General features: G+C 40.2%; 2 protein-coding genes across 5 annotated transcripts; both read right to left on the reverse strand.

Annotated features, from left to right (window-relative positions):
* Positions 1 to 12,378: 12,378 nt before the first annotated feature.
* Positions 12,379 to 51,301, reverse strand: FMO1 (flavin containing dimethylaniline monoxygenase 1). Of its 3 annotated transcripts, none has more exons than XM_070385308.1 (9): positions 51,210 to 51,301; positions 42,256 to 42,393; positions 29,030 to 29,218; positions 25,861 to 26,023; positions 21,295 to 21,437; positions 17,774 to 17,973; positions 15,673 to 16,028; positions 14,933 to 15,005; positions 12,379 to 13,147 (listed from the first exon to the last, which is right to left on the reverse strand). In XM_070385308.1, the coding sequence occupies exons 2-9, from the start codon at positions 42,385 to 42,387 to the stop codon at positions 12,805 to 12,807; spliced, it is 1,599 nt and encodes a 532-aa protein (XP_070241409.1). In that variant the 5' UTR covers positions 42,388 to 42,393; positions 51,210 to 51,301; the 3' UTR covers positions 12,379 to 12,804. The 3 variants fall into 3 exon arrangements, with proteins under 3 accessions (XP_070241409.1, XP_005902459.2, XP_070241408.1); XM_005902397.3 differs by having other exon boundaries at positions 51,144 to 51,288; XM_070385307.1 differs by lacking the exon at positions 51,210 to 51,301 and adding an exon at positions 43,852 to 44,462.
* A 9,900-nt stretch (positions 51,302 to 61,201) lies between these two features.
* FMO2 (flavin containing dimethylaniline monoxygenase 2) lies at positions 61,202 to 105,541 on the reverse strand. Of its 2 annotated transcripts, none has more exons than XM_070385309.1 (9): positions 105,383 to 105,541; positions 103,977 to 104,114; positions 82,159 to 82,347; positions 77,910 to 78,072; positions 74,205 to 74,347; positions 70,215 to 70,414; positions 68,596 to 68,948; positions 65,799 to 65,871; positions 61,202 to 64,814 (listed from the first exon to the last, which is right to left on the reverse strand). In XM_070385309.1, the coding sequence occupies exons 2-9, from the start codon at positions 104,106 to 104,108 to the stop codon at positions 64,469 to 64,471; spliced, it is 1,599 nt and encodes a 532-aa protein (XP_070241410.1). In that variant the 5' UTR covers positions 104,109 to 104,114; positions 105,383 to 105,541; the 3' UTR covers positions 61,202 to 64,468. The 2 variants fall into 2 exon arrangements, with proteins under 2 accessions (XP_070241410.1, XP_070241411.1); XM_070385310.1 differs by lacking the exon at positions 105,383 to 105,541 and adding an exon at positions 101,343 to 101,432 and having other exon boundaries at positions 103,977 to 104,095.
* Positions 105,542 to 121,886: the final 16,345 nt, after the last annotated feature.

Here is a 121,886-nt window from a genome sequence, read left to right on the forward strand (position 1 = left end):
TCTTTATGGTTATATTTCTCCTGATTAAAGAGTCAGTCAGGCTCGGGGCTGCGGGCGACGCGCGCGGTCGGGCCTCCGCGCGCGACAGGCGCGCGCGCCCCCGTGGGCCCCGGCGAGAGGAGAATCGTCGGCTGGAGCCGTCACCCCGGGCGGGACCGAGCGCAGGCGACAACGCGCGGCGGCCCGGCCGAGGTTTTAAGTTTTTTAAAAAGAAAAAAAAAAAAAAGAGTCAGTCAAAGTTTATGTTTATAAACTTTGTTTAACTATTAGATCTCTTTAGTTTGTCCTATTCCATAACAGTTTTCCATCCTCCAAAGGGTCTAGTTTAAGAATGATCAACATCGAGTTTGCTACTACTGGAACTAATCTTCTAAAATAGCCTTCTACTTAGTTTTCTTACTTCCAGTTGCTCGCCTATAAACTGTCCTTCAGAACTATCTTTCTAAATCATAAATCAGATCATGTTTTTTTTTTTTTTTTGCCTGTTAGTCACTCAACTGTGTCTGACTCTTTGTGACCCCATGGACTGTAGCCTGCCAGGCTCCTCTGTCCATGGGATTCTCCAGGCAAGAATATTGGAGTGGTTAGCCATTCCCTTCTCCAAGGGATCTTCCCGACCCAGGGATCGAACCTGGGTCTTGCGCATTCCAGGTAGATTCTTTACCATAGTTTGAGCTACCAGGGAGGCCCTCTGATGTATAAAAGTGTTTGCTGAAAGAGTTGAGTGGTTTGGGAGGGTTTTTAAAATCAGGAATAGTAAGGCATGTTTATATACTGTGGCAAATAACCAAGTAGAGAGGAAAATTCAACAATTTGGGAGAGAAGTTGGTGGAAATCTGTCAAAGTTATCTGCGAATTGCCACTATTTTTTCTCTGAGAGTGAGGTGAGAAGGAAGTGGTAGAGATTTGTGGTAAGAGGAGATGATATAAAATAGTCATCTAGGACATGAGATTGGGAAGTGAAGGACTTAAAGAAATCTACCAGGGTTTGGGGGCAGTAGGATAGGCATGAGTTGAAGAATGATCAGTTAGGAAGCTGAACATTTTTCCTCTATCTAAGATGAAGTGTTCAGGTGGGGTTTGAAGTCAGAGAAGAGTTGGATTTTGTCCAGAGTTCTAGTCCTACCATGCAAGTGTGAATGAATGAGAGAAGACAATGGAGCTGAGAGTATGCAAATGTGATGTTATAGAATCATGAACTCTAAACTGGGTAATGAAGGAGATGAGAAAATAAAGGGGGGCTGGACAGTGAAAGATGGTGGAATGTTTGGATTGGAAGTCCCAGGAGTTTTAAGGGAATATCACATTAAAAGAGTTAACCGGAAGAATACAATGATGTTGGTGGAGAGTGGGATGCTTGTAATTCAGATTGTGAAAAATTACACTTGTTGAGAATAGTATAGCCAAGACCAGCACTGTCTAATACAATAGCCACTAGCCATATATAGCTTTCTAAGTGTGTTACTATTGGAGAAGGAAATGGCAACCCACTCCGGTGTTCCTGCCTGGAGAATCCCAGGGATGGGGGAGCCTGATGGGCTGCCGTCTATGGGGTCGCACAGAGTCAGACACGACTGAAGCGACTTAGCAGTAGCAGCAAGTGTGTTCCTAATTTCTGCAAGTGTTAATCATGCAGTTGTGTCCAACTCTTTGCAACTCCATGGACTATAGCCCACTAGGCTCCACTGTCCATGGGATTCTCCAGGCAAGAATACTGGAGTGGGCTGCCATTCCCTTCTCCAGGGGATCTTCCTGACCCAGAGATCGAACCCAGGTCTCCTGCATTGTAGGCAGATTCTTCACTGTTTGAGCCACCAAGGAAGACTATAGCTTTCTAAATTTACATATAAATCAACATTAAGTTAAAAATTCATTTTTCTTTGGCACTAGCCACATTTCAAGTGCTTAATAGGCATACGTAGCTAGTGGCTACTGCACTGCTGCTGCTGCTACTGCTAAGTCGCTTCAGTCGTGTCCGACTCTGGGCGACCCCATAGATGGCAGCCTACCAGGCTCCCCCGTACCTGGGATTCTCCAGGCAAGAACACTGGAGTGGGTTGCCATTTCCTCCTCCAATGCATGAAAGTGAAAAGTGAAAGTGAAGTCGCTCGGTGGCGTCTGACTCGTAGCGACCCCATGAACTACAGCCTACCAGGCTCCTCCATCCATGGGATTTTCCAGGCAAGAGTACTGGAGTGGGTTGCCATTGCCTTCTCCGGCTACTGCACTAGAGAGTGAAAATTGAATTTTTCCATAATGGCAGAAAATTCAATTGGACAGCACTGGTTTTGCATATGAACATAGTAGTATGTGGGCTTCCCTGGTGGCTCGGTGATAAAGACTCTGCCTGCAGTGCAGGAGCTGCAGCTAAACCAGCAGGTTTCCCTGGGTTGGGAAAATCCCCGGGAGGAGGGCATAGCATCTCCTCCAGTATTCTTGCCTGGAGAATCCCATGGACAGAGGAGCCTAGCAGACTATAGTCCATAGGGTCCCAAAGAGTGAAGTGACTTAGCATGCATCCAGGTATAGTAGTAGGTGATTGAGACAGGTGGAGGATAAGATTGTTAGAGGGAGCTAGGTTAAGGAGCTGATTGGACATGACGTGGAAGGACGGTATATCTGATTTTGAAATCACTGAGAATTATGACAGGAGTCACGGGAAAGAGAGAGGCATTGAGTCAGAGGTTAATTCACAGCTTCTCCATGCTGCTCTGAGCCTCTTGGAGACAGCTGACCTCACCCACAGCTCTGTGTGTGGGTCTTTTAACCAAAGGAGAATCCCATCCCCCTAGCACATGATTAGAAGGAGGCTTTGATGCAGTTTATATGTGAGGACTTGAAACACGAGGAGAGATGCACTGGAGATTTTAATTTGTTTCTACAGTGCAAAGGGAAGCTGATGTAGCAGAGACTCTTAAATACAATGGAACAAATAAGAAAATTTTATTTCCCTGCCATGCAACCATTTGCCCACTCTAGGCTGGTAAGGAGGCTTTCTTGCCTGAGTCACTCTTGTTATTCTGTCATCTCTGAGGACTTTGCATGGTTGAAACTGGGTTGCTGCCAAGACCATGATACAGCTCTCAGAAAGGAGAGAGTGAGGAAGTCCAGAGTAAGCAATTCCCTTTTAAGTAATTGAAGGAGAAACCACAAGCATAATTTCCATTCACAAGAAAATGATCACATGGCCACACCAGCTGCAAGAAAGACAGGGAAAGGTTGTCCCTACTTAGGCAGCCATGTGACCAGGAAGAAGAGGTAAACAGACTTTTAAAGTACAAGTTACTGTCTGCCATATTCTGCTTCTGAAGGAATTCTGGAGGCAATTCTTTCTTTTTCTACAGGTTTTAGTCTGGAATTGCAGCAGCTGTTTTCTTAGCATGCTAAGGATGAGCTGAGTCAAGGCAGAAGCGCAAAGCCAAGGAAACTGGAGAAATGGCACTAGAGCCACTGGATTGGGCAATCCTGAAGCCCATGTTACCTCTAGACTCCAGTTAGATGAGCCACGATGTTTTCTTGTTATACTGGTTGGAGTTGAGTTTCTGTTTCTTGCAGTTAGGATGCACCCCAATTTATTTAACCATTCCACTGCTGACACTATTTCTCTTTGTCATTGTTACAAGCAATGCAATAAACATCTTTGTACACATGACCATTTCTATAGGATAGAGTCTAAGATGTGTCATTGCTGTGCCAAAGAATATGTGCATTTAACATTTTGGTGAACACTACCAAGTTGCCCCAACCTATGTTTAATAATATTTACATTTCACAATCACCACCCTCCTCTAATGTTCTGAGATGTCTCCTTTTGTCTAGATTTTGTAGGATAGCTTTTACAGAAGAGGATTTTGGTGATGTGTTCTCCTCTGCTGATGTTGAGGCTTAGATTCTTAAAAAAAAATTTTTTTTTTAATTTTATTCTTTTATTTTTGGCTTTGTGGGTCTTTGTTGCTTTTTTGTGTGGGCTTTCTCTGGTTGTGATGAGCAGGGGCTACTCTTTGTTGTGGTGCACAGGGGTTAATAGCCACCTGTTGCTCTGGCTAAGGCATGAGAAAATCTCCATGGGAAAAGAATATAAGCAAAATATAGCAATAGAGCATAACCCAAATAAAAGTACATTGGGTTGATCAGTTGGGGTCATCATGCCCTGCTAAGCTAAGGAAGAACCAGTGGAACGCTGGTCAGCACAAGTTCAGAACACTGCCTATGCACACACTAAGATGTTTTCCCAAGGCATATGCGGGTCTACCTCCAGATAGGTGATAGCCCTTGTACAAGAAAATAAAAGACAGTTTAAAGTAATTAATAAAATGGGAGTCATGACTGGGGACACAGGAGGCTAACTTCATCATAACACAACAGATACTTCCTGCTTGCCAAGACACTAAGTAAAAGTGATGTGGCTCTGAGGAATAGGGCTCTTGACCCAAGAGGTCTTGAGTCGCCCGGTCCCATCTTTAAAATTTTAATTCTGTCTCTAGTTTCTTTTTCCCAAATTGTGCGTTGACCACTTTTGATCCCTAGCTGCTGTGTTGGACACAGCAAAGGTGCACAGACTTCTCATCGCAGTAGCTTCTCTTGTTGCGGAGCTCAGGCTCTAGGTGTGCAGGCTCAGTAGTTGTGGCTTGTGGGTTTAGTTTCTCTGGGGCACATGGAATCTTCCTGCAGCAGGGATTGAACTCGTGATCCCTGCCTTGGCAGGTGGATTTTTATCCAATGAGCCACCAGGGAAATCCGAGGCTTAGTTTCTTTCTCTATTCACATACTGCTCTTGCTCCTTCACTGTTTACTAATCCAGCCATGACTAATCATAGTTACACTCTTTATAAGTCTGCTGGCACTTCCATGAAAACAGATGCCAGAAATAAAAATATGACATAGTTAGATAGTATAACTTTTACTCTGTAGGAAAATGTGCTCCGTAGTCTTATCCTATTGATACAAGCTAGTTGTCTCATTATATTTTCCCTTTTGCCCTAAAATTTGATATCTATTTTTAATTATCTAGCAAGTTTTTTTTTTTTTTAAGAGAAAGGAGTAAGTGTAGACTTTTTAAAAAAATCAAAATGCTCTGAAGTTAGAGACTGTTTTAAAATAATGATATACTGTGTTAAGGACAGGACAACTGTGGGGGTGTTGTTTTTCTTAGTTGTCACAGTTTTCATGTGAAACTGTCTACACTGGGAAGCAGTGATTGGGAGTAGGCACTAGGAATGGGCTTCCCTGGTACTTTAGATGGTAAAGAATCTGCCTGCAGTGCAGGAAACCTGGGTTCAATCCCTGGGTTGGAAAGATCCCCTAGAGAAGGGAACTGCTACCCACTCTAGTAATCTTGCCTGGGAAATCCTATGGACAGAGGAGCTTGGTGGGCTACAGTCCATGGGGTCACAAAGAGGCAGACACAACTGAGCAACTTTCACTAGGACTGGGAGAACACAGAAGCTCTTTCTTTAATTGATATCCTCTTACAATGATCACTACAGGGAATGGGGAGACCCTCACATTATTCTATGGGGGAAGGCAGGGAGATGGGGCCAGGGGGACCAATGAAACAGGAATCAGTAACCTAGACAGGAAATGAAATGGGCCTGAACTAGGCAGTGAGGAAAGGGGGACGATAAGGAACAGAGTCTGTGATTTTAATAATACTTACCTTTATGTGAGTATTTACTGTACATTAGGTACAGTAAATAGGCTCTGTTTCTTTGCATTGATCACTGAGGAAGGCTTTCTTATCTCTCCTTGCTATTCTTTGGAACTCTGCATTCAAATGGGTATATCTTTCCTTTTCTCCTTTCTTTTCACGTCTTTCTTTTCATAGTGGTTTGTAAGGCCTCCCCAGACAACCATTTTGCCTTTTTGCATTCTTTTTCTTGGGGATGGTCTTGATCCCTGTCTCCTGTACAATGTCACGAACCTCCATCCGTAGTTCATCAGGCACTCTGTCTATCAGATCTAATCCTTTGAATCTATTTGTCACTTCCACTGTATAAGCGTAAGGGATTTGATTTAGGTCATACCTGAATGGTCTAGTGGTTTTCCCCACTTTCTTCAATTTAAGTCTGAATTTGGCAATAAGGAGTTCATGATCTGAGCCACAGTCAGCTCCTGGTTTTGTTTTTGTTGACTGTATAGAGCTTCTCCAACTTTGGCTGCAAAGAATATAATCAATCTGATTTCAGTGTTGACCATCTGGTGATGTCCATGTGTAGAGTCTTCTCTTGTGTTGTTGTGAGAGGGTGTTTGCTGTGACCAGTGCCTTCTCTTGGCAAAACTCTATTAGTCTTTGCCCTGCTTCATTCCATACTCCAAAGCCAAATTTGCTTGTTAACTCCAGGTGTTTCTTGACTTCCTACTTTTGCATTCCAGTCCCCTATAATGAAAAGGACATCTTTTGGGGGTGTTAGTTCTAGAAGGTCTTGTAGGTCTTCATAGAACCGTTCAACTTCAGCTTCTTCAGCATTATTGGTTGGGTCATAGACTTGGGTTACTGTGATACTGAATGGTTTGCCTTGGAAACGAACAGAGATCATTCTGTTGTTTTTGAGATTACATTCAAGTACTGCATTTTGGACTCTTTGGTTGACTATGATGGCTACTCCATTTCTTTTAAGGGATTCTTGCCCACGGTAGTAGATATAATGGTCATCTGAGTTAAATTCACCAATTCCAGTCCATTTTAGTTCGCTGATTCCTAAAATGTCAATGTCACTCTTGCCATCTGCTGTTTGACCGCTTACCATTTGCCTTGATTCATGGACCTAACATTTCAGGTTCCTATGCAATACTGCTCTTCACAGCATCAGACTTTGCTTCTATCACCAGTCACATCCACAACTGGGTGTTGTTTTTGCTTTGACTCCATCTCTTCATTCTTTCTGGAATGGTGGATTACACTATTTAATCCTTATGAGACTCTACAAGGTAGGATGTGTTATAACTTCTATGCAATAGGAAAGAAAACTGTAGCTTCAGAAAAGTACATTACTTGCTCAGGTTCACACAGCTAGTAAATGGCAGGACTTCTGCACTCATTTCAGTTCTCTAAGCAGCCCCTACAGCAGGGTGTATTGAAACATCTGGAGTGTTGGACTGTAAAAAAAGATAGGTCCAGTAGGGGGTACTATTTGTGTACACTAAAAAGAATTTCTGACAATGTAAAATTACCCTTGAGTTGAAATGCCTTACCAGTCTTTCTGATTTAAAGGATGTGCCGGAGGCCAAAGTGTTTAATATGTTTTCCCTTTTGCTAGGTTTCTGGGACCTAACTTGTAGTGGGAATTCCTTATAATGTACTTTCACAGCCTTGAGAAATTTCACAGAAATAGCACCTGGGAAAACAGCATATATTAAGAAATTATGTTAATGATTATATTTCATGTTTTTCTTAAGAATAATTGCCTTGTTACAAACCCCAAGGCCAGATCCAGAAGGGAGTATGACTGGGATCGTGAAAGCATGGACGTTGGAACACCGGGTTGGTATCAGACATGAACACTGCCTACTTGCTAATTGTTCCCAAGGCTAGCCCAGAAGGGAATAGCCTGGGGCAAACACAAAGAGATCTGGACTATGTCAGTGTGGTCCATGACATTTAGGAGTAGGTGATCAACAACACAGCATGTGTCTTGAGAAAGATAAGTTCTGAGAAAGTCTTGTAGTCAGCAATTAGGAATAAAAGCTGGACTCAGAGTGGACTTTGCACACTCAGAGGTCCCCTGACCCATTGCATCAGATTTTGTGTTCTGTCTTCATTCTCCTTGCTGGCTCCTGGACTATTAGGGCAACAGTAACTAAATTCATTTGTTTTTATGCATGGGTTGTGTTTCAATCAGTAATTGAAAAAATGTATCTCAATAGGTAATTATATAGAATTAAATTGGCAATTATGTAGAATTTTTCTGGGCTCCAAAGTCACTGCAGATGGTGATTGCAGCCATGAAGTTAAAAAATGCTTACTCCTTGGAAGGAAAGTTATGACCAACCTAGACAGCATATTAAAAAGCAGAGACATCACTTTGTCAACAAAGGTCTGTCTAGTCAAGCCTATGGTTTTTGTAGTATTCATGTATGGATGTGAGAGTCAGACTGTGAAGAAAGCTGAGTGCAGAAGAATTGATGTTTTTGAACTGTGGTGTTGGAGAAGACTCTTGAGAGTCCCTTGGACTGCAAGGAGATACAACCAGTCCATCCTAAAGGAGATCAGTCCTGGGTGTTCATTGGAAGGACTGATGTTGAAGCTGAAACTCCAATACTTTGGCCACCTGATGTGAAAAGCTGACTAATTTGAAGACCCTGATGCTGGGAGGGATTGAGGGCAGGAGGAGAAGGGGACGACAGAGGGTGAGATGGTTGGATGGCATCATTGACCACTGACTTGATGGACATGCATTTGAGTAAGCTCCAGAAGTTGATGATGGACAGGAAAGCCCATGGGGTTGCAAAGAGTTGGACATGACTGAGTGACTAAACTGAACTGATGTAGAATTGCACAGTTTAAAAATAAACAGTACTCAATAAATATTTGTTTTCTTCTTTCATAGTTAAATAAATGAGTAAGCATTGTCAAGAGCACTCCTTTCAAGGTTATCTAATTTTGATTCTGAGACTTGTTTGGAAACTCTGTAAAACTATAATTGACAGCTGTTTCCCAGTATGATTTATGGACTAATTCCAAGGTGAAGAATGAGACCTCTTCTTCCTATTGAACTTGTTCTACACTATGGCCACAGAGTAGGTCTAGAATCGCCATGGTCAGAGAAGAGGGAGGGATGAACAGTGAAAAAGATGCATGTGGAGATTCAGAAACATAGTGGTCTACATGGAGGAAATTAGCTGCAAAATCCAAGACACAACAGGGCAGATGTGCTTGGATAGAGAGGCAGGTCTGTACACACACTCAGGCAGAGTGAGGAAGGGAGACATATGGATGCTTTCATGGAGCAATATCCTTGTAATATGATTTTCATGATATCACTATTAAGAATTCTGAAGTCATTTTTACATTGGAAACCACAAGCTTAAATGCTGGAGTTAAGAAGATCCCTGGATGTATGTTTTGCAGATCCATGTCTTCACTCAGCCACTTATTAGCTCTGTTACCTTGGACTAGGGGCTTCCCAGGTGACTCAGTGGTAAAGAATCCGCCTGCCAATGTCGGAGATACGGGTTCAATCCCTGGGATGGGAAGATCCCCTGGAGAAGGAAATGGCAACCCACTTGGGTATTCTTGCCTGGGAAATCCCATGGACAAAGGAGCCTGGCAGGCTGCGGTCCAGGGGGTTGCAAAAGAGTTGGACACGACTTAGCAACTAAACCACAAACAACAACAACTTTGGAGTAATCAACTGATATTTCCTTGTCTGTTTCTTGTTAAATTGTGTAGTACTGACCTCCCCATGAAGACAGAGCTTGCCATAGTAAGAAATTCAGCTACCATCATTACATTTGGCAGAGATTCAAAGGCAGGAAGGGGAATTTTTTAAAAAAAATTAGAAAATGAGAGGCATTCAGACATACTCTTATTGGAGATTGTTTGCATGGGAAAGGTGAAGGCGGGTTAATGAGAAGCAGGGCATCACATGTGCCTGTGTTTGGGGATTATATTTGATTTTCTTTGTTGTTCATGAGTTGGAACTAGGGCAAGAGTTAGAGAAGCTGGCACTTATTGACCAAGTCCTGGTCCTGAATGTTCTAATCTGATTGCTGCAGAGGTTATGGGTCAGAGTTCTATTGTGACCAAGTCCTGGTCCTGAATGTTCTAATCTGATTGCTGCAGACGTATGGGTCAGAGTTCTATTGTGACCAAGTCCTGGTCCTGAATGTTCTAATCTGATTGCTGCAGAGGTATGGGTCAGAGTTCTATTGTTGTAGATGGTTTGGCAATAATCTGTTTGTGTATTCAGTCCCTTGGCACAATGTGTTCAGCAGATGAGATTAGATTCAGGCGGCAGCTTGTGATCCCATAGTTTGCCCCATGGTTGCCTGGATAGTTTACCTTGCCATGCTTCATCCTGGGTACCCAACTTTCCCAGCCAACTTCATGAGGAATACTAAAGTGTCAGCTCTGCTTCACAGGAGAGAAAAGCATTTCCCAAAGTCATTTTTATTATATTCAGCAGAGCAGTTTTTCACTATGAGTTCCTATATTAAGTGTTCTGCTTCCAATTCCAATGTGTGTGGGGGGGGTTTTCCCCCCACACCATTGAGCGGTTCTTGGAGACCAGCTGGGTTTCCTACAGTTGAACTCGATTCTGACACTATCTACCTAGAGATAGTATCAGGTTCTACGCATTAAAGGCTTGGTCCTACCAGATCGCCTTCTCTTCAGATGTCAGTCATGAGCCCAGGTTGTCACCTGTGCATCTGAGAGCCAGTTGTAGGTAGGAAGTTTCAGTGAGCCCCTAATTGGGTTCAACGAATTTGCTAAAATAATCAGTGCTTTTGTGAACTAGTTTGGCTCCCAGAACTCAGAGAAACATTCTATTTACTAGATTACTAGTTTATTATAAAAGGATGATATAATTTAGGAATAGCCAGGTAGAAGAGATACACAGGGCCAGGTAGGTGGGAAGGGAATGGAATTTCTATGTCCTCTCAAGGGCACCATTCTCCCTGAATCTCTGTGTGTTCACCAACTCGGAAGCTCTCTGAACCTCATCCTTTTTGGTTTTTACAGCGGTTTCATTACATAGGAGATTTCATTAATGTGCATTAGAGGATACCCCAGGTTGACTGTCATAGAAAACTGTCTCTTGCGCCTTTAAATTCTACACCAATTCTACACCTCTGGCTGGCCAGCTGTTTGTTTCTTTATTTAGGTTTTAAGGTAAAAGACCTGGGGCTATTTGTTTCCATCAACCTGACTACAAATCTAAAGGCGCAGTTGAAATGTCTATTTTTCTTGCCATCCTCAGAAGAGATTGCTGCAGATCTACTCTATGATTCTCATTCTTTTCAGCTTACAATACAAATAGCTTATTATTTTTTGCAACCTATGTCTTATAATAAAGCAGTGCTGAAAAATTAAATAGAAGAATGTTCACTTGCCATATAGGCTATGAAAATGATTTGCTGGTGGTGATTTTTTAAGCTTGATTTTAAATAGGTTTATGAAGAATGGCACTTGGAAGACGTGGTTCAAATTTTGCTATTTAAGGTCCCCTGGAGGAGGAAATGGCCACCCACTCCAGAATTCTTGTCTGGGAAATCCCATGGACAGAGGAGCCTGGCGGGCTACAGTCCATGGGGTCGCAAAAAGTCAGACACAACTGAGCAACTAATACTAATACTAATACTCATTACATAGGCATGATTGATTAAGTCACTAACCATTGGTTACTGATTCAACCTCCAGCCTGCCTCTCCCCTCCCCACAGATCAAAGGGATGGGAAGGAAAGTTCCAATCCTCTAATCATATGGATTGTTCTTCTGGTGATTGGCCCCCATCTTTAGGTGTTTTCCAAAAGTCACCTCATTAACAAAAGATATCTTTATGTTCTGATCACTTAGGAGATTTCAAGAGTCTTAGGAGTTCTGTGCTGGAAATGAGGAAGACCAAATATACAGTTGTTATTACATATCACAATATCACATATGTCAAGAAGTGAAATTGGAAATTGGTTAGAAGTGTTAAAAAATGGAACAAAAAAGAGGAGCTGCAAGAGCGGACCAGAGTGGAAGAGCCACAAACTACATCTCTTCTTACCTACACAACTCACTTACTCCTGATTCCGTAGGTTTTGAATTTACTCCAGTGTGAAAACCATGGGCCTCTCTCTCTGTGAGGAGAAGTTGGCCATCTAAGCCCGTCAGTGAGATCATGTGAAGGCAACACCTTTTCTGGCTGAGTCACATTCTCAAATGTGTAACCGTGAGAGAGGATCCAGGGTTGGTATAGCTTGGTCAAAAACTGCTTTTGACATGGTGTTTGCCTTTGCTCTTCTTTTCCTATCTTTTCTTCTATTATCTCTCTGTGAAAGACTTCTCAGCTCTGTCTTTTCCAACTGGATTTCGTTGACTCTTAGAAGAGGCAGCTGCTTGCCTCTTTAAGCAGAATTGTAAAGGTGTATGTGAGTGGAAGGTGTTTTTACTTTGGGTGCTGGAGGCCGGTTCCAAGAGTGGGTGGAGGTGGTTGCTTTCTGTGCAATAGATCTGATTGGGTTTGTTCTTATGTCAGCTGGAGACCCTGTTTGGTTGAAGAGTGCATTCTAGGGGGATGGGGACTTCTAGGCAGGTACATTTCTTTAGAAACACTCCAACCAAGTCATTGACAGCTCCCATCCTTTTATGGTCTTTATTAATAGACTTCTCATCCCCTTCTCTCTTTTCCCCAGCTCTTAAAAAGAGAATTAAAGACCACTCAAAAATAATCATAGGCTTTTGCTTTCTTTTTATTTTTAATCAGCTGATACCATAAGAGTGCCCTTTTAGTACAACCATTTAGTATTTCTTTCGTGAAATATTGAGTTTTAATCGAGATCTATGAAAATAGGAAAGAGGTCTAATTGCTCAGAGTGGTGTCTGAGACAGCTCTCTCTTCTAAAATGAACTTTGAACCTTCCAGCAGTCTTCAAATGCACAGAAATCTTGGTTATCTTTCTCTAGCATTAGAAGCAGGTGGAGCTGGGAGACACTCAGGAATACTAGTGGGCCTTCGAGCCAGCCAGGGAAGGGGAAGGGGTGGCTTTCATTGCTCAGATATAGATTATAGTCATGAAGGCAAAGCTGTTGCAGTGGGGGAACCAGATTGCTGTCCATCTACTCTGTGCATTTGATAGTTTATTTAGGTAATTTTTTATTTATAGGAAAATCAGGAAAATGGCCACAAGCAAAGCTAGAAAGCTGAAGACTTTAAGTAAGCTTGCAAAGAGAGACGGGGATTCTTGTACAATTCGAGTTTTGGTGGCCTTGAATGTTCGGTCCCACTGGGTCATGATAGCATTTCGGGCTCCTTCCCATTTCCCTGGACCAGTCAAACGGAACTGGTATGGTGTGCATGGGCCAAAGAAGATGGCCAAAGCCAGGCGTGGATCCGTCAGGAGCAGAGAGAACAGGTTGGGCTTTGCGTTGATAGCGGTCAGGAGTTCATCTATATATGTGATATAATCGGTTTCCAAAGCTTTGCAGTAATACAAGCCAAACCTTTATAAAAGGAAGATTGGGATAAAGGAGAAAACAAAAAGATTAAATAACGGTAACCTTAGAACAAGTAAAAGTGCCAGAAGTAAACAATAGGCTGCAAAATTTGAACTGGTTTCTGTGTTCTTCCCTCCATGCCCATAGCTGTCTATTGGTCTCATGGTATTGTTTAAATACAAGATAGATCCTTTGAAAAAACACTCTGTACACATGGTTCGTCAAATGCTGATAATGAATCTAGTATTACTTTAGTCCTATTGTCAAATGACTAGCAATTTCTAGAAAAAAGGTTTTATATAATTTTACTATTCCTACATCTTCCTGAAACTCAATTATTGCTTGATTTGTATAATGTGAAAAATCACAAAACTCAGTAGGGTGAAATTCTGTGTAATGCTAGTATTAATCCTTAATTAATTAATCCCTTGACTGACCAAAGTGACAAAAGCTTTTGCTTCATGTAGTTCTAATTAGTGATTTATGTTATACCAGAATTGCATAATGGAGATCAGATCATATCCCAGGTTGAGAGACACTGAAAGTGCTTTTATAATTTTGGGATTTAGGACTTTGACAAGGATAGAACAACATTTGAAGTTTGGAAATATATATGAAGGAGAAAAGTGGTGTTTCTTAAATGCAGTGATTTTAAGAATTTTTTCTTGGCTACAAACCCCTTCTTTTTCCCAAGTGAAAAATATATGTCAAAGTCTGAAACATAAATAGTAAAACAGAGAAAATAATAGGAGCTTTAGGATTAGGACTTGGGGAGAGCAAGAGTCCCTCCCAGCTGGCCGTCTGCCTTCCACTGTCCCGGCCCTTCGTGGTAGCCAAAAACCAGAGCACAAGTGGAGACCTGTCTCTGGAGAAGGGCCAACAAACTTGTTCTTCAGAAGACTAGATGCTAACTACTTAAGGTTTATGAGGGCCATGTTACAGTTTCTACCTCAGCTAGTCAACTTTGCTGTCCTAACATGAAAGCAGTCTTAAACAATACGTAAATTGCGTCTGCTCAGTCGCTCAGTCGTGTCTGACTCTTTGCAACCCCATGGACTGTAGCCCGCCAGGCTCCTCTGTCCATGGGATTTCCCAGACAAGAATTCTGGAGTGGGTGGCCATTTCCTTCTCCAGGGGATCTTCCCCACCCAGGGATCAAACCTGTGTCCTCCATATTGGCAGGCAGATTCTTTACCAGTGAGCCACCAGGGAAGCCCAAACTTGAGTGGGGCTGTGTGCTAATAAAGCTTTACTTATGGCCACAGTGATCTGAATTTTACATAATTTGCACGTTTTATAAAATCTTCTTCTTTCCAATGATTTAAAATAGGAAAATAGGTGGTTGGCAGATTTGGTCCATTGGCCCTGTTTTGACTCATGTTCTAGAGTGGCTGTCTGAATAAAAACAGGAGAGGTGAACGTAGATTTGCTGAAATGAGTGAATGAGCAGACCCTTTGGTGTCAGAGTGGATAAACACAACAGTTTGCCTTCTGATTATGGATAGAAGTATAGAGTAATATCTGGTAGATAAGGATTAATTACATTTGGTTTAGAATCTAAACTCCACGTCTCCATGTCGTGCTAGATGACCATGGTCTAAAGTGATGGTTTAGGACATTAAAACCTGTTTCCTTTGCCTTTCTTTCCTTAAAACAGGCTAGCTTAGTCTTTTTCCCCCCCTTTTGAGTCTTAGCCGCTTCTTTTTTCTCCAGTGTAACTCGCACAATTCTTTGCTCTTGCTTTACCAGTTTTAGTTATGATTCAAAAAGAATGCATAGCATTTAACTTACCCACTGGGCTTGTTTTTTTTCCTTTCATTAACTTCCTCAATCATTATGCTTGATGGTGGTAACTTAATCACACCTATAAAGCAAACAAATAAAAATGCAATGTAACTTCAGTGCTTACTTAGCAGGCAAAGATGCTTTACTACTGCACATCTTTTATTTCTAGTACCCAGCTAGTCATTTATTCTTTTGGCAGAAATGTTAGCAGAGTAATGTTAACTCCTGGTGATTATGCCACCAGTTGAAGAGATAAGAATCAGATCCCCTCACTACTTATTTGATGTTGCAGAACCTCACAACTGGCTTGACTGAATTTGTCATTCAATTGATTGAGCTTTTAAAATGTTAAAATGTTAATTGAACCAGTTGATTGAGTCAGAATAGCAGCTGATATTTTTTGATCCATGATTTATCTTCTGTGCTTGTACTGGCACAAATTCATTGTGATATTGTAATTCAGTGAACAATAGATGGATTTGCTTAAAAAAATTCTATTATTTTAGATGGGAGGTGGGAAAAGTCTCAAAATTTCCAGTATCTAAAATGACATGGTAAACTGAACACATATATCCTATTATTTCTTTTTAAAAATTTAATTATTTTACTTTGGCCACACCATGTGGTTTGTGAGATGTTAGTTTCCAAATCAGGGATTGAACCTGAGCCCTCCACTGTGAAATGAGGAGTCATAACCCCTGAACTGCCAGGGAATTCCCATGTTCTCCTATTTCTTATACACTTACCTTTCAGGACCCGAACAGCCCATCGAGCTTGCGTATCTCCTGTGGGTAGTAAGGAGCCCAAGGGTTTGATGAGACCAATGACAGCCAGGGTTGGCTTTGGCAGATGTGCAGGAAAGATGTACTTGTATAGCGATGCCTGGCCATCTTCGACTTTCACTACAGTCTCATCAAGGAAGGGGAAAGCAAAAGTGTATCCAGTGGCAAAAACAATGATATCGATGGGCTCTTCCTTTGGGGTGTTGCTAAATACGACAGAGTTTTCCTTCACTTCCTTAACTCTTGGCTTGATGAGTACTTTCCCAGTGATGATACGGCCTGGGAGCTCGTCATTTAGCACAGGCTCTCTTAGCTGTACCCTAGACATTAAAATGGATAAGGAAGAGATCTGCCAGGGACCGATGGGGCCAGCCCTCTCTCCTCCTCCCCTTCTCCTCTTCATTCTGTGACTGGCCCCTCAGCTAGGCAGGAGGTGACAGTACTGTGGGAAGTTACCTCTGTGGGAGTGGATTCATGAATGACCAAGAGGGATGATGGAACCATGCTTACCATTTACAAGAATTTAGAAGCCTCGGGAGAAGGAGGTCAGAGTTTTCTCTAGCTCTGCTTCTCCTGCTGAATTCTAGCATTCAGCTATCCCTGTCGTTTTAGAGAGAGCTGAATGCTGAAGGACCACAAGGGAAACCAGGGACTTCTCTATCTGCTGAGAAATGCTAGAAACTCTTTCCTCCTCGGAAGCAATTGTACAAGGAAAACATGCATGTGTTTAAAAGGAACCAGGGCAGAATTAGCTTTTTCTGGCTATGCCTTTGGAATCACCCTTTTCTGGCTGTGTCTTTGGAATCACAAAGCAAATACTTTGCAAGATGATTTTAAGTAAGCTGAGTCATTTTGGGCTTATGGTGAATGCACAGAAACAGACAATGTGATAAAATGGAAGGTGCTCTGGAGCAGGAGGTAGTTAGGGTGGCTTTGTGTCCAAATGTTTATATTTAACAGAGCTTGGGAAACCATTTCGTCTTTGTAGGCTTTCTTTTATTCACCTGTAAAATAGGGATGCTAATACTTGCCATCCTTGTTAGTTGATTGGGTAGGATGAAGAACATATGAAATAGTGTATTTCTAAGAACTTTGGAAATGAAAAAGGATTAGCTAAATCTAACAGGGAAGATATTATAATTCCTCAGGCTTCTTTTACATTTTCTAGGCTTTGTGGGATTAAATAAAGTCTTTTGAGTGGCCATTTAGGCTAAATCAAGCTTATGGTAGGAAAGGCTCTGGTGAAAAGTTTAAAACTCCTAGGGGACTTGGAGTTAGGCAACAGAAGAGGGTAGGTAAGAAAGGAAAAAAATGGAGACAATAGCAGGACTAGACAAGCAGGGAGAGACGAAGGTATATGAGAGAAGGATGAAGAGACCTAGAGGAATGAAGTACATGTAGCAGGAAGGGGGCTGCCTGCCAACCCTGGTGGCTTGGGTGCCACCTGATCCATCCTGGTCCAGAGTGGAATCTGGGGGAAGATCAGACAGGATCTCTAGGCTGTGGTGTTACCCTGGCAATGGAATATAATTGTACAGAGTCAATGAATGAGGAAGTAAAATAAAACCACTGGTTCTCGTTAATGGGATAAGTAATGGGTTGTAACTGAAAGGACAAGACTGAAATCAAGGTCATCTTGGGAAGAAGGCACTGTCCTTTGAAAGATGGTGAAGAATTAAGTTTTTCCCACACTGTGAAATAGTGTGCTTTTGTTGGAAGAGTCATAGACAAATTATTCTCTTTTGATTGATGCAACTAAGGTTTATGTAACTTGCCAAGGTCACAGAGTCTGCTTGGTACTAGATTAACTTGGGCAAGTGACTGAACTTCCCTAAGTCTTAGTATACCCATTCTGAAAGGGAGGTTATATGGCTTACTTTAAAGGGTTGTTGACAGTTATGTATCACATAATTCTACTTACCAAGCACTAAAAACAGTTAGCCATTATGACTAAGTAATTCATATGAAGTTTTCCTTCATACTCAGTCTTGTTGCTGTATTATGGTTGCTGGAAGGACCAATGCCCCTTCTCCCTAACAGCCTTCTGCAGACCCTCTGTATTTACCTGTCTTCTGGTATTAAGCCATAATTTGCATGATTGAACCAGCTGTTCATCCTTTTCGCTATCAACCAGTTCACAATTGGAGTTGGAAGAGAATTTCTGAATGTGTTCTGAAATCGTGTCATGAAAACCATGTCCCATGGGTACCCTGAGTCAAAGACACGGCTGATCACCCATGCCCCTCCGGTGGTGCTGAGGAACACCTAGAAGCAATCAAAGAGGTCACTCAGTTTGACACAGTGAACAGGGCTGGTTCGTCAGAGATGAGAGAAGTTTCATGAATTGAAAGGCACCAAATAGCCAGCCACCCCCAAAATACCTCCCTGACAAGACAGTTTTGGCTTCTCTAACTCCCACTTTAAAGTTATTCTTTTGAGATAATGGTTTGAGTATCTAGAGTATGAAAATGCCTTAGCACGTATTATTGAGCACTTTTTATCTGCCAGGCTCAGTGCTAGACCCCATGGTGAATTATATATTGTGGTTGGCCATAGGAACTTAGAATCTCATGTGAGAATATAATGTTATCTCAGGTGATAACAACTTTGTATGCTAGTGACTATGAACAAGAGCAGGGCAAGGATCCAACTGAAAGTTGTCTACAGGGACTTCCCTGGTGGTCCAGTGGTTAAGACTCTGCCTTCCTGGATCAAACCCATGCAGGAAGCACGGGTTTTATCCAGGGAACTAAGATACCACATGCTGCACAGTGCAGCTTAAAAAAAAAAAAAAAAAAGTCTGCAAAGAGTTTCAACATAAACATTGTTAGAACTGACAGTAAAATTTAGTAATACAACTAGTTTTAGTGGATTTTTAAAAAACAGATTATTTAACTATTTGAGTTTATCAGCTGACCTAGTTTGTTAAGCTAATAGTTGCTTTGGAACCTATACAACAAGGAGTTGTCTGTATAACTTTTTAAAAGTTGAAAAATTTAGTCAACTGATCTGTTGCTTTGCAAATACAAAACAACTGGTTTAATGCCTGGTTTTTCTTCCAATAAACTGGGGCATGGTGGCCATAGCTGCAGTGTTAGTGTTTTTATGACACATTTTGTTTGACCTTATAATACTGGAGTGGGTAGCCATTCTCTTCTCCAGGGGATCTTCCCCACCCAGAGATAGAACCTGGATCTCCTGCCTTGCGGGCAGATTTTTTACCATCTGAGCCACCAGGGAAGCCTAATAATATGATGGAGCCTTATGGTGGCAAGAATTATGAGCACATCAGTAATTCTGACGTTAGACATATTTGCACCTGCCTTTCTTCATCATGATGCAGAATCAGATATGATATTTTGGTAGAAATGAATTATATTCTGAAACAAGGGGAGTTTCTTTGTCAATATAGAAATGGTGTGTGCCAAAGCATGTTTTCAGACTGAAGAAATTTCCAGCGGTTAGAGAAATAGAAGTAGTAATGCATGACTCACGTGTGGTGGTCATTGTGAATGGGCCTGTGCTGATTTTTGCTTCAGAACCTCCTTTCCCTTCCTTCAGGATAACTCTACCAAATTGCTAAGTTTCTCCAAATCAGTCAATCAATCATCAAGTTCCTTCCTTAAAGTTCCAGAAAGGAACACACTCCTAATTTTTCTTCCTCATACCTATTTTCATTCTTGCAATTATTGACCTAATTTACTTGACATCTGTTTTCCCCATGACTATACCATCTATCAGAGAAGGCAATGGCACCCCACTCCAGTGCTCTTGCCTGGGAAATCCCATGGACGGAGGAGCCTGGTAGGCTACAGTCCATGGGGTCGCTAAGAGTCAGACACGACTGAGCGACTTCACTTTCAATTTTCACTTTCATGCATTGGAGAAGGAAATGGCAACCCACTCCAGTGTTCTTGCCTGGAGAATCCCAGGGACGGAGGAGCCTGGTGGGCTTCCATCTATGGGGTCGCACAGAGTCGAACACGACTGATACGACTTAGCAGCAGCAGCAGCATACCATCTATGACAGCAGGAATCCTGTTTGATTATTCTATTCTTTCGTGTAGCCTCCATGCCTGGCACAACATTTGGTATAGCAGAATTCAATGACTAATATTGATTTGTCGCCTGAATGGCTTTCAATGAGTTTATAGCATAGTTGGAAAGAAAATACATACTATAAATAATACATACTATATATTTTACCTATATATAAAAGGTAATTGCCATGCCGTGCTAAGTTGCTTCAGTCGTGTCTGACTCTGTGTGACCCTATGGATGGAGCCCACCAGTCTCCTCCATCCATGGGGATTCTCCAGGGAAGAATACTGGAGTGGGTTGCCATGCCCTCCTCCAGGGGATTTTCCCGACTCAGGGACTGAACCTGCGTTTCATAAGGTTCTTTATCACTAGTGCCAACTGAGAAACCTCATAAAAGGTAATGAGCAATACCAAGAATTAAAAGTGCCATCTGAGGAGTGTAAATTTCAATTATTACATAAATTCATACTGGAGAGATGATTTTGTGTTGGGTAGAGGTATCTGGGAATGTAAATGTAAATTGTAATAAAAGAGAAAAGAGCACTGCAGAAGGGAGGGCTATGGTGTGAATGAAGGGGAAAATAGAGACTTGGGGGTGGGAAAGGTCACAGAGCAGATCAATCAGTGTTCAGTTGATGATCGTGTGGGAAAGTAGTGTAGGATAAAGTTAAAATGGCAGATCTGGACCAGGTGATGGAGAGCCCTGTAATTTATGATTTTTTTTTGTTAGGTAAGGAGGAGTTGTTAGTTTTTTAACATGAGTGTCATAAGGAGAGTAGGCTTTTCAGAGGATTTGTCTGTTGGTGGTTGGGGGTCTGGATGGATTGTCGTGTGTGGGGGGTGGACTGGGATAGGAGTACAGGCCCTTAAGGTAGAATTAGGAGCAGGGGCTTTGAATGGAAGAGACTTGGGTTTGAGGACTGGCTCTACTGCTGGTAGTGTGCCTATAGGCAGCTTGTTTAACTCTAGGTTTCAGTTTCTTCACTTGTGATTAAGGAGTCTTGTACCTACTTCATGGCTTGTTTTGATGATTGGCTGAGGTCATGCAGTAAAGCCTTTAGTGCTGTTCTCAGTACAGAATAAGCAAGCCCCAGTAATAGTAACTCTTTCCATAATTGTTGTGAGGAGGACTGTGTAATAGATCCCACGTGAGGTGGTATGGACTTAATGAGGATGGTGACAACCAATAAGGAAAGGAAGGAGCAAATGGAAGATCTTAGTAAGAAAAAATTAGCCAGAATTTTCTGACCTATGGGACTGAGTAAGAAACAGATGCTTGCTGTAACTCACTTTGGCTGGGAAAATAGCACAAATAGGAAGTCATAGAACTGAATTTGTGAGGAAAAATGACACGATATATGACACCTGGAATTTATAGTAACATGTATGAACATTCAAGAAAAAAGTACCTTAAAAATCTGTCTGTGTGTGTGTGTTTTAGGAATTCTTTTTTCTTTTCATCATTTATCATGGTGTCAAACACAGTTTGTTTGAGGCAAGCATCTTAAGATAAAGCCCCTCATTAGGTAACACCAAGAACAATACCTTCTTTGCCAGGTGGCTGGCCTCCACAGCAATGTCTGTGCCAGAATTTCCCATTCCAATAACAAGAACGCTCTTGTCCCTAAATATATCTGGATGTTTATACTCTCGGCTGTGGAAATACTGGCCTTTAAAATTATTTATACCTATAGAAAAAAAAGGAAGTCAAATAGAAAGTTTACAAGATCTGTGAATGAAACACACATTATTTAGCTAATAACATCCTTTTGATGGGTGACTTAGGTTGTTTTAATAGCATACTCAATTTTAAGAAAATCTGAAACATGGATACATAATTATGCAAGATACAGAAATTGGTGAGTGATTATTTCATGGAGATACTTACTCCATCTCACTAGATGGCCCTCTAGTTTTACTTACTAGATGATTACTAAGTTAAAATATCATGGCACTGTAAAAAAATCCACCCTGCCAACCTACTAGGGATTTCAAAGTTTTTGAGCATGAGCCACCCATCCTTGCTTTGCCCTGCAGTAAACCAATTTCTGCTAAAAACAAAAAACAAAACAAAAAACTAAAAAAAGGAAAGAAAGAAAAAAAAATCATGGCATTAAGACTTACTAAGCTGAAGTACAAGAGGTCATTACTTTTAAAAATTTGATAGAAATGAATGTGACAGAAATACTGTATTTACTAATTGATTATTTAGAACTTTTCGTAAGCAAGGAGAAAGAGCAGAGAAGTTAAAGTGAACTATGAGTCAGTGCTTCCACTCTATTCAGCAAACTTTTTGGACACCTCTTATGTGCCAGACACTGTGCTAGATGATATGGGAAATAAGAAATAAAAATATGGGACTTTCCTGGTGATCCAGGGGCTAAGAATCTGCCTTCCAGTGCAGGGGATACAGGTTCGATCCCTGCTCGGGGAACTAAGATCCCACATGCTGCAGGGTTACTAAGCCCATGTGACGCAACAAGAGAAGCTTGAGTGCCACAGCAAAGACCCAGTGCAACCAAACTTTTTTTAAAAAAGGAAATAAAATTATAGTCCCTATTTGAAAGATCCTTGTGTGTTTACTTTGGTGACTGATGGTAACTTGGCTAGGTTTGCTGAGTCAGCCAGAGTTGGCTCAGAGAAAAAGGGGTTATGTTAGTTATACTGGGATCAGCGCTGTTTGAACTAGATAAGACATCTCAGTTGATGCCAAATCTCATTGAAACATCAAATGCTTGTGGAGGGTTTTGGAAAATACTCTTAGGTTGCATAAAACAGTCAAAAGTAGTACATCCTGTGCAAAGAACTTTTTTTTTTTTTTTAAAGAAAATATGATAGCAAATCTAGATTCTCAGTGAATTCTCAGGATATGGATGCTGTGGCACATTAGTGGCGCATTACTGGGCCTTAACCAAGGCCAGTAACTCTATTTCACCTTAAATATTTAGAAGTCTAACATGAATCTCAGTTAAAACCCAACCACAATCTAGATCATTTTGAATTTAGCAATGATGCAATCAAATTCAAATATTGACTTAGCTCAACATTTGACCCAATAGGGATTCAAGAACTGCCAGGAATGGAGAGCTGGACAAGTTTAATTAGAATAATAGAATTATCTGTGAATGTTATATTGTCTTAGATTCTCTCTGATCAGGCTTTTTTGGATCACAAGTGGACAAATATGAGACTCCGTGGTTGAGTCTTCTATCAGACTAATACTTTCCCCACTTATATTACAGGAGAACAGAGCAAGAACTTTTGTTAGGTGAAGTGGCTGTGTTAGTAAACACAGCTGAATGTATATGGTTTCTGAATTAATAAAATAAATTACCTTGGGAAGTTATATATTTATTCCAGCTGTAATACCTATTATATTTACTAAGACTTTTTGGAACGCTTTCTTCTGGAATTGCCTCCAGAACTCATGACATGTTTTTTTTTGAATAACTTCAACAAATTTAATTTTTGTGACAATTAACAACTACTCCAGGGTGTATGTAAGTCTGCTGTGGGGCAGAGAGAGAGATGATGAGGTTTGGAGGACTCCATTTCAAGGCTAAAGTCATGAAATTTTAGTGCTCAAAGGCTCCTTAATAATAATTTAGCCATGGATTTGAAATAACCAATTGGTAGTGGCTGGTAATATGGATATTGAGAAAGATGGCAAATACTGATAGAGTTCTGTTTGCTTGATTTGTGATATATGCTGTTGGGTAAGGTAGGTCAAACCCCTCAGTTTCTAGGAAGGAAAAGAGAGGTTTAGAAAGGTTAAGTGGAAAGCCCAAGATTATATAGTTTTTTTTTTTTAACGTCTGATGGGTAATGTGCCGGTGTCCTAACAAGGTTTAGGAGGGAGTACATGTCATGCTGGCTGGAAGAAGCACAAGCTGGAATCAAGATTTCTGGGAGAAATATCAGTAACCTCAGATATGCAGATAACACCACCCTTATGGCAGAAAGTGAAGAGGAACTAAAAAGCCTCTTGATGAAAGTGAAAGAGGAGAGTGAAAAAGTTGGCTTAAAGCTCAATATTCAGAAAACGAAGATCATGGCATCCGGTCCCATCACTTCATGGGAAATAGATGGGGAAACAGTGTCAGACTTTATTTCTTTGGGGCCCCAAATCACTGAAGATGGTGATTGCTGCCATGAAATTAAAAGACGCTTACTCCTTGGAAGGAAAGTTATGACCAACCTAGATAGCATATTCAAAAGCAGAGATATTACTTTGCCAACAAAGGTCTGTCTAGTCAAGGCTATGGTTTTTCCAGTGGTCATGTATGGATGTGAGAGTTGGACTGTGAAGGAAGCTGAGCACCGAAGAATCGATGCTTTTGAACTGTGGTGTTGGAGAAGACTCTTGAGAGTCCCTTGCACTGCAAGGAGATCCAACCAGTCCATCCTAAAGGAGATCAGTCCTGGGTATTCATTGGAAGGACTGATGCTGAAGCTGAAGCTCCAGTACTTTGGCCACCTCATGCGAAGAGTTGACTCATTGGAAAAGACCCTGATGCTGGGAGGGATTGGGGGCAGGAGGAGAAGGGGACAACAGAGGATGAGATGGCTGGATGGCATCACTGACTCGATGAACGTGAGTCTGGGTGAATTCTGGGAGTTGGTGATGGACAGGGAGGCCTGGCGTGCTGCGATTCATGGGGTCGCAAAGAGTTGGACACAACTGAGCAACTGAACTGAACATGTTATGCAACAGTGTGAACACCCAATGATCACACTTATGAACTTCAAAAGGATCATAGCTTCTTAATTGTATAGCCTGGAATCTATACCTTGGGTATAGATACTTGGGTCCCAAGCTCATCTGATTTAAACTGAGCACATTGGCTCCATTGCTTTCAAGCTATATGTTATCCTAATCTGACCTGACTTGAGTAACATCTGCAGGGCAGGTCTAGGACCATTTCAAGTACATGAATTTGTTGTAAAGTAAGTATTGCTGTCACTACAGGTCATATGTAGACTGTGATTCCTCCACTGGACCCCTATAAAACTCTTTTCATTCCTTTTGTGCAGGCTATGTGTTGTCTTATCCACTTCTGTATTCTTAGCAATAAACACAGTGTACTCTCTATGTCATGAAATTTTCTGGATTCTTGGAGTGATCCTGTACCAGGCACTCCTACGTGGGAGTTGGAGTAACTTGCCTACTCAAGGATTTTCTCTGTAGGCAAGAAATGGGTGAGGTGGAAAGAATTCATAGTTGAATGCATTTAAACCAAGGCTGTCGAGTCTTTCTCAGGGATGCTGAAGAGTTTCCTGCACCAGGAAGAAGGCTGAACTGCTTTCCAATTCAATGATTATAGTCTATGACAGTTTTCAGGGTGTGTTTTATCTTAACGTGGCCTGACTTCAGTAACAGCTGGGGGCAGACCAGGTATCATTGGAGGGAGATGAGTTAATTGTGAACTGAGCCTTGTGATCATTACAAGTAATATTTAGATGATTCAGAGAAAAATTTGCTAAAATTTGAACCTTTTGAATCCTTTGCTACAGATTAAATAAACCAAACCTCTGGATTTTCTATTCCCTCTGAGTTGTAATCCAATTGAAATTTGACATAAATGAATCATGGTTGCAAAAGCCAGATGAAGAAACTGAGGCCCAAAGATGTCTTAATTTGCCTCCCAAGACTCGTGCCCCTGGTGACTATTAACCAGTGCCGTAAACCTTTGGTCTAGGTAACTACCATGACCCATAGACACAAACAAACAAAAATCAAATTATTGTTTCCTTTATTCACAGATTGACGTTTGTGACCTCTACTCTCACCTTTGTCAATGCACTACTGCTGAGGCTAGCAAACTGTCTAGGTCTCCCAAGTCTTAAAAGGCTTTCTGGTGCTGCCAGTTACTTAGGACCTCAGTGAAGCATAAAACTGCTTAATAGTTATTCATTCTACTCTTTGGTACTTATAACTTGTTACTCATGAAAGCCAAAATCTGGCCAAATAGCTCTGGTCAGGGGAAAAAACCCTCTTACCTCACTACTTTATTTAATGGAGGAAATCAATAGGAATGTATTTCCAGAACAATCCAGTATCAGGGTTGGTCACATAAGACAAATTAAAGTCAGTTGTAGAAACGGCTATACCTGGAAAGGAGTCCAGTGGTAGATTCGGATTAGTAAAAAAACCAGTACAGACCATGACAGCATCAAAGATGGCTGACTCTTGCTTCCCTTCACACAGAGTGACTACCTCCCACTGGCCTGTGGCAGTAAAATCTGGGCGTTTTCTTACACTGCAGACTTTTGTCTGAAAAAAGAATCATAGACATGGTTAATAGTTTTCAAGATTCCAGAAAGGGCTTGCTGGCTGACATGCCAATTATTTAAAATGTTCTCGAGCACAGACTAAATATAATAAGCATAACCCTAGACGTTGAATTGGGCTCTCAGGTTAATCACAATTTTCTGGATGGAAGTATTCTAAACTTAGAGTTATAGAGGGGTATTGAAGAGAGGTGATAAGGTCCAAAAATTTTAAGTGATTTGCTCCAAGTCTCACAATGAGTAATAGAACCAAGATTATAACCTAGGATATTTCTGTGTTTTTGAAATTCTTTTTCTGCCATGTCTAGTTCCTATAGAAACAGCTCTTTTTTTAACTTTAAACTTTTTATTTTGTATTGGAGTATGGCCAATTAAAAATGGTGTGGTAGTTTCAGGTGAACAGCGAAGGGACTCAAGAGACAATTCTTTTCAACAGTTCCTTTCATAGAGACATGGATAGTATATAATTGAAAATATAAATCTGGTCACAAGTATCTTAGCTTATGAAAGGCCTTATAGGCTATGGTACTGAAGTTTGCCCAGACTGAGGCAACTATGGAAAAGTGCTCATTTTATGGGTGAATTTCTGTGGAGTTGATTGAATTTCAAATACGGTTGATTCTTGAACAACATGGGTTTGAACTGTGCAGGTCCACTTATATGTGTATTTTTAAAAAACAGTAAATATTACAGTACATAGGATTTATAAGTGTTTGAATCCATGGATGTGGAACTGTGCATACAGAAACAGCACAGAAATGCAGGAAATGGGAGATTTCCATTGTGTAGAGTTGGCCCCTCTAATCACCCATGTTGCTCCAGGGTCAACTGTGGTCTATTTTTATTCTCTTCCAGTATATGTATATCCATGGGTATGAGGTTCTGATTCAGAAAATATATAAAAGAAATTTACAAGTCAAATTTAAAAGCATAAAAGAGACTTTGCTGCCTCATTTTCCTCTTCGGGTTTCAAAGAAGACAGACTTCTCAAGTCCAACTTAATGGTTCACTGTCTGGTTTATCATACTTGAAGTGCTTGTTGGGGGGTCTACATTTGTATTAGCAATCATCTTTTTAAAACATAAAATTTCAGCTAATTAAAAAATCATTCAAAATAAAATTTATTTTTATCTTGAAAATACTGAATTTATCATTGAAAATTTAGAATGTATAGAGAGGAAGGAAAAACAAAACCTCTCACAGACAGCTGCTTGTGTGTACTTTCTTAAAACTTTGGTGAACATCCAGTTTTATATATATATTTTAAAACAGGCTTGGAAAGCATGTAGTGAAGGAAATGTTCAGGTTCAGAAATTCTGATACATTATTAAAAATATTTTTGTGGATTATATCCATTGATTGTGGCACTGTTTTATTTTTACTCTATCCCATGGGAAATAAGGAAGTGGGATGAAATATTCTTTGGACAACTTGAGTACTTTTAATTTTCTCCAGTTTTATTGAGATATAATTGACATATAACACTATATAAGTTTAAAGTGTACAACCTAATGATTTGACATGTGTGCATATTGTAACATGATTACCACAATAAGTTTAGTTAACATTTATCACCCCACATAGTTACAATTTTTTTCTTCTGATAAGAACTTTTATGATCTATTCTCTCAGCAACTTTCAAATATACAGTATGGTATAATTACCAATACATCTCCAGGATTGATTTACACAATATAAAATGTATCTCCAGAACTAATTTGTCTTATAACTGGAAGTTTATACCTTTTGACCACCTTCCCTTACACCCTAGCCTACTTCTGGCAGCCATCAGTATGTTCTCTATTTCTATGAGTTTGGTTTTTTTTTATTTGTTTGTTTGTTTGTTTTGGCAATGCTTCGGGGGGCATGAGGAATCTTTAGTTTCCCAACTGGGGATTGAACACATGCCCCCTGGATTGGGAGTTCAGAGTTTTAACTGCTGGACTGCCAGGGAAGGTCCCTTTTTATTTTTGGATTCTACATATAAATGAGATCATATAAATTTGTCTTTCTCTGTCTGAGTTATTTCATTTAGTATAATGCCCTCAAGGTTCATCCATGTGTTTGCAAGTGACAGAATATTTTTTTTACCAAGGCTGAATAATATTCCATTGTCTGTCTATCTTATTTATTAATCACCTATTACATTTCTATATCTACTTATCCATCAATGGACACAAGTTATTTCTATAGTTTTGCCTTTGTAAATAATGCTGTAATGAATATGGAGGTACAGACAGTGATTTCATTTTGATCAGGCATAGTTTAAAGGTTGTGAATGTGAATCTTACATGGTACTTGTTTTGATCAATCTTTCCATGCATGTTACTTTTTCTGTGTAATTCTCCATGAATTCCTAACCATCCCTACCTCTTATAGGGAGGATAATAGGAGAAGAGAATCATATGAATTTTCATGTGTTTCTTGAGAGAAAGGAAAAACAGGAAGAAAGAAAGAGGATATATTTATTTGCTTCTGTCTTTCTACCTACCACCTGTCTCTTCCCCTAAAATGGGAAAGGAGGTGGGTATGGTCAATGAGAAGAACAATGTCAAAGATTTTTCTAATTCCAAAGATATCTAGAAAAATTTTCCTTCAAACAGTGAGATTTTCTTGTATATGAGCCAGTAAAAAGGACAGTAAAAAGGGAGAACCCAGGAGCTGGTAGGAAGCTCTCAATGTCCCTGTGTATAGGCATTTGGCTCAAACTGAAAATGTGATTTGATATTTTTAAGGTCCATTTGGATACTTGGATGGAAGCATTGCAAACTAAAAAAATTCTACAGATGAATCCTTAAGCCAACTATTCACTTCCACCTCCAGATTTACTTAGGGTGATTGTAAGTAAAAGGGGAAAAAGAATCCAACCAGGTGTTGTTGGTCTTGCCAGTTCATTCTCTCATTTATAGAACCCCAGGTAGAGAGAGATAACACAAAATAGGTAGGAAATATTTCCTGACTGCTAACTGATGTTTTGTGCCTTTCTTACCTTGAATTGAATGCATTCCAGGAGGTTGAACCGGTTTGCATACATTTTGAGATAATCCAGGAATTGAGAATTTGGCACATAGTTTGGATAATCTTCTGGGAATGGAAAGTCCGGGTAACAAGACATCTCCTTGCAGCTGTTGGAAACCACAGACTTGTAGAGGCTGGCTCTGCCTTCTTCAACATGTTCCTGTACAAGCAGTGCACGCACATGAGTGTGTATGCATGTGTGCATATAGCGTGCACACACATGAAATGAATACTAATTTTTAGATATTTGAAACATTGACTAAGATTAAGGTGACCCAGACAATTTATGTATGCGACCTTCTACTTTCTAATGGGATTTGGTATCCTGCACTTAACTTGAAAAATGATGAATATCAGGATAAGAATTACAATTTCATCATTATGTGCTAACAAACATAGGATAAACTTACCTGTCTAGATTTACACAGTATCACTGCAAAATAAAGGAAAATATGGAAATACACCAGACTCAGAAAGTAGTTTCTAGAGGATGAACGGTTGCTAGGTATGTTGATTTCATGAGGTATTGTCAAAAGGATTATGGAGAAAGGGCATTCAGATTATGAAGGATTTTGTATCTAAAATTAAGGAATTTGAATTTCGTAGAAACTGATGGAAGTGATTCATATTAAATTTTGAAAATATAATTCTGGTTTTACAAAAGATAAAGGGATCTGGAAAGGAAGGGAACGAGGCTAGTTAAGAACTAGAAACACAAATCCATACAATTGCCAATGAGAACCTGAGCAAAAGCAATGACAGTTGAAACTGAAAGAGATTGGATTTGTTAGGTAGCAGAAAGGTAGAATGCATAGGATTGTGAAACTGATTAGATTTATGGTTTGGGAGAAGAAGCAGGTCAAGGGTTTCCAGACTGGACAACTGCGAGCATGGCAAAATGCTAAAGAATTTCCCATCCCAGTTTGAACTTAAATAACCAGCAAATAACAACATCTCAGACAACTAATACTACAAGGCTGAATAGTGGGCAGTTTTAGTTACTCATTTAGGTATATACATTGTCTCTGTTTTTTGGGTGTATTATAAAGGATTGTTCTAATTTCAGTGGGAAAGTTCTTAGCATTTTAATATTATTTGCCATCTTGGATATGTATAGTTCCTTTTTCCTGTGAAATAAAAATCATTTTTATGATCAAGTAGAAATGTGAATATAAACCTCACATATGGAGAGGACGTACTTTGTTCCCTCAAAAGGTGTGAATCTAGAGCTGCATGAAATGTGACATGTGTTGTGATAACAGAAAATAAAATTTTAACATATCTTTATAGTTTGAAGTAATGATACAGATCTCATCAACTGATGAGTTCCCATTATCTTGCTTATTTGTGGCTCCACATCTGATAGTCTTATTTATCCAGAACACATCTAGAAAACTGGAATCTAAATGGCTTCGGAGAAAGATGACTGTTTAAATCCTGACCTTTTATTCTGTAGAAGATCTAAAGCAGTGCTGTTCAAAGAGCCAGACTGGTATGAACTCTTTGCTACCAGTTTATGACAATGTAAGTACAGAAGCTGAGGGTAAGAGTCTTAAAACTTTTATAGCGATAATTTGACATTGTTCAGTATTCACGCATGTGGACTCCTTAGTGATGAACGGGATCCATCTTGGCTTTGTCTAAGTCATGTGATGAGTTGTGTGGGATTTGAACTGTGTAGTAGTCATGTGAGTAGGACTCCATTACAGTGTGTGACATTTCAAGGCTAGTTTGAAAACTATTACCCAAAAGTGCATAAAAGCTATAAGCTATTTTCTTTGATTGGAAGATAATTGATATTTGATTATAACTTTACAGAATAAATGGTCAGAACTGACTACTACTGGTAAAGGACTGAAGATAAGTTTTAAAAATACAGTGCCACTTGCTTCACTTTGGATAGCAGTTAAAAAAAGGAATATCCTGAGCTTGCTGAGGTTGCTTTGAATTTTTTTCTTCCATTCCATTCTTATATTCTGTGAGCCTCATTTCTTTATGTGTGCTGTTAAACAAAACTCAGAAACGGTTTAGATATATGTTAGGTCTTGGGAGGAGTGTTGTCGCCCATCCAATCCAGATTAGATAAAATGACAAACAAGAAGCAAGCTTAATTACCACATTATAAGCCTTAAGTATTAATATGTACGATGCATAGAGAAAGTGTGGCTATAGGTGTTTAATGGAGAACTGGTATTTCACACATAATGTTTTGTTTAGTAAAAAGTCACAAGTATAATAGTGATTTTCTACAGTAATTGCCTTGTACACACTTTCAAAGAAATTTGAATTTATGTTTTGTTTCATTTTCACCTTATTATAGCTCTTTTTATTGTATTTCACAAATATAATTGTCTATACTTCCTTGGAAATTAAAACAAACAAATCTGATTCTTTTCCACAGATTGAGGATCACAGCTGTTTAGATGAGCACTTCTAAATCTTATTAAGAATTGCGTGGGGAATCTTATTCATGTGTAGATGTTGACTTAGTAGGTCTGGGTGAGCCTGAGATCCTGTATTTCTAGCAAGTTGACTTGCAGATGCTACTGGTCATGGACCATGCTTTGAGTAACAAGACTTTAGAGCAGTCCTACCTGATAAGAGTGGGATGTAGGCCACACATGCACTTTAAAAATTTCCAATAGCCACATTAAAAAAGGTAAAGAGGATACTCAATAATTCCAAAATTTCATAATTTCAATATGTAATCAATCAAAATTATTAATGAAGTATGAACTTTTTTTCTCATATTAAGTCTTTTAAGTCTAGCGTATATTTTACAAACCTGAATCCAAATGCTAAATTTTCACTGGAAAAAGTGGATTTGCATACCCAAATTGTTAACAAACGCATAAAGATTCTCCAATAACTGAATTGAGTATTGGCTTTAAAATGAAAATTAATCAAAATTAAATGAAATAAAAAATTCAGTTCTGTAGTCAAATCGACTACATTCCACAGTTACCTGTGGCTGGTGGCTACCTTACTGGACAGCACAGGTTTAAACCATCCTTAAACTTGAAGCCAGGTATTAGAACTAAATTTAGTGTTGGTTTGATATAGTTAAACATGATCAAGTTTCTTCTGGGTTGTAGGAATGAAGAGAATGCGAATAGCTCTAAAGAGCTGTAATATTGAGAAGTGAGAGCAAACAGCAAGGGAAACAACTAGAGTGTAAGGAGAAAAACACCAGTTATCAACATTTTGGGATCAGTCAGTGTGTGACCAAAGCTCATTCACTTTTCTCTGGCATCTGAGAGCAGCATATTGTAAATAATACTTTGTTAATACTGCCGATTTCTAGTTAGCAGTAGTAAAAGGCTAAATTTGGAATATACACTGTTAAAGAAGGGTAGAGATGTGTATAATATCTTGTTGTAAAGATTTTCATAAAAATAGTTCAAGAAACTTTAAAGCATTTAGTAATGGCATATTTAAAAATCAAAGAGCAGTGGAGACTCACTGAAACTGGATAAGTCATGAAACCATGGTGACTTTAAAACAAATGAACCCACAAACAAAAATAGAAAATAAAGAAACCAAAACCAGCTTTGTTTTGCAACATTTTGGAAGATAACTGTAAAGGCAGGAAGAAGAAAACTTTACAGGAAACACTGAAGCCTATTGTGAAACAATGTATCACAGATGTCAGCCTATAGGGTGGAATCCAACATGCTCTGTCTCTTTCCTCCTCTGCTTGTTTCTCTTGGTAAAAACACAAGGTCTGATGTGTTTAAGGTATATACAGAGATTACAGGTCCATGGCACTTCTGAATGAGGTTTGCAAGTCCTGAGCCCTCCCCTCCAGGGTTTGCCTCTGTGAAAAAAATGTCCCAATGATTCCCAGGCCCCACTGGGACCCCTGGCGGCAGGCACTCTTGGCATTCTCTCCGTCTTAGTTTGCCAGTTGCCATGGTATGCTGTGTGTGGACTCATGTTTTTCCTGAGAATTGATGAGGGCACTTAGGGGAAACATTTTTGTCTTGAAGGGGCAACTGAATGAGAGGTGTGTGTATGTGAAAGTCACTCAGTCATGTCCAACTCTTTGTGACCCCATGGACTGTAGCCTGCCAGGCTCCTCTGTCCATGGAATTCTCTAGGCCAGAATACTGGAGTGGGTAGCTTTTCCAGTGGGTCCCCTTTTCCAGGGGATCTTCCCAACCCAGGGATCGAACTCAGGTCTCCCGCATTGTGGGTGTATTATTTACTCTCTGAGCCACCAGGGAAGCCCGAATGAGAGAAGGGAAAAGGGGAAATAAGAAGGGCAAGAATTGAGGGGTTTTTGGCTTCTTGGTCCACTTGGTGCTGCAATACAATAGTAAGGACATTATATTCAGTAGAACACTTCATGGGATTTCATGAACAGTCCAGGATTTGCACGCCCTTATTCCTGAGCTATGGCACAGACTCTGGAAATGAATGGAGTATAGTTCTAGATAGCGCAGGTCCTGGAGTCAGACAGCCTGGGTTCATATTTAAGCAGAACATTTTTAGCTGGGTGACCTTGGGAATTTTCTTAAGTTCTCTGTGCCTCAGTTTTCTCCTCTTGAAATAGGAATAACAATAGTACATATAACCCTTGGATAAAATGAAATGATAGCTCTAATCACAAAGAGTCAGACATGACTGTGCGACTGAACTGAACTGAACTGAATGCATTTAGAACACTGCCTGATAAGCTCTCAAAAAATATTAACTGTTTTGTATTATTCTTCTACAATTACCATGGAGATTTACTTTCTCAAGTTCTGTGTCCTCCAGAGAAGACTGTTGGCAATGGGAAGAAGCTTTGTCAGGTCAGAGGTCTCTCCTTTCTCATTTAAAATATGGATATAAAATGATAATTAAAGTGACTACTATATAGACACATTAGAGACTTTCTCTCAACACTGAGTGTGGGGAACCCTGAGCTAGGTTGTTCACAGCTCTTGTTCTCAAGAACAATTGTTTCCTTCTTTTCCTCTCCTTTGAACAGTCAGAGCCCATTTTACTTTGTCACTTCTTTTCCCTATAGTCAGACTGCCTATATATAGTCTGTCCACAGTCTATAGATCTGTCTTCAGATCTACAGCACAGGTGGGCTGTGGAAACCTCAGAGAAGGCTTGAGGAACCCCATGAGAGGGTAGGGGCCTATCAGGTGGATCTATTCCAAGATGATATGAATTCAATAAATGTTTGTTTAATATATGAATAAAGTGAAACCTACTAAGATTACTGAACTTAAAAAATAAATTTTTAAGAAGTAAAAAGGTATCCATTTAACAGATCGTTTCGACCCCTGTAAGAGTTAGGCTGAACACACCTAAAGAAACCTTCAATGATTTAAGGGGTGAAGTATTATACTTAATCATTGCCCTCACTGAATCCAAAAATATGTGGTACATAAGGTGCCTCGTGGGTTTGCTGGGTTGCTCAGCTGGTAAAGAATCCACCTGCAATGCAGGAGATCTCGGTTCAATTCCTGGGTCAGGAAGTTCTCCTGGAGAAGGGATGGTCTACCCACTCGAGTGTTCTTGGGCTTCGCTGCTGGCTCAGCTGGTAAAGAATCTGCCTGCAATGCAGGAGACCTGGATTCGATCCCTGGGGTGGGAAGATCCCCTGGAGGAGGGCATGGCAACCCACTCCAGTGTTCTTGCTCGGAGAATCCCCATGGACAGAGGAGCCTGGTGGACTACAGTCCATGGAATTGCAAAGAGTCTGATACAACTGAGTGACTAAGTACAACACAGCACAAAGCACATAGTGGGTACTCAGTAACTGGAATAAGCAAAAGGATACATGTGTGGAGGCAAAGACCTTGATGGACAGAGGAAGAATGTCATTCCAGGGGAGGATTATTGTTACAGAGATGTGAAGGGTGAAGCAGAATGTGTTTCTGTCAGCATAGTATAATTACCTCTAGATGGTGTCAGTGTTCTACATGAAGGCTATTTCTCAAGGCTCCTTCCTAACCTAAAACAGTCTAAGAGTAATATTAGTTATGAGCGACAGGATAATTCCTGGCATGTTTTTCTTCAATTATTCCTCTACAGTTGAATAATCAGCCTTTAGCATTACTGTTCTAAGCCTCCTTTCCCTATTCAGAGCCTGAGAGAGTTGGTTGTAGAACAGATGTTCCACACTTGCCTCCTGCTGCCACTGGATTTGGTGCTCACAGGTGGGTTGTTTTCTTTTGAAATGTTGCCAACCCCTCCCCCACCCCGGAAAAGAAATGGGCTTTCTTTTCCGTTGCAACCTTTGTCTGCTTCCTCTTTAAGACTGTGGTCTAGAAGAGGCCAGAGTTATGCCCATATGAATATTGAATTAAACAGCAGTAGTCCATAATCTCTATAATGTTGAGGGCATCTCTCCACTTATTAGAAACCTTCTCCATATTTGTTTTCTTAGGTTTCTGCAGTTTGCCATTTTATTTTTGCTTTGTGACCCCTTCCACCCAGAAGAGGTCCTAAAGATAACCCTTGTACATTTTGTGGCAAGGACAGCCCTTGCCTGGGCAGACTCTGATTCTACAGGTTTTGAATGTGCCACTTGCTTTGATTGCAAAGACACCTCCAACCGTCTTCTGTGTGTGTGTGTGTGTATCTGCTGGGGTAGGAGCTGGAAGGGATTTCTCTAGAAAGACTCAGGAGACTCATAGCACGTTAAAGCTGAAAGTCCCCTATAAGGTCACTTAGTTTAGAGATTTTCAGTCAGGCTCTAGAGGAATCTCCAGGTAGTACAGAGGTGCCTTAAAGAGGCTTCTGTATCAAGAGAGAGCTGCTGAATGAAGGTGGAGGTGATTTTTCCTGCCTCCCAAGACCCTAGTAATTTAGCTTTTATCTATTTTTTAAACTGACTCCATGTTCTCATTTTACAGATGAGGTAATGGGGACTGAAAGGAGTTGTTAATTACTTAGGCTACTGCTGGGTCACCCTCTTTCTCATCCTTTTGATGTGCTATCACTTGCCTCACAGTGACCTCTTTTTTCCTTCATTCTCCACCCTGACTTCTTCAGCCTCCACAGATGCCATGTTTTCCTGAAAGAACTGAGGCCTCCATTGTGTTTGCTCCTGTGTCTTCTCTCCTTCACCTCAACATCTCTTGTCCATGTCCCTTTTTCCTTCCTTTCCTGTCTCTGAGGAAAGTGTGCCTCTGCACTTTCCCAAGGCAAATCCTTCCACTTGGATCTGCAGTTCTACTTCTTCCTTTTACTGCTAGGATTTTGTCTCAATTTGGGCTAATGTATTCAGTCATTTCCTGTTATCCCAAGTATATTCTCTTTACTTGAGAGAAACATATATGGGTCTTCCTATCATGCAATCCAAACAAACACAATAGCAACAAAGACATTAATTCTGCTTATTATCCATTGCTTTCTAAATGGAGTGTGTGCATGTGTGCTCAGTTGCTTCAGCTGTGTCCAACTCTTTGTGACCCTAAGGACTGTAGCCCACCAGGCTCCTCTCTCTATGGGATTCTCCAGGTAAGAATACTGTGGGGGTTTCCATGACCTCCACCAGGGTATCTTCCCCACCTGAGGATAGAATCAGCATCTCCTTCATCTCCTGCATTATGGGCAGATTCTTTACTAGCTGAGCCACCATGGAAGCTACTTCTAAATGGAGTGTGAATCCTCAAACATTCCACCACTGTCCTCTTCTTCCATGTTTTCTCTTACACATACCCCATGTACCAATAAGCTATTTTTATTTTCCAACAAGCACAGTACTTTTTCTTTACAATATCCTCCCTGGTATTTCCCACTCAATCTCATTTGCCTGTTGAAATCTTCTAGAGTCCATCACACACTATCTCCTCCATGAAGCCTTCCTTGGCTTCCCTCAAGTGGATGTTATCCTGACTTCATTTAAATGCCCATAGTACTACTGCTCCCGACTTGCAAGATCCTGCCCTTTTCTATCAGTCTCGTAAAGAGACTGGGCATCACCACAGGGCAGGATGACTGTTTCTCATTTTTGTGTCCCTCACAGTGCCTTGTGCATAGGTGTTTGATCTGTCCAATTACATAGCCAGTTGGGCACAGATGGATCTAGAACACATTTCTCTTGATTCTTCATCAATGATTTTTTTTTTTTTTTTAGTGTGTTAATAATTGGGTATATGTGATTGACATAAGGGGCATTTTTCTCTGGTATCCCAAGGTCTCTGGGCTTACATTTTGCTATGACTGAGATTACTTTAACCAAACAACTCTACTAATTGTCCCTCTATTCTGGAAATTTATTCAGCAAGCCAGCTCTCAACTCTGATGGATTAATGCTAACGCATCAGATTAATTAGTGGTAATCTGAGGTGTTGTGTTAAGAAGGATTCTGAGGTTAATTAGGTGAAGGGAATAGTGTTTGACTGGGTTTCCCTGATGTCTAGAGATAAAGAATGTCCTGCAATGAGGGATACATGGGAGACACGAGTTTGATCCCCGTGTTGGGAAGATCTTCTAGAGGAGGAAATAGCAACCCACTCCAGTATTGCCTGGAAAATCCCATGAACAGAGGAGCTTGGCAGGCTATAGTATAAAGAGTCACAAATGCCTGAGTATGAGTCCCTGAGTCCTAATAGTGTTTGATTAGCAGTGTCTTCAATGGCCATGAGAGGCCATTATGGCATACATGTCAGGTTCTGCTTGTCTTTTGGAATGTATGTGGTTTGAATCATAGGAACAGAAGTTCTCTTTCCCCTAGGCCCCTTGGGGAGGTCTCTGTGCATCGATGGTCACATTTGGTGGTTGGACACATTTCAAGATATGCAGTTTTTCTTTATGTGAGCCAAGCTGGTTTATGCTGGGACTAAACTAGCATCATGGAAAAGAAATGCAAAAAAGCGAAATGGCTGTCTGAGGAGGATCCACGCACCTATGGACACCTTATCTTTGACAAAGAAGGCAAGAATATACAATGGATTAAAGACAATCTCTTTAACAAGTGGTGCTTGGAAAACTGGTAAACCACTTGTAAAAGAATGAAACTAGAACACTTTCTAACACCATACACAAAAATAAACTCAAAATGGATTAAAGATCTCAACGTAAGACCAGAAACTATAAAACTTTTAGAGGAGAACATAGGCAAAACACTCTCTGACATACATCACAGCAGGATCCTCTATGACCCACCTCCCAGAATATTGGAAATAAAAGCAAAAATAAACAAATGGGACCTAATTAAACTTAAAAGCTTCTGCACAACAAAGGAAACTATTAGCAAGGTGAAAAGGCAGCCTTCAGAATGGGAGAAAATAATAGCAAATGAAGCAACTGACAAACAACTCATCTCAAAAATATATAAGCAGCCCCTGCAGCTCAATTCCAGAAAAATAAATGACCCAGTCAAAAAATGGGCCAAAGAACTAAATAGACATTTCTCCAACGAAGACATACAGATGGCTAACAAACACAGGAAAAGATGCTCAACATCACTCATTATCAGAGAAATGCAAACCAAAACCACAATGAGGTACCATTTCACACCAGTCAGAATGACTGCGATCCAAAAGTCTACAAGCAATAAATTCTGAAGAGGGTGTGAAGAAAAGGGAACCCTCTTACACCGTTGGTGGGAATGCAAACTAGTACAGCCACTCTGGAGAACAGTGTGGAGATTTTTTAAAAAACTGGAAATAGAACTGCCATATGACCCAGCAATCCCACTGCTGGGCATACACACCGAGGAAACCAGAATTGAAAGAGACACGTGTACCCCAATGTTCATCACAGCACTGTTTATAATAGCCAGGACATGGAAGCAACCTAGATGTCCATCAGCAGATGAATGGATAAGAAAGCTGTGGTACATATACACAATGGAGTATTACTCAGCCATTAAAAAGAATACATTTGAATCAGTTCTAATGAGGTGGATGAAACTGGAGCCTATTATACAGAGTGAAGTAAGCCAGAAAGAAAAACACCAATACAGTATACTAACTCATATATATGGAATTTAGAAAGATGGTAACGATAACTCTGTAAGCAAGATAGAAAAAGAGACACAGATGTATAGAACAGTCTTTTGGACTCTGTGGGAGAGGGAGAGGGTGGGATGATTTAGGAGAATGGCATCAAAACATGTATAATATCATATATGAAACGAATCGCCAGTCCAGGTTCGGTGCATGATACAGAATGCTTGGGGCTGGTGCACTGGGACAACCCAGAGGGATGGTAAAGGGAGGGAGGAGGAGGGGGTTCAGGATGGGGAACATGGGTATACCTGTGGCAGATTCATGTTGATGTATGGCAAAACCAATAAAATATTGTAAAGTAATTAACCTCCAATTAAAACAAATAAATTTATACTAAAAAAAAACAAATAGCTGTGAAAAGAAGAGAAGGGAAAAGCAAAGGAGAAAAGGAAAGATATAAGCATCTGAATGCAAAGTTCCAAAGAATAGCAAGGAGAGAGAAGAAAGCTTTCCTCAGCGATCAATGCAAAGAAATAGAGGAAAGCAACAGAATGGGAAAGACTAGAGATCTCTTCAAGAAAATTAGAGATACCAAGGGAACATTTCATGCAAAGATGGGCTCGATAAAGGACAAAAATGGTATGGACCTAACAGAAGCAGGAGATAGTAAGAAGAGGTGGCAAGAATACACAGAAGAACTGTACAAAAAAAAGATCTTCACGACCCAGATAATCACGATGGTGTGATCACTCACCTAGAGCCAGACATCCTGGAATGTGAAGTCAAATGGGCCTTAGAAAGCATCACTACGTACAAAGCTAGTGGAGGTGATGGAATTCCAGTTGAGCTATTCCAAATCCTGAAAGATGATGCTGTGAAAGTGCTGCCCTCAATATGCCAGCAAATTTGGAAAACTCAGCAGTGGCCACAGGACTGGAAAAGGTCCGTTTTCATTCCAATCCCAAAGAAAGGCAATGCCAAAGAATGTTCAAACTACTGCACAATTGCACTCATCTCACATGCTAGTAAAGTAATGCTCAAAATTCTCCAAGCCAGGCTTCAGCAATACATGAAGCGTGAACTTCCTGATGTTCAAGCTGATTTTAGAAAAGGCAGAGGAACCAGAGATCAAATTGCCAACGTCCGCTGGATCATGGAAAAAGCAAGAGAGTTCCAGAAAAACATCTATTTCTGCTTTATTGACTATGCCAAAGCCTTTGACTGTGTGGATCACAATCAACTGTGGAAAATTCTTCAAGAGATGGGAATACCAGACCACCTGACCTGCCTCTTGAGAAACCTGTATGCAGGTCAGGAAGCAACAGTTAGAACTGGACGTGCAACCACAGACTGGTTCCAAATAGGAAAAGGAGTACGACAAGGCTGTATATTATCACCCTGCTTATTTAACTTCTATGAAGAGTACATCATGAGAAACGCTGGGCTGGAAGGACAAGCTGGAATCAAGATTGCTGGGAGAAATATCAATAACTTCAGATATGCAGATGACACCACCCTTATGGCAGAAAGTGAAGAGGAACTCAAAAGCCTCTTGATGAAAGTGAAAGAGGAGAGTGAAAAAGTTGGCTTAAAGCTGAACATTCAGAAAACGAAGATCATGGCATCCGGTCCCATCACCTCATGGGAAATAGATGGGGAAACAGTGGAAACAGTGTCAGACTTTATTTTTGGGGCTCCAAAATCACGGCAGATGGTGACTGCAGCCATGAAATTAAAAGACGCTTACTCCTTGGAAGGAAAGTTATGACCAACCTAGATAGCATATTCAAAAGCAGAGACATTACTTTGCCAACAAAGGTCCGTCTAGTCAAGGCTATATGGTTTTTCCAGTGGTCATGTATGGATGTGAGAGTTGGACTGTGAAGAAATCTGAGTGCCAAAGAATTGATGCTTTTGAACTGTGGTGTTGGAGAAGACTCTTGAGAGTCCCTTGGACTGCAAGAAGATCTAACCAGTCCATCCTAAAGGAGATCAGTCCTGGGTATTCATTGAAAGGACTGATGCTGAAGCTGAAACTCCAGTCCTTTGGCCACCTCATGTGAAGAGTTGACTCATTGGAAAAGACCCTGATGCTGGGAGGGATTGGGGGCAGGAGGAGAAGGGGACAACAGAGGATGAGATGGCTGGATGGCATCACTGACTCGATGAGTTTGGGTAGACTTCGGGAGTTGGTGATGGACAGGGAGGTCTGGCTTGCTGCGATTCATGGGGTCACAAAGTGTCGGACATGACTGAGTGACTGAACTGATATGAAATTAGCACCTTTGGCCTCTCTGGAGCTTTGCTCACTGAATTAGTAAATGAGTGCTTTATTCCTGTTCCAAGTTCTACCCTTCAATAATAAGAGAATGCTAGGTCTTTCTCTTAATCTCTTAGGGCCTCTGAGGCCAGGATATCTGAGACCTTGCTCCTTTTCATTCTTTTGACATCTTTCTCCTTAGCACATTTAAAGCTCATAGGAAATATTCTTGTTCTCCTGAAAAGAAGGAAAAACAATAAGTTTGAGGAAATCTGATGCAAAAATCTCTCTGGCTGAGCTGTGGAGTTCAGAGTTTCAGTGACCTCCAGCAGGGCCCCTGTGATTCTCCTGGGTCCCAGGGCAGTCAAGGGTGGGCTTTATAGTTGCCTCTCCTCCCTCCTCCCCTCTCCAATCCATACTGTAGTCCTGAGAATATTACTTTTATTTTCCTCCAGCATCAAAAAAGTCTCCAAACTCACATCCTTTACTTGTGATTGTTCTTGGCATGGGTTGGAACTGCCAGGACCACAAGACCTTGAGTACAGAACTCCCCCTACACTGAGTCTTATGCTGCTTTACTTAAGATAGAGCAGGGCTGGAAAAAGAAGTTGGTATAAGCAGCTCAGTCTTGCAGGCAGAGGCAGAAATTCCTGCACTGTATTCATACCGTTGCCCCCACACTGCAGTTTCTTGCTTCAGACCCCCAGAGTTCTGGTCTTATCCTCCCTTGTCCTGAGCTTTCCCAGCTTGTCTCAGCCACTTCATCCTCTTCTACCCTTCATGGGCATCTTTCTTCCTCTTGGCTTTGGGTGTAGTTTATAAGGCAGCTGATGCACTTCCCACCCAAATTCAGGTGGTGCCCTTCTGCTTTTTTTAAAAAAAAATAATTTTCAATGGCCCTTTCTGTCTCCCTGTTCAGCGGATGTTTCTAGCTCCTCCTCATGGGTGCCAGCCCTTGAAGAAATTCAATCTCTTTTTGCACCAGTCAACCCTTTTCCAACAGACACACAACAAAGTCACGGAAACTCTACTTACGGTGAATCTCCACAGCCCCCCAAGGTCATCACTCCTCTCGAAGCAGGTGGGCTTTAGCCCTTCCTCCAGACAGCACTTGATGGAAGCCAGGCCAGTGGCCCCAGCGCCCACAATCGCAACTCGTTTGGCCATGTTGTCCTGTGTGGGGACAATGAAGCGGAACCATTTATTCATAAGTGAAAGCCTCACCCCATCCTTGGCTGCTCTAGCGAACCAGGAAAAAGAATTGGAGAGATTAAGGGATTTGCTCCTTTTGAATCCTCTGTAGCTGGTTTCTGGTGTCGTGCATGTGAGGAGGGCAATGTTCGGGTCACTGGTTTAACCCTGTGCTTCGTATGTTCCCACCCCCTCACTCAGAACTGGTGCTGAATAACAGTACATTTGTCAAGACTGTAGCTTTTGGCAGAATGGTTGAAATCGGATCCTTCAGTACACGGAATTTTGCGTTCTGCACTGTGCTGCTGCCTCCAGCCTTCCTCCACAAACCCTTGAGTAAAATAATAGAGCAGCAGCCCAGGAAAGGATCGCCTTGGCAAACTCAGTTTTTTATAAACACATGAAATCGAATCTCAGATTGGTGTGATGTGATACGAGGTCACCCAGAAGCTGGTGGAGTGGGGTTGAGATGCAGAGCCAAGACACTGGCCGCCACAGGCGCGGTTACAACACTGCCTGGGGCTGGTCCCTGTCCCTGGCAAACTGCCAGTGTTCCAGCTGTGCTGTCATCCTTCTCCTACCTGCTGCCAGTGGATGGTCATCAGTGGGAAAGAGAAGGTGTGGGATGGAAAGGTAGGCATGGAGAATTCTCTTCCTGTCTCCACAGGGTCCTGACTCACCTCTAGGAAACCGTCGTGTCACCATTGGCACTGATGGAGGGGTATCTGACCGTGGCCATGGGTTAACATGAACTTGTAAGAATGATGAGAGGCAATATAATGCATTGGTTAAGCCAGTGTTCTCCAACTTTTATGGCACCAGGGAATGATTTCGTGGAAGACAGTTTTTCCAGGGATTAGGGTGCAGGTGTGGATGGTTCAGGTGGTAATGAAAGCAATGGGGGAGCGATGGCCAGGGCCAGAGGAAGTGTCGCTACCTGTGCTGGCCCACCCACCCTCCGCTCACCTCCTGCTGTGTGGCCGGGTTCTTAACAGGCCACAGGGGGTTGAGAACCCCCGGGTTAAGCAACCAGACTCTGGACCACATTGTCTGTGACTTTGGCAAATCATTCTACTCCTCTGTGTATCATATAAAGTGAAGAAAATAGTAGTGTTTTCCTTGCAGGGTTTTGTTAGAATCAAGTGAGTCAATTACACATGACAGTTGGCTTAGAAGTGCTCCTGGGACATAGAAAATGCTCAATAAATAGAAGCTATTTTAAGTATAAAAACATTTCCCTAAATCAGCTTCCTCTTTGCCTTTCCCATCACTGAGCCTCTGTTCTTTAAATTCCTATAGCATTTTGGTCAACACGCACAAGCTTAACTCTTTATCATGTGATTTTAGCTGTTGTTCCCCCCAATTTTTTTGTGATCTTTTTCTCTCCCCAAGTTAGTAAATTTTTAAACCAGATGGATCAAAGAGTAGATGCAAAATTACCTCAAAGATACTATCTTCCTGAACATTTGCCATGAGACAAGGAAGTTTCACAGAGGAGCTTGTTGCACAAAACTGAATATACATCTTTTGTTTTTCAGGATTGAGACACAGAGTAGTAGTACAAGTACAGAGACGTCATCTGATTCGTACTCTGCTGTGACCCCAGGGTCTAGGGCTGCACTTGGAACATAACGTAATTGATGCTTCAGCTCAGTTCAGTTCAGTCACTCAGTTGTGTCCAACTCTTTTCGACCCCAAATATCGCAGCACGCCAGGCCTCCCTGTCCAACACCAATTCCCGGAGTTCACTCAAACTCATGTCCATTGAGTCAGCGATGCCATCCAGCGATCTCATCCTCTGTCGTCCCCTTCTCCTCCTGCCCCCAATCCCTTCCAGCATCAGGATCTTTTCCAATGAGTCAACTCTTCGCATGAGGTGGCCAAAGGACTGGAGTTTTAGCTTTAGCATCAATCCTTCCAATGAACACCCAGGACTGATTTCCTTTAGGATGGACTGGTTAGATCTTCTTGCAGTCCAAGGGACTCTCAAGAGTCTTCTCCAACACCACAGTTCAAAAGCATCAATTCTTTGGCACTCAGCTTTCTTCACAGTCCAACTCTCACATCCATACATGACCACTGGAAAAACCATAGCCTTGACTAGATGGACCTTTGTTGGCAAAGTAATGTCTCTGCTTTTCAATATGCTGTCTAGGTTGGTCATAACTTTCCTTCCAAGGAGTAAGTGTCTTTTAATTACATGGCTGCAATCACCATCTGCAGTGATTTTGGAGCCCCCCAAAATAAAGTCTGCCACTGTTTCCACTGTTTCCCCATCTATTTCCGATGAGGTGATGGGACCAGATGCCATGATCTTCGTTTTCTGAATGTTGAGCTTTAAGCCAACTTTTTCACTCTCCTCTTTCACTTTCATCAAGAGGCTTTTGAGTTCCTCTTCACTTTCTGCCACAAGGGTGGTGTAATCTGTATATCTGAGGTTGTTGATATTTCTCCCGGCAATCTTGATTCCAGCTTGTGCTTCTTCCAGCCCAGCATTTCTCATGATGTACTCTGCATATAAGTTAAATAAGCAGGGTGACAATATACAGCCTTGTCGTACTCCTTTTCCTATTTGGAACCAGTCTGTTGTTCCATGTCCAGTTCTAACTGTTGCTTCCTGACCTGCATACAAATTTCTCAAGAGGCAGGTCAGGTGGTCTGGTATTCCCATCTCTTTCAGAGTTTTCCACAGTTTATTGGATCCACACAGTCAAAGGCTTTGACATAGTCAGTAAAGCAGAAATAGATGTTTTTCTGGAACTCTCTTGCTTTTTCCATGATCCAGCAGATGTTGGCAATTTGATCTCTGGTTCCTCTACCTTTTCTAAAAAGAGTTTGAACATCTGGAAGTTCACGGTTCACGTATTGCTAAAGCCTGGCTTGGAGAATTTTGAGCATTACTTTACTAGTGTGTGAGATGAGTGCAATTGATGCTTAGTACCCCCAAATATTTCTGTTTATATATATATATGTTTTTAAAATTTTTATTTTTTTGGCTACTCTGTATGCATGTGGGGTCGTAGTTCTCCAACCAGGGATTGAATCCTTGCCCCCATGCAGTGGAAGTGCAGTCTTAACCATTGGACTGCCAAGGAAGTCTCCACAAATATTTCTTGAATGAAATGAAAAGGCCCATTTGTTTAGGTATCGTGTGAAAGTGTTATAGAGCCAATTTGCTTCAGCTGGATTTGATTTACTGGGGAAAGTTAGTAGATTCCCTTTGGGGGAAGTCATGCTCTAGTTGCTTATGGAATTGCCTTGAGCTCACTTTATAAAAGAGAGTATCTGTACTGACTCTTATTCCAAGGGCCTGACACAGTACTTTAAATATTTGCCTTTAAACATTTGAAGAATCATCATCGACAGATTAGAATTACGGCCAATTATGGATTTGAAGATGTTATAGGGAGGCAAATTTTAGGTCAATATAAGCACTTTTCAGCATTTCAAGCTGATATTTATTTTGTTCAGACAGAGTCTGTAGGATGGTTTTTGGGGGAGATTTCATAAGTAGGAAATTAGTAGGTAATGTGGAGGGTGGAATCTAATGCCCTATAGGGTCTTATCAAGCCAGATTCATTACCCTTCTCATTAATTACCCTTCAAATACTCAATGAGGGGCTTCTATGCTGCTAAGCCCTAGGCAAGGTATTCAGGGGTACCAATAAGGCATGATGCCTTCTTTAGCTGTCATTCAGTGGGAAAGTAAGATTTGAGAATAAGTACCACATTCTGTGTCAAGTGCTAACACAGAGATGTTTCACGTGTGCTTTGCAGTAAGCACATGATGAAAGAGGTGCTAATACTGACTTTGGGGAGGTAGGAAAGCAACACAGAAGCGTACTGTTTGCTCCCGGCTTTGAATGATGAAAAGAACTCCAGTGGGCAGAGGAGTGGAGGAAGTGCCCTCCAGAGAGAGGTAGCAGTGAGAGTAAGGGCCAGAGATCGGCCATAGAGGCATCATGACCATTTGACTCTACAGAGGCTTGACTCTAAGGAGGGCTATTCTTTTGACTCCTGTAAGAAATAGCATGTTCCCCACATGAGAGGACTACATTACTGTGTTGATTTACTGGATTGTATGTGTTTAGTCTTCTTTCTGCATAAGCCTATATGTTTCTTCACAGAAGGCCATTTTCTGTGACCAGTCTCTTATTTTCTCATAGCATCTAGCTGCATGCTTGGCCTGGACAGTAGTTGCATAAATATTTGGCAATGGGTTGATTTCCTGACAGGTACAATGAATTAATTCATCACCTTATATCTTTTTAATTAAAAAAATAATTGAGTAAATATCTTCTGGGAGCTAATATCCTGGGTCAGACAGTCTGTCCTCAAAATGACTTTCTATCAAATGTACAATCCATAGAAAGTCCCTCCCCAGGTCATAACTGCTACTCAGTGTGGGCCAGATGCAGCCAGCCTTTTTGTAGAAGTAAACATCACTCTGGATTTTTTATGGGAAAGTAGGGTACTTGGGTCTTGCCTGGAGAATCCCAGGGACGGGCGAGCCTGGTGGGCTGCCATATATGGGGTCACACAGAGTCGGACACGACTGGAGTGACTTACCAGCAGCAGCAGCAGGGTACTTGGGAGTCAGACCTGAGCTGGAAGTTTAGTGTTGGCTAATTGCCAGCAGTATGATGTTATACAAGTAATTTGTTTCTGTGTCTCGGTTTCCTTCTAAAATGAAGCTAGTTGCGACTGACATATATATACACTTGGTTGGCGTGTTGCTGTGTGCGTGGCGGTTTTTTTCTGACTCTTTGTGACCCCATGGACTGTAGCCTTCCAGGCTCCTCTGTCCCGGGCAAGAACATATATACACTGCTGCTGCTGCTAAGTCGCTTCAGTCTTGTCTGACTCTGTGCGACCCCATAGATGGCAGCCCACCAGGCTTCCCCGTCCCTGGGATTCTCCAGGCAAGAACACTGGAGTGGGTTGCCATTTCCTTCTCCAATGCATGAAAGTGAAAAGTGAAAGGGAAGTCGCTCAGTCGTGTCCGACTCATAGCGACCCCATGGACTGCAGCCTACCAGACTCATCCGTCAATAGGATTTTTCCAGGCAAGAGTACTGGAGTGGGTTGCCATTGCCTTCTCAAAATACATAACTAGCAAAAACTGGCTGTATAGCACAGGGAACTCAGTTTGGCGCTTTGTGGTGACCTAGATGGATGGGATGTTCGGGAGAGCAGGGAGGGAGGCCCTAGAGGGAAGTGATATATGTATACATATAGCTGATTCATTTCACTGTACAGCAGAGACTAACACAGCATTGTAAAGCAATTATATTCTGATAAAAATAAATAAAAAATATAGCTAGAAGTTGAACCTGTTGTAAGAATGAATCAACAGATGTGTAAAACACTTTAGCACAGTACTTGGGACATTCTTATCTCAGAATAGAAGTTGCCATGTTATTTTTACATATTCAGGAGCATTTTCTTGAATCTGATATTTTTGTAGATATCTGACTTGACAATTTTGAGTTTATTTATTTGGAATAGAAGAGTATTGGGGCAACTAGAAATATATAGCTAAAGATTGTGTTCTAGCAAGTAAAGGAAATGAGTAGGGAAATAAAAGAAGTGATGATGAGAGAAAGGGAAAGAGAGAAAAAGATAAAAGGAGAAAAAACAGGTTTCAAATCACCCTTCAGGACTTTTCTTTTTATTTCTTTACGTTTTCATTTCAGATCTACTTGGTGTGTGTCCATAGTCTCACATGAATTGTTCTCATGTTTGGAAAAGTGAACATGAGAATACATGAGCACATATGCACTCAAGGTGACTACTGCATTCACATGCTAATGAAAATTAATGCTTCCAACCGTTTCTTCAAGTATTGATACTTCTATGAAACCAAAGTGATTAAAAAAATTAATAAGTGCTTTTTAGAAAAAGTATTGTCTGCCTTTATTATTTCTTTTAACTAAAAATCATTTCTAGTCAGTGACTGCTGTAGGTTAGACAAAGTGATTGATAACAGGGTAGGAAATTTTATTAAGGTGAAAAATACTCTAATGCCACTGATTAGTGTTATTTCACATGCTAATGCAAAATGAATATTAAAAATACTATTGCTTCTAATGTGAATACACAATAAAAATTTGGCCATTCCTTTGCCGGAGGTTTTAAAAGCAGCGTATCATCACCATCATCATTATTTCAATGAAGAAAGCCTCATCAAAGCTGACTAAATATGAAAGAAGTAATAAAAATAAAAAGTATGACCAAATTGAAGTGTCCACTGGATGAAAGTGAGTTTATAAAAAACATCAAGCAAAATAACTTAAGCAACACAAAATTGCTAAATGAGTTGAGAAATTACTGTCGGTTACATCAAAGTCACCGATTTTTAACCAACTGGGTTACAAACAAACCACTGGTGTTTTCCTAAGCATTTTACATCACTGCCTCTACTTCAAAAGAAGTAAGATGCGAAAATATAATGTACCATAGTCAGACTGAGTGCCTCCGTTGGTTTATTAGGATGATATAGGGGTTAGAACATGAGGCTAGGGCTGTCATTCCCAGAATTGTGTGCAGAGGTACTGAGTTATTTTAAAAATTTGAGGAAAGCGTAGTAATACTCCATGTCTGTTGAATACCAAAGTATTAGCTGGAGGTAGTCCACAATTTTTATATCATATAGGGATGTGTTCTATTCCATAATGTAACATCTCTGCAAAGCTAGGTTTCTGACTGTTGCAATGTTAAAAAGTGAACAGTTGAGGTAGAACAGGAAATGAATATTTGATCTGATTCCGAGTTGAGCAGTGCTGTGTGCACCTCATTATTAAGTAATTGCGATTATTCAAGTATAAAATAAAAATAACATTTTCCTTTAAGTTTGTGTATTATTATTTCAAACAACTACAAGGTTGATTGAAAAAGAACAAAAATATAAATACAGAGAACAGAATAAAAATACAAATACAAAGAAAAGAAATACATAAGTTGTTTGGATGTGACTATTTAATAAGAGGAACTATAGCTTGGGGGCCCTGTGACAAAATTACTTGCACACTAAAGAGCCCCTTAAACCTAGGAAGTCTGGGAATCTTTGGGTTATAGTCTTCCCTTCTGAATATATTTTAATTGGTCAGGAGACCTTGTCTACTGGTGTCAAGAAATGCAAACTATCCTATACCTGCTGCTGCTACTGCTGCTAAGTTGCTTCAGTCGCGTCCGACTCTGTGCGACCCCGTAGACCGCAGCCCACCAGGCTCCCCCATCCCTGGGATTCTCCAGGCAAGAACACTGGAGTGGGTTGCCATTTCCTTCTCCAATGCATGAAAGTGAAACGTGAAAGTGAAGTCGCTCAGTCGTGTCCGACTCTTTGCGACTCCATGGACTGCAGCCCACCAGGCTCCTCCATCCATGGGATTTTCCAGGCAAGAGTACTGGAGTGGGGTGCCATTGCCTTCTCCGATCCTATACCTAGTCCAGCAGTTAACCAGTGTTAAAAGGTTTCTGGTGTGACTCATCTATGTATTTCAAAGGAAACCATCTTCACTGGTGCTGACAGGTTTCTTGTTTAGTTGCTAAGTCATGACTCTTTTGTGACCCCGTGGACTGTAGCCTGCCAGGCTCCTCTGTCCATGGGATTTCCCAGGCAAGAATACTGGAGAGGGTTGCTATTGCCTTCTCCAGGGGATCTTTCCCAACCCAGGGATCAAACTCTCATCTCCTGCACTGGCAGGCAGATTCTTTGCCTCTGAGCCTCCAGGGAAGCCAGACAGGCTTGTAACCATTCCTTTATTTGTACATTACCCACCCGCCCCTTCCCCTTTCTCTCTTTCTGTCTCTCTGTCCTGTGTTGTGTCTCTTGTCCTCTCTCTCACACATGGACATATACACACATTTCTTATCAGGTGGTTGTATTTCGGAAGAGGCTGGAGGAGGGGGAAACAGCTGCTGGAGGTTAGAAATCCCCTGGGATTTCTAACCTCCAGCAGCTGTTTCCCCCTCCTCCAGCTTCTTCCAAAACACAACCACCTGATAAGAAAAGTTCCGCCAGGTTCTAAATTCACCATACCAGTTACAAGGCCACAGATATTCCCTTGGCTGGAGGGGAAACTGCTGCTGCTGCTGCTAAGTCACTTCAGTCGTGTTCGACTCTGTGCGACCCGTAGATGGCAGCCCACCAGGCTCTGCCGTCCCTGGGATTTTCCAGGCAAGAACACTGGAGTGGGTTGCCATTTCCTTCTCCAGTGCATGAAAGTGAAAAGTGAAAGGGAAGTCGCTCAGTCGTGTCCTACGCTCAGCGACCCCATGGACTGCAACCCACCAGGCTCCTTCGTCCATGGGATTTTCCAGGCAAGAGTACTGGAGTGGGGTGCCATTGCCTTCTCCAGTGGGGGGGGGGGGCGGAAACTAGCAAATAACAAAGGACAGACAGTCTTTCCATCTGTTAATCAGATGGCATTCAACAGGATATCTACAAGAGAGTTTTGCAACTCTTAAAATTTATACTCCTGTGAATTTAACTGAGTGAAAAAAAGACAACATGCAACATAAATTGGTCAGATTCAAAAGGGAGGGGTCATTGCCTCTGTCTCTGAGCTCACGCCAATATTTGGTAGACAAACCCCCAAACCATTATCTAACACCAAGTTAGAAGCTATTAATGAAAGCTCTTAAGAAAAAGTCCTGATTTCCCTTTGCATTAGGAATACATGTTTTCCCCTTGATTAACCAGTTAGTAGTCTACCCAGCAATGTACTTACCAGTGTACACAGAAGACTCGATACTATCTGACTTTACCGTCCTGATACAAGTACTCAAGCACTTACCCCTCTTTGTCCTTTGGGATGGGGAGTGACTTTATAGCTCTCCACAGATCAAGGGAGTGGCATTCTGCTGAGTTGACTCTGTCCTGAAGCACAATAACAAAACAGGAAAAATCTGGGCCCCACCTCCCTAAAGCAAAAGAATCAGAGGTTATATCTGGTTATTTACTTTATGTACTTGAAATTCCTGATGCCAAGTCCTGGCCACAGTTTGCAGAAATGGAACTGAATGATCCAGAGCCAATGTTGTCCTAGGCATCCTGGGTACACCGGATGAACCCTGTCTAGGATAAAGAATGTTATGCAGAATTTGCAATCTAAGTTTAGCCATTATTTATATTTTAACTTGATTAATTGCAACAGTGAAATGCTAAGATAAATACTGGTGATATGTACTTTAGACTCACTCTTTTCCCTGCAAAAGAGAAATTATTTTAGGGAGTCACAGCAGCATATTCATTGTTCCTAGATTTCATTCTTAAAAGAGGAGGGGATAAATAAAATAAGGCAATTATGACAACAGCTGCTACACTGAAGAGTCATTTTTAAACATTTTGATCCATTTCTCATTTAGAGAAAATGCTTATTGTTTCCAAATCATACATCACCCGTATTAGTATTCAGTTTTTTCTGTTAATTAATTTATTTATATGTTTTTATTATTTAAAAAATTAATTTCCATTGGAGTACAGTTGATACACAATGTTGTGTCAGTTTCAGGTGTACAGCAAAGGGAATCAGTTATACATTTATATATAGCCACTCTTTTTTAGATTCTTTTGCCATATAGGGCAGTACAGAGTACTGAGTAGAGTTCCCTTTGTTATACAGTAAGTCCCCATTAGTTATCTGTTTTATATGTAGTAGTATGTATATGTCTATCCCAGCTTCTCCTCTTTAAAGACTTGAATGCAGATGATTGCCAAAGCACTTGGGAAATATAACAACTGTGTGGAAGGAGCACAATATTTGGCATCAGAAGTCCTGGGTTTAAGTAAAGTTTCACCAGGCACTATTAGAGTAATCTTGGGAAAATTATTTAATTTTTTAAACCTTTAATTTCCTCAGTTTAAGATAAGCATAATAATACTTGCCTCACACAGTTGTGGTGGGGAATGGATGAATCTGTATAGAGGCTGTGATGGTGATGATGATGATGCTATTGCTAGACCAGATAAGGTGTCTTGATTTTTGATTTACAATATTGAAATGACTTCCACAGGTACAGAGACTAAACTCCAAAACTGATTGGTAAGACTGAAGCATGGAGAAGCTTCTGGAAAGACAAATCTTTTTTTTTGTTGTTCCCCCTTGATTTTCAATGTAGTTTCACTACACCCTTTAGCCCTACATTCAGAGGGCCTTCTGTATCATTGGGTCTGTTGCTGGCTCACAACACTTACCCTTTGCCTTTTCTGGCTTACTGAAGACGTGGCGCCAAAATGGCATTATTGGCTTTGTTGAGCTCAGCTGCCTTCCTGTAGCTATGAAGATGATAGTATTCGGATGATTTCAAAGCTTAATTTTTACCCCAAAATTAAGGCTTCAAGACAACTATTAGTTCAAGTGTGTTTTTAAAAATCAAAATATGTTTGATATTGAGTCATGGATACCTTGAGAGCCAGGACCACGATTAATGTCTCAAACTCCAGTACTTAGGCATTTACCTTGATTGTACATGCACCTTTGGTGCCCACCAAGGAGGTCTCAGGGCCTTACCAGGCAAGCTGCTAACATAAATGGAAACAAAAATTTTATAGTGTTGGTTGTGTATAAACCTAGCCATTGATCATAGCATCTCATTTTCCATAATTATCAAGAAACTTAAAGTAATTAAAAATGAAAAGACTGGCCTTCAACAGCACCTTCCTTTTTTTTTTTCTTCCTAATTTTAGGGTTTATTGTCAATTAGTTGTACTTGAGGCCTTGGAAGAGGGTGTTTGCTATGCCCAGTGCATTTTCTTGGCAAAACTCTATTAGTCTTTGCCCTGCTTCATTTCGTATTCCAAGGCCAAATTTGCCTGTTACTCCAGGTATTTCTTGACTTCCTACTTTTGCATTCCAGTCCCCTATAATGAAAAGGACATCTTTTTTGGGTGTTAGTTCTAAAAGGTTTTGTAGGTCTTCATAGAACCGTTCAACTTCAGCTTCTTCAGTGTTACTGGTTGGGGCATAGACTTGGATTTCTGTGATATTGAATGGTTTGCCTTGGAAACGAACAGATCATTCTGTCGTTTTTGAGACTGCATCCAAGTACTGCATTTTGGACTCTTTTGTTGACCACAATGGCTACTCCATTTCTTCTGAGGGATTCCTGCCCGCAGTAGTAGATCTAATGGGCATCTGAGTTAAATTCACCCAGTCCAGTCCATTTTAGTTCGCTGATTCCTAGAATGTCGACATTCACTCTTGCCATCTCCTGTTTGACCACTTCCAATTTGCCTTGATTCATGGACCTGACATTCCAGGTTCCTATGCAATATTGCTCTTTATAGCATCAGACCTTGTTTCTATCACCAGTCACATCCACAACTGGGTATTGTTTTTGCTTTGGCTCCATCCCTTCATTCTTTCTGGAGTTATTTCTCCACTGATCTCCAGTAGCATATCAGGCACCTACCAACCTGGGGAGTTCCTCTTACAGTATCCTATCATTTTGCCTTTTCATACTGTTCATGGGGTTCCCAAGGCAAGAATACTGAAGTGGTTTGCCATTCCCTTCTCCAGTGGACCACGTTCTGTCAGACCTCTCCACCATGACCTGCCCGTCTTGGGTGGCCCCACGGGCATGGCTTAGTTTCATTGAGTTAGACAAGGCTGGGGTCCTAGTGTGATTAGATTGAATAGTTTTCTGTGATTATGGTTTCAGTGTGTCTGCCCTCTGATGCCCTCTTGGAACACCTACCGTCTTACTTGGGTTTCTCTTACCTTGGACGTGGGGTATCTCTTCATGGCTGCTCCAGCAAAGCGCAGCCACTGCTCCTTACCTTGGATGAGGGGTATCTCCTCACTGTCACCCCTCATGACCTTGAACGTGGAATAGTTCCTCGAGGCTCTCCTGCACCCATGCAGCCACTGCTCCTTGGACGTGGGGTTGCTCCTCCCGGCTGCTGCCCCTGGCCTTGGAAAGTAATGCTCAAAATTCTCCAAGCCAGACTTCAGCAATATGTGAACTGTGAACTTCCAGATGTTCAAGCTGGTTTTTTAGAAAAGGCAGAGGAACCAGAGATCAAATTGCCAACATCCGCTGGATCATGGAAAAAACAAGAGAGCTCCAGAAAAACATCTATTTCTGCTTTATTGACTATGCCACAAAGCCTTTGACTGTGTGGATCACAATAAACTGTGGAAAATTCTGAAAGAGATGGGAATACCTGACCACCTGACCTGCCTCTTGAGAAACCTATGTGCAGGTCAGGAAGCAACAATTAGAACTGGACACGGAACAACAGACTGGTTCCAAATAGGAAAAGGAGTACATCAAGGCTGTATATTGTCACCCTGCTTATTTAACTTATATGCAGAGTACATCATGAGAAATGCTGGGCTGGAAGAAGCACAAGCTGGAATCAGGTTTGCTGGGAGAAATATCAATAACCTCAGATATGCAGATGACACCACCCTTATGGCAGAAGGTGAAGAGGAACTCAAAAGCCTCTTGATGAAAGTGAAAGAGGAGAGTGAAAAAGTTGGCTTAAAGCTCAACATTCAGAAAACGAAGATCATGGCATCTGGTCCCATCACTTCATGGGAAATAGATGGGGAAACAGTGGAAACAGTGTCAGACTTTATTTTTGGGGGCTCCAAAATCACTGCAGATGGTGACTGCAGCCATGAAATTAAAAGATGCTTACTCCTTTGAAGAAAAGTTATGACCAATCTAGACAGCATATTGAAAAACAGAGACATTACTTTGCCAACAAAGGTCTGTCTAGTCAAGGCTATGGTTTTTCCAGTGGTCATGTATGGATGTGAGACTTGGGCTGTGAAGAAAACTGAGCGCTGAAGAATTGATGGTTTTGAACTGTGGTGTTGGAGAAGACTCTTGAGAGTCCCTTGGACTGCAAAGAGATCCAACCAGTCCATTCTGAAGATCAGCTCTGAGATTTCTTTTGAAGGAATGATGCTAAAGCTGAAACTCCAGTCCTTTGGCTACCTCATGTGAAGAGTTGACTCATTGGAAAAGACTCTGATGCTGGGAGGGATTAGGGGCAGGAGGAGAAGGGAATGATAGAGGATGAGATGGCTGGATGGCATCACTGGCTCGATGGATGTGAGTCTGAGTGAACTCTGGGAGTTGGTAATGGACAGGGAGGCCTGGCGTGCTGCGATATTTGGGGTCGCAAAGAGTCGGACATGACTGAGCGACTGAACTGACTGACTGACTGAGTCCTTGGAATGGTGAAATCTATCCGGGCCCCTTTTTGAAACAAACCTAGACCCTAAGAAACTGAACTGGTGGATGATAGTGATCTTTAGGAAGTAACTTGGAATTTCTGCTCTGTGGGTACATGGTAGGATTGAACTTCTTGGTCTGTTAGTGGTTGGTTGGGAACATGTGACTGATCATGGTCAGTGAACTGTGAACCAAAGTAGCAAGTGTCTTTTCTGGGCTCAGAGGATTTAATTGCTGGTATGATGGCACCCCACTCCAGTACTCTTGCCTGAAAAACCCAGTGGATGGAGGAGCCTGGTGGGCTGCAGTCCGTGGGGTCGCCAAGAGTCAGACACGAGTGAGCGACTTCACTTTAACTTTTCACTTTCATGCATTGGAGAAGGAAATGGCAACCCACTCCAGTGTTCTTGCCTGGAGAATCCCAGGGATGGGGGAGCCTGGTGGGCTGCCGTCTATGGGGTTGCACAGAGTTGGACATGACTGAAGTGACTTAGCAGCAGCAGCAGCAGCAGCAGCATGAGATCCCATAGAACTTTCATTTCTTTCAGTGTGGTAAGGAGAAACTTTCAACATGGCTGTTCCATTAGCTTGATGCTTTGAGTAACTATGATGAGCAGAGCTTAACTCCCAATGGATATATAGCATGAGAGAGAAATAGTCTTTGTCTTATTTCAGAGTTTTGAGATTTAAGGATTTGTTGTTAATGCATCACACCTTGCTTGTAATGACTGATGCACTAGAGGGATGTTTGTTTGCTCCTTCATTGCATTTTTAAATAATCTTCTGAAGTCTCACTTCCCTTCCTTTCTTCCCCTGTTCTGTTCATATTTAAAGTCACAGAATTTCAAAGTTAAAAGAGAGCATAGAATTTACTCAGTTTTAGTCCCAGTTGTAAATTGGACCACCCACTGCAATTTTTTTCTTTCTCCCTCTAAAAAAGTTAAAACAGTCACAACTCCTTACTCTTCAACTCCCCCACACAAAAAGCATCAAGAAGCCCCCTGTGCCTCAATATATATATATATATATATTTTAATACACGTGTTCTTAAGTGGAGTTAATTCCCTAAGTGCCTTTCATGTTGAGATTGTTTTTCTTTTTGTGAGAATACACCTGCAGAACAGTAGCATTGAAAGGGGAGGTGGAAATTGTACCATGCCTACTTGAGGCCAATTATTTTGCTTGAAATGGGTCTTTTCTCTGTCAACAGTGGTGAATCAGTGATTCACACCTCTGCCATCTAAGGATGAGAGCAAATAGCAGCCACTTTAAGTTCCCTTAGATGTCTTTGTAGCTTGATGAAAGTTTTGTGGGAAAGTCTGCAACAGTGAGTTAGAAACTGTTATAACACTTAAGGTGCTATTATATTTTGTAACTGCCTAAGAAGTTTGTAATTAATGGGAAATGTTTACATGGTGACATATGTGGGAACCTTCAAGTTGTGAACTTTCAAAGGCACAAATGTGCATTTGTGTGTCCAATTATGTAAGGTAGTTCAGGTGTCTGGTGTACATTGTCATGTGTGCATTTTCTACAAGTGGTTGTGCTTTTGTATACTTTACTGTACAAAGTACTGAGTACAGTACCTTTACTTCAAGGTCAGGATATCTGGAAGCAAGCATAAAAGCAGTGATGATATAACTGGTTCTACTGTGCTTTTCAAGGTACTGTACCATAAGATTAAATTTTTTTTCTTATTTTTTGTGTTTATTTTTTATGTATTATTTGTGTGAAAAGTATAATAAACCTATTATAGTATGGTACTATGTAGCCAATTGTGTTGGTGGGCTCCTAAGCTAACTTGGTTGAACTTACAAACAAATTGAACTTACCAATGCACTCTGGTAATGGAATTCATTTGTACCTAGTGGACTTACTGTATTTAGAACAGCAGCGAGGGGTGAAGCAGAAAGAACACTGGTGAGAAATCAGGGTTCATTAGTATTCTGTGCCGAGTAGAACAGTCATCCTTGTTTTGCCTAACACGTGAGGCTGTGGTGAGGATTAGGTTAGATAATAATTGTGGAAGTGCTTTGTAAGCACTACAGAACTCAGTTATCTAAATCTTTAAAGTGTGCATCTGGCTTTTCTTGCTCATCATGGTATTCCCAGCCACTGCACGGTCTTCTCTATGTCTGCATTGGACTCTGTGCTATTACTTTTTTGTCCCAAACCAATGTAAGTGCAGGGCTTAGCTCCTTCTCTATTCCACAGAATGTCTAGCTCCACTCAGTATTTGTGTGTGTGTGTGTGTGTGTGTGTGTGTGTTTGTGTGTATTTAATAGCTTTATTGACTAGCTGAAGAATCACAAGGAGAGATTGCATGGCCTCCTACCCAACATTCTGCTATCCTGCTGGTTCTTTTCTTCTTTTTGTTCTTATTTTCTTTCCTTCCATCCTCTTTTAAAAAACCTGAACCTTTCTCTCTTCTGAAGAATTTCGTTTTGCTCCAAACTCAAGTCTCTCTTTTTTGCCCCCAGGCACTTGTAAGAATATTTTTTTCAAACAAATGTTGTCCCCATTCTTATTTAGATACCTTAATACCTAAGTTAACATACTTTTTACTGTAGATATTCATACAATTTTATGTTATTTTATTAGACACACAAATATATTAAAACTATTTTTGAATCTTCTTGACAACTTGCATTTCATCAACTTCTTAGTTCTCTTGTGGATCAGCCCCATTCTTGGTGTGTAGAGAGGGGATAAAATTGATTAACATGATATTTTACCTTGAATATAAGATGGACATTGGAAAATGAAGAAATAATAAATGATTTTTTTGTTGATTCATCATCCTTCAAATCATCATTTAGCACAGGCTGCAGAGTCAGACAGTTCTGGCAGCAAAACCCAGATGGGCTTGCTTATAACCCACATAACTTGGAAAAGCCTTTTTGCCCACTATGTCTCAATTTCCCGGTATATAAAATAGGTTATGAGGATTAAATATGATGAAATTAAATTGAATTCTTCATAATATTTAGAACATAATAAATGACCGATATATGACTTTTTATTATTTTCTCCAGTTTCTTTAGGTTGCTAAACTTGAAATAGTTCCACAATAAGAGAAATTAAGATCCTATAGAATCAATTACTTTCTACTGGCTAGTAGCCCAAAGTATAGGAATGTCTAACAATTAAAGCTCTGTTTAATAGTTATAACTAAAATTCCTCTCCCAGAATATATGACAGATATAGGTGGATATCTGGGTGTGAAAACACAAGTTTTAGGTGTATACTTCTCACCCACAAGATAAAGCAGCCTGTCTTAATTGCACTTTGTTTGAACTGATAGAGGAAGCAATACCAGCTGGTATTCAGGAGACATGACTATTCATGTGGCCCTGGGTGGTGACCTGAGTTCTTTGAATCTCTGTTTTCATGTCTGAGAGCATTCTCTTTACTCTCTTCCATCCTTAAAATGACCCAGTGACTTGCAGTGATCCTTTGGTTCCAAAATATGATTCCTATTACTGCTTTGCCCTGAGGAGTGCCAAAGCAGCCCTTTCTGTGTATTTTCTGGAAGTTGGGTTTGGTAGCTTCTTGGCACAAAATTGTCACCTTTGCTGTTAGTGCTCCTGCTGCTGCTGCTAAGTCGTGTCAGTCATGTCCAACTCTGTGCCACCCCATAGACGGCAGCCCAACAGGCTCCTCTGTCCCTGGGACTCTCCAGGCAAGAACACTGGAGTGGGTTGCCATTTCCTTATCCAATGCATGAAAGTGAAAAGTGAAAGTGAAGTCGCTCAGTTGTGTCCAACTCTTAGCGACCCGAGGGACTATAGCCTTCAAGGCTCCTCCGTCCATGGGATTCTCCAGGCAAGAGTACTGGAGTGGGGTGCCATGCTGTTAGTGCTAGTGAACTACAAAAGACATTCTATTTAACCATTATTAAAAAATTGACAGTTAACAAATTATGATAAAACCATAGAATATTATACTTACTGGGAATTAGTGATCATCTGACCCCTTTTCTATGCTCAGTTGAGAAAACTCAGTCTCAGAAAACTGAGGTGACTTCTTTAGGAGCTACAGAAGTAATCTAATAAAAGGCAGGAGTGTAAACACTATTGCAAAATTGAAACAAAGTGGTTTGGTAATACAGAGGGGGAGGAGATATATTTTGGCTGGAGGGACTGGGGAAAGCATTTGACCTGGCACTGTAGGAAGGATGGGATCTTACTAAAGTATTGGGAAGGCAAGAGTAGATAGTGTGAAGAAAGGGAAGCTAGTGAGGCAGTGTTGAGAACATTGGAGGGAAGATGTGACGGCATCACAGTGGGAGGAGTGCTGGGAAGGGAAGTGACAGCCAGTGTGGAGAATTTTGAATAATAAATGATGGAGAGCCACTGAAGGTTTCTGAGGAAAGGAGTCAGGTGTCAGCAGGAAAGGAGAACTCCATAGCATCTCCTTGTTGGTACTCTCACAAACACCTTTGAGTCTGGGCTTTTAGGGACTGGAAGTTTTGGGGCAAGGGGAAGGGACACTAATATCTCAGAATTGGTTGTGGAAGAAACTGATGACTAACTAGGTAAATTAATCTAAAAATGCTGATTCAACTAAGTAAAGAATATAAAGATAATATTATGAACCTATGGTAACCATGAGAATGTGTTTTATAGATATTTCACAATAGGGAGTGTGATTAACCAAGGGCGTTAGCTGCGGTACTTGAGATGCATTGCTGCACTCATGCTCAGGTTACTTTTCCCATGAGCTGCTTTCAGTCGGTGATGACATAGCCCAGAGACTGAAACATTTCATTCACGGGAGAGTCAGGGCTTCTCTGATGACTTGAAGTGTCCCCAGTGGCTCTGCCGATTCCTCTTTAGACTGCACAACAGTCTATGATGTTTCTATCCACCCATCTTCCCTCTCTCCTTCATTCAGGGTCAGACTTGCATTGCTGTTCAGTGACTCTTTCAGCCTTTTCTTGCACAGATCTCTCTCTTTCCTCTCATGCAGTCATTTTCCTTAATAAAACCCTTGCATATTTAATCTCATTCTAGCACCTAAACTGAATTAAGTAGAATCTAATCTCAGGATTAGAGATTAGAATCTTAAAATCAATCTTAAAGGAAATCAACCCTGAGTATTTGTTGGAAGGACTGACGCTGAAGCTGAAGCTCCAATACTTTGGCCACCTGATGCGAACAGCTGACCCATTGGAAAAGACCCTGATGCTGGGAAAGATTGAAGGCAGAAGGAGAAGTGGGCAATGGAGGATGAGATGGCTGGAAGGCATCAACGATGCAATGGACATGAACTTGGGCAAACTTTGGGAGATGGTGAGGGACAGGGAAGCCTGGCATGCTGCAGTCCATGGGGTCTTGAAGAGTTGGACATGACTTGGTGACTGAACAACAACAATCTCAGAAGCCTTTGTTTTAGCCTTATTGATCCATGGTCTGGTCATAAGGCAGACTGGACCAGAAAGTGAGGTATGTTGTGTGTAAACATATTCTCCCTCTTGGGAAATAGCCAAAAGCTCTGTACAAGGCGTTGCAGGCCAGCAGCAACATCTTCCAGGATGAAAAACCAGTTATGAAGAAGAATCTTCTTTTGCCATCCTCATTATAATGTGACTGCTGGATTATAATTCAATTAAGTTTTGAAAACCTTTATTACTTGGAATTTTGTTACATATGATGGTCCAATAGTTTTATTTTTCAAATATCTTTATTTTTCTGCAAATATGACACATTTGGCTTTGAGGGTGGAAATTCAAGGACCAATCATCTGGAGAAGAATAGTTCAAATCAGAAGTTAGTAAAGGGAACCACCACAGGGAGAGATTTTGCAAGAAGATGGTAGCTAGCTAACATCCTTCTCAGGAGAACAAACATTCTACAGCAAGAAATTGTAAGACTGAACCTAAGGAGGAATTTGGGCCTTAGGAGGGGAAAAATTCATGGATTAATCTCTGAAAGCAGTGTTTTTTTGAGAAGCCTCAAACCAATGTTTCCAAGATTTAATGTGCACAAGAATCCTCCAGAGAATTTATCAAGACTATAGATTGCAGTGGAGATTCTAATCCAGCAGGTCTGAATTACAGTTACATTTTATTCAGGAATCTGCACTTCTATAAACTCTCTGAGATATTCTAATGCAGAAAATGTCTGTGGGTCATAGTTTGAAACAAACTATCTTAGATGGTTTGTTTATCTAGGATACTTTCAGGTTTCAGGATGTACAGAGGCAAAGGAACAGACTTGAATGAGTCTTCCTTAATCAATCTCAGGCTCTGGATATGAACTATTTATGTTTAAAAAATGCACCAGAATACTTGGAATGATTTCAAGTGATTATCTTCTTTCTAAACATTTTCAAGAATGTAAATTGAATAACAATTTTGTCCTAATGGTATTATTCCCTGCCACCCCACTGATTCAGCATCGACCTGACAATTGATTCTCAATCTTCCACTATAGAAATAGAATAATAACCATAGTCATTTCACTGGGTAGTGGTAATGATGAGTGAGTTATGAAAAAACAATTAGGGCAAAGCTTTGCACATTACAAAGCAGGGACTGGCAAGCTTTCTGTATTTACAAACTTTCTGTAAATATTTTAGGCTTTGTGAGCCATACTGTTTTTGTTAGCAACTACTCAACGCTGTCATTTCAGCTTCAAAGCAGCCACAGACAATCAGTGAAACGGAATGGCTGTGTTCCGGTGAAACTTCATTTACAGATCTAAGTAGTGGGCTGGTTTTGACCTACAGGCAGTAGTTTGCCTACTCTTGCTATAAAGCCTTGATAAATTCCATTCTATTATTATTACTAATATAATGGCTTGTAAGTGATTTTTAATAATTAGCAAGGTAATTGGTTTTTAATTGATAACTGAGTATATATACCATATACACTTTTTCAAAGGAATCTGCTTATAGGAGCAATGAAAAAAAACAACAACACCTGTATTTAAAGGCTGGTATCATTTCAATAGCCTTTAAAGAGTTTCCACTGACAGGATTGCCATCACATTGTTCTGGGCACTTGAGAAAGAAATCTAGGCCAAGTGAAGAGTGGTGACCCCAAAGGCTTTGGAGGAATAAAAGGAGAAATTTGTCTAAATCTTGAATCTCTGACCTTTCTGCTATATTTGAAGGTCTTGTTCTGGGCTTGTGACATGGTTTAATCTCCCAAAGCACAATTTGTAGAAATAATGGCTGTGATGAATGTTTTATAACCAGATATTTATCTATTATGTTGCTCAATATCTATTGACATTGAATTGCTTGTGACATTTTTAAAGTTCAGTTCTAAGCAAATGTCTGTCTCTCCTAACAAGCTGGTATGCTTGCTTTTATCAGATGACAAAGATTACATACTGTTTTGCTTTTTGCCTTGGTTATTAGTTAGTTAGAGCTAAATACAAGGCCCAGTCATTAAAATACTTTTCATCTACTTGGGAAATATACTTTTTTCCCCTTAACACTTGTTTTTTGAAAATGTAAATGATTATCTTTAACGTTATTATATAAGCATTTATTTTGTTGTAAATTCCTTCAAATTTTAGACCTAGCTAAAATATAACCCAAATATTATAAATAAAATTAATCAGATCTTATTTGTGAGAAGACTATTGTTTTCTACGTAAAGGACCCACAAAAGTAATACATATGTGATTATAAATAGAACTTTAGTATTTTGTTAATAGTAGAGGTTTTTGTAAATAAGTATTATGGGGCAAGGTTATGATATTCAGTTCTGGAGTCAGGCAAACCTGAGTTCCAATTCCAGCTCCATCACGAGATGGATGGCCCTGGGCATGTTACCTAACTTGAGTCTCAGTTTCATAGCCTGTAAAATGGGTACAAGAGCTGCACCCATCTCATGCAATTGTCGTGAGAATTAAATGAAATAATATACACAATGTGCACATTGTTATATGATAAGTAGTCTCTCTCTCAATATATATATGGTAAATACATATTATATGTATGGTAATATTATAAATACATCTATCTGTCTATTATGGTATGCTTATTTTTAATTTTACAGCAGTGTCTCTATCAGAATATAGTGAAGTGAAAGTGTTAGTTGCTCACTTGTGTCCAATTCTTTGTGACTCCATGGACTGTAGCCCGCCAGGCTCCTCTGTCCATGGAATTCTCCAGGCAAGAAAACTGGGGTGGGTAGCCATTCCCTTCAGAAGATCTTCCTACCCAGGGATCAAACCCAGGTCTCCCGCATTGCAGGCAAATTCTTTACTGCCTGAGCCACCAGGGAAGCCCTTCAAAAATATAAGACAAATATAAGAAAAGTGGCTGTTTGCTCAGCTTTTAATGTGAGGCCCTAAAAACCTGTCCGAATGTTGCTGTTTTCTAAGTCTATCCTCTCACTTTTTTTTTTTCTCCGGTATTTTTGAGTGATTCTCCATGAAGCAAATGGAGCCTGACTTAACATTTGAGAACTTTGTGACCAAATAAAGTTTGGCTAAGAGGATTATCAAGAACAACATGCAGAAATTTAAATATTTACACATTGTTTAAATTTTCCAATAATTTAAACCACGGGTGCTTTTCATCCTGTGTAATTCTACTATTTTTCCACATGGCTCTCCTTTATTCAGGCTTGGCAGCACTATTCAGCCAGTGTTACTATATTGATTTTTTTTTTTTTTTGGAGAGTCTGGTGAGTTTGAGGGAAGGATGGATGGCAAAGAAATTTCATGACACAATTTTGGTTTTATACATTTTATACCTAATTCTTCTAACTCTTTCTCTCTCTGTGTTTTTTCCAACTCTAAAATTTAGACTTTAGATTTAATATTTTTTCTTTTAGTTTTTTTTTTTTTCTTTAAGAGGTACTGACTGCTATTAAAACTTAAAGCATTATGCTGATAGATTAAAATCACTGAAGTTGGGAGAAAAAGGCCACCACAACAGCAAGAAGCCCCAGGATTTTCAGTAGGAAGGAAACTGGGAAAGTTGATGAGGTTTTGATAGCCCGTGTCTTTAAAGGCTTCAGTATCCTTCGTTTCTGGGTGAAGATGGCATTCCTGGCTCCATTCCACTGCCCAGGCCCAACCAGGCGATACTGATAGGGGTTGCACGGCCCAAAGTAGAGTTTCACAGCCAGTTTAGGATCTTTTAGCAAGAGAGAAAGGATGTCTGGCTTCACACCTATCTCTACAGCGAGCTCGTCCAAGTATTCGATGTGATTGGTCTGCAGTATCTGGCTATTGCTCTCTCCAAAGCTTAATGTAGAAAAAAAGACAGTCACAAAATATTCTAAGTTATATAAGAACATTAGGTATTCAATAGCTGCTGAAAGAATGGAGAGAGGAATGAATGAATACATGAGTTTTGAATGACTCTGGTGGCAAGTGTTAGTTTATTTCATCAGGAGACCCACATCTCAAATTGAGAGTAGGATATAAAATAAATAAGTCTGAATTCATGGAAGTTCTAGGAATGTGATGGGATTTATAACCATTATTATTATTTGGTATTTAGCAAGCAGCTACAAATCTTCTGGCAAGTAAAACTAGTCAGGATTGTTGCAAAGATTCACCAGATTACAGATGAAAGTGTAGCTCGGTGTCTTGCACAGAAGAGATGCTTAATATTTTCTTATTAAATTATTAAAGTATCTGGCACTCTGGTTGGCATATAATAGATGAATTAGAACTTGAAAGTGAGATAATCCCTACATGTGATGTAAGGCCCCCGAGTAAACCTTCCAATATACTTAATCACTTATGGAATTTTGTGGATTCCTTATGGAATGGATTCTTAATGGATCCTTAAGATCACTTATGGATTCTACTGTGTCACAAAGTATAAATCCTCAACTTTCATTCCATATCAACTCCTTTCTAATTTGCTTTGATGGGAGTTCCCCCAGCTAACTTTCCAGAGATACTCAGGCTACTATCACCACCACAGTGTGTGAGAAGATATAGAATCTAACACAGGCATCATACAAAACAAATGAAAATATGTCAAGGAAAAATGTTCTTGTTTGGTGAAATGATTATTTTTAAGAAGTTGGATCTTAAACTAGCATATATAAGAATCACCTTGGAAGAACACAAAAATATGAATTTCCAGTCTCATCCAGATTTTGATTAGGTTGGTCTGGGTTATGTCCCAGGAATCTGCATTTTTAAGAAGCAGTTAGGTGATTCTTGTGAGCAGTTCAATACTGTTCTATGTAAAGAATTTAAAAAAATTCTTACAAGTCAATTCTTCTTTTATTCCTCTTGATAATGTCTTCCATCATAGTTCTCTCTGAGGGCAAGGTACATAAGCCTAGAAAATAAAAGGTTGGTTGAGCAGTTGGTTTGAATCAGTATCATTGCCTTATCTAGTAATTGATTCTTACATGTAAATTTTGGCCACTGACCCATGTTAAACCAGTCAGGGAGGCTGTGCTGTTGAACTCCAGTGTGTGCCAGTCACATTGAGTTCTGTGTAATGTTGCCCAGGATTCACCAGACTACACTATGGACTCTGAGGTGGGGTGGTGGCAGTTAAGAGAGGAAGCTGGAGAGGGAAAGTGAGCCTAAGAAGCCAGGGAGCTGTGCCAGGTGGCTTGAGCTCCATTCTGAAGGTGGTGGGAAGCCGTGGGAAGTGACCTGATCAGGTTTGCCTTTTGGAAAGATTCTCCTAGGCGTTGAATTTTGGAAAATGGGTTCCAGGGAGGTGAGTTTAAAGGAAGCAAGACCAGTTAAGAGGCTGTGAAGTAAAGCAGATGAGGGAGAGAGTGGCACAAGCTAGGGTGGGGCAGTGGGGATGGAGAAAGATTGATGTGAGTTCTCACTGTGTGCTTGGGGGTCCATCTGTGTCACAAGTGTCCCTGGAGCTTCAGACACGCTGAAAAATGGTCAGTCTCTCTGGCAGGCTACAGTCTATGGGGCTGCATAGAATCCGACATGACTGAGCAACTAACACTTTCACTTTTTTTGGCTCCCTGGGGGCTCAGACAGTAAAGAATCTGCCTGTGGTGCAGGAGACCCAGGTTTGATCCATGGGTCAGGAAGATCCCTTGGAGAAGGGAATGGCTCCCCACTCCAGTATTCTTGCCTGGAGAATTCCATGGACAGAGGAACCTGGTGGGCTACAGTCCATGGGGTTGCAAAGAGTCGGACGTGACTGAAGAACTAACACTCCCTGGATATGGCTAGTCATCAGACATCTCAGATTCAATGAGTCCAAAATTGAGCTTATCACTGAAGTCCTCCTGCTTAGGCTTGCATACTCTTCCACATGCCTCCCCTCATCACAACACCACTTTCAATCCAGTTTCCACTACCTGAGATCTGCAAGTCACCTGTGATTCTGCTCTTTTCCTCTAATTTTTCTTCTTGGAGCCAATTATTATGTCCTGCTGGTTTTATCCTTAACTATTTCTCTTCTCCACGTTGTCTCTTTGCCTGGCTGAGGTTGTATCATGTTTTAGTATAGACGATTACACAGCCTTCTCACTAGTCTCTGAGACTCTATTCCTTTTGCCTTTCAAATCTATCTTTCACACTAATGCTGAAATAATCTACCAAAAATGTAAATCTGATAATGTCTGGTCTTTACTTAGAACCTTTCATTGGGTCCTCTGGCAGAAGAGCTTTCTTAAGTGGAGACTCTAGGTCCTCAGGCCAGACTTAATCAGGGTTCCTAAGGGTCCACTGGATGGTTTTGGGTCTACCAGCTAAATTTGGGAAGGGGCTTCAGGTGGCTCAGCAGCAAAGAATTTGCCCACAATGCAGGAGACGCAGGTTTGATCCCTGGATTGGGAAGATCTTTTGGAGAAGGAAATGGCAACCCACTCCAGTATTCTTGCCTGGGAAATTCCATGGACACAGAAGCCTGGCAGGGTACAGTCTATAGAGTCACAAGAGTTGAACATGACTTAGAGACTAAATAACAACAAGAAATTAGGAAAGAGCTGATCTATATTTTGTATTCAAGCTTGTTGCTGCTGTTGCCCCTGCTAAGTCGCTTCAGTAGTGTCCGACTCTTTGCAACCCCATGGACTGCAGCCTACCAGGCTCCTCTGTCCATGGGATCTTCCAGGCAAGAGTACTGGAGTGGGGTGCCACTGCCTTCTCTGAAGCTTGTTAGTGTGCCTTAAAAGGTTCCTCTGTTTTGGTCCCTTGCTCTCTAAGAAGAATCTTTCACCCCTCTCTGCCTCACACCCCATGTTCTAGGAATATCAGATAGCATGTAACTCTCCATCTATATCACACCTGTGTTTTCACTTAAGGGTTCCTTTTTCTGCACCTGGCAAACCCAACTATCTAGGAGTCTTCCTTGACCACATGCCCTTCCTCAGCCCCACTCTGCTGTTGCTCAGCACCGTTTCTCTTCTTTCCAAATACTCCATGCATTCCTCTGACAAAGCATTTGTCTTACTATCTTGAAATGATCCGTTTAAATTTGTCTCTATGCCACCAAGTTCCAGCACAGGGCTGAATATTCAATAAATTTTTGTTTAGCTGAATTGAACCCTGGGATCAGGGAGATAGTCTTCTGAGAAGTGCAAAGTGCTACACAATGCTCAGAGAGAAATATTTCAATAATTTTATAGCTTTGTAGGGATCTGTGAGGTTGAGGTGCTTAGATATTAAGAGTTAATTTGAAGTTAAGTATGGAGTAGGCCCTAGGTCTCTTGATTTGCACATATCCCAAGGAATTTATAAACATTTTATAGGCAAAACTTGGAGTCATAGATGTCTTCCTTCTTCACTGTTCTCTCATTAGTCCAACAAAAAGTAATATGTACTTAACACTATGCCAATTGAAATTCTCTGAATTTTCTAGTATTTTAAAGGAATGATTATGGATATTTATTCTTGTATCCCAGTATTGGTTATTTTTTGAATTCTCTGCTAATTTTTTAGGATGCCAGTTTTGTGAGAGCAGCCAAGGTTGGAAACCTTCTTTTTGGCAACCTCCTTTTCTAAACTTGTTTTTGAGCAAAGTCCACCAAGTGTGAAACCCTCAGCCACTCACCTGCCTGCTAACCCACTCACTTACCTTTGAAAACTCTGGTTACCCAACGAGCTTGAAGTTCAATAGTTGGGAAAATGGAACCTAGGGGCTGGATGAGGCCAATGCATGCAAGAGTTGACTTCTCCAGTTGAGGAGGGAACATGAATTTGTACAGCGAGACCATATTATTCTCTACTTTAACAAGATCTTCAAGGAAGGGAAAAGAAACAGTATATCCTGTTGCAAAGACAATGATGTCAATGTTCTCTTCCACTGTTCCATCTTCAAAGATGGCAGATGTTTCTGTGAGTTCTTTCACTCTTGATTTCACCTTGATGGCTCCGTAGAGTATACGACTTGGAAGATCATCATTTACAACAGGCTCTTTAACGAGGTATCTGAAACACACAGAAGAAAACACTCAGAAAGGAGTATTTAATGAGGAGTTTTGAACTCTGTTAATATTTTATGGGGTTGGATCTGAGAAAAGAGTGGTTTCTGAAATATTTGTAAAACTTTCTAACTTGACTGTCTAACTTGGCCTACCCCAAGCTTTACTCTCAGACTTTATTCTCATGTCACATGAGACTTTATTCACATGTCATATATCTCTTCCTTCAACAAATAAGGAAAACATGCATGTAGATGATGTGGGCAAAACACATTGCAAAAAAAGAGACATCCTAAGGATTTAGACAAAATGCCAAAGGCTGTGATCAATTCCCGAGTATTCCAGTTGTCATTATCCTGCTGATATTTCCACTGTTGCTTTATGTTTTATACCTTTAATTATCTTGCTGTTTCATTTAATCTCTATCTAATCATAAGTAAGGAAGAAAACATTTGTTAAATTCCCATCAGTTTTGAAACTAATTAAGAGATTAGTGTGAAAATTAATGCACAGAATTAAGTTTGGGGATATCTCTTGATCTCGAATATCCATGGATAGCATTATAACATGAATAGTGGAGCAAAGTCTGGTTACATGTCTAGAATTTCCTTTTTTTTTTTTTAGATTTGAGAACCACTTAAAAAAAAAAAAAAGGCTGCATGGCATATATATCAGATCTCAGAATACAGCAGCCACATTGCATTTGTTTAAAGACTGCAAAGCTCGCCTGTTCTTTTTTTTTTGGCGGGGGAGCGGGGAAGGAGCCTGTTATACTTTGCTAACTCTACACCATAAGAGTTCTTCCCATGGGTAGCTTTTGAGAACATATTCATTGCCTGTTAATCTCCAAGATATACATCACTGATCTTATGAATACAAGCAAAAAATATGGCTGTTTATTTTTCTTTATTTGATAACAGGCTCCTGTAGAATTTGGATCAGTTTTCCCACCCCACCCTCTGAAAGGAAGGTCACAATCTCTTAAAACAGCCTTTTTCAATGTTGGATAGCTCTGGGTATTAGGAAGTCCTCCCCCGATCCCAGTTCTACTCTCTGGAGCAACTCATATTTATACTTCATCTTCTCAAATATTAACTTTTTAAAAGGCATACAAAATGAATCTGGGATTCAAAATCTGGGAGCTATATGGTACCCATACTGTTAGGTTGTGGTCTGAACTACCATGTTAGTGATCTGGCTCTTTTCAAAGAGAAACCCTTCTGACAACCCTGATTATCAATGAGTATACCATAAAAAAGGAAAGTAACTCTACTTGTTTTGAGGGATAAGGCCATAATTTTCATGGTCGAACCATTGATTCATCCCATTTTCCATCATCCATTTTACAACTATTCGTGGCACGGCATTTCGGAGCTGGGTTTTAAACCGGGTGTGGTACACTGAGTCCCAGGGATAGCCATCTTCAGAGATACGACTTATGACCCAGGAACCATGTCTGGTGCTGATAAACACCTGGTGAGCAAAAAGGAATGCAGTTCACATTAGGGCATCATCTTTTTTGGGAGGAACCCACTGTGTAGATAATATATCACATGTATGGCCCCAGAACTGGCTGAAATGCTTTGTCTTAAAGACGATTGACTTCAAAGTGAAGGATCTTCTAGTTTTCACTGCTCTGGGTCAGCTTTATTGTACAAGTGGTGCCCAGAGGTAGTTATGCTGATAGAGGAAGACTACCATAGTCTTGAGAACTTCAAGGAGATCTGAGAAAATCTGGGCTAAATCAACCATAAAACCCACAAATCTATTTTTACATCATGGTTCAATACGTCTTCCCTCCTCTCAGTTTTCTATCCAACCCAAGTTGTTTTTATAGCAAAGGTATACAATTATAATCCAAGGAAATATGTATGATCGCAGCCTAAAAGCCAGATTTTTAACTTTGAATTTATTTTAAAAACTCAGAGTTTAAAAATCTAACCTTTATTATTCATAGATATTACTTTATATGGAAGTTAATATGGGAAGTAATCAGTTATATTAATATATATATACATATATTTATTCTTTTTCAGATTCTTTTCCCATATAGGTTATTAGAGAGTACTGAGTATATTTCCCTGTGCTATACAGTAGTTCCTTGTTGATTATATATTTTACACATGGGCTTTTATTTTATATCTAGTAGTGTGTTTGTGTATATATCAGATGTATTCCTTACCTTGTATACTCATATTGCCCTTGTTTTCAAGATGTACATTTAAATCTCTTTTCAAGTGTATTTTACCTTGTTTACTGTTACTTCTCCATTGACCAAGTGCATATTTCATTTGCTTCTTAAAATTTTGCATGTCAGTACTTTTACATGCCAGAACTCTGTGAGTTCTATTGTACAAGGACTTGATAAACACATTAATACTCCCTTGTAAGGAACTGATTGACTTAAGAGTTGAAGACTGTGAATTCTAGATCGAGGACTCTGGATTCAGACTACCTGGGTTTGACTCCCAGCCTTACTACTTACAAGCTGTGTTGCCTTGAGTGAGTTACTTCAACCTCTCTGTGTCTCTGTTTCTCTCTCCATAAAATAGGGGTAGTAGCAGTACTTGCTTCATAGAATTATTGTACCAATTAAAGGAGATGATACATGTAAAGGACTGAAATTGTTGCTTGGCTAATGACAGGTATTGCTAGCTATTATTATTTTGTAAATTTAGGCTGGAGGAGTTTCATGTAGTGCCTCATATCTGGAGTGAGCCAGAATTTGGAAGCAAATTTTTCTGGGTCTCAACTCCTTAACTTGTAGAGTAGCACTTGTATAAAATGGTGTTGAATTGTTGGTGTGTGTGTAGTAATATACTTAACATCCTGACTGTTTCTGCTGCTATCCTTTTGTTGGCTTAGCCAATACTTTGGCTAGGTATTAGGTAATGTACTTAAATATTTCTATGAAGTCTTTTTCCATTACTTATCATCTGTCCTTCTTCTTTAGGGCTTCCATGGTGGCTCAGTTGGTAAAGAATCTGCCTGTAATGCAGGAGACTTAGGTTTGATCTCTGGATTGGGAAGATCCATTGGAGAAGAGAATGGCTATCCACTTCAGTATTCTTGCCTGGAGAATTCCATGGACGGAGGAGCCTGGTAGGCTACAGTCCATGGGGTCACAAAGAGTTGGACATGACTGAGTGAATAACACACTTAGGATCAATCCATGTTCACACTGGAAGCTCTGCCTGTTTTATTCCCTTTCTTTCTCTGTCACCATACCTGCAGCAGGGGAGTCTAATTTGGCTAGCTCCACTAGCTGTATCAGTGTGATATGTCTGAGGATTTAGGATCAGATGCATACTTCAGGCAAAGGACCAGAGATTTGGGTTTTGGTGGGAAAGTGTATGGATGACTCAGCACCATCACACAGCATTTTGAGTGGATGGTTGGACTGTGGCATAACAAGTCATATAATTATGAACATGAACTTCCTTTAACAAAAGCAGGGCACACTCAGGACTAAGGTGAGTTTAGACTGTAATTTTAAGCTTTGCAGGTGCACCTGGTTCTAACTCTTACCTACACAGCTCCTAGAAAATCTCTGGTAAGCCTTGTCAAAGAAGGATTGAGAGTGCATTACTCTGTGTAAGATATTTTATCATAATGATCAATTATGTTATTAATCTAATAAATGTTGGAAAGACTATTTAAAGATTAATGAGCTGGAAGGCACACAAATATAGCTAAGGTGCTTACTTAATACTGAATCTAGCATGATAGACAGGCTGTTACATGACAAAGCCCATATGAGGAAATATACTCTTGCAATCTAAGATCTTTGGATCAACTGTTCTAAGTCCAAATCACTGACCTGCAACATGTAGTGGTCTAGTATGGAGCTTCACTTAGTTGACGGCTAGGTCAGCTCCTTTCATCATACTCCCTTCCTCAAGCTTGTCAGGTTTTCCAAACAGTAAGGGGACTGAACTTGGCACCTCCCCGACCTGAGCTGGCTTTTCTCCGAGCCTTTACAGTTACTGCCTCTTTACTTGTTCTTCACATGAAGGCCTTAAAACTTTGAAAAATGAAAAGTGGTTTCCTTTCATAAATAAGGTGAGGACCTCCTGTGTCTAGTACAACTCTTTCTGGTGTTAGTGACCTGCTCTGTCCTCAGGGTGGTAACTCTGACAGGTCCCAGTGGAACCCCTTCATTAACCTCCTGGGGAAGCACCACGTATGTTTATCACATTTGCTATTCAATATCTGAGCCCTGGAGCTTCCTTGGTGGCTCAGTGGTATGAATCAGTGCCTGCCAGTGCAGGAGATGCATGTTAGATTCCCGGTCCAGTAAGATCTCCTGGATAAGGAAATGGCAACCCACTCCAGTGTTCTTGCCTGGGAAATCCCATGGACAGAGGAGCCTGGAGGACTATAGTTCCATGGGGTCACAGAGTCAAATATGACTGCCCAAGAACCACAACAACATCTGAGTCCTGACAGTGTGAGTCTCAGCATAGGGCACTTTTGGCAGTGGTAGACATGGCCACAGTAAGTCCTGAGTAGCCAGAAGATGCCAGGGTAAAGAGGCCCGTGTAAGAGTGATAGAGCCCCTGGAATCCAGACCATGTTGAAAGGGCTTGCTGCGGGGAGAGGAACCTAAGCTATTTTCCCATCTTTGCCTAGGCCTGTCCTTCTAAAAGGGATTTAGTTTCTGCTATTCCCAACCATCTCTGTCAGCATCATTTGCATCTTGTAATGTTTGACGCTTGCAGCTAAGCTGTGTCATTCCTGAACAGGTGCAAAGATAACAGTGGTCGGAAGGCCTCAGGAAGCACCTAAATATTTATGATCTTGTTCGGGAGTCTTACTGTCTATTTAATCTCTCTTTTTTTAAAAAAATGATTCTTGGGAACTATGGATTGTTTACATTTCAAATAGAATTCAAATATGCATTTAATTTCTAAAAGGCACTCCTCCAAAGATGAGCAAGTCAACTCATAGAAGCCCCTGGGTAGAAACAAGGCCTCCTGTGCTGAATGTTGTCTGATCCAAACTAAAGAGAGAAGTCCAGAGAAGTAAAATGTCTTGCTCTAGGTTACACAGCTGATTAATGGCAAAGCTGGGAGATTGACTGGCTTCCTGATTTCTAGATTTCCTATGATACCACACTGGGCAACCAACCAACTAATCAACCAATTTTCAAGTAATGGAGCCTTGGTTATATGGCTGTGATTTTCTACTATGCCCTTCCCTTTTCCTCTCCTCCCCCCCGGCCCCGACCCCTAGCAGACAAGGTAATCAGGAAGCATGTTACCTGAGCAGCCTTCTTACACAACTCAACTGCAATATCTGAGGCTGAGTTTCCTATTCCAATCACCAAAATGCGTTTCTTTTCAAATCCCTCTGGGTGCTTGTATTGGCGGCTATGGAAATATTGGCCTTTGAACTTCTGGATACCTTTGGGGGTGAAGAAAAGAGAAATCCATGAACTATGTCAAGTTAATTTCAATAAAACTGCACTGTCAGCTTTTCCTTTCTGGGATCAATCATTTGTTTTGTTATTTCCCCTCTTAGGGAAGTTACAATATTAAGGCCAACTGGCAAACTCAAAGTATGAAGCATGTAAAAAATGTTAGGTTAAGCATATGGTGAAGTGAAGTGAAAGTTGCTCAGTCGTGTCTGACTCCTTGCAACCTCTGGACTATACAGTCCATGGAATTCTCCAGGCCAGAATACTGGAGTAGGTAGCCATTTCCTCCACCAAGGGATCTTCCCAACACAGGGACTGAATCCAGGTCTCTTGCATTGTAGGTGGATTCTTTACCATCTGAACCACCAGGGAAGCCCAAGCCTATAGCTCAGCACCAAAAAAGTTGATTTCAGAGGTTGCAGCTTAGGTATTTACTAGAGGACAGATGGTTTTGATAAACAGAGCAGAGTCAGGTATTGATTTCCAGCCATCCATTATCCTATTTTGGACTATACAATGATACTTCAATATCACATAGCATATATTCTTTTAAATGTTTCTTAAACATAGTATTAAGTGCTATTATTGTAATTGCATAATAATTGGAATAATATTCATCTTTCTTATTTTGCAAAAGCAAATAAAAACTAAAATAAACTAAAAACAAGGCACATTTAAGGCAAAGGATAGTTTCCACATTGCAGTAAGTCAGCAACTTACTGGATGAGCCTTTTTAATTAATTTTTTTACTGAAGGATTACAGAATTTTGTTGTTTTCTGTCAAACCTCAACATGAATCAGCCATAAGTATACATATATCCTCTCCCTTTAAAACCTCCCTCCCATCTCCCTCCCCATCCCACCCCTCTAGGTTGATACAGAGCTCCTGTTTGAATTTCCTGAGCCATACAGCAAATTCCCATTGGGTACCTATTTTACATATGGTAATGTAAGTTTCCATGTTACTCTTTCTTTACATCTCACCCTCTCCTCCCATCTCCCCATGTCTATAAGTCCATTCTCTATATCTGTTTCTCCATTGCTGCCCTGTAAATGAATTCTTCAAAACCATCTTTCTAGTTTCCGTATATGTGTGTTATAATATGATATTTATCTTTCTTTTTCTGATTCACTTCATTCTGTATAATAGGTTCTAGGTTCATCCACGTCATCAGAACTAATTCAAATGCATTCCTTTTTATGGCTGAGTAACATTCCACTGTGTATACGTACCACAACTTCTTGGTTCATTCATCTGTCAATGGGCATCTAGGTTGCTTCCATGTTCTAGCTGTTGTAAACAGTGCTGCAATGAACAATGGGATACATGTGGCTTTTGCAACCCTGGTTTCTTCAGGGTATATGTCTAGGGCTGGGATTGCTGGGTCATATGGTGATTTTATTCCTAGGTTTTTAAGGAATCTCCATACTGTCTTCCATACCAGCTGTATCAATTTACATTCCCTCCAACAGTGCAAGACCATTTCCTTTTCTTCACACCCTGTCCAGCATTTATTGTTGTAGACTTTTTGATGATGGCCATTCTAACCAGTGTGAGGTGATACCTCTTTGTGGTTTTGATTTGCATTTCTTTAATAATGAGCAATGTTGAGCATCTTTTCATGTGTTTGTAAGCCATCTGTATGTCTTCTTTGGAGAGCCTTTTAAAAAAATTTTGTTTTTAATTGAAGGATAATTTGGAGAAGGCAATGGCAATCCACTCTAGTACTCTTTCCTGGAGAATCCCAGGGATAGGGGAGCCTGGTAGGCTGCTGTCTATGGGGGTGCATAGAGTTGGACACGACTGAAGTGACTTAGCAGCAGCAGCAGCAGAAGGATAATTGCTTTGCAATATTGTGTTGATTTCTTCAATACATCAATATGAATCAGCCATAGGTATACATTTGTTCTCTCTCTCTTGAACCTGCCTCCCATCTCACCCCTCTAGGTTGTCACAGAGCCCCAGTTTGAGTTCCCTGAGTCATACAGTAAATTCTCACTGCCTATCTATTTTGCATATGGTAGTGTATATGTTTCCATGTTCCTCTCTCCATTCGTTCCACCCTCTCCTTCCCCCGCCCCAACCCATATCAACAAGTCTGTTCTCTATGTCTATGTCTCCATTGCTGCCCTGAAAATAGGTTCATCAGCACCATCTTTCTAGATTCCATGTATTTGTATTAATATACTATTTATTTGTTTTTCTCTTTCTGACTTCACTCTGTATAACAGACTCTAAGTTCATCCACCTCATTAGAACTGACTCAAATGTGTTCACTTTTATGGCTGAGTAATATTCCATTGTATGAATGTGCTACAGCTTCTTTATCCATTCATCTGTCGATGGACATCTAGATTGCTTCCATGGACAGGCCTTTTTGAAGATAAACATCTGTGTCTTTTCCCAGGAAAACAGGACCTTATTAAAGTACTTGTCTTTGATGATGGGTTGCCTGAAAGAGCCTTTAGATCATGTGCTCAGCTGCTTCAGTCACCTACGACTCTGCAGCTCCATGGACTGTAGTCTGCCAGGCTCCTCTGTCCATGGAATTTTACGGGTAAGAATACTGGAGTGGTTGCTATTTCCTTCTCCTTTAGATCATATGAGTTCTCAAAGTGTTGGTCCCTTGGCCAGCAGTATTAGCGTCACCGGAGAACTTGTTAGAGATGCAAATTCTCAGCCTAGACCTACAGAGCTGGAAATGCTAGGGATGGAGGCTAGAAAGTTGTGGTTTTAAAAGTCCTCCAGGTGATTCTGTTGGAAAGTTCCATTGCTTTAGATCAGGAAGCCTCAGTCCGGGTTGCATATTGAAAATCACTTGAACAAGTAATTGACCTAGGCCTACCCTAGACCAGTTGAATCTTTGAAGGTCATTTGAACTTTAAAAGCTCCTCAGGTGGTTTGAGTAATGTGGGGCTTGGACTGAACCACCCTATTAAATGTTTTCCTAAAGGCCTTGGGAAGGAAGTGTGCTCTCTTAGGGAGAGGCCTGGGAGGGGCCATCTTCCCCTGTACTCCTCGCATCCATCACTATCCTATAGGAGCACTGATGTCCAGAAACTACCCCCAGTAACTCTGGCTGTGGGGATGGCTCTGTGGAAGTCCCCAAAATGAAACAAAGTCACAAGTGTTTGGCAGGATAGAAAAAGGTCAGGGTAAGCTTTTGTTATTGTTCAGCCTCTCAGTCCTGTCCGACTCTTTGCAACCCCATGGACTGCAGCACACCAGGCTTCCCTGTCGTAAGGTAAGGTATATGGCTGAAAGCATCTCTCCAACAGAAAACCAACTTGGTTGAAAATTCTCTGAAATTCTGAGTAACATTTAGTAACTTTGGGGGAGGCTGAACTTTGGCTGAACTCTAATAATGAAGACCTGAAGGGCTCAAAAGAAACAAAGATGGTATTTGGAGTCTTTCATGTTTCTGGCTCTATCCTGATTTTAATATTATGCTGAGTTGCAGTAGCTAGCCAGTTTTGCTGTCAATCCAGCCTGAACATTAAATACCTGGACACCTACTCCCAAAAGCTGGGGCTCTGCACAGGCCTCACCTGGAAATGACTCCAGTGGGAGATGAGGAAGGATGTGATGGCCGCTGCAGACCATGACTCCGTCAAAGACAGCGCTTTGCTCCTTGCCATTGTTCTTGGTAACAACCACCCACTGGCCAGAGGATGCAAAATCTGGGTGTTTTTTCACACTGAGGACGGTTGTCTGGAATCAAACACAGAGAAGGCATCATCGAGAATTACTCTGGCATAAAAGGGGCCTTATCCAGTGCCCAGGAGTGGGTAAGGGTAGAGTGCAATGTCTGGCTCCATTGAGATTCCATTTGAAGCCATTTCAAGCCACTTAAGGCAAAGACAGCTAAGTGCGCCCTGCTGCTTCTTCCATGGCACATGCTACCAAGGATGTATTGCTTTGTGTGAGAGGCCTGACTTAGCAGTGGGAACCAGCGTTAAGGACTGAATAAGGAGAGAGACTTAGAAAATCACGGCAAAACTCTGGGCAAGATACAAAATACGTGTTCATCATTCAAGTGATCACACAGTCAGCATTTATCACAAAACTTTTGTGTTGACCTCTTGCAGACTCAGTGTTAGAGAAGATATTCCATGAATAGTGCCTGGCACCGTGACAGCACTCCATGAATGGTGAGTTGTTCCTATTTATTTTATTAAAGGCATCATGTGCTTTTTGAAAAAAAAATTAATTTATGTTTGGTTGCACTGGGTCTTCATTGCTACTCACAGGCTTTCTCTCATTGTGGAGAGTGGGGGTTACTCTTCATTGTGGTGCATGGGCTTCACGTTGAGGTGGCTTCTCTTGTTGCTGAGGATGGTCTCTAGGGCATGAGAGCTTCAGTAGCTGCGGCACATAGGCTCAGTATTTGCAACACACAGGCTCAGTAATTGTGGTGGATGGGCTTAGTTGCTCTGTGGCATATGGAATCATCTTGGACCAGGGATCAAACCTGTGTCCCTGCATTGGCAGAGGGATTCTTATCCACTGTGCCACCAAGGAAGTCTGCATCATATCCTTTATTTTGCATATTGTTGTTTACTAGTGAGTGCGAATTTTTTTTTGGTAATATTTATTGTTACATTTGCACAACATTTCTTGCTTTGTGAATTGTCTGTTCATATCCACTCATTTTTTTTTTTTTAATGTAGTGTGTGGGCTTCTCTTGCAGAGCATAGGCTCTAGGAGCGTGGGCTTCAGTAGTTACAGCATGTGGGCTCAGTAGTTGTGGCTTGTCATATTTATTATTTTTAAAATGTCTTGCTAGCAATACATTTCATACTCTCATTTGGATTAAATAATTTACTGGTTTATTGACTTTTTGTAAATGTTGTTTGCTGTGTGGAGGTTTATGGATTTTTGAAAGTGTATATAAATGTTGTGTTTGCTGTATTTAAGAAGCAATGTCAAAGGAAGTGAAGAGTTTCTCCCAGATGAATGGCATGCATCCCTCTTGCTGGCAAGTGTTTGAGCCCCTTTTACATGCTTTTCAAAATTTCAGATATTTTTCAAAATGCTGTGTTGGCAATTTTGAAGCTTTTACAGTTTTAAAAAATGTATGTGGAATGTTGTGAAAAGGCTACAAAATGTCTGGGTATTTTCAGTTGAAAGATTTCAAATTTGGACCTAACAGAAGCAGAAGATATTAAGAAGAGGTGGCAAGAATACACAGAAGAACTGTACAAAAAAGATCTTCACAACCAAGATAATCACAATGGTGTGATCACTCACCTAGAGCTAGACATCCTGGAATGTGAAGTCAAGTGGGCCTTAGAAAGCATCACTACAAACAAAGCTAATGGAGGTGATGAAGTTCCAGTTGAGCTATTTCAAATCCTGAAAGATGATGCTGTGAAAGTGCTGCACTCAATATGCCAGCATATTTGGAAAACTCAGCAGTGGCCACAGGGCTGGGAAAGGTCAGTTTTCATTCTAATCCCAAAGAAAGGCGATGCCAAAGAATGCACAAACTACTGCACAATTGCACTCATCTCACACACTAGTAAAGTAATGCTCAAAATTCTCCAAGCCAGGCTTCAGCAGTACGTGAACCGTGAACTTTTAGATGTTCAAGCTGGTTTTAGAAAACACAGAGGAACCAGTGGTCAAATTGCCAACATCTGCTGGATCATCAAAAAAGCAAGAGAGTTCCAGAAAAACATCTATTTCTGCTTTATTGCCTATGCCAAAGCCTTTGACTGTGTGAATCACAATAAACTGTGGAACATTCTTCAAGAGATGGGAATACCAGACCACCTGACCCGCCTCTTGAGAAAACTATATGCAGGTCAGGAAGCAATAGTTAGAACTGGACATGGAACCACAGACTGGTTCCAAATAGGAAAAGGAGTACATCAAGGCTGTTTATTGTCACCCTGCTTATTTAACCTATATGCAGAGTACATCATGAGAAATGCTGGGCTGGAAGAAGCACAAGCTGGGATCAAGATTGCCGGGAGAAATATCAATAACCTCAGATATGCAGATGACACCACCCTTATGGCAGAAAGTGAGAGGAACTAAAAAGCTTCTTGATGAAAGTGAAAGAGGAGAGTGAAAAAGTTGGCTTAAAGCTCAACATTCAGAAAACGAAGATCATGGCATCTGGTCCCATCACTTCATGGCAAATGGGGAAATAGTGTTAGACTTTATTGTTTTGGGCTCCAAAATCCCTGCAGATGGTGACTGCAGCCATGAAATTAAAAGACGTTTACTCCTTGGAAGGAAAGTTATGACCAACCTAGATAGCATATTCAAAAGCAGAGACATTACTTTGCCAACAAAGGTCTGTCTAGTCAAGGCTATGGTTTTTCCAGTGGTCATGTATGGATGTGAGAGTTGGACTGTGAAGAAAGCTGAGTGCCAAAGAATTGATGCTTTTGAACTGTGGTGTTGGAGAAGACTCTTGAGAGTCCCTTGGATTGCAAGGAGATACAACAAGTCCATTCTAAAGATCAGCCCTGGGTGTTCATTGGAAGGACAGATGCTAAAGCTGAAACTCCAATAGTTTGGCCACCTCATGCGAAGAGTTGACTCATTGGAAAAGACCCTGGTGCTGGGAGGGATTGGGGGCAGGAGAAGAAGGGGACGACAGAGGGTGAGATGGCTGGATGGCATCACTGACTCGATGGACATGAGTTTGGGTGAACTCCGGGAGTTGGTGATGGACAGGGAGGCCTGGCGTGCTGCGATTCCTGGGGTTGCAAAGAGTTGGACATGACTGAGCGACTGAACTGAACTGAACTGATAATATATTCACTAAAGTACTCCACATTCTTGGCTATAGAAAATGTGGTTCAAGGGCCAATCTTCACTGTCACTGGGGAGGTTATTAGAAATGTAACTGACCTGAGCCAGTTCAGTCCTTCTCAGGCAACCTGGTGGTTTCCCATTCCTGGGCGGTCACCGTATTGATACTGAACTTAGTCTGGACATGTCCTTTTATAGTTTGAATTGAGTTCTTGCATCTTATGGCTTATACCGCTTCAGAGACCAATAAATGGGAGTGAGTTTTCTTAACCCCTCTCCAACCTCCAGAAACAACATCAATAAAACGATAAACAAGAGAAGAAGCAACTGGGGGAACTCTGTATTAGATAGACTGAAACGTTTTCATGGTATTTGCATATGTTTATGTCCACCAAATCAATTATTACAAATTAATGTAATACAAATCTATAGTAAAACAAAAATTACTGAGAAAATGAAATATGTTAAAAAATAAGTTCTACCAATATTTATTCAGAGCTATAATTTATTTCCTCAACACAGTTACTAGTTTTCAGAGTGTAGGTTATTGATACAACTTCAGGATGGTTAATGAGGATATTGTTTTTTTCTTGTTGATTATTTGTTTTTGAGGAAACAAGGGAAAGGTAGTTATAATTGCATTTCAGAAGTATCTGGCCATTCTTATGTTGCTAAACAATACATCAAAAATTAACAAAAATGGTTTCTATAGGGTTCTGAGATGAATGGGGAGCTGTGGGTTTATCTAATCCATTTTCTAAGATAATCCATTTCTATGGAGAAGGTAAGAAAATAAAACAACATAACTTTTATTTTCATATACCCTTTCAAAGGAAATGAGGCTAGTCGTCTTCAGTGGTTATAGATACTAATTTAAATGCAGTTTCACTGTCAATATCATTCAAGCCTTAATTTTGACAAATGTTTTTCTTCTGTTTATGCATATAGCCTATAGTATCACAGGTGATGACATTACTTCTTGAGTTTTCTATCGTGCTATTTCCCTCCCCCCTACCCAAAATACAATACCTGGAACTGAATATACTTTAGTAGATCAAACTTCTTGGCAAAGATTCTGAAGTATTCCAGGAGTTTAGAATTGTGCAGGAAGTTTGGAAAATCTTCAGGCATTGGAAAGTCACTGAAACAGGACATTTCTTTGCTGGTGTTGCTGATGACAGATTGATAGATACTTGCTCGGCCATCTTCAACATTTTCCTAATGAAATAAAGGAGTGGTAATAAGGTATTAAAGAAATCCCTCGATTTCCTGCTCACCTTCCACATGTAACCCCTGCGTGATTGGAAGCTCTTTCATTGCTGCTGTTGTTTAGTCATGTTCAACTCTTTTGTGACCCCATGGACTGTAACCAGCCAGGCTACTCTGTCTATGGGATTTCCCAGGTGAGAATACTGGAATGGGTTGCCATTTTCTTCTTCAGGGGATCTTTCCAACCCAGGGATTGAACCTACCTCTCCTTGGCAGGTGGATTCTTTACCACTGAGCCAACTGGGAAGCCCCTTTCATTGCTGCAGTATGACTGAAATGTCTGGTGGATGAGGAGCTGTGTATGTGCCATTCTTACATTGCTAAAGAATGCATCAGTAATTAGCTTCCCAGATCTCTACCTGTTTAGTGTCAATCATTGTGACAACTGATGCTGAAGCTGAAACTCCAATACTTTGGCCACCTGATGTGAAGAACTAACTCACTGGAAAAGACCCTGATGCTGGGCAAAATTGAAGACAGGAGGAGAAGGGGATGACGGAGGATGAGATGGTTGGATGGCATCACCGACTCAATGGACATGAATTTGAGTAAACTCCAGGAGTTGGCAATGGACAGGGAGGCCTGGTGTGCTGCAGTCCATGGGGTTGCAAAGAGTCAGACGTGACTGAGTGACTGAACTGAACTGAACTGATTGTGACAATCAGCCCCCTTCCAAAATTTTCCCTGGGGAGGCTACACCCATCTTCCACATCTTTAGGAGCCAATAAACTCTGCGTCACTGGTCAGAGACTATAATGGAGAATTTCAGTTAAAATGAGTACTTTGGGGAGCAGGAAGTTTTCACATCTTAATTTGAATCCCCCGCCTTTATCTTATGCTTTATGTGAATCAACCTTCCTCAAGTGATAATGGTAAGTAGTATTTTTCTGTTTCTGGCTGCACTGGGTTTTTGTTGTAGTGCGTGGGTTTTCTCTAGTTGTGTCAGGGGCTTAGTTGCCCTGTAGCACGTGGGATCTTAGTTCCCCCAGTGGGATCAAACCTACATCCTCTGCATTGGAAGGTGGATTCCTAACCCCTAGACCACCAGGGAAGTCCCAAATAAGTAGTATTAATGCTAATCAAGTATATTTTTTCCTTTTGAACTTTTTATTTTGTATTTGGGTATAGATGATTAACCATGTTGTGATTGTTTCAGGTGAACAGCGCAGGGGCTCGGTCATACATACAAAGGTACTCATTCTCCCTCAAACCCCCCTCCCACCCAGGCTGCCACATACCATTGAGTTCCATGTGCTACACTATAGATCCTTGTTGGTTATTCATTTTAAATATAGCAGTGTGTACATGACCATCCCAAACTCCCTAGCTAACCTTTCCCCACCTGCCCCTAGCAACCGTAAGTTTGTTCTTTAAGTTTGTGAGTCTCTTTCTGTTTTGTAAGTAAGTTCATTTGTATCATTTTTTTAGATTCCCCAATCAAAACTTAAGTTTGATTCTGAGTGTTGTTGAGTATGCTTTGATAATTCAGGAGATAGCACATGCTGTGGCTGAGTTTATAATTTCCTCTACAACAAGTGCTCTGCGTAATGATTTAACATTAAATAGTGCAAGAGCCAGGTATGGTGATTCAGTGTTTGTGAAGTCAGCATGTTATCAAACAGGCTTTATAAGAAAATGTAAATAATGCCACCCAAGAACTCCTCAACAGATGCTTCTGCACAGGCAGAGACTAAGTATAATCCAGCATATAGTAGTTGCTATGATGACTTAGCACTAGGGTGGGATGTAAAAAAAACATGGAAAGATTATAGGAACTCATGAATTAATTATAATAAATTACCTAATCTTACATAAATGGCATTATAATCTCCTCTACAGAATAGTAAATAAAGGACAGTAAATATCCAACTGTAATTCTACCATTGTAATAAATCAGTTGTATATGTTGCTTTCTTACCATTACTTATAGAAAATTATTACTTTCCTGCCAGATCTTTAGGTCAAGCCTCCTTAGATTTTTGGACACGGAAAGAGGCAACCTGGACTAGCAGAAGGAGCCTGGGCTTTGAGTTAGACACAGGTTTGAATTCATCTCTTTTAGGCTGAGTGAGCCTGGACCAATCAGTGCCTCTGAGCTTCGGTCCTGTCATTTGTAAACTAGGGATGTGTTAGGTGCTCAAAAGTATTGTTATTGTCTATTGTTACAGAGGAAGCTATAAGCTTCAGCAAAGTTGTGAGTGACTCCTCACTGTTCACCACAGAATAAAGGTATCCAGGCAGCTGCTCTGACACCACAGGAACTGATACAAACACACTATCATCTATCACATCTGAATTTTCTGATATTTCATTTATAAGAGGCTATACTTTATTTCTGGAGAAGGCAATGGCAACCGACTCCAGTACTCTTGTCTGGAAAATCCCATGGATGGAGGAACCTGGTAGGCTGCAGTCCATGGGGTCGCTAAGAGTTGGACACGACTGAGCAACTTCACTTTCACTTTTCACTTTCATGCATTAGAGAAGGAAATGGCAACCCACTCCAGTGTTCTTGCCTGGAGAATCCCAGGGATGGGAGAGCCTGGTGGGCTGTGGTCTCAGGGGTCTCACAGAGTCAGACACAACTGAAGCGACTTAGTAGTAGTAGTAGTAGTAGTAGTATACTTTATTTCAAAGAGTTAAAGATTAAACTGTGGGATCTTTCCTCTTTTATCAGCAAAGCTCTTTATATGTGTTGGGCTTCACTGTGTCCAAATTTCAGAGATTATCGGTACTAACATGATTTTCCAAGGCTAAAACAATGTTTGCTCTCAGATCATGCCATTTAAGACCAATAAAAAGTCCAAGTTTGTAAAGATCCTTCTCCTTCCTCCATTGCTTTCTCTTCCTCATTCATTCATTCACTCATGCCTACCATAAGCCAGGAGTCAGATGCCTTTTTTCCCATGAGCAGATTGTTTATCTTTCCTAGTCCGTAATTGAGGGGCAGATGATAGCTTTGTTACAGTATTAAGTGGCTTGGTAAAAACTAGTCATGTTAGGGCATGTCAGTTTTCTAGGTGATTTGGTGTGGTCTTATTATTAACTGTATGTATGTACAGAAGAAAAGGGAGTTTGTATTCAAATATGAAGTGCTTTCTGTCTCATATACAAGGATATAATCTGAACTTTGAATGAGTAAATCATGGTATTTTTGTTTTCAAACACTAGCTTCAAATTGCATAATACGGTCATCCCTTAGTGTTCATAGGGGATTAGTTCCAGGACCCTCTGTGGATACCCACATCCAAGGATACTCAAGTCCGTTATATAAAATGGTACAGTATATGCACAGAGCATACACAAGTTACATAAGTCAGATTCTTCCTTTTCTCCTGTAAAACAGAGTTCATCAATTGTTCCATTAGACAGTTGTCATGGGGCTTTGATGAGATTAGATAATGCTTAGCACAATGCCTGACTTTAAATAAGTGCTCCATCCATGTTTGCCTCTCTTGCATTACTACTGGCCATTAGAGTTAGTCTTACTGAACCAGTCATAGTTTTGAGACAGAATAAAATGGACTGTTACAGTAGAGCTAACATGTTAGTTTTTACAAGTGCTTTAAATTGGCTTTAACATGTAGTTGGCTCCTCTGTCAGGTCATTTTAAGGGAATTTTGAGTGATGAGAACTGGTTCTGATGCCTGAGCTTCTATAGTAGTTTCAGGGCCAGGGCAAGGATCTCCTTTGGGGATTTTACTTGTGTAATTTGACACAAATGATGACATCAAAATTCTTTTATGAACATCAAGTAATAATCTTTATACTTAGGTTGATTGGTAGACAACTATTAAAAAATGCTTTCTGTCCATGTGCACTTCTTCCTATACTGAAGTAGATGTCTATATATCTAGATAAATCTGGGTATAATTGAGTTTTCCTGGGGTTGTAGAGGGAAGATGATTCTTATTAATTCTCCAGGCAAGAACACTGGAGTGGGTTGCCATTTCCTTCTCCAATGCATGAAAGTGAAAAGTGAAAGTGAAGTTGCTCAGTTGTGTCTGACTCTTCGAGACCCCATGGATTGCAGCCCACCAGGCTCCTCCATCCATGGGATTTTCCAGGCAAGAGTCCTGGAGTGGGGTGCCATTGCCTTCTCCAAAGTAAATAAATAAATGTCTATCAACTATATCTCCTGTTTAGGTCCTGAGCTTGGAGTTAGGGGTAAAGTGTTACCAGGACACAGTTTTCTATCTTCATGGAGCTTATTGTCACATTGAATTAAAATCAGTTTGGGCTTTGGAGATGGAAAGTAGAGAAATAAGATGAGAGGCTTTGCTCTCAACCAAGGCAAGGACAGGAGACATGACTTTCAAAACAGATAAATTTAATTCATATATTTACTTAAAATACAAGCACTGCCTAAAAATGAACTAAGCACAAATACAGATTAATAGCCTGAATTTCCTAACAAATAGAATTAGTGACAATTTACTTGTTTAAGATAATTGATCATATGGTAAGCATTTTTCTTACTATAAATTTTTTTGCAAGTCAGAAGATTACGTTCAGACAACCCTGATTTAGAATTTATGATCTTTTATTATAGGCTGGACTAAGGTTTATCTTTGATTCTTTAAAGATGAAAAGGATATAAAAACTAAATTAAGTTTAAGAAAGATTATAAAGCTAATATTTAATCTAGAAGGAGCAAGCTTACAAAGCAAAAATAGATTCACTTATTACAAATATAAATACAAAATCTTATAAATTGTTTTTTGTTATGAAATGTAATTATATTGACTTCTAACAATCCATAGTTTATTCTCATGGCTAGTTATTCTAAGCAGTTTGGAAATAAAATTTATTTCTTTGAAAATATCCTAACATTCCAAATTTTCACTTTTTTGGGTGGATTTTATCTGCTCTGTTACTTGTAATAAGTGTAACTGAAACTTTAAATTCTTACCAATAAGAATATTTTTATTTTAATTATTTTAGTATTTTATTTTAATTATTTTAGCATCTTATTTTTATTTAAAAAATTTTATTTTTTTATTGGCTTATAGTTGATTTACAATGTTGTGGTAGTTTCTGCAGTACAGCAGAGTGAATCAGTTATACTTGCATCCACTCTTTTTTAGATTCTTTTCTCATGTGGGTCCTAGTCCTACAATTAGAGGCAAAACTGTCATTCTCAAATGCTAATCTATGGACTAATTCCAGTAGAAGAATTCAGGGGAGCTTTGAAAAGTATAAAAATGGTAAGTAGGTCTGGTTTGGGCCCAGACATCTGTATTTTAGAAGTGCTCCCCAGACATCTGTAGTTTAGAAGTGCTCCCCAGCTGACTCAATGCACAATGAACACTGAGACACACCCTTTATTAGAGTGTCATTGCTTTCTGTCCTCTCTCCTTTGGGCTGGTACTTCCCTAATTTCTGCCCTTGATCACTGAAAGAGCCCCCTAATTAAACTCGTTGACTCAGATACTGCCCACTGTCTTCACTGATTTCAGGGTAAATGGTACACTCGTTGGCATGTGACACAAGGTCCTCATCCAGACTCTGGCTCTTCTCTCCAGCCTCATCAGTTATCTCTCAGCCAACCTGCATCCTTCTTTCCAGCCACGTTACATGACTTTGTATTCTCTAAGTGTATCAAGTTTCACAAACCTCCACGCCTTTGCACATGCCATTTGCTTGGCCTAGATGGATTTTCACATATCTGATCTCTGTTTATTGTCAAGACAAATAAAAGTATCATACCCTTCTGCTGAGTGAAATTCTGTGCTTTCCATAACACTCAGTGTTTCAGCTTCTATAAATCTGCACTCTGGATTTTCTTTAGTTCCCGCCACACCCTGCTCCCGAAAAACGAGCCCTTTGATGGTAGGGACTGTACAATTGTGTCTTTTTAGTACCTAATATATTCCTGGTGCATATTATGCAACCAGGTAATATGTTTGTTGAATGAGTGAAAGAAGTCGTGTTAACCAGAGCATTTCCCCCTCATTGTAAATAGGGCTTAATGATACTAAAGTGAAAGTCAAGTTGCTCAGTCGTGTCCGACTCTTTGCGACCTCATGGACTGTAGCCTATCAGGTTCCTCCGTCCATGGGATTTTCCAGGCAAGAGTGCTGGAGTGGATTGCCATTTCCTTCTCCAGGGGATCTTCCTGACCCAGGAATCGAACCCAGGTCTCCCGCATTGCAGGCAGATGTTTTACCGTCTGAGCCACCAGGGAAGCCCCATAATGATACTAAGATACTACTAAATGATACATTAAAATAGTAGTGTAATGGGAATAAGTAAATGGTTTTGCTGATAGTACGCTATAAACTTTGTTTTATTTTATGCATGCAAATGTTATGATTTTGCTAATATTATGTTACAAACTTTATTCTATTCTATACATGTAAACATTACTTCTTTAAAAAAAATTATGGAGCTCCCGGGGGACCGGGTGGGACCAGAGAAAGCGAAGCCGACTTCGGCGGGGGCAGGAAGCGCACCTCCCCTTTTCCTAAAAGGAGCTCAGGCCCCGTATTGAAAAAAAAAAAAAAATTATGGAAAACTAACTAAAATTAGGGCTTTCCTCTGTAGCTCAGTTGGTAAAGAATCTGCCTTCAGTGCAGGAGACCTGGGTTTGATTCCTGGGTTGGGAAGTTCCCTTGGAGAAGGAAATGGCAACCCACTCCAATATTCTTGCCTGGAGAATCCCACAGACAGAGGAGCCTGGCAGGCTACAGTCCATGACGTCGCAGGAGTCGGATACAACTTAGTGACTAAACCACCAATCAAAATATATCTTAAACAGCTGGTAAAGAGGCTTAAGAACCATAGTATTTTATATTTGTTTTCCTGGAGAGTTACAAATATCTAACATGTTAAATTTGGTTCTATTAAATGGACAACAATGTACAAAAACATATATTGAATAATGCTGTGATATATTTATCACAGAGAACTTCCCAAAGTAAAACAAGGGTAAGGCGGTTATCTTTACAGGGAAGGAAATGACTCTTTGTTCTAAGCTAGTTCTGTCTAATGTTAAACTGAATATAATGTGCTGTTAAAAAAACATGCCAACTGAAACAGAAGAGAGGCTGTGAGGCATAGAATAAAGAAAGTACGTGTTTTGGTCAGTGCGAAAACGGCACCATATGGGAAATTCCTTTTGGTGATTTCCCGGGTGTCTACTTCACAGTCTCATCTATTATCAACATTTAAATTAGTAAATTTGATGGAGACAAATACAGATGATCAAATTTGTATATACCCAAGTGTGGAGGCATAGAAACTTGACAGAGGATTGAAACTTCAAACTAACACTTAAAGTGAGGTACAGGTGATTTACAATATTATATTACTTTCAGGTGTACAGATAGTGATTCAATATTTTCATACATTGTACTCCATTAGAACTGGTTACAAAATAATGGGTATATTTCCCTGTGCTGTACAATATATCCTTGTTGCTTAGCTTATTTGTTTTATACACAGTAGCTTGTATCTCTTAGTCCTACACTCCTAACTTGCCCCTCCTCTCTTCCCTCTCCCCGCTGGTAACCATTAGCTTGTTCTCTCTGTGAGTCTGTTTCTGTTTTATTATATACATTCATTTGTCTTATTTTTCAGGCACACATAACCAATAACAGAGTATCTGTCCTTCTCTGACTTGTTTCACTAAGCGTAATACTATCTAGGTCCATCCATAGGTTGTTACATGTGTCAGAATTTCATTATTTTCTATGGCTGAGTAGTATTCCATTATGTATACTGCCACATCTTTATCCATTCATCTGTTGATGGACATTTCGTTTGCTTCCATATTTTGGCAGTTACAAACATTGGGGTGCATGTATCTTTTTGAATTTGTGTTTTTGGATATATACACAGCAGTGAAATTGCTGCATTGTATAGTAATTCTGTTTTTAATTTTTTGAGGAAATTCCATACTGTTTTCCACAGTGACTGTATTAACATACATTCCCGCCAACAGTATACAAGGGTTAGCTTTGTTCTACGTCCTTGCCAACATCTTTTATTTGTGGTCTTTTTGATAATAGCACCCTGGTGTGAGGTAATATCTCATTATGGTTTTAATTTGCATTTCTCTGATTAGCAATGTTAAACATCTTTTCATATGCCTGTAGGCCATCTGTGTATCTTCTTTAGAGAAATATTTATTCAAGTCTTATGCCCATTTTTAAATTGGGTTGCTTCTTTTTTTGATACTGAGTTGTATAAGCTGTTTATATATTTTGAATATTAACCCCTTATCAGCCATATCATTTGCAAGCATTTTCTCCCATTCAGTAGGTTGTCTTTTCATTTTGTTGATGATTTCCTTTGCTGTGCAAAAGCTTTTAAGTTTTATTAGGTCTCATTTGTTTATTTTTGCTTTTGTTTTCTTTGCCTTAGACAAATAAAAAAAATATGTTATAATTTATATCAAAAAGTGTTCTGCCTATGTTCTTTTTTAGGAATTTTATGGTTTCAGGTCTTATATTTAGGTCTTTAATCCATTTTGAGTTTAATTTTTTATATGGTGTGAGTAAATATTCTAATATTATTCAACATAGAAAACTTAACAGAAGATTGAAACTTCATATAAACACTCTTTGATTAAGAATAAAACCAACTAGATAATGTCTAACATGCACAAATGTGAAATCCTATAATTAAGATTAAAAAATTAGTTTTTACAAAGATAGGATAATAGTGACCCAAGTCATCAATAATTCAGATGAAAAACACAGGGGTTTTAATTGATTCCAAGTTTAATATTCATCTTTAGAATTCTGTGAGATGAAGCATGAGGGTAAACATGTATAAGTTTAACTGCAATATCGTGGCTGGTTCTAAGACATCTTATTATGTCATCTCATTGTCATCTACCACTTATTAGTAACTATAGGCAAATCACTTACTTTGACTTTCTCACTTTTAAGTTGGAATTACTAAAAACTATTGTGAGTATAGAATGAGATAATTCATATGCAAGTAATTATATAAATGATAGCATTAGCTTTGCACATACTGAAAAAGCTAGTGCACATTAAACCTTTAGTAGAGGTGCAGCATTCAAACCTAGTGAAGCACAAGCTATAGTGGGAAAGTGTAAAATGAATTGACTGTAAATTTTTTGAGGGGAGTGATTTTTATCTGATTCATTCAGACTTTCATTTTTATTATTTTCCCACTACCTGTATCCCTTTGGGCAGGTTATTTATCCTAAACTCTTCATATGTTAAGTGAGGATAATAATAACACCTATGCCCTAGGAGTATTGTGAAGAAAAATGAGATGGTGCACAGCAAATGTTTCCTGTTGCTGGAGAAAAGTGCTAAAGTATATGTTAATTACCCACCTTTCTCATGTTCCAAAATGGCCACTAGGAAGTGCTAGAGAATCTTTCGGAAGAATTCAGCACCATCTGAGTTGGGCATGGGGCAGGAATTTTAAAATTTTAACTTGTCACCACTAAATGTATTAAGTGATCTTAGAAGAATTGTGTGTAAATATAGAAGTTAGAGAGTAACATATTTTAACATTGATTCTGATTGGTAGAGTTGTAGAGAGGCAAGTATTGCTGGAAGTGGGTGTGGAGGCTCCCAGCAGCATTTTCAGCAGCTCCTTCCTTGGCACTACTGTCTCCTGGAAATCCAGACCCTCACGTGGTCCCATTGGAGGCCTGTGAAATTTTGATTATTGTATGTTTCACTCTTCAGTGAAGACTTTGTCTTCTTTGGGTAGAGAAATTGTTTATATTTATCTCTTGGATATAGTTTTAAGGGAGGTTTGAAATGTGATATTGTTGCAAGTGCCAGGGAGCTATATACTTAACCATTTTATATCTAATAAGGCTTGGACTATAAAGCTGAGTGTTGAAGAATTGATGCTTTTGAACTGTGGTGTTGGAGAAGACTCTTGAGAGTCCCTTGGACAGCAAAGAGATCCAGCCAGTCCATCCTAAAGGAAATCGGTCCTGAATATTCATTGGAAGGACTGATGCTGAAGCTGAAACTCCAATACTTTGGCCACCTGATGCGAAGAACTGACTCATTTGAAAAGACCCTAATGCTGGGAAAGATCGAAGGTGGAGGAGAAGGGGACAACAGAAGATGAGATGGTTGGATGGCACCACTGACTCAATGGACATGAGTTTGAGTAAACTCTGGGAGTTGATGATGGACAGGGAAGCTTGGTATACTGCAGTCCATGGGGTTGCAAAGAGTTGGATACAACTGAGTGACTGAACTGAACTGAATTAATTCAAATTTTAACCTAACTTTTCTATCCCACAGGATGATATCTCTAATTCTGAAATTTTAGACATCAGGAATGTGATAGCAGGAGAAATATTTTGGGGCAGAAAGAATCTTCCTGGAATTAATCAAATCATATATATATATATATTAACTGAAGCATAATTGGCATACAATATTGTATTAATTTCAGATGTAGGACATAATGGTTGCCATTTGTATGCATTGTGAAATGATCACCACAGTAAGTCCTATTTCTCATTTGTCGTGATAAAAAGTTATGAAGTTTATTGTGCTTTTTAGTTTGATGGAGTCCCATTTGTTCATTTTTGCTTTTATTGCAATTGTTTTCAAGTCAGATACAAAAAAATCATTACCAAGACTGATGTCAAGAAGCTTACTGCTTCCATTTTCTTCTAGGAGTTTTATGGTTTCTGATCTTGTGTTCAAGTCTTTGATCCATTTTGAAACAGTTTTGTGTGTTGTGTAAGATAGAGATCCATTTTCAGTTTTTCACAGTGGCTGTTCAGTTTTCCCCACACCATTTATTGGAAAGACTATTCTTGCCCCATTGTGTATTCTTGACTCCTTTGTTGTAAATTAATTGACCCTATATATGTGGCTTTATTTCTGGACTCTCTGTTCATTTCCATTGACTTATGTGCTATTTTTTTTTATGACAGTACCATTCTGTTTCTTGACTACTAACACTTTGTAATAGTTTGAAATCAGAAAGCATGATGCCTCCAGCTTTGCTATCCTTTCTCAAGACGGCTTTCACTATTCAGGATCTTTTTATCAGTTCAGTTCAGTTTGCTCAGTCATGTCTGACTCTTTGCAACCCCATGGACTGCAGCACACCAGGCTTCCTTGTCCATCACCAACTTCTGGAGCTTATAACAAACTCATGTCCATCGAGTTGGTGATGCCATCCAACCATCTCATCTTCTGTTGTCCCCTTCTCCTCCTGCCTTCAATCTTTCCCAGTATCAGGGTCTTTTCAAATGAGTCAGTTCTTTGCATCACGTGGCCAAAGTATTGGAGTATCAGCTTTAGCATCCGTCCTTCCAATGGATATTCAGGACCGATTTCCTTTAGGATGGACTGGTTGGATCTCCTTGCAGTCCAAGGGACTCTCAAGAGTCTTCTCCAACACCACAGCTCAAAAGCATCAATTCTTCGGTGCTCAACTTTCTTTAGAGTCCAACTCTCACATTCATACATGACTACTGGAAAAACCAAAGCTTTGACTAGACAGATCTTTGTTGACAAAGTAATGTTTCTGCTTTTTAATATGCTGTCTAGCTTGGTCATAACTTTTCTTCCAAGGAGAAAGTGTCTTTTAATTTCATGGCTGCAGTCACCATCTGCAGTGATTTTGGAGCCCGAAAAAGTAAAGTCTGTCACTGTTTCCATTGTTTCTCTATTTGCCATGACATGATGGGACCAGATGCCATGATTAGTTTTCTGAACGTTGAGTTTTAAGCCACCTTTTTCACTCTCCTCTTTCACTTTCATCAAGAGGCTCTTTAGTTCTTCTTCGCTTTCTGCCATAAGGGTGGTATCATCTGCATATCTGAGGTTATTGATATTTCTCCCAGCAATCTTGATTCCAGTTTGTGCTTCATCTAGCCCAGCGTTTCTCATGAAGTACTCTGCATATAGGTTAAATAAGCAGGATGACAATATACAGCCTTGATGTACTCCTTTCCTGATTTGGGACCAGTCTGTTGTTCCATGTCCAGTTCTAACTGTTGCTTCCTGACCTGCGTATAGGTTTCTTAGGAGGTGGGTAAGGTGGTCTGTATTCTTGTCTCTTGAAGAATTTTCCACAGTTTGTTGTGATCCACACAGTCAAAGGCTTTGGCATAATCAATAAAGCAGAAGTAGATGTTTTCCCGGAACTCTCTTGCTTTTTTCAATGATCCAACAGTTGTTGGCAATTTGATCTCTGGCTCCTCTGGCTTTTCTAAATCCAGCTTGAACATTTGGAAGTTCATGCTTCACATAATGTTGAAGCCTGGCTTGGAGAATTTTGAGCACTACTTTGCTAGGGTAATGAACCCGGTGAACGTGTCCGCTCTTCTTGGTCTGTCCGCGGCCCCTCGCCTGTCTTTCCCCCTGCCCGTTGGGGAGGGTGAGGAAGGCAGGGGTTGGGCGCCCTTTGGCCTAAGGCCTTTGTCCTTAGGTCTCCTGTCCCCCGCCTTGGGGCGTCAGTGGGCCGTTGGTCTTCTGACACAGCAGATGCTCTCGCTTCGCCTTCTCCGCGGGTGCCCCGCGAGCGGGCCCTCCCCGCGGTGGGGAGGGCTGTGCCACTGCCGCGCTGCGCACGCCACGTGGGTGTGTGAGCGTGCCTCATTTGACCCTCGATGGTGCCCCTGGAGCGCTCCAGGTCGTCCCTCTGGTGCCTGAGGCCGAGCAGTGGTGTTGTTTCCCTTAATCCGGTGTCCCCCTTGGGTCCCTGCCGCAATGGTGTGTGTGACCCATGAGTGGCTCTCTTTAGGGGGGTGGGTAGAGACGGTAGGAGAGGTGTGCCTGTTCCCCTCGTCATGGAGGCTGACGGATGAGGCCTTGCAGGGGGCGGGACGCAGGCTCTGCTCCGGCCCTGACCGCGCACACGCTCCTGTGTGGTCGTCCGCTTACCTGTGCCGCAGACCCCTCCCGCCCAGCTGAGGACTGGCAGCTCCTGGAACGCCTCCATGGGCCCGAAGGAGAGACGATCTGGGTGAGGGACGGCACGCCCTCGGTGAGAAAGCCTTCTCTAGCGATCCGAGAGGGACAGCCGCTACCCCTCCCGAGTGCGCAGTGGCCACCGCCAGAGCACGTGGGCAGAACCCCCTCCCCACCCACCCCTCCTCTCTGTTGGGGGTGGGTGCGCCGGCCCCTCGGTGGGGCCGTGTGCCGCTCCTTGCCTTTTTTTTTTCCTGAAACTTCCCTGGTGGCTTAGATGGTAAAATGTCTGCCTACAAGGCGGGAGACCCGGGTCAGGAAGATCCACTGCAGAAGGAAATGGCAACCCACTCTAGTACTCTTGCCTGGAAAATCCCATGGATGGAGGAGTCTCCTAGGCTACAGTCCATGGGGTCGCTGAGGGTCGGACACGACTGAGTGACTTCACTTTCACTTTCTTGCTAGCGTTTGAGATGAGTGCAATTGTGCGGTAGTTTGAGCGTTCTTTGGCATTGCCTTTCTTTGGGATTGGAATGAAAACTGCTCTTTTCCTGTCCTGTGGCCACTGCTGAGCTTTCCATATTTGCTGGCATATTGACTGCAGCACTTTCACAGCATCATCTTTTAGGTTTTGAAATAGCTCAACTGGAATTCCATCACCTCCACTAGCTTTATTTGTAGTGATGCTTAGTGATCACACCATCATGGTTATCTGGGTCATGAAGATCTTTTTTGTATAGTTCTGTGTATTCTTGCCACCTCTTCTTAATATCTTCTGCTTCTATTAGGTCCATACCATTTCTGTCCTTTATTGTGCCCATCTTTGCATGAAATGTTCCCTTGGTATCTCTAATTGTCTTGAAGAGATCTTTAGTCTTTCCCATTCTATTATTTTCCTCTATTTCTTTGCCCTGATCACTGAGGAAGGCTTTCTTATCTCTCCATTCTTTGGAACTCTGCATTCAAATGGGTATATCTTTCCTTTTCTCCTTTGCCTTTTGCTTCTCTTCTTTTCTCTGCTATTTGTAAGGCCTCCTTGGGCAACCATTTTGCCACTTTGCATTTCTTTTTCACTGCCTCCTGTACAATGTCACGAACTTCCGTCCATAATTCTTCAGGCTATCTGTCTATCAGATCTAATCCCTTGAATCTATTGGTCACTTCCACTGTATAATCATAAGGGATTTGATTTAGGTCATACCTGAATGGAGAAGGAAATGGCAACCCACTCCACTGTTCTTGCCTGGAGAATCCCAGGGATGGGGAGCCTGGTGGGCTGCCATCTATGGGGTCCCACAGAATCAGTCATGACTGAAGCGACTTGGCAGTAGCAGCAGCATACCTGAATGGTCTAGTGGTTTTCCCTACTTTTTTCAATTTAACTCTGAATTTGGTAATAAGGAGTTCATGATCTGAGCCACAGTCAGCTCCAGGTCTTGTTTTTGCTGACTGTATAGAGCTTCTCCACCTTTGGCTGATCTTGTCTGGATTCTATGCAAATTTTAGGATCTTTGTTATATAAAATGATCTTTTATGGTTCTAAAAATTTTAGGATTGCTTGTTATATTTCTGTGAAAATGCCGTTGGAATTTTGATAGAGATTGCATCGAATCCTTAGATTGCTTTGGGTAATATGGACATTTTCACAATATTAATTCTTCCAATTGGTCGGCATGGAATATCTTTCCATTTATTTGTGTCTTCTTCAACTTCTTTCATTAATATCTTATAATTTTCAATGTACAGATATTTCACTTTCATAGTTAAGTGTACTTAATTTATTCTTTTTGACACAATTATTAATAGGGTTATTTTCATAATTTATTTTTCTGATAGTTCATTCTTAGTGTATAAAAAACTATAGACTTCTGTACATTAATTTTATACCTGCAACTGAATTTGTTCTAATTTTTTTTGGTGGCGTCTTTAGAGGGTGTGTATATATATATGTATATCTATATATATACACACACATATACACACATTCATTTATTTACATATACATATATATTGGAGAAGGCAATGGCACCCCACTCCAGTACTCTTGCCTGGAAAATCCCAGGGATGGAGGAGCCTCGTAGGCTGCAGTCCATGGGGTCGCTAAGAGTCGGACACGACTGGGCGACTTCACTTTCACTTTTCACTTTCATGTATTGGAGAAGGAAATGGCAACGCACTCCAGTATTCTTGCCTGGAGAATCCCAGGGACGGGGAGCCTGTTGGGCTTCTGTCTATGGGGTCGCACAGACAGAAACGACTGAAGCGACTTAGCAGCAGCAGCAGTATATATATATATATATATATATATATATATATATAGTCTATATATAAGAATCATATTATCCACAACAGTTACAATTTACTTCTTCTTTCCAGTTTGGATGCCTTTTATTTCTTTTTTCTAACTAGCTACTCTGGCTAGGACTTCCAGTCAATACTATGTTGAATGAAATTAGGAAGAGTGGGCATCTTTGTTTTGATCTTAAAAGATTTCAGTTTTTCATCATTGAATATGCAGTTAGCTATAGGCTAGTCATACCACCTTTATTATGTTGGGGTATATTTCATCTATACTCATTGAGAATTTTTTTTTTCTGTAAATGGATGTTAAATTTTGTCAAAAGTTTTTTGTATCTATTGAAAAGATCATGATTTTTGTCCTTCATTTTGTTAAGGTGGTATATCACACTGACTGATTTGAGTATGTTGAACTATCTTTGCATTCCTAGAATAAATCCTGCTTAACCATGGTATATAATCTTTTTAATATATTATTGAATTCAGTTTGTTAATATTTTGCTGAGGATTTTTGCATCCATGTTCATTAGGAATATAGGTCTATAATTTTCTTTTTTGTGGTATTCTTGTCTTGTTTTGGTGTCAAAGTAATTCTGATCTCATAAAATAAGATTGGAAGTGTTCCCTCCTGTTCAGATTTTTGGAGAAGTTAGGTATTAAATAGGGAAGGATATGTAATAAATATTTTTTGAACGCTTGGTAGATTTCACCAGTGAAATCATCTGGTCCTGGACTTTTGTTAAGTTTTTTTGTTTGTTTGTTTTAACTGATTCAATTAATCTGATTCAATCTCCTTACTAGTAACAGCCTGTTTAGATTTTCTGTTTCTTCATGATTTAGTCTTAGAAGATTGTATGTTTCTAGGAATTTGTCCATATTTTCTAGGTTGTTCAATTTGTTGACATATAATTATTCATAGTAGTATTTTATGATCATTTGTACTTCTTTGGTATTAGTTTTAACTCTTATTTTTTTCTAATTTTACTCATTTGAATCCTCTTTTTTACTTAGTTTAAAGTTTTATCAATTTTGTTTATTTTTCAAAGAGTCAACTCTTTTATTGATATTTTCAATTGCTTTTTCAGTCTCTATTTTATTTTTTATTAAACTTTTTATTTTGTATTGGAGTATAGCCAGTTAATAATGTTGTGATAGTTTCAGGTGGACGGCAAAGGGACTCAGTCATACTCAGCCATGTTCATATTACCCCCCACATTTTATGTTTTAATGTCACATTTTATGTCTTTTCTGTGTATCCTTTAGATAATCATTGTAGTTATAGTTTTTCAACCACTTTTGTTAAAAATATTTTTAAAATTGAGGTATATTTGATGTAAAATATTATGTAAGTTTTAGGTATATAACAGAGTGGTTCAGAATTTTTAAAGATTATACTCCATTTATAGTTTCAAAATATTCACTACAGCTTATTTATGGAGAAGGAAATGGCAACCCAGTCCAGTATTCTTTCCTAGAAAATCCCATGGTTAGAGGAGTCTCACAGGTTGGAGTCCATGGGGTCACAGAAGAGCTGGACACAACTTAGCAACTAAATAGAATAGTTTATTTTATACCTAACAGTTTGTACCTCCTAATCTCCTACTCCTTTTCCCCTTCCCATCCTCCCTCTCCCTACTGGTAACCACTGGTTTGTTCTCTATAGCAGTGAGTCTGTTTCTGTTTTGTTATATTCAACAGTTTGCTTTATTTTTTAGATTCTACATATAAGTGAAATCATATAGTATTTGTTTTTCTCTGTCTGACATTTCACTTAGCACAATACTCTCCAAGTCCATTCATATTGTTGCAAATGGCAAAATTTTATTATTTTTTATGGCTAAATAGTATTTCATTATGTATGTATATATTATATATATATACATAGTATACATAGTATACACACACACATCACATCTTCTTTATCCATTCATCTGTTGGTGCATACTTATGTTGCTTCCATATCCTGCCAATTGTACACAATGCTGCTATGAACATTGGGGTGCATGTATCTTTTTGAATTAGTGTTTTTTTTTTTTTTTCAGATAAATAATCAGAAATGGTATTGCTGGGTCATATGGTTAAGTTCTAGTTTAGTTTTTTGAGAAACTGTACTGTTTTCCACTGTGGCTGCATGCACCAATTTACGTTTCCACTACCAGTGTGTGGAAGTTCCCTTTTCTCTATATCTTTGCCAACATTTGTTATGTGTGTGTGTGTGTGTGTGTGTGTTTAACTGATAGCCATTCTGACAGACATCTGTTTCCTTCCTGAGGTTAGGGGTGTTTTCAGCCATTACTTCTTCAAATAAGTTTTCTGTGCCCTTCTCTCTCTCTTCTCCTGAGACATCTACAATCCAAATGTTACTCCATTTGATGCTGCCCCCTAGGTCCCTTAAGCTGTCTTCACTTTTTAAATTCTTTTCGCTGCTCTGTTTTGGTGAATTCCACTACCCTGTCTTCCAGATCATCGATTCTTTCTTTGCTTCATCTAGTCTGCTGTTGAACCTCTTCAGTGTATTCTTCAGTTTAGCTATTATATTCTTCAGCTCTAAGGCTTCTGTTTGGTACTTTTCTATCTTTTTGCTGTACTGAAATGTTTGATACATTTTCTGTCTTTTTGCTGAACTTCTTGCTGTGTTTATTCATTCTTTTCAGTGTTTTATGACCATGACTTTTAGGGCTTTACAGATAAATTATATATCTTGTTTCATTAAGTTTAAAACATTTTTATTGGCATATAGTTGACTTACAATGTTGTGTTAGTTTCAGGTGTACAGCAAAGTGATTCAGTTATACATATATCTACTTTTATTTTTTTTTTAGATTCTTTTCCCATATAGGCTTCATTATGGTTTTTTTTTTTTTTCCCCTGGGGTTTTATTGTTATTTCATTTGGAACATTTCTCTGTCTCTGAGTTGGTTTCTATGTACCAGGTAAAACAGCTATCTCACCCAGTATTGAAGGAGTGGCATTGTGTAAGAGAAGAAACTTATCATTTTACCTTGCCCTACCCCTTGGCTGTCTCTCAAGCCTTCTGAGTATCTAAGCAGTCAAAGTTTTTAATAGGCCCCAGTTGTTGAGGTGCCAAGAACTCTCTGTCTTATTTTTTTTGTCAGACTGTGGAACCCAGAACATAATCCACCCTGTGCTGGTCTTCAGAGCCAAGCATGCCAGGGGCATCCACTGTGTGGTCTGCACCTACCCACCAGCTTTGGTGGAGCCCTGGGAGTGGCTTGGGGGTCAGGGTACTTGATTAGCAGGCTTTAGTAGGACCAAAGGATCAGTGTATGGGCAGGGTGCAGTGAGCAGCAAGCGGTGCTAGTAATGGAGGGGAGAATGCAAAAATGGTTCTGGCTAGTGCCTCCATCTCCAGCGACAGTCCCAACAAGTTCCTGCACCTCTGGCAGATGCTCTAAGACTAGTAAATGAAACTCCTTCACATATGGTCTAGGCACTTCACACACTGCTGCCTTTGTACTGGATTCCAGGGCAAATGAGTCTGTGCACGAGCTCTTTAAGAGCAGAATCCCCATTCCCTACAAGCCTAATATTCTCTTAGATGAAAGCCCTGTTGCTTTTCAAAGTCAGACATTTTGGAGGCTGGTCTCTCCAGAGCAGGTCCCAAGGGTTGGGGAGCCTGATGTGGGGCACAAACCCTTCACTTTTCAGGAAAAAGTGCTCTGTTCATGAGATCCCTCCCACATGTGTGTTGCTCTGCCAAGGATGGGGTTTGGGGAAAGATAATGCCTTTGCTTCTCCTACCTGTCTCAATGCAGCCCCTTTATTCTTTGTTGTGGCAGGCTTTTCAGCTCATTTTCAGGTCCTTCCCAGAGAGAGTTGCTCCATATGTAGCTGTGGATTTGTTGTGCACATGGGAGGAAGTAAGTTCAGGATGTTCCTACACTGCCTTCTCCTACCACCCATCAAGTCATATTTTTGATAGACCTCTCAAAAAAACTCTTACTCTTCTGTGTCCAAGTTAATGATAATTAAATAAGAGACATTTGGCTCTTTGATAGTAAATCCCAAATTGGGTAATAAAACAAAACAATGACAAATTTATCATTAAACATGGACTTATTGAAATTTCATGTTTCTTTCTTAGGTGAAAAAAAAATCTACCTGGGGAAAATATCTGAAATGGAATCTATATGTGAACCCAGAGTAGGCAAAATAACACATCCTTGGGTAAGACAGAAATTTCCATTTAATCACATCACCCTCTCAGGTAAAGCTATAATGATTCTAATGATTAGTTGTTAGTAAGAAATGAATGTTATTCAAGCTGTTTTCCAGTTTCTTCTCAGCAAAGTTACTGTTTTGTATAAGGATCAATATCTTCATCATTAGCTCTGAGTGTGCTTGAATAGTTGAAAACACAGATTTTTTTTGTTTGGTATTTGAGCAATGTTTGCTGAATTTGTCTCATCATAGGATTCATTTGGGACTCATGTAAAAAAATATATATATATAGATTCCCTGCCTCAAAAGATTTTGATTCAGTAAGTCTGGGCTGGTGTCCAAAAATCCATATCTTTAAGAAACCTTCTAGGCATGTCTTATAATTATATACAGTTGAGAAACCCAATGCCAAAAAATTCCTCTTGGCACAAGACTCATTTTGAACTGGGAAAGCACACATGTTAGATGTTCTTGCCATCTCCTTGATGAGTCAGCTTGTAGTGAGAGCCCTTTGGATGGTCTCTGCTGGTGTGAGAGTCTGCTTTCATGCACTCAAAATCTTTCACTTGTGTCTGGAGTGTTCCCACCAGTTTTAATATCTCATTTGAATGTATTTGATACATAATCTGAAAATCACTGCTCTTGAGTTCTGAGATAAAAGTTTGTTTAACCTTTCTGAGCAGGAATCCAAATTATGGTTATAAGTAGGGGCTCCTGCTTCGGAGAAGGCAATGGCACGCCGCTCCAATACTCTTGCCTGGAAAATCCCATGGATGGAGGAGCCTGGTAGGCTGCAGTCCATGGGGTTGCTGAGGGTCAGACACGACTGAGCGGCTTCACTTTCACTTTTCACTTTCATGCATTGGAGAAGGAAATGGCAACCCACTCCAGTGTTCTTGCCTGGAAAATCCTAGGGACAGGGGAGCCTGGTAGGTTGCCGTCTATGGGGCTGCACAGAGTTGGATACGACTGAAGCGGCTTAGCAGTAGCAGCAGCAGGGGCTTCTGCTTAGGTGTCATGGAGACTAAGGTTTGAATGTTGGTTCCTACAGCTGAGTGACCAGTCATTTAACCTCCATCAGCTTCTGTTTGCTTGTCTATAAAATATGAATATAGGTATCATAGCTAATGTTTGCCATATTTGAAGTTCTTTGCATAAATTATCTTCCTTTATTTTTAAAACAGTACTATGAGATAATCATACTTTTCTGTTGTTCCTCACTATATAGCTGAGAAAACTAAGACACAGGAATGTAAATAACTTGCTCAAGGTCTCACACCTAGGAGATGGCCAGCTAATTATTTACTTAAAAGATTATGGGAAGAAATAGTTATAAATCTTTATAGCTATCTATCTTTGTATCTTTCTTTAATTTTTTTTTCACCTGAGTAGTTTATTTATTTATTATACATATTTCAATGCCATTCTCCCAAATCATCCCACCCTCTCCCTCTCCCACAGGGTCCAAAAGACTGTTCTATACATCAGTGTCTCTTTTGCTGTCTCATATACAGGAGGGACAACTAGTATTACCAGTATTTGAGTTTGGCTAATGGAATAAATTTAATGAGTAAAATATCGTTAAAAAGTATAGTATAGTATAAAACTATATACTTTTATAAGCATACTTTTATATGTATATACTCTTATACATATAAAAGTATAAAAACATACACTTTTATACATATAAAAAGTATAGTATACTTCAAGGATAGGGAAGCCTGGTGTGCTGCAGTCTGTGGGGTTGCAGACTTGGACATGACTGAGCGACTGAACAATAACAATAGATACTTCAAGAGTGCCCATAGTTACACTAGAATGTTATCAGAAAGCCAAGCAAACGTTGTTTATTTTATTGTCAGAAAAAAGTCAGCAGTAATAAGAGCTCCCTCTCTGAAAAAGCAAGTGCTCAATGGTTAGACTATAAGTCGTGTCTTGAACAGAATGCCTCTCACTTCTATTTTGTAAAATGTTCTCTAATATCATTATATTGCTTTGAGAATAACAAAAATGTGGGCTGCAAGACAATCGTTGCATCCAGAGGAAAAGATTCTTTCACATGTCGTGTTGGCTACCTGGGCACCAGCCTATTTCTTTAGTTCCTGCTTGAAGTAAATCTGATCAAAACTGCTAAGGAAAAGCCAAGGTGTCTCAGTAGTATGAATCACCCTACAATAGCAGAACAACCTGTTCAAGAAACAAGATCTCACTTACTTTGAATCTCCACAGTCCTCCAATATCTTCAGTCCTCTCAAAGCAAGTGGGTTCGAGTCCCTCATCCACACAGCACTTGAGAGAGGCCAGGCCGCTGACCCCAGCTCCAATCACTGCCACCTTCTTTGCCATCGTATCCTGTCAAGGAGTTGATCAATTAATGCTGCTTCACTGAGGCAACAGGTAAGACCGTCCTTATTGTGTAGACAGTAACTGGCTTTAAATGCTGTAGCAGCATTCAAATAAGCAGCACTATTTGAATAAATATGCTATTTATTTGAATAAAATGCTATTTATTTGAATAAAATGCCTCACCAATCAAATCCCAGTCTCCTCTTCCCCTTGAAAGAAGCCAAGTTGTGTCACGTCTTGGTTTAACGTTTAAAAGCAACCTATTTAACAAAGCCAACCGATTCAAAAACATAGTACCAGGGATATGAGCCAGTCTTCAGTTAAGTTCCTTTTTTTGAAATTTTATTTTGAAACAATTTTATTCAGTGTGTCTTTTTTCTTTTTGCATGAGAGACTACCTCTTCCCCCTTAATAAAGACATGCTGCTGCTGCTGCTAAGTCGCTTCAGTCCTGTCCGACTCTGTGCGACCCCATAGATGGCAGCCCACCAGGCTCCCCCGTCCCTGGGATTCTCCAGGCAAGAACCCTGGAGTGGGTTGCCATTTCCTTCTCCAGGGGATTTTCCCAACCTAGGAATCGAACCCAGTTCTCCCGCATTGCAGGCAGATTCTTAACCACAACTGAGGTATCAGGGAAGTCCAAGACATAATGGTACTGCACACTTTAAATAAAGTGCAGTATAATATAAACCTGACATTGGGAAGGAAAAGAATTTGTGTGACACGTTATTTGGAGGGTCTGGAAATGAACCTGCAGTCTTTCTCACCTGTGCCTGTACTGTCAAACAGTGAACACAGTTTTCAAGAGACTGAGAATAAGCTAGACTTCAGTACTTCAGTGCCGAGGAGTCCCAACATTCAGAGTCCCCAAAGCGAGCAGAAGGCTTTCCTTGTGCAAGGATGACTAGACCCGTCATCTTCCAAGTACTGTCATTACTGCCCTAGAGTAGAGGGTTCTCCTTCTTCTCCAGAATGTGCCACAACGTTGGCCGACGAGTCCTTAAGGGTTCGTCAAGCCATAATCAAGAGGGAAGGAAAGGTGCTGGGTGAGATTACGCAGCACGGGCGGGAGCGCGGGAACCGGAGCCCTCTGATAAACGCTCCCCCTCCTCGCCCTGTTACGGAGAATGTGAGCGAGAACCGGCTTCCAGCTCAAACAGGAGACGTAGCTCCCGCGCGGCTACGCTGGGCCCGCTCCCCGCTTCCTCTTCAGTTAAGTTCTTCAGAGTACCGAACTTTTGTTTTTGAGTCTCTTTCCCCAGCTATCATCCTTACCTCTGTTTTTGTCTTTGAGTGCGCTGACAGTAGTTTTCTGTGTAGATTGTGTGCTGGGAGGTAATCAGAAGCGTTTTAAGAGTCAGAGGAACCTGTGGGCAATGGGAGGAGCTTGCAGTCCTCCGCCTCCTCCTCTGGCATTCTCCCAGCTGAAACTTCAAAGTCTTTGTCAGGAGTCCTGAAATGAAGCAAGAGGCTTATATCCTGAGATCCAAGGTAAAGGTTACAGTAACAGCATCGTACAGGTGCCCATGTATCATACAGAGAGTTTAAAAATCCTCTTTATTGATATAATGGATATAACCAATGCTCATTAACAAGTTAGCAAATATGCTCATAAAAAGAAACCCAAATTATTCCTTTATCCACCATAACATTTTTGTTTATCTTTCATATCTATATATGTAGATAATACATACACATAAACAAAAATGGAATCGCACTCTACATATAATTTCCAACTTGATTTTTCACTCTACAATATAGCAATACCTTTATATCTATAGCAGCATTTTTTTATAAAACACTGAACATGTGTATTTATTTTTTTTAAATAATAACTCCAAAATACACTTTAACAACAACCATTAATTGGATAATGTAATATAGAAGCACATAAAATGTTTAAAAATGGCACAGGTTTAGCAAAGTGGATGAATAGAAAAGGAAATACCAAAACCCAATATAACAATACTAAAATAAATTCAGTAGATTTCCATAGGTCATACATATACATTAGAGGACATAATGCAAAAAAATCATATTTATTCAAAACATTCCAAAATAATATTAGTCATAATAAGAACAGTGCAAAAGAACTAAATTTTGAAGCGAAAAACAAAGGAGAAAAGGAAAGATATAAGCATCTGACTGCAGAGTTCCAAAGAATAGCAAGAAGAGATAAAAAAAGCCTTCCTCAGCGATCAATGCAAAGAAATAGAGGAAAATAACAGAATAGGAAAGACTAGAGATCTCTTCAAGAAAATTAGAGATACCAAGGGAACATTTCATGCAAAGATGGGCTCAATAAAGGACAGAAATGGTATGGACCTAACAGAAGCAGAAGATATTAAGAAGAGGTGGCAAGAATACACAGAAGAACTGTACAAAAAAGATCTTCACGACCCAGATAAGCACAATGGTGTCATCACTCATCTAGAACCAGACATCCTGGAATGTGAAGTCAAGTGGGCCTTAGGAAGCATCACTATGAACAAAGCTAGTGGAGGTGATGGAATTCCAGTTGAGCTATTCCAAATCCTGAAAGATGATGCTGTGAAAGTGCTGCACTCAATATGCCAGCAAATTTGGAAAACTCAGCAGTGGCCACAGGACTGGAAAAGGTCAGTTTTCATTCCAATCCCAAAGAAAGGCAATGCCAAAGAATGCTCAAACTACTGCACAATTGCACTCATCTCACATGCTAGTAAAGTAATGCTCAGAATTCTCCAAGCCAGGCTTCAGCAATACATGAAGTGTGAACTGCCAGTTGTTCAAGCTGGTTTTAGAAAAGGCAGAGGAACCAGAGACCAAATTGCCAACATCCACTGGATCATCGAAAAAGCAAGAGAGTTCCAGAAAAACATCTATTTCTGCTTTATTGACTATGCCAAAGCCATTAACTGTGTGGATCACAATAAACTGTGGAAAATTCTTCAAGAGATGGGAATACCAGACCACCTGACCTGCCTCTTGAGAAACCTATATGCAGGTCAGGAAGCAACAGTTAGAACTGGACATGGAACAACAGACTGGTTCCAAATAGAAAGAGGAGTACGTCAAGGCTGTATATTGTCACCCTGCTTATTTAACTTAGATGCAGAGTACATCATGAGAAACACTGGGCTGGAAGAAGCACAAGCTGGAATCAAGATTGCCGGGAGAAATATCAATAACCTCAGATATGCAGATGACACCACCCTTATGACAGAAGGTGAAGAGGAACTAAAAAGCCTCTTGATGAAGGTGAAAGAGGAGAATGAAAAAGTTGGCTTAAAGGTCAACATTCAGAAAATGAAGATCATGGCATCTGGTCCCATCACTTCATGGGAAATAGATGGGGAAACAGTGGAAACAGTGTCAGACTTTTTTTGGGGGGGGGTCCAAATTCACTGCAGCCATGATGGTGACTGCAGCCATTAAATTAAAAGACGCTTACTCCTTGGAAGGAAAGTTATGACCAACCTAGAAAGCATATTGAAAAGCAGAGACATTACTTTGCCAACAAAGGTTTGTCTAGCCAAGGCTATGGTTTTTCCAGTAGTCATGTATGGATGTGAGAGTTGGACTGTGAGGAAGGCTGAGCACCGAAGAATTGATGGTTTTGAACTGTGGTGTTGGAGAAGACTCTTGAGAGTCCCTTCGACTGCAAGGAGATCCAACCAGTCCATCCTAAAGGAGATTTCTGGGTGTTCTTTGGAAGGAATGATGCTAAAGCTGAAACTCCAGTACTTTGGCTACCTCATGCGAAGAGTTGACTCATTGGAAAAGACTCTGTTGCTGGGAGGGATTGGGGGCAGGAGGAGAAAGGGACTACAGAGGATGAGATGGCTGGATGGCATCACTGACTCGATGGACGTGAGTCTGAGTGAACTCCAGGAAATGGTGATGGACAGGGAGGCCTGGCGTGCTGTGATTCATGGGGTCGCAAAGAGTTGGACACGACTGAGTGACTGAACTGAACAGAGAGAATTCATACTTATGAATGAGAAGGCCATATAAGGAGGTCAACTTTTTGTCAAAATTAACCTACAAATTTCACACAGTCTCAAATAAACTCAGAGCAGTGCTTTTATTTTTATTTATTTTTAAAAATTTATTTATTTATTTTAATTGGAGGCTAATTACTTTACAATATTGTAGTGGTTTTTCCCATACATTGACATGAATCAACCACAGATGTACATGTGTCTCCATCCTGAACCCCCCTCCCACCTCCCTCCCCATCCCATCCCTCAGGGTTGTCCCAGTTATAGCAGCATTTTTAAAATGGCTGCATGAATTCCATTTTGTTGATGGATTAATTTTCCATCTAACAAATACCCATTTCTATATCTGACATATCACCATGCCTGGACAAATGATCTCATGGAATTTACATTCTTTTAAAAATTTTTTAAAACACACACACACACACACACACACACACGCACACGAGCATCCCTGGTGGCTCAGATGGTAAAGAATCTGCCCGCAATGCAGAGGCCTGGGTTCAATCCCTCAGTTGGGAAGATCCCCTGGAGAAGGGAATGGCTACCCACTCCAGTACTCTTGGCTGGAGAATTCCATGGATAGAGGAGCCTGGCAGGCTATAGTCCATGGGGTCACAGAGTCGGACATGACTGAGTGGCTAACACACATATATTCTGGAGTTTACATTCTTATTTTGGCCTGGCTTTCTTAGACTTGATGACTTCTGGATCCTAACTTACCTGTTCCTAGATTCCTTACCCTCCCCAAAGCTATATAGCATCATATGTCTCTGCTTGGGTATCTGTTCGCTTGGATGAATCTAGTAGGACCTCTAATATCTTCCTGTCCATTGCTGTCTTTTTGCCTTGATATAGAACTGGATAACTTACCTTTGCTTACAATCTCAATTACTAGCACTACCGTTAATTAGGAAGACTAAATCAAGAGGCTGTAGAGCCTTTGTGTACCTTGCTGTGCTCAGTTGTGTCTGATTCTTTGTGATCCCCAAGAGCCCTCCACCGTCCCCTGTCCACGGAATTTTCCAGGCAAGAATACTAGAGTGGGTTGCCATTTCCTATTCCATAGTATACCTTGGATATAGTCTAAATGATGAAGGACTTTGTTCTCTAGCCAACAAGACCAGTGGATCCACCTAATAAGACCAGTGGACCTAAGGATACTGAAATTTTTTTAATGCAGATTCATTCAACAAACACTTGTTGAACACCTCCTAGGTGTCAGACACTTCTTAAGTGCTGTACACACAGCAATGAACAAAAGAGGCAACACCTCTTTTCTTTATAGAGCTTGCCTTCTAGTGGAGGGAGCCAGACAAGCAATCAATAAAACAATAAACAAGTAGAGTTGCTGATGATGGGTGCCATGGAGAAAAATTAAACAGAGAAATAAACTCTTGGAGTGGAGAAGTGTAGTTTGATATTTTAAAGTAAGGTATTCAGGAAACATCATTTTCCTAAAATTTCCCAAACTGTTTGGTCACAGTGGAAGGTTTTTCTCTGTCTAATAAGTAAAGTAACTCTGTAACAAGAGTAAAAGAAACTTCAAGGGCAATGGTCAAAACTAAGGAACAGAAAGGCTGAACATGTTTCTCAATTAAAGAGGGAAAAAGCCACTTTACTGACATTGGGTCACAAATTTTTTAAGTGGCCTGTGAGCAGTTCTCCAGTTATATCTTCACTGTCCCTTCTCTAGTTAATTATGATCTCAGTAAAAGTCCTGTAATAATTGTACTTGAGAAAACACCTGGATATGCTGCTAGCGGTATTTTAAAACTGTTTGAACCCTTGGGAGATTGAAGTCTTGGGCAAATGGTTTGATGCTTCCCAGGTAGATAATCTGTCTGGAGATATTAATACCCTTTGTGTCCAAATGAGCATGCAACTATGCTCACAGCATCAGCCATCAGCTTGGGAGCAGGCATCTTCTTGCCATTAGCACAAGCTGAGAAGCTTGCTCAACAGATAACCCTAGCTAGCAATTAGGTATGCCAAGGGCCAACAAGGCCTCCTGGGAAGAATGAGTATATCCACAAATGAAACATCAATCATCTGCCCAATTTTCTATTAGTATATCTTTGGATTCCTTCTAAGTTTTTGCTATTATGAAAAAGCTGCCCTGAATTTTATTTATGTGTATCTCTTCCACACTTACCACACCATATTCTCAGGATAAAAATCTAAAAGAGAAATTGCTAAGTGTATGCCCATTTGAAAGTCTACTGCTGCTGCTAAGTCACTTCAGTCGTGTCCGACTCTGTGCAACCCCATAGATGGCAGCCCACCAGCTCCCCCATCCCTGGGATTCTCCAGGCAAGAACACTGGAGTGGGTTGCCATTTCCTTCTCTGATGCATGAAAGTGAAAAGTGAAAGTGAAGTCGCTCAGTCGTGTCCGACTCTTAGCGACTCCGTGGACTGCAGCCTACCAGACTCCTCCGCCCATGGGATTTTCCGGGCAAGAGTACTGGAGTGGGTTGCCATTGCCTTCGTGAAAGTCTGCAGTGTTCCTCAAACTTTAATGTATAAAATACTTGTTGTGTGTGTGTTAATCGTTCAGTCCTGTCTTACTCTTTGTGACCCCATGGACTGTAGCTCACCAGGCTCCTCTGTCCATGGAATTCTCCAGGCAAGAATACTGAAATGGGTTGGCATTCCTTTCTCCAGGGAATCTTCCTGACCCAGGGGTTGAACTCGCATCTCTCGTATCTCCTGCATTGCTGAGCAGATTCTTTACCACTGAGCCACCTGGGACTGCAGATGTGGATTTAATAGATATGGAATGGGTCTGAGATTCTTCATTTCTAATATGATTCCAGGTGATTCCAATGCCACTGACCCTTAGATCACGTTGTGTATTACAAATTTCTACTATGTTTTGAGAAGTTGGCTTCTGGGAAGCAGATACTTTCTAATAGTATTTTATGTTTACAAAATATTTTAAGGTGTAAGAATACTTTTATATACATTAATTCATTTGGTTAATTCAGGGCCATAGGCATTACTGTGTTTGTGTGTGTGTGTGTGTGTGCATGCTTAGGTTGTGTCTGACTCTGAGACCCATGGACTGTAGCCCACCAGGCTCCTCTGTACATGGGATTTCCCAGGCAAGAATAATACTGAAGTGGCTTACCATTTCCTATTCTGGAGATCTTCCTGAACCAGGGATCAAACCTGTGCCTTTTGCATCTCCTGCATTGGTAGACTGATTCTTTACCACTTGTGCCAGCTGGGAAGCCCATAGGCATTATTACCTATCCTTGTTTTATGGATATGAAATGAGCTTAACTTGGCTACAAGGAAGTTTAAGAATAACCAAGATGGTAATGAGCTTCTGGAAACCTTATCATAGGGAGTCCCTGAAAAAGCTTTTAATGTTTAGCCCAGAGGATATATGTTGAAAAGTATATGGTGCTGGCCTTCAAAAAGGCTGTTATATGGAAAAGGTCATTTAAGCCTATTTTGAGTAGACACAAAAGTCTATTCAGGATCAAATTTGTGAATGTTACAGAAAAGCTGTTCACTTCAATATAAGGAGGAACTTTTTGGCTAACAGTGGTGTACAAGAAGGGAATGAGCTGCTTGGTGAGGTAATGAATTCCCTGTTACTTTATTGAAACAGAGGTTGGAAAACCACTTGTTAGTGGACAATAGAGGTTACTGAGGTGGAGTGCGATAGTGAAGTAAAGTTGTCCTAACTGCAGGATTTTAGATCCTGGATTCTGTCACTATCAGTTGTAGTTCTAAAATAGGCACAAAGTTGCTGAGAAGACTTTGGACTGGAAAGTATGCTGGTTACTGTAAAGGACTGAGAGGTTATTGGCAGTACCCATCCTCATGGCTGGGGTCCTGGAGTCACCTCCTGAGCTTTTCTTGGAAGGTTCTGAGCTCTCTTAATTATGGCTACTCTCAAGAGAACAGTGTAGATATCAGCCCTGATATCTTCCTATTTCCATTTTTACTTTTAATTATATATTTCAACAGATAACTTAAAAACATGCATCATTCCCTGAAAATAGGAAGTACAGAGCCAGAAGGACAAGTTTTTTCTCATTACATTGCTTTAGACCATTAGGTAAATGACAAGCCAAACTAGTCTTAGTATCCTTTGACTATGATCCAGTTTTATTGTTTGGATGAACTCATCTATATATCCTGTGTGATGTATATAGTCTCATCATTTCCATGTGCTCTATATTTTCTGGGGCAATTCTCTTTTAAAATAATCCTCCTTAGTTTTTGGGCCAAGAGAAACATTCCCAAAATCTCTCTGAAGTGGTAGGAAAGTAATATGAAGGAACAGATGCATGACAGGTCTGAGCAAAGGAAATGCTCTTTGGACCAGATTTTTAAAAAGTTTTATTGGGATATAATTCATATGCTACATAATTCATTTATTTAATTTAAATAGTTTAGCCATACAACCATGTAATGTAATGGTTTTCAGTATGTTCACAGAGTTGTGTGACCATCACCACAATCAATTTTATAATATTCTCATCACCCTCCAAAGAACTCCTGTACAGAATAGCAATCACATCCCAATTTTTCTGCACATAGCCCCACCCTGAGTTGTAGGCAACTACTTATTTACTTTCTATTGTTATAATAAAATTTACTGATACTGAAATGTCCTATAATTGGAATCACATGATCTTTTATTTTTATGTGAATGGCTTCTTTCACTTAGCAGTAATTTTTTAAGGTTCACTTATGTTGTAGAAAATATAAATATTTCATTCCTTTTTATTGCTGAATAATATTCTATTGTATGGATACCATGTTTTATTTATTTATCCATTCATCAGTTGATGAATGTTTGGGTTATTTCTATCTTTTGGCTATTATGAAGACCACTTCCCCCTAAATCACTAGTGTACTACAAAGATAAAGATGTAACTTTATTTTTAACATTTATGAATATATTACAAAGTTACAAAGGTAGAACTCATAGTCATGTACTCACTATCCAGCTGAAGCCCTCTTTGTACCCTCCCTGATTTTATTCTTTTCTATGCCTGCCAAAGGTAAACAGTCGGCTTATATTTTTTGTGCATTTCTTTATACTTTTACTACATGTAATGAATAAAACATTATAGTATCATAAAAATATATCACACCCTATACATTTTTGTGTAACTTGCTTTTCTGCTCAGTGTTATACTTATGAAATCCATGTTTTCTAAATCTATGCAATTTTATTTCATTTATTTTTATCATGTGGCAAATTCCTTGATATAAATATAGTTTAGTTCTCCATTTAATGAAGGGTCATTTCTTTTTTTCTATATAAATAATATATTCTTATTTTTGTTTACTTGAGCACCTGTGCAGTAGTTTCTCCAGGGTACCTGCCTCACTGCGAAATCACTTGATTATAGCATATTCATATTTTCAGCTTTGCTAGATATTGATAAATTGTCCTCCAAAATGTATGTACCAATTTATACTCCCTCCAGCAATGACTAATTCTCTTTGATCCACATTCTATCTGGCACTTGGCATTTTCAGAGGTTCTTTTAATTTAATATTAAAGATGTGAAATGATATTTCATCATATTTTTAACTTTTTTGGGATTACTGATTAACAAAGGTTTGGAGATAATAGTACAATTTAAAGAGTAAGTTATAGTTGATACTTGAAGTGTCTTCTCTTAAAATCTATGTGCCTGAATAAAATCTCAGAATCCCTCACCAGGTTGACTCTTCACTGATAGTAGAGATAAACCTTAAAGCCCAGGCCTGACTGCCTCTAAAACCCAGAAAGCATAATCACCCTGGTCTGCCTTGTTTGCTTCTTGGGAATAATCCCATACTCAGTACAAATGACGATAAGAACTTCATACTCTCCAGTAAAAATACACTCCCATAAAGAAAGAAATGTTACCATGATCTGGACAAACCATAATAATAGAATAAGAGTGTAATAGAATTACAGTGCATGTGTGCTAAGTTGCATCTGACTCTTTGTAACCCTATGGACTATAGCCTGCCAGGCTTCTCTGTCCATGAGATTCTCCAGGCAAGAATACTGGAGTAGATTGCCATGCCCTTCTCCAGGGGATCTTCCCAACCCAGGGATAGAACCCATGTCTCTTTTCTACCTGTATTGGCAAGCTGGTTCTTTGCCACTAGTGCCCCCTGGGAAGCTCCAGTAAAGACATCCCAAAGTTGCAGTTATGAGGCCTCAACACTATGTGAGTAACGCCCTAATTGGGGCATGTTGTGCTGCCAAGACCAATATCTTTCTATTCAATTCTTTATCTCTCAGGGAAAAACTGCCCTAACGTTCCTTTTTGCTATATTGTCATTTCTACTTTTGGTATTCTCATTTCTACTTTTGCATCCTGGAAGGCAAATTAGAAGTAAACACAAGCTTACATATATCATTCAATGGATGGTTTTAAGCATAGATTGGTCTAGCTCCAGATTTATGAAAAATCAAAACCAAAAATAATGCCAAACATTTCACTAAATCTGAATGATCATGGCTTTGCTAAAACATTCAATTTTTATTTCTAAACAAAATATTTGATCCTACAAGATTATAATGGAAGGAAATAGCAAAACACTGGAAACAAACAAAATGTTCATCAATAGAAGACTGGGTTCAGTGAATTACAGTCCATCCATATAGTCAAATGATATGCAGCTTTGAAAAGAATGAGAAACTTCTCTATATACTGCTTGCCAAGATATGTTATTAAATGAAAAAAGAAAGGTACAGAGCAGTATATGTACCATGGTATATTTGGTGTAAAACCAAAAGAATAAAACAAAAATGCATTTTAGTTTTCTCATATTTGCATAAATAAACTGAAAAGCTATTCAGGAAGCTAATAAAAGTGAATACTCAAGGGGATCAGAGAATGGGAACTGAAAAGTAGGGAGATGGGACCTTGGTAGATAGAGGCCATGAGTGAATATAAGATTTTTCATTTTTTTTATTAAAAGTTTTTTGAACAATGAAAATATATAACTGTTGAAACAAGCACAATTGTTACTGTTTAGGACATCAAAAAAGCCTCTGCATTTGGATAACGTCACTGAATCCTGGGTTCACCTAAGGAAAGTGTTTGATGCTTGTCTTACATGGTCACTACTGAAATAATGGAGCAATGAACTAAGGAACAAAAGGAGGATCTACCTAAAGAGGTAAATGACAGTCCCCATTCAGGAAGGCAGAAACTGATTGTATCTGATGAAATAGCAGTTTTATTCATGTCGATATATGGCAAAACCAATACAATATTGTAAAGTTAAAATATAAAAAAATATATTAAAAAAACCCCAAAACGTCTAAATCCTAGTCTTTGTAGAACTTGTTACAAATAAACTATAATGATTAATCATAATACCTTGCCTCCATTTCCAACTATCAAACTCTTACCCATCTTTGGGGTCTTTCCTGATCAACCCACACAGAAATTAGAACTTACATTGCTACTATTGAATTGTAACCTGCTCAAGTTTCTCTCATATACTGTGTCTGTTAGACTTCTTTACAACCAATAATCAACTGCAGTCGTTTCTATCAACTTAGTTTGTCTGAAATTTGGCCTCTTATCTCCATTATGCCTGCTACTATCAAAGTTCAGGTGGTTGTCCTTTCTTACTGAAAGTCTGATTGTCTCCTGACTCTCAGTTTTAGCCCATCACTGCCCTCCACCTTAACCACTCCTCCCTGCCACCAGATTTATTCATTAAACTACAGGTGTAATTAAGAGAACTTCAGGCTAAGTATGGTTAACTGAACACATTTCTCTTCTGTTGCCCTTGAAATCCCACTAAAATATTAATAATAATACCCCCCCAAAAGCATAAATTCAAAGGATACACAGAATAGGCGAGGAGATTAAAGAAGACAGAAAGAAAAACACCAGTACAGTATACTAATGCATATATATGGAATTTAGAAAGATGGTAACAATAACCCTGTATACGAGACAACAAAAGAGACACTGATGTATAGAACAGTCTTGTGGACTCTGTGGGAGAGGGAGAGGGTGGGATGATTTGGGAGAATGACATTGAAACATGAATAATATCATATATGAAACTAGTTGCCAGTCCAGGTTCGATGAACGATACTGAATGCTTGGGGCTGGTGCACTGGGACGACTCAGAGGGATGGTACGGGAAGGGAGGAGGGAGAAGGGTTCAGGATGGGGAACACGTGTATACCTGTGGCGGATTCATGTTGATATATGGCAAAACCAATACAATATTGTAAAGTTAAAAAAAAAAAGAGCTACAAAAAAAAAAAAAAAACAGAAGAAGACATGTCAACACATTTTTTTGAAGATGGGAATTGATTGATCAGAAATGAGAAAGTTAACGTATGTATTTGCATGAGAAATGGTAACACAAAAAAGGTGAATTAAATCAGATGATGTCAGGATGGCTTAGGAGTTGAAGGCATCAGGAACTGCAAAATGTTGGTAAGGAAACAACAATATTGGTTGAAAATTTGTTTAAGGGACAGATATTTCTCCCTCAAATACGGCATAACCGTGAGGCTGGCCTCCATCCATCTTGGATGGGAACTGAAAGTTTGATGTTTGTAGAAACTGAGCTGGTGAAGATCTAGACCTGAAGATGTAAAAGGACCCCCAAACAGGGCACTTCACTATGACAAAAATTGCAGGGGTAAAAAGAAGTTTCTATAACCTTCCAGAAGAAATACAAGTTGTATGAGAAGAAAAGAGAATAGAAATAACAATGGACTTTTAACAATAATACTGAAGCTAAAAGACAGTGGGGCAATGACTTAAAAACTCTGAGGTAATAACATTTTCAGCTTATAGTTTTATATCCAACTGAAATGTTTACTAATTAAGTTTGTGAGGAAAGACATATCAGAGACTGTTTATTGGCTCTCCAAAAGCTTCCAAGTTCATTTTCCTTTTCCACTATAGGTTGGAAAAGATTTTCATTATTACAGATGCCCTTCCACCTGGAAGTCACCATGCAATTTTAATTATAATGATGAAACATACATAGAAGTCTTCCAGTGGATTTCTGGGAAGTATTTGATTTCCTTCCCTTTCTTCCTTCCATCATTCTTTCCCTCCTTCGTTTCATTCTTCCTCTTTCCCTCCTTCTCTCTTCCTTCCTCTCCTTTCCCCCATCTTCTCCTCTTCTCCCCCTCCATTATCTTCTTCCCATATTCTTCCCTCTCTCTTCCTCCTTTCCCCTATCTATTTAGATATAGCATAGTCTTCATCTTTTGAACTGTGGTGTTGGAGAAGACTCTTGAGAGTCCTTTGGACCCTGCGAGGACATCCAACCAGTTCATCCTAGAGGAGATCAGTCCTGAGTGTTCATTGGAAGGACTGATGTTGAAGCTGAAACTCCAATACTTTGGCCACCTGATGTGAAGAGCTAACTCATTTGAAAAGACCCTGATGCTGACAAAGATTGAAGGCAGGAGGAGAAGGGGATGACAGAGAATGAGATGTTTGGATGTCATCACCAACTCCATGGAGACAAGTTTGAGTAAACTCCAGGAGTTGGTTATAGACGGGGAGGCCTGGTGTGCTGTGGTCCATGGGGTTGTGAAGACTCGAACACCACTGAGCGACTGAACTGTACTGAACTGAGTCTTCATCTTCTTTATTTATTTTTATTTTTATGATAGTGGGATGTTTTATTAGATTCCCCACTTGATTCATTCCTCCTGAAGAACAGAAAAATTCTGGTATTTAAAATTTTTGTTTTGTTTAAATGGTAGTGGAAGGGTTATGAGTCCTCTCATCTTGAGGTTCTTTTTTTTCTGTCTTGGAAGTTCCTAGATTTTTCACCCTTTTTTTTTTCTTCTTTCTTTATCACCAAAATTTAAAAGGGCACATTGTCCTTTCTTTTGTCTTTTTTCTCCCCCAGAGCTGTGTATTTCAAAGACTGTTTCTTTACGCATAGTTTATCCTTTCAAATTGCACCTACCTTAAAGATGCCAGAAAAAAAGAAAACTACAGGTCAATATCTCTGATGAACATAGATAAAATCCTCAATAAAATTCTAGCAAACAGAATCTAACAACATATTAAAAAGATCATACAACATGACCAAGTGAGCTTTATTCCAGGGGTGCAATGATTATTCAATATTTACAAATCAATCAATGAGATATACCATATTAACAAATTGAAAGACAAAAACCATATGATTCTCTCAGTAGATGCAGAGAAAATCCTTGACAAAATTAAACAACCATTTATGATCAAAACTCTCCAGAAAGCATATAAGGAACATACCTCAACATAATAAAAGCCATATATGACAAACCCACAGGAAACATTACCTTCAGTGGCAAAAAATTGAAGCATTTCCTCTAAAATCAGGAACAAGACAAGGGTGCCTACTCTCACCAGTACTGTTCAACATAGTTTTGGAAGTCCTAGCCACAGAAATTAGAGGAGAAAAATAAATAAAAGGAATCCAGATTGGAAAAGAAGAAATAAGACTCTCACTTTTGCAGATGACATGATCCTCTATATAGAAAACCCTAAAGATACCACCAGAAAATTACTAGAGCTAATAAATGAATATAGTAAAATTGCAGGATATGAAATTAATATGCAGAAATCCCTTGCATTGCTGTATTAAAGCAATGAAAAAAACAGAAAAAGAAGTTAAGGAAACAATCCCATTCACCATTGTGATGAAAAGAATAAAATACTTAGGAATAAATTTACCTAAAGAAACAAAAGACCTATATATGGAAAACTATAAAACACTGATAAAAGAAATCAAAGATGACACAAATAGACGGAGAAATATACCATGTTCATGGATTGGAAGAATCACTATAGTGAAAATGAGTATACTACCCAGAGCAATCTATAGATTCAACACAAACCCTATCAAGCTATCAATGGTATTCTCCACAGAACTAGGACAAATAATTTCACAATTTGTGTGGAAACACACACACACACACAAACTCGAACAGCCAAAGCAATCTTGAGAAAGAAGAATGGAACTGGAGGAATCAACCTGCCTGACTTCAGCCTATACTACAAAGCTACAGTCACAAGGCAGTATGGTACTGGCACAAAGACAGAAACATAGATCAATGGAACAAATTAGAAAGCCCAGAGGTAAATCCACGTACCTATGGATACCTCATCTTTGACAAAGGAGGCAAAAATATACAATGGAGAAAATATAATCTCTTTGACAAGTGGTGCTGGGGAAACTGGTCAACCACGTGTAAAAGAATGAAACTAGAACATTTTCTAACACCTTATACAAAGATAAACTCGAAATGGATTAAAGACCTAAATGTAAGACCAGAAACTATAAAAATCTTAAAGGAAAACATAGGCAGAACACTCTGTGACATAAATCATAGCAAGATCCTCTATGACCCACCTACCAGAGCAATGGAAATAAAAACAAAAATAAACACATGGGACTTAATTAAACTTATAAGCTTCTGCACAGTAAAGGAAACTATAAGCAAGGTGAAAAGACAGCCTTCAGAACGGGAGAAAATATTAGCAAATGAAGCAACTGACAAAGAATTAATCTCAAAAATATACAAGCAGCTCATGAAGCTCAATTCCAGAAAAATAAATGACCCAATCAAAAAATGGGCCAAAGACTAAACAGATATTTCTCCAAAGAAGACATACAGATGGCTAACAAACACATGAAAAGATGCTCCACATCATTCATTATCAGTTAAGTTCAGTCGCTCAGTCGTGTCTACTCTTTGTGACCCCATGGTCTGTAGCACGCCAGGCCTCCTTGTCCACACCAACTCCAAGAGTTTACTCAAACTCATGTCCATTGAGGTGGTGATGCCATCCAACCAACTGATCTTCTGTCGTCCCCTTCTCCTCCTACCTTCAATCCTCCCCAGCATCAGGGTCTTTTCAAAAGAGTCAGTTCTTGCGTCAGGTGGCCAAAGTACTGGGAGTTTCAGCTTCAGAATCAGTCCTTCCAATGAATACTCAGGACGGGTTGCCTTTAGGATGGACTGGTTGGATCTCCCTGCAGTCCAAGGGACTCTCAAGAGTCTTCTCTAATGCCACAGTTCAAAAGCATCAATTATTCAGTGCTCAGCTTTTCTTATAGTCTAACTCTCACATCATACATGACTATGGGAAAAATCATAGCTTTGACTGGATGGATATTTGTTGGCAAAGTAATATCTCTGCTTTTCAATATGCTGTCTAGGTTGGTCATAGCTTTTCTTCCAAGGAGCAAGTGTCTTTTAATTTTATGGCTGCAGTCACCATCTGCAATGATTTCGGAGCCCCCCAAAATAAAGTCTGACCAGCCTAGGGTTTCTCATGATGTACTCTGCATATAAATCAAATAAGCAGGGTCACAATATACAGCCTTGATATGCTCCTTTCCCTATTTGGAACCAGTCTGTTGTTCCATGTCCAGTTCTAACTGTTGCTTCTTGACCTGCATACAGATTTCTCAGGAGGCAGGTCAGGTGGCCTGGTTTTCCCATCTCTTGAAGAATTTTCCACAGTTTGTTGTGATCCACACAGTCAGTGGCTTTGGCATAGTCAGTAAAGCAGAAATAGATGTTTTCCTGGAACTCTCTTGCTTTTTCAATGATCCAGCAGATGTTGGCAATTTGATCTCTGGTTCCTCTGCCTTTTCTAAATCCAGCTTGAACATCTGGAAGTTCACAGTTCATGTAATGTTGAAGCCTGGTATGGAGAATTTTGAACTTTACTTTGCTAGTGTGTGAGATGAGTGCCATTGTGCAGTAGTTTGAGTATTCTTTGGCATTGCCTTTCTTTGGGATTGGAATGAAAACTGACCTTTTCCAGTCCTGTGGCCACTGCTGAGTTTTCCAAATTTGCTGGCATATTGAGTGCAGCACTTTCACAGCATCATCTTTTAGGATTTGAAAGAGCTCAACTGGAATTCCATTACCTCTACCTGCTTTGTTCATAATGATGCTTCCTAAGGCCCACTTGACTTCTCATTCCAGGATGTCTGGCTCTAGGTGAGTGATCACACCATCGTGATTATCTGGGTCATGAAGATCTCTTTTGTATAGTTCTTCAATGTATTCTTGCCACCTCTTCTTAATATCTTTTGCTTCTGTTAAGTCCATACCATTTCTGTCCTTTATTGTGCTCATCTTTGCATGAAATGTTCCCTTGGTATCTCTAATTTTCTTGAAGAGATCTCTGGTCTTTCCCATAGTATTGTTTCCCTCTATTTCTTTGCATTGATCTCAAAACCACCATGAGGTACCATCTCACGCTGGTCAGAATGGCTGCTGTCAAAAAGCATACAAACAATAAATGCTGGAGAGGGTGTGGAGAAAAGGGAATCCTCGTACACTGTTGGTGGGAATGCAAACTAGTACAGACACTATGGAGAACAGTATGGAGATTTCTTAAAAAACTGGAAGTAGAACTGCCATATGACCCAGCAATCCCACTGCTGGGTTTCCACACCAAGAAAACCAGAATTGGAAGAGACAGATGTACCCCAAAGTTCATTTCATCACTGTTTACAATAGCTAGGGAATGGAAGCAACCTTAGATGTCCATCAGCAAACGAATGGATCAGGAAGCTGTGGTACGTATACACAATGGACTATTCAGTTCAGTTCAGTTGCTCAGTCATGTCCAACTCTTTGTGACCCCATGAATCGCAGCATGCCAGGCCTCCCTGTCCATCACCATCTCTCGGAGTTCACTCAAACTCACGTTCATCGAGTCGGTGATGCCATCCAGCCATCTCATCCTCTGTCGTCCCCTTTTCCTCCTGCCCCCAATCCCTCCCAGCATCAGAGTCTTTTCCAATGAGTCATCTC

Source organism: Bos mutus, chromosome 16, assembly GCF_027580195.1.
Source record: "Bos mutus isolate GX-2022 chromosome 16, NWIPB_WYAK_1.1, whole genome shotgun sequence".
Taxonomy (NCBI): domain Eukaryota; kingdom Metazoa; phylum Chordata; class Mammalia; order Artiodactyla; family Bovidae; genus Bos; species Bos mutus.

Excerpts from the sequence above, each read along its gene's own strand:
- FMO1 (XM_070385307.1), bottom strand. The coding sequence starts at position 43,935 with ATGTATATTCAGTTTTGTGCAACAAGCTCCTCTGTGAAACTTCCTTGT. Across the intron at positions 21,438-25,860 it reads ACCACTGGACTCCTTTCCAG|GTATAAATAATTTTAAAGGC; the intron begins GTATAGCCGTTT and ends TTTTTTCTATAG. Across the intron at positions 13,148-14,932 it reads AAAAAAAACAAGCCCAGTGG|GTTTGGCTTGTATTACTGCA; the intron begins GTAAGTTAAATG and ends CCTTTTATAAAG.
- FMO2 (XM_070385309.1), bottom strand. The coding sequence starts at position 104,108 with ATGGCAAAGAAGGTGGCAGTGATTGGAGCTGGGGTCAGCGGCCTGGCC. Across the intron at positions 78,073-82,158 it reads TAAAGTATATTCAGTTCCAG|ACAACCGTCCTCAGTGTGAA; the intron begins GTATTGTATTTT and ends GTTTGATTCCAG. Across the intron at positions 70,415-74,204 it reads TGTGTAAGAAGGCTGCTCAG|GTGTTTATCAGCACCAGACA; the intron begins GTAACATGCTTC and ends TTTGCTCACCAG.